The following is a 125,126-nucleotide window of genomic DNA, read 5'->3' on the forward strand; positions in this document are numbered from 1 at the left end:
TCCCCTCCTGCTGGGCCCGCTGTGGCACTGGGCGCTGGCAGGTGCCGGGAGCTCTGTCCATCTGTCCACATGTCCGTCCATCCTCCCCAGGGCTTTTCTCAGCCGCAGAGAGTGGAGGGGGTGGAGGGAGGTCTGGGGGTGCTGTGGCCATGGTCCCCAGGGAGAAGGGCAGCTGCTGTGGTGGGACAGGATGGAATGGGAGCAGCTTGAGTCATTGCTGGGCATGGTGCCCATGGGACCCCATGGCCTGACACCGTCCCTGCTGCCTGGGCAGATGGTCGTCTTGGGTTCGGTGCCCTGATGGCTCGCGGGCACCTTTCGGGCTGGTGCACCCAGCACCGTGTTGTGCTGGAGCCATCCCTGTGTCCTGGCGGGGGGCTGGCTCCTCCAGAGGCTCAGCTGGGAGTGTGCTGGGGGCACCGGCCATGGGCTGAAAGCCCTCCCGGAGCCCCGGACCCCAGGCCAGCGCTCCCGGCTCTGCCACCCCCCTGCTTGTCCCCCCTCTCTAGCAGAGCTGCCCTGAAGGCACCCTGGGCCATGACTGCTGCATGGATGGGGCCGGTGCTGGGGCGCTGTGGGCACCTCCATGCCCAGCCTCATGGCTGCTGCCTGCGTGGGGGCTGCTGGCACAGGCTGAGCTCAGAGTTTTACGTAAAAATGTATTCAAGGAGCTATTTACAATGAGCCCACCGCCAGCGGGTGAGCTGAGACGCAGAGGCGGCCCCAGGCCAGGGCAGCTGGTGCGTGGCAGGAGCCACCTCCGTGCCTGGAGGGATCCCGGCAGCAGCCAGGGCTGAGCACCCGCCACCTGGGCTTGCTCTGGCTGGTCTCTCGGGTGGCCCTGGCTCAGCACAGGACTGGTGTCCCTGGGCCTGCCCACCTCCTGGGTCTCCCTCAGTCTCTCAGATGCCGCCGTCTCCTGGGACAGGGGGTCAGGGGGACCCAGCTGGACCCAGCGGGGCCAGGGCACAGGCACAGGGCATGGCAGACACCAGCTCCAGCTGCTGCCATGCGCGGGGCTGGGCACAGTCCGTCCCAGCAGGGACTACGTGGAGACGCTGATGCGCTGCGGGGCACGTCGTCGCCGCAGGACGCGCAGGGCTGGGCTGCTGCGCCGGTGCTGGGGGGAGCCGCGGAGGCAGAGGGGGCTCAGCAGCAGCCACAGGTAGAGCAGGACACAGGCCCAGCATGAGGACACCTTCACCCAGAAAGTCGACCAGCTGCCGTGCGTGAAGGTGGTCTCCAGCACCGCATTCTCGTAGCTAGTGGGAGAGGGCAGGCGTTGGGTGCCCAAGAGGCGCTGACATGGGGGATCCCAGCGCCAGCTGCAGCTGCAGCTGCCAGGTCACCCCATGTCCCAGCAGCCGCACGTCCCTGGGCAGGTCCCACCTGCCATGGAGCCCCCCAGCCCCACAGACCCCAGCCCATCTCGCTGCAGCGCGTGGCTGCTGCCTGCCAGCTGCCGTTGGCAGGGGCTGTTGATCGAAGCGGTGCAGGTCTGCGGGTGCAGAGATATGCGCTTCCCCAGCAGGCACCAGCTCGGTGACACTGGCACAGCCCGGAGCAGAGGGCTGGTGAGGAGTGCAACGCTGCAGCCTGAGCCCGTGCAGAGAGCAGGTTGGAGCTGGCAGGTGATGCTGTGGGGGGTGACGACACTGGGGGGTGACAACGCTGGCAGGGCTGCAGTCCTGGCTGGGTGCTGTATTAGCAAGAGGGAAGGGGAGCAAAAGCAAGGAGGGCTGGGCAGCAGCATAGGACTCTACCTGAACCAGTTGGTGAGCGTCATCATGACGTAGAGCGAGGCGAGGAAGAAGACAAAGTGGAAGGCTGAGTAGCTGTAGACCACCCGGTCTCGCTCATCCTGGATGATGCACTGTCCCCCGGCGGTCTCCTCCGCTTGCTCACACGTCTGCTCGGCGCCTGGGAGAGCACAGGGGCATGGCAGCTCCTGCATTACCTCCTTGCTGGCACCCCGGGCTGGGACATAGGTGCCCGAGGGTGTGTGTAATTGCACCCACCCTGCACCCACCTCTCAGCTCCTCCTCCATCTTCTTGGGGCAGCAGAAGCAACAGGAGGGTTTCTGCAGAGAGAGCAGTGCACTGGCAACTGCTGCTGGGGCAGGGCAGCCCAGGCCCATGGCCACTGCTGCTGGGCTCAGCCCTGCTGCAGGATCTGGCCCTGCCTGGCACTAGGGCTGCCTGGCTCTGAGGAGCCGGCACAGGTGGGGGTGCGCCGTGGGAAGCCCCCCGTGCTTGGCTGGACGAACCTGCCTTTGCCCCAGGCCTGGGGCTGGGACGGGGGCTGAGGAGGGCTTGGGGCAGCAGGTCTGTGGTGCCTGTGGCAGGAGGACATAGGGCACAGCGTGGGGCGGGCAGCATCCATACTCACTTTAAACTCGAAACTGTAGACTTTGACCATCCAGAAAGGCCCGAAGACCTCGGCGAGGTATGAGGCTTCATTACTGTGCCCGGGAGAGAGGCAGAAAGCATATGGGCACCCACCGCCCTATGCCAGGCCCCCAGCCTGTCCCATGGATCTGACACGGCCACAGGAGACCTGCCGTGCCAGGCCTGGGGTCACTGCACTGCTCCTGCCCATCTGCAGATGCCTAGGTTGCTCTAGCCCTGCCATCCCTCCGGACATCCCCTGGCTCCGCTGGCCGTGCCACAGGCTGGGGACAGGGTCCCCATGCGGTGCCTGTCAGGCTGGCCGTGCCTGGCAGGGATGGTGTTGTGGGCACCCTGCCCACCCCGCGCTGCGGGCACACGCACCATGCGAAGAGCACGCAGGCATACATGATGGTGGCCCCCAGGACGGCGACGGTGGTGTCCTCTGTCTGCAGCTTGTCCTGCCGAACGCCTGGGAAGCAGACGGTGAGGTTCTGGCCCTTGTAGAGCACTGCGGGGAGGCAGAGGTGAGATGGGCGCATGCCCCAGTGGGGGGGCTGCCAGCGGCAGGCGAGAATACCCACCTCTCTCCGGGGGACGGCTGGACAGCGCGGAGAAGGTGAGGTACATCACGTAGCAGCTGATGATTGAGGACTGCAGCAACCCTGACCGTGGCTGCTCTGCAAGGCCGGGGTCAGAGGTGTTACCGGAGCCCCAGGAGCGCCATGAGCTGGCGGATGGGCTCTGTGTGGGCCCCAGGCAGCCCTCTCCTGCCACTCCCCTGCCCAACACCCTGTGCCGAGGCACAGGAGGGTCCAGTGGGAGCCCTGGGGAGCTAGGTCCTCCCCAGATGCCCAAGTGCTTGCCCTAAGCTGGGAGCCCACAGCCACCCCCCCAGCCCCAGGACGCAGCCAACCCTGCAACACGGTGGCCCCTGCTGTGCCATGCTGTGCCGTGCCGTTCCATGCTGTGCCATGCAGTACTCACTGAGCCGCACACAGGGCGTGATGGAGATGAAGGACATGATGCCGCAGAGACTGCCGTTGATGGTGAGCAGCGCCTTGTTGAGGTGGCAGGCGGCCGGGTGGGTATAGTACTTGTAGAGGAAGGAGAAGGCGGCGGAGGCAAGGGTGTAGAAGACGGCTGTGGCCAGCAGCACGGCCAGGTACCAGCGCTTGTCCTGTGCAGCGCCCGTCAGCCTGCCAGGAGAGCGGGTGAGAGCCGGCAGCACGCAGGTGCCCGCCCGGCGTCCCGACACTCACCAATTCTTGTTCCAGGTGTGTGCGAAGGCGGTGATCAGCACAAGCTGGATGAGGATGAAGGCGAAGCCCCCGCAGACGCCCGTGTAGTGCCAAACTGGAGGGAGAAGGCAGAGGTGGGGCCAGCCCAGGGGGCACGCAGGGGCCTAGGGTGCCAGCTCAGGTGGGGAAGGGGGATGCACCTCGGATGAAGCCGTCCTCGGGGATGAAGAAGCTGGCGGCACAGAGCCCCACCAGTACCAGCAGCTTCAGGAGCCAGAACCTGCAGGGCAGCCAGTGTCTGGGAGATAGGGCCCCCGGCAGCGCCCAGCCCCTGGCAGCCCCCACCAGCCTGGCCCAGCCCCACGCCCCATCCCCGTACCCGTTGTGGAGCTGAGCGCGGCAGTCGGCGCTGGAACGCACGTTGAGGAGCAGGGCAGCCTGCGCCAGATGGAAGCAGGCAGTGCCGAAGCAGACCCGGTACACGGCCGAGGAGCCCACCAGCCGCTCACAGTCCGTGCCCCCAGGCAGGTGTTCGCACAGCACCGCTGAGAAGGGCACCTGCAGCCACGGTGAGCAACGGGACGGGGCTGCTGGTGTGCCCAGCACCCCTTGGTGCCCATGGCACCCAGCACCCCTGAACTCCTGATACCCCCAGCATTCCCAATACCTTCTCCATCCCCAGGTACCCCTGGGAGCCCCAGCACCCCTGGCACCCCCAGCACGCTGGGCAAGTCCTGCATCTTTGGTACCCCTTCTCCCTTGGCACTTCCAGCAACCTTGGCACTCCCAGCACCCCTGTTACTCCCAGTATCCCCAGCATCCCAGTACTCCTGGCTCCCCTGGCAATTCTGGCACCCCCAGTGCTCCTGGGACCCCTAAGTGCCCCTGGGATGTCTGGTACTCCAGCATCCCCAGCACCCCCAGCACCCATGGTACCACTGGGACCCTCAGCACCCCCAGCGCCCCTGGCACTCTAGCACTCCCAGCACCCTGGGTGTCCCAGCTCCCGCCACCACCTTCTCCCTGACGGCTTGGGCCACGGTGCGGGACAGCATGAGGCAGCACACGGCAGAGGCGAGGACATGCAGGAGTGTGTAGAGGATCCGAGTGCCCGTGGACACGCGGAGCCCACGGCAGGAGCTGCAGCCACAACCGCAGCACAGCTGGGGGAGCATGGTCAGCAGGGACCCCACTGGGCCAGAGCTGCCCCTGAGCCTGGCCTGGCACTCCCACTCCAGTCCAGCCCCCACCCCAGCCCCAACGAGCCCCTCAGTCCCACCTGGCAGAGCAGCGAGTGCAGGAGGCGGCCGTGTGCCCGTGTGCCCGCCATGGCCCGGCTTGGCTCCACTCGGCCCCCGCTGCCCTGATGGGATTAGGGGGATTGTCGGCTCGGCCCGCCCCTCCATCTGCTCGCTGCCACCTCCTGACAGCCACCATCAGGGCGCTCTGCAGGGAGCCTGTCCAGGGTCCTGTGACCCCTGGCCATGGGGACCCCTGCCTGGGACCCTGGCCCCTCACTGGGCAGGATGAGGGCCTGGCAGCTGGCTTAGGCATGGACTGGGGGGCACGTGAGGTCTGTGGGGTGCCATCACCTGCGATGGGTGGTCCCGGAGCAGTGCTGTGGTGCTGTGCGGTGTGTCTGGGGAGCTTGAGGGTCCCAAAGGGCTGGAGGGATGCAAAGGCACCTGTAGGGACCCCAGAGTCTTCTGCGTGGGCAGAAGGACGGCAACAAGCACATCCAGCCGGGGAGCGGGATCTCCCCAGAGTGGACAGGAGCGGGGGACAAGCTGGAGGGATGCAGGGGGCCTGCTGCTGCCCCAGAGGCCCTGTGCTGGGCCTGGCGTCACCCTCCTTCAGCTCCTCCACAGCTGTTCTGGCTTTGTGCTGGAACAGCCCTGACAAGGCGCTGGTGTTTGGGCTGCCGCTGCGCAGGGCTCGCCCAGCGTCAAACATCTCCCTTCTTCCCATTTTCACCCGCAGCGAGGAGGCCAAGGTGGGCAGGAGGCTGGGAGGGGACAGAGCCGGGACAGCTGGCCCCAGTGGCCAAAGGGATGATGGTCCATGACACAGCGTCGTCCTCAGCAGTGAGACTAGAGGCAGAGGAACAGGAAGGTTTTGGCTCCCAGCGTGGCTGTTGCTTGGAGACTGGCTGGGCACCCGGCTGCTGGTGGGAGGTGATGGGCGACCGCCTTTGCAGAGCTAGGTTTTGTTTTATTTTTCCTCTTCCCTTCACAAGTTAAAGTGTCTTTATCTCGACTTATGAGTGGTTTTGCTTTTGCTCTTCCCATGCTCGCCCTGTTCCGCTGCGGGAAGCAGCAAGCAGCTGTGTGGGTGCTTGGCTGCTGGCCGGGGTCAGCCCACCACAGCTCCCATGGGATCCCACGGGACATTTCAGGCTGGCTTGTCCCCATGCACATGTTCCTGCACCAGGAGTGGTGGGAGGCCGGGATCAGGGGGGAAAGGGCCCCAGAGGCTGTCACAGAGGTGGGTGCAGCACATGGTGCAGCAGGTGCAGGAGATGGAGGAGCTGGCATGGGACCGACAGACACAGGTCCAAGTCCGGTACAGGCGGCTGCTCTCAGGGCAGGTTTCTGTTTGACTCCCTGGCAGGTTTGCCAGGCCAGCGTGGCACAGCTGGAGGCAGCTCCAGGCACCATGGGGACAGGGCGGGAGGTGCTGTGGGGCCAGCGCGAGTCCTCAGTGCCAACCTGGAGAGCTGGAAGTGGAGTCGGCGGATGGCAGAGCCCAATGGCAATGGTGGCGCAGGGTCCCCAGCTGCCTGGCCAGGCCAACGAGTCAGACACGACCTGTGCTCGCCCGCCCCGCTCCCGAGGACGCTCCCACGTCAGCCCAGAGGAGGTGCGCTGTGGAGCCAGCGCCACGGGCAGAGCCCAGTGCTGTCCTCCAGGGTCGGTGGAGAGGGGCTGGAGCAGAGCGCTGTGCTGCCCTGGTCAGCAGCGCCGGGATCTTGTAAAGATCCCCTGGGCTCACTGTGAGGGTGAAGCAGTGCAGGGGCTGAGGCCAGAGAGACAGGGCGGCCTCTCTGCCTAGCAGGGAGAACGGGTGGCTGCAGTCCCACAGGGACGCTCTGCGGATCAGGGCAGGGGCCGGGGAGAGCTGCGCCTGCGGCACTTCCCCCCAGGGTCTGCAGGCCCCCCCATCTCCCCACTGCTCCAGCCTGGGCTCCTGGCCCTGCCGAGTGGGCAAAGCGGGCATGGAGCTGCCACCACTGGCCCCCCAGTGCCACGGGCCCACGGCAGCGTCCAGATGGCACCAGGGCTGGCTGGCTGCTGAGGCGGCCCTGGCAGCTGCGCAGCTGTGTAGGGAGGAGCGCTCCTGGCACCAGCAGCCCTGTGAGCACCCACCGCCCCACAACCGCCCTGGCAGGGACACATCCCTCTGCCATGCGCCTGGGTCTATCTGCGCTTTCGCCTTCAGGTGGCAATCCCTTGGCTCCTGCCCCGCGAGCTGAGGCAGCCCCTCAGAGCGGCGCGGGTGTCTGTGTGAGAAGGGCTCCCTGCCCCACAGCACCCTAAGCCACTGGTGCCTCACATAGCGTGGGGTGCAGCCTGTCCCCAGAGGGGCCACGGTGTCCCCGTCAGGGCATGGTGGGACACATGCAGTGTGGGAGGGAAGCCAGTGGCAGGCCCCGCTCTCCCCAGCCTGTGCCCCACGGCAGCCAGGCGCCGTCCCTGCTGGGGCCGCACTGCAGGTACGGCCCAGCACCAGGGCATGCCAGGGGCACGGCCCCAGGACACACCGGCCAGCGGGCACGGCCCCGGGCCGGCCACCTCCCGCTTCCAGGCAGCGCCTGGGGAAGTCAGTTCGGCCACCGCTTTGGCGGGTGGCGGCGCAGGGCCGGTCCCGTCCTTCCATCGCGTGTGACTGCGGCGGGAGCCAAATCGGGATCCCTAACCCTCTTACCCGGCTTAGCGCCCGCCCGGCCGGCGGTCAGCCCGGGGGCGGCGGGCAGGGCTGCGCCCTCCCCGGCCCGGCACCGCCGCGGGCCCGCGCCTCGGCGGCGGCAGCGCCCGGGAGCCGCCGGCACCGAGCCCCCCGGAGCCGTCGGAGCCGGGGGCAGCGCAGGCAGAGGACGCAGGCCAGGCGCTCGGCCCGCCGGGCTCTGCAGCGCCCGCCGGCGGCGGGACGGGGCCGCCGCCCGGAACGCGGCGGCGGGGCCGGGGTGGGCGGGGCTGGCGGGGGTGGGCGGGGCGAGCGCCGGGGCCGGGCTGCCCGCAGGGAGGTGTCGGGCCGGGGGAGGGCCGGGGCGGGCGGGGCTGGCGGGGGTGGGCGGGGCGAGGGCTGGGCCGTGGCCGCCCCCAGCTGCCGCTCTGGCCCGCCGGCGCGCGCCACTCTCTGGTTCCGGCGGCGCACGTGACCGGAAGCGGGGCGCGGCGGCGGCGGGATGGCGGCGGAGGGCGACGTGGAGCTGGAGCTAGAGACGGAGCCCAACGGCTCCGGCGGCGGCGGCGATGGGGCGGGCGGGCGTGCAGCCGAGAAGCCGCGGAAGCACGACAGCGGCGCGGCGGACCTGGAACGCGTCACGGACTACGCGGAGGAGAAGGAGATCCAGAGCTCCAACCTGGAGACGGTGCGGCGGCCGGGCGGGCGGGCGGGCGGGCGGGCCGGGGCTGGGCGCTGCTTGCGGGGGCGCCGAGCCGGGCCCTCAGCACCGCGCCTGCACGGCCGCCGCGGTGCCCGTCCCGGTGCCCGTCCCGCCGGGGCGCGGCGCTGACCTGCCCGGTGCTGCGCAGCGCGGTGACTGCCCTCGTCCTGGCAGGCCATGTCGGTGATCGGAGACCGGAGGTCCCGGGAGCAGAAAGCGAAGCAGGAGAGGTGACTGCCCGCGCTCGCTCTGGGCTCTGGGGAGCGGCCCGGTCTGTGCCAGTCCCACCCCTCGCAACACGGCCCGGGCCCCGGCCCGCGGCCCGCGGCTTCCCTGTCTGACGGCCCACCCCTTCCCCGGGAGCCGGGGCGGGCGCCCGGCTTCCTCCCAAAGCACCCCCCGCGTTGCTGCTCCTGCCCTGCTGCACAGCTGAACGAGCAGCCGGCGTAGTGATCACCAGGGCCGGGGCCTGTCGGTCACCGAAGGTTTGTCTGTCTCTTGCCTCAGGGAGAAAGAACTGGCAAAAGTGACCATCAAGAAGGAGGACCTGGAGCTGATTGTGAGTAGGGGTGGGATGCCGGGCGGGCGGTGGCATGTCCCAAACCTTGGTTGCAGCTGGTGTCTGGTCACCGAAACCGCACCGAAAGATGAGGCTGGTGTGCACCTGCCCACGGCACTGGGGCCGGGTGGGTGCGCAGCTGGGTGGTCCCCGCTACCGAACCCCCAGCCCGGTCCACGACACCATTCTGTGGCTGCTGTATGGGGCTGCGGCTGTTTCCCTGCAGATGACGGAGATGGAGATCTCACGGGCAGCCGCCGAGCGCAGCCTGCGGGAGCACATGGGGAATGTAGTGGAGGCGCTCATCACCCTCACCAACTAAGCGCCAGGTGCGCCGGACGAGCGCTCCCTCGGACGCAGGGTTGGCTGGAGACGCAGTGTGTTACCTTACCCAATAAAGGCACTGGTGGGAGTGGGCTGTCACTGTGGTCCGCACAGCGCCGGGTGGCTGCCCCTGCCCGGCAGGTCCCACAGGACAGGCGGTGCTGACGAGTGGGGCCCGGCCTGTGGGAAGGCATGCAGCATTGTGCTGGCAGTGCCTGGGCACCCCTGCGACCGGAGCAGGACGAGGCGACCTGCCTGAGCGCTGAGACGTGCCGCTCTTCCTGCCTTTAACCTCGGCCCCCCCGGGGGCCGGCACAGGCAGCCGCTGGACGGACCCTTGTTCTGGACTGCAGGAGCAGTGGCTCCTGTCCCTCTGTTGTCCCTGCTCACGTGCTGGCGGGTGCACCCAAGGTCTGGCAGGGGAGCGCCGTGCCGGCCCCTCCTGCCTCGGTGAATCTGGCTGTGACCAGAGGCGCGGGGGCTCAGGTAAGCCGGGGCCTGGGCGAGGCGGCCCCAGGACAGGGTGACAAGCAGAGCCCCCCACCCCCTGACTAGTGCGAGCTCTCAGGCCATGGAAACACGAGGAGCTTTGTTAACGTGCGTCTCCCGTCCTCAGGGAGCGCAGCTCGTGCCGGGACAAGGGAGCAGCGGCGAGCCAGGTGTGGTGATGGCCACCCTCACGCACCGTGCCTGGCCTGGTGCCCCCCGGGCTGCGCCAGCCCATCCTGGCTCGCAGGAAGGCACAGAACAGGACAGCCATGTTCATTCCAGAGACAACACAGCCGGAACGTGTAAGAAAACGACCGCTTTAATCAAACCGACCCCCCCCGACCTGCACAAGTAGAAAAGCCAAGCCCTGCAGAAACAGGGTGAGGAGATGGGGTCACCGCTGTTCCACACCAAAAAAGGGCCCAAACTGACAACGGGGAAAGTACAAGCAATAGGGAGATGCTGTGGGCCAGACAGGTATAAAAGTCCGTTAATTCCTCCAAAAGTGGGTGTGCTGGAGCTGGGGGCATTGCTGTGCTCCCACGCAGCCCTGTCAGCCGCTGCCGAGGCTCTCGGGGCAGCTGCCGGTGGGATGGCGGCGCGGCTGCAGGCCTGGCCAGCACGGACGGGCTGTCGTCCTCCACAGCACTTGGGCAAGGAGCCTGCCAGGTCTCCCCAGTGCGGGGAGCGGGACACCTCGGCAGCAGGGCAGGCGTGGCGCGGGGGCACAGAGGAAGGGCTTGTCACCACACAAGTCGTGGCACAGTGCTGTGTCCCTTCTGTCCCTGCCCAGGCCCCCGGTAGCTGGCAGAGAAGTGCCCTCCTGTCTGCTCCCTTAAGTGGTTTTTCGCTTCTTGGCTGAGGGTCTCTCAAAGACATCCCGTACGCCTGCTGCTTTCTGCTTAAAGAACTTGGTGTTCTGTGCGCTCTCCTGGCCCCAGGCAGAGTCGAAGGAGGTCGTGTCCTGGTCCACTAAGTGTGTGTACTTTGTCCGCCCCGAGCGCCCGAAGTTCTTGACCTGGGGAGCAGAAGAGCTCGTGAGCAGCCATCCAGGGAGGACGCAGGGACCTGCGGCTCCTCCCCACCCAGCACGCAAGCTCCTGCCCCCGCCGAGGAACCGCAACCCCTTGGCGCAGCACGTGGCTGGGTGCCCTCCGGCCAGCACACCCACCTGCATCACTTTGGGCAGGATGGTCTTGTTGAAGTGGTCCTCGAGGGTCGGGGCGCTGAAGTCCCTCTTGTACACCTCCTCGTCCTCATCCTGCAGGAGAAGGACACACCTGCTCAGCCTGCAAATTTCCAGCAAGCACCAGCAGCCAGCAGAAGCAGGGGAGCCACCAGAAGCCTGTATCGCTGCTCTGCTGGGGGCTGCCGCGGTACTTGCAGTCCTGTGAACCTACTGCTGAAGGTGGGGGACACGAGCGTTGTCCCCCAGCCCTGCCTCTGGCAGCCACCCTTGCGTCCCCGCGGGCCACTTCTCCAGAGCCCAGGCCATAGCCCACGCAGAGCTGGGTTGGTTCTGGCAGGGTCCATCAGCCCAAACAGCAGCACGGGGACAGCTCTGCTGCTTCGGCTCCATCTCAACTGGGAACCCTGAACCTGACGTGCTCTGGTGAGGCAGTGCAGGCCAGCTCCAGGCAGAACTGTGCCCGTCCCGCTGCGGCTCCAGAGGGCGGCTGCAGGCCAGCGCCTGGCAGGCCGCCGTGGTGTCACCGCTCACCCTCTGCCACAAGAGCTGGCTGAGCTTAGATCACCTCGGTCGCTTCAGCCCTGTGCTGCCTCCGAGGGCTGGCTCTTGTCCCAGGCACCCCCAGCCCCAGGGCACCATGGGGGGAGGCTCCCCACAGGGAGAAGATGTCCCCGTGGTCTCGCACAGCCCCTCCGGTGTGCAGGCCCAGCCCCTGCTGCCAGTGCAGGCGTGGCCAGGCCCTTACGGCACCACTCACCATGAAGAAGGCGCCGCGGTGGTAGTACTTCTGCAGGAACTTGTATTTGCCCTTCACCGCCTTGTTGGTGATGACCTTGCCGTTGGCCCGAAGCTCAGCCCGGCGCTCCTCCTCCGTCAGGTTCCGCATGCGCTCGATCTCCGCCTTCTCCTTCTCCATGCTGGGCAGGAGAGAAAATCCTGAGCTCATGTCCCCACCGCACCTTCCCGGGACAGCCGCTGTCCCGTACGTTTACTGACTCCGTAGGGGAGCAAAGGCACCCCGAGGGCAGGCAGGAGAGGCTTTGGGTGCTTGATCTAGCTGAGACCGTGCTGCCAAAGGGAAGCCTGAGGAAGAGACGCCTCAACTGCCCAGGGGCCTGTGGGACGTGGGGCTGCAAGCTCTCAGCCTTGGTCTACGCAGACGATACTTACGCCTCTCGTTCTTCACGGTCCCGTTTGATACGCTTCAGCTCACGTACTTTCCAGGCCTCGTACTCCTCCTCATCGTTCTCATCATCTGTATCAAGTGCATCCAGTGCTGCCAGTGAGCGCTTGTTCTCCTCCAGCTCCTTCTTCGCTTCCTCTTCTACGATCTGCAGCAAGGCGCAAGCTAAACTTGCTGCAGTGACTGCCGCTCCCTCCCCGTGCGACCCCCAGCCCGCCCTTGGCACCTTGAGCGTGTACTTGCGCCTCTCCTCCGCCAGCCTCTTTGCCTCCTGTTCCAGCTCCTTCTGCTTCAAGGCTTCTGCTTCTCGCTCCTGCACTGTGATCCGGTCCTTCCTGCAGGCAGGGACCACAACAGCCTTCAGCCTTTCCGTGAGCCAGTGCAGCCACTTGGCTCCTCGCAGACTTCCCCCTCTCCTGCACCGCAGCCACATTCAGCCTTCGCGCTCTCCAAGGACAGGCTGAGTCCCAGGGCTCTCCCCTTTCCGGCGTTGCCCGCACCAGGGCTTACAACACTGTTCCCCTACAGCTGCAGGCGCACATGTGAGTGATGGGGGACCAAGCCACCAGCTATGGGGCACGGCCTGCCAACGGCTTCCCTTTGCCACGGTACAGCACTTGCCTGAGGGCTCCGGTCAGACCCTGCTGCGACAGCTTGAACCTGCAGTGACCGACGAGGGGCTGTCAGTGCAGGGATCGCCCCTTGCTCCCGCCACAGCACGGAAAGGAGACCACGGCAGCAGTGTCTGCTCCACCCCCAGCTCCCTACTCCCATGTCCTCGCCCAGGGCTGACCCACGCGGCCGCGTCACCCACTTGCGGATGAAGACAGGTTTGAGACGCGGCTCCATTTCATCCTCGCTGTCCGTGTACTCCTCATACTCGGACTCTGACTCGGACTCTTCTCCGGATCGACCCTCATCTTCCAACTCCATCACTTCCATCTCCTCGGTTTTCCTCTCCTGTGCTCGCTGGCGCATCATCCCGCGCCGACGCTCAATCTCCTGATGGAGACAAACACAGAGGAGTCAGATGACCAGCCCCGCCACCGCTTCCCTCTCACTCTCCTGTCCAACATGTGCTATGTCTGGAGTGCTGGTTACCAAATGATACACCCGTCCCTCCGGACGCAGGGTGGCCTCTCCCGGCACCCCGTCTCGCACAAGAGGGCAGTAACCCACAAGTGAAGTCACGGCCAGCCGTGACAGTTGTCCAGCTCCACCAGAGAGCCCACACATCCATGCAAAAGGCAGTTCCAGCCTGTGCCATTCAGGGGCTTTCCTAGGCCTGATATTGGGCTCTGCAAGTGCACCTCATCATCGATCTCTTCCTCTTCCTCTTCACTGGTGTCCTCCCGCTCCAGGCGCCAAGCTTCCCCCTCCACCTCTGAATCACTTTCTCCAACCACTTCAGGCTCCACGATTTTACGGTGTCTTGCCAGCCTGCAACAGACCCCAATTAAATGACAGCACTTTGAACGTAAAGAGGCTGCAAGAAGTCAACTGTTCATGAATCGTTCCTAACGAGGCTGTGGCAAGCACTGGAACTGCCAAGTGTGGGCAGACCCCACCCGTTCTCTCCCAGGAGGCTGCTGAGCCCAGCACTCACCGCTCCTCCACATCTTCGGCGATGCGGTTCTGGAGGCGCCGGAGCCGGGGGTCGTTGGCGAGCTCCTCCTCCTGCTCCTCCGGCTCCACCTCCTGCTCCTTCGCCTTCTTGATGAACTGGAACTCCTCGTCCTCCTCCTCCGAGGACTCCATGGGCGCGTAGTCGGGCCGCTTCCCCGACACGTACCGCTTCACCTTCACCTTCTCCATGGAGAGCTCGCCTGCGGGTGCCCGGCCGTCACCAGAAGCCCCGCGCCCGGGCCCGCCGACTCCCCGCTGCCACGGCTCGGCCGGCTCCGGCCGCGGCCACCCCACTTACCCTTCTCGTTGCGGACGGGCACGGCGCCCGCCGTGGACTGGATCGGCGGCTGCTTCATGAGGGCGCTGGGGACCGACATGGCGGCGGCGGGGCCGGCGCCGGGACAGGCCGGGCCGAGGTCGAGCAGCGGCCGCTGACAACGGCTCCTCGCAGCCGCTCACCCGGAACTGGAACCGCGCCGCCACTTCCGCCGGAAGCGGAACCCGCCAGCAGCCTGCGGCGAGCGACCGGAAATAATGCTCGGCGTGGGGGTCACTTCCGGGGCGCCGCGGGCGGTGGCAGCCTCGGTGCTCGGGGCGGGGCCCAGGGCGGGCGGCGCTGAGCCCCCGTCCGGGCTCGTCCTGCGCGGCGCCGGTGGCGGCCTCAGCCAGGCCCGGGGCGGGAGATGTCCCGTCCCGGCGCGGGGTGGCGGTGGGCAGCTCCCGCCCCGGCGCGGCGCTCTGCCCTGCGCACCCCGCGGTGCGGCACCCGGCTCGGGTCACGGCCGGCGGGGTGTGCCGGGCCCTGAAGCCGCGCCTGAGCCCCGCGCTCGGGCAGGGGTGCGGGTGGGTGCCCGCCGGGCGCTCCGGGCGCCGGCCGGGGGCGGTTCCTTCCCCACACAACGGTGCGGTTTTTCCGCCATCCAGCCAGGCGTGAAGGCGAGGCGCCGGCAGAACCGCGGCCGCGGGGAGAGGCCATCGCACGCCAGTCGCACACTGAGTTCCTTCGGGCGGCGGGCCAGCACCGGGGCAGGGTTCCCGCTGGCCTGCCGGAGGAGCCTGGCTCTAGCCCCAGCCTCCCGCATGGGGCGCGACTCGGCGGCCAGGGATGCTGACTTTAAAGCCCCGGCTGTCGCCACCCTCTCGGGTACAGAAGCGTTTACCGGGGTGCTCGCTCTACACGAAGCTCAGCACTGCGCGTTGGGAGGGGCCCGAGCCACCGCGGGTCCTGCTGCCTCCCCAGCTGCCAGCCGACCCGCGGGCAGGGAGGGGATCGTCCCCTGCTGCGACCCCCACGCCTTCCCCTTCCGGCGGGGCTGGGGTGAAAGTGACACCGGCTGAGCCAGCCGCTGCTGGTACGGCTGTCTGGACACCGAGTGCTCGGTGTCTTGGTGGCACCATCACCGTAACTTCTGCGGGGCCTTGCCGGGCTGTGGGACACGTCCTGCAGAGCTGCCGGTGGGTCTGTGCTGCACCTGCTGCCTGTGCCGCTGCTCTCGGGGCAGAGCTGGAGCTGGGCAGTCGTGGCCGCTGCCTCTGCCAGCCGGAGCCGAGCCTCGGCCTTCCTGCTCTGCCCGCTGACATCCAGCCCCACCAAGCCCCTGCGCTGCCGCCTGGCCCCCATCTCCCAGACAGCAAGGACGAGCGGCGCCTGCGCAGCCACGTGTCCCACCGCAGCCCTGGGGACGGCCGGCACCAGGGGACAGGGCTGCTCCCAGGGCAGCAGGACCTTCCTGATGTGCTGTGGAGCGGGGCTGGGGGAGCCCCTGGGCTTCCCAGTGGCACTGGTGAGGTGATGGCGGTGGTGTGTGTGTCGGGAAGGGCCGTGGCTGCTTCGTGGCAGGCATGAGGGGTTTTCCGTAAGCGGCCAGGTGCTGCCCACGTCAGCACACGTCAGCCTCCGAGGGGTGCGAGGTTTCACAGAGGAAAGTTGAGGGCAGAGTTGGGAGCGATTGGCTTGCGCGAGTTGCCCCTGCTCTGGCCGCAGAAGGTAAGACTTCTCCTGAAGCTGGGCAAAACTGTGTCACAAACCACCGCAGCCACGCCTGCCATCCTGTACTGCCTTCTCGAAAGAAAGGAAGAGGTTTTATCTTCCGGGAAGTCTGCCTGTGGGAACTGGCCTGCGGCACCCTGCGGCAGGGGAAGCAGAGGGGCCAGAGCCGTGCTTTAACGCTGCGCTGCCGGGTGCCTGCCCTGCCCTCACCGGAGCAGGTCCCCTCGTGGCGGTGCAGCGGAGGCCGTCTGGTGCGAGGCCAGCACCGGAGGCGGGCAGCCAGGAAACCCCAAAGCAAGCGTGCTTTTCCAGTTGGTGGGTCAGCACTGGAGCATGATTCCAAAGGAAGTGCAGGGAATTCTCTTCCTTTTGGTGTCCTTGGTTCCGTGTTGGAAGATGTACTCCTGGGAGGATCTAATTCAGCCGCTCTCGGGGAGAGCAGACCCGATTCTCGGTGGCAGTGCTGCCTCCAGTCTGGGCCCAGCTCTGCTGGGGAGGAGGGTCCCAGAGGTGGCTGCAGAGGTCCTAGGCTGGCACAAAGGCAGGCTCCCTACTGGGGGACTCTCCTCTCACCCTGGCATCTCTGCAGGCCAGGGCTGGGCAGATCCAGCCGGGTAACCACAATCCTGCCAGGCTGCAGGCGGGGGGTGGCTTCCCTAGGCCCAGGGGGGTGGGTGGACCCGGCCCCTTGCAGCAGCTGCGCCTGGCCGTCCTGGGCTTGATTCTTGCTGTGGCGCTGGGGGAAGGCTCTCCCTGCAGCCCCCTCCAGGAACTGTCTCAGAGAACCCTGTTTCCACCGCCGAGGCCCCAGCAGAGCTGTGGGCTCTCCCCAGGGTCCCTCTGCTTCAGCGTGTCCTTGCAGCAGCTGGGACAGCCCCGCTAGAGCTGGGCAGGGAGGAGGGACAGGGTGTGCAGTGGGACCCCAGTGCTGTGGGGCTACCTTGGTGCCCTGTAGCTTGTGGTCTGCCTTGGCAGCCAAGGCATTAGTAGCTTTATAATCCTATAGCAACTGATGGTCCTCCCCAGCCTTGCCCAGGAATAAGCAAGAGCTCGTTCGGGTGTTTGTGGCCTTTACGCCCAGATGATAATTAGAGCTCCTGCTCTGCGTTTGGTCATCTGATGAGATATTAATCTTGAGGGTTATCACAGTGTGTTCCCACCTAATGAGTCCTGTGCCACCATGGCATATGACTTAGTGAAACAATTAGACACACCAGTTTAAGGGAAGCTTGGGACTTGCACACAAAGCACATAATGTCCCATGCAGGTGAAGCAAAACTAAAGACCTCAGCAAACAGGGAAATGCTTTCACAGCCTGGCTCAGTTCTGTGACCACAGGCATTGGAAGCGGCCCCCAGCCTGCGACGTGTCTTCACTGCCCTACGTCCCCTTGAGAGGCTCAGCCAAGCTGGATAAGCCAGATGCTGGCATTGCCTGAGCTGGTGTGGTGGGAGCCGTGGGGGGACCCAGCCCTGAGGTCTCTCTGGGCAGGGCCCTGCGGTGCCCATCGCAGCGTGGGGTGCACGGGGGTGTCGTGGCTCTGCACCTGCCCTTACCGGATCCCCTGGGGACGCGGCAGACGGGCTGCCAAGAGCTGGTGTGGCTGAGGGCAGCCCCAGCCCCCTCCCCAGCGCAGCGGCTGCTCACGTGTCAGCCCTGCAGTGGCTTGGCAGTTGGCAGCTGGGCTGTCGCAGGGGTGGGGGGTGATTCGTGGGGCTGAGCCCCCCGTTCCCGGGGTGGTGTGAGGCCATGTGAGGCTGGCAGCCGCTGGTGGGAGTGAGCCCAGAGCACAGCCAGCACCCGGCATGGGCCAGTCTGCTCCTCAGTGCTCTGCCAGCTTGCTGGTGAAAACCTGTGCCTGCCAGGCTTTGGGCTAGATTTGTGCATCCGTATCTGTAAGCACCCCACTCCCCAGCCCACCGAAGCCCATGGGCAAATGGGGCTCTTGCTGAAGGGCCACAGGTGGGCTCTCTGCCCTGGTGTTTTCTGCACACGTGTACTTGTGTTCCTGTGCGCGTCGCTTGTGTGGAGCCCCCCGAGTGCCGCAGGCACCTTACAGTGCTCGGGCCGGGCAAGGATGTCCCTGCACCAGCACAGCTGCAGTTGTAGGGAGACAGGCAATGGCGGGGTGCGACACACTACAGTCCAGGGCAGGGGTAGTGCTGTGGCAGGCTGTAGGTCGATACCTTGGCAGCATTACGGCTGCTGATGACAAAGTCAGAGGCAGATAAAGTTACAGAACCACCCTGAGCCGCTGCTGTTTGTGTCTGCAGCTGTACCGCAGGGCAAGGTCAGGGTGTTCGGGCTGGGCCTTGAGTCCCCTGCGTGTGACCACAGTGAGATGTTGTGTCTGGGAGCATGGCTATGAATAGAGCCTCTCGAGCCAGTGGGACCCTACGCAGCACAGCTCCTGGCTGGCCCACAGCAGTCCCAGCTCCTGAGGCACTGGGGCCTTCCCAGGAGCCTGCCGGTCCAGCAGGGAGAGGAGGGGAGGAGAGAGGCCAGAGAGACTCCAGGGAAAGGGGACTGCAGCCTGAGCTTTGGGAGAGGGCACAGGAGAGGGGGCTGAGGAAACGCGTCTGTAGCACAGCAGAGGGGCTGTGGGCTTGCCCTGCACCAGCATGGGCATGGCGGGCGGAGCGGGTTGCTGTGCTCCAGGTGAACATTTTGTTACTGATTTGGTCCCTCTGGACATCCTCTGCCTGCCAGTGCTGCCTGTTACTTCATTTTCTCCGCTGTTTGTGAGGGCCCTCCGCCTTTCCTCCACTGGTTCCCCACTCACCGGTCTGCTTTCGCCCGCAGCGTGGTTGCTGCTGGGGAGCGGCGCTGCTGTGGTCCTGCCATGTCCCAGAACTCCCCCCAGGCTTGAGGTGCCTGCGGGCAGGGGTGCAGCCCCATCCCTGCTCTGCCTCCCAGAAAGCTCGGGCAGATGGGCAGTTGCATCACTGTTGGAGCTTGTGCAATCTCTGCAACCCAAAAGCCAAAAATTGACCTGATTTTTCCATGAAAGTAGGTTTCTATTGATTGTTGTGTGCTGCCTGGCCACGCCACATAGTGTGCTTGGTGCGGAGGAGCACGGGGGGTCTCCCCCTGGCCCCAGTGAGCAGTTTGGCCCCTGTGCCTACAGTGAGGGCTCCAGGGGATGCCGTGGGACATTGCCTGGCAGGGCAGACGTCGCAGGAAGCTGCTGGCTGGCTCACGGTAGCGCGTTACTGGTGCGACGGTGCACTGGGAGTCACTGTGTGGAGGGAGTCACCGCTCCTGGCTGTCTCCTGGAGTGCGCTGATGCCTCCAAGCGATGGCCCCCAAGTCAGTTAAATGTCCAAGAGGAGGGTTCATGGTCCTGGCAGACACAGCTGCAGTAGCTGCTTCGCCCCCTCGCTGCCCTGTAGGCAGCGGCCAAGGAGACGGATGCCAAGCAGCCCCGTAAGGTGTGGGAGGAACAGCAGCCGTTTGGATCCAGCCTGGTGGCCCTGGTCTTTGCTCCGTCTGCATCTGTCCCCCGGCCCCGGGGAGCTGCTGGGAAAGCAGATCCCATTCACGTCCGTGGCTTCGTCCTGCAGCCAGGTGCTCCCGGTTACAGGTGTTGTCTTTGGCAGGGGCGCGGGGTCAGCATGCGGGACCAAAGCCAGTAGTTTATGTAAGAGAGAGGTGCTTCCTGCCTGCCTGCCCTGCGGCACCCAGATAAGCCACAGTGACAAGGGCCCTTTGTCAGCTCCTGTCCCCAGCGTGACATGTCACAGGGGCCAGTTGCAACAGCTTGTCACCTGCCCGGGCACGGCCACCAGCACCTAAATGAGGCATCTGAAGATAAGGCGTGCGGGTGGGGACAGGGGGAGGCAGCCCGCCTACTGCCCTTCCTCCCACCACCAGGCCAGGGTCCGGCTCAGGACCTGCCCCCAGTGCATGTATCCCCCATATATCTCTGCGGGGCACTCCTGGCTGGGCTGCGCATCCAGGGGCTGCGGGGCCAGCCTGGGCTCATTGGCCACCAGGGAGGACTCCTGACCAGGCTGTGGCGGCGTGGGGGTGAATGTCACGCGTCTGTGGGGTGCTGAGGTCCCCCCGGGCTGCCCAGCAGGACCATGGTCCCAGAGAGTGGACCTGGGGTGCCACAGCCCCCATGGTGGGCGGTCCCTGGCAGCGGCTCTTGGGGCGGGACGCCGGGGTCAGCCCGGCCTGGAGTCGCTGCCCCTGGGTGACACTGCAGTCTGACCTGCAAAACTAACCCAGTTTAACTGAGAAACCTGCCCTGTGCCAGATTTTCTGGGCTGTTCTCAGCATCTCAGTTACCAAGGTGACTGTTTCCTGTGCGATTGCTAATGCTTCATGATCTCGATCATGATATCTGAGTGACTTCCTTTTCTCTGTAAGGAGCTTTAGGACCCACTCCTACCGGGGGTTGCCCAGACCCCTTCTGAGGTGCAGAGGATTCAGGTCAGTTTGGGTTCTGCTGCTTTTGCTTTTTGCTCTTGACCCGGCTTTTGCATTGCTCTTGACATGGTCCTGTGTGTGCAAGGGAAAAGAGTGTATTGTTTTTTACGAATGACCGAAGCCAAGATGAGCCGCGATTCACTTTTCACCTTTTCTCCTTGGTGGAAGTCTCTCTCCTGAAACCTGAAACTGGGCTGATGGATTTTCCTTGTGTTGCTGCTTTCCAGACAGCTTCTCCGTCAGGCTGCTGCGCGCTGGCCTGGGGCTGCGGCCCCCATGATATAGACCTTAGTGGGAAGGCCGGTGCTGCTCCCGTCGGCCTGGTTGAGGAACCCTCTGCTCCAGTGGCAGCCAGGGCTGGAACGGGCCGGTCTGGGTGTCCCGCTTGTGTCCCGCCAGCCCCGTGTCGCAGAGTGACTCACCGTCTGCTGTGCGTGGGGATGTGAGACGAGGTGTCTTCTGGGTGCCCTTCTCTGTGGGTGCCTTTGCACCCCTGGTCCGTGCCTGGGGCCCACGGGGGGTCTGGGCTCTCATTGGGGCAGATCCAGGTCTCCCACTCGGGTGGGCACAGGCAGCCCCGGTGGGCACGGTCAGTCCCAGGTGGGCACAGGCAGCCCCCGGTGGGCACGGCCAGTCCCCCGTGGGTACAGGCAGCCCCGGTGGAGAGGCCACGCTGAGCCCCGGGCCGTGCCCAGTGTCGGCGGAGGGCGGCTCTGCCCAGGCCGGGGTGAGGGGCAGCGGCCCCGGTTCCCGCGGTGCCCGGGGGCGGGGCTGGGGGGTGCCCGGAGGGAGCCGGGCCCAGCACGGGGCAGAGGGGCCGGGGCCGGGCGCTGTGGCGGGGTGTGGAGCACTCGGCGGCGCCGGTGCGGCGGCGGGGCGGGCGGGGCGGGCGGCGGTGACGGCATCCGGCGGCGCCCGGCGGAGCGGCGGCCGTGCCGCGCCGCGCCGTGCCGGGCCGGGCTGCGCCGGGCCGAGCCGAGCCGGGCCGGGCCGGGCGGGGCCGTGCCGTGCTGAGCCCAGCGGCGCCGGGCCGAGCCGCGCGGAGCCGGTCGGTCGGTGCGGGGCCGGTCGGCGCGGCGCGGGGCGGGGCGGCGGGCGGCGCTGACAGCTGCTCGGCGTAAACAAGCGGCCTCGCCGGCCGCCCCGGCCGCCCCTGCCTGGGCCGGGCCCGGCTCCGGGGCGGGCGCTCCGGGCGCCCCGCGGCGTGACGCGGCGCCGCCGACAGACGGGCCCGGCCGCCGGCGGGACGGGAGCGGGCAGGCCGCGCGGTAAGGGCGCGGGGACGCGGCCGGGGACGGGCTTGCCCCGCCGGCGCCGGCGGTTTGACAGCTGGGGCGGCCCCAGCCGGGCGGGACCGCGGGCGGCGGCGGGGCCGGGGCCGGGCCTGGCCGAGGCGGCTGGTGGCGCCGCGGCCGTTGGGCAGCCCCGGGCTCGGGGCGCTGCTATCGGGGACGTGCGCGGCTCGGCGATCCTGGGCGGGTGCTCCCCGGCGCCGCGGGCTGGGCCGCCCCTGCGGGGCAAAGCCTGTCTGCCCGGTGGCACCCGGGACGCGGGGCTGCGGCCGCCCGGCGGCGGCGGGGGAGCGGGCTAGGGGGTAGGGGCCTGGGGCTGGTGGTGGGGCGGTCAGAGCGGCCGCTGCGGGAAGCCGAGGGCCAGGAGGGAGCCAGGCCTCGTCCCGTCGCACCGTGGGGCCAGCCCCGGCCTGGCCGCCCTCGCAGCCACCCGTGGTTCCGCTGCTGGAGCCGCCGCGGGGCCGCTGCCTCGGCCTCGGGACTGCCGTGTCGCTGCCGTGTGGCAGCTGGGCTCAGCTCGTGGGGAGGTGCTGGTATCCAGCAGCATTGGGAAGGATCCTGGCCGGCTGCTGCCCTGCGCGTGCCGGATGCGATCGGCAGCGTGCGCTCGTGGGACTGTGGGTGCGGAGCAGACAGCGTGGCCCCTGAGCTGGCAGGGACTTGCGTCCGCGCTCGTACCCCACCGTGCAGGCTGGCCTGCAGCAGCCCGGGGCTGTCCCTGCGCCTCTCCTTCCTCCTCCTGCTCCCAGGGCACGAGGCCAGAGATTTGCAGGCAGGACCGGGGCATGCAGCAGAGCTGCTGGGGTCTAGCGGGGAGGGAGTCAGCCCATCCGGCTCTGCTGGTGCAGCAGGCATGGAGTGCTGGGGCTGTGGAGGGCTGGGCTCTGCACCTCGAGGAGGGGGCCTGTTGCTGCCTTGTTCCCACAGCAGTCATTGCCGGGGAGCGGGGTGGCTCATGGCTCTGGGATCAGCAAGGTGGAGGAGACTGCCCTGCTCAGAGACCTGCGGAGGGGGCGAGGTGCTGGCACAGAGGCTGGCCGTGGCAGGCAGTGTCCCCTTGTGCTGTGCTTGCTGCATGGTAGCTTTTTCCCTTCCTTGGGGGGTCTGGGAGCCTTTCCCACTGAACTGTGATTTGGGCCCTGGCACGATCTGGGACCCAGGGCTCTGGTCCAGCCTCTGGCGGGTGCTCGTGGCTCCGGGTGCCTCAGCAGGGCAGCCGAGCCTGCAGCCGGCCGAGGTCTGGTCACTGAGGGGGAGCCGTAGCATGCCTGAATCGCAGCATTGTCTGTGCTGCAGCCTGCAGCGGGGTCTCAGGCGGCTGCCAGGAGCTGCTCTCCTCCCCTGGCAGTGCCACAGGCTCCCTGCTCGCTGTGGCCGCTGCTTGTCGGAGGGGGATGGGGCTCCTCTGGGCATTCCGGCTCTCACCTTTCCCGCTGTCTCTCAAACATGACCAGATATTTCAGGGTCCCTGTGGAGCTCCGTGCGTGGAGCTCACACTGGCACCGTCGTATCGTGGGCTTCTTTGCGCTTCCCGCTCTGCTCCCCACCTGCCTTCCCAGCTTCTTGTGTTTGCCCTCCAACACGGTGTGAGTTGTCCCCAGGCAGCCCTGCGTGCAGGTCCCTGGGTGCGTGCTGGAGGTGACGGCATGCCCCTTTTCCTGGTCCCTGTGCCAGTTTCCTTTCTGTTTTGGAGATGAGTCACACCGGTGTCACCATGTTGTGCTCTGGAGGAAGGGCAGAGCTGAGCTGCTGATGGTGACAGGCAGCACAGCGCTCGGCACTACTACCAGTCGATTGCCGACTGTGGAGGTGCTGGGGCCTGGGGCTCCACTATCCCTGGTTTTCCTCCATCCAGTCTCTCATTTAGCTGGGGTCCCTTGCACAGTGTCTGGGGGCATCTCCTCCAGTCTCCCCTGGCGACTGGAGAGGCAGGCTTCCCATCCTGGTTGCTCCCAGCTCCGTGCCCACCTAGGCCTGTTCAAGAAGGGGCTCCTGTCCGTTGCAGACCATGGCGACAGGAGGAACGGCTTGCCTTGCCTTGCCTCTCCCCTCCTTCGGTGCCCTTCTCCCCTCCCAGTTTGTCTCCCATGTCTCCCATGTTTGTAAGCACAGAGCCTAAGTACACATTGGGCAATAGGCAAGGTAAACAGCGGCTCTGTGCCAGGGCAGGCATGCCGGGGTGCCCTGTGGAGCCAGCTGCCGCCACGGCTCCTTGGGTCCCCAGGTCCTGCGTGGCTGTCCATGAGCCACGGTCGACAGTGGGCGCTGTGTGCTGAGGCCCCCTTGCCCGGTGCCGGAGCCGTGGCTTGGTCCGGCGGAGCCTGCCCTCCGTGGGTTTGAGGAGAGGCGCCCCGGGGCCTGACCACTCTTCCATCTCTCTGCAGATCGTGCTGCAGTCCCGGACAGTCTGTTCCTGCTGTCGCCCTCCAGCCTGGCTGTCGCGGGCTCGTCCCCATGCTCTCTTGGGCTGAGCGGGGTCCAGCGGGGCAGAGAGGCTGGTGCGCCTCGGGGTGCTAACGCAGGGAGGCCACTGGACCCGCTGCTCCCGGGACCCTCCTGCTCCCTAGCTAGAGGAACCCCGATACTCTGATGGATCTGAGGCCCTGCTCGCTGCTCCTGCTCTGGACTCTGGTGGTTGCCCTCACTCTCCTGGCCCAGGAGGTGCTGGCCCAGCGTATTTACACCAACACCTGGGCCGTGCTCGTTCCCGCAGGGCCCCAGGAGGCTGACAGACTGGCCAGGAAGCATGGATTCCTCAACCTGGGCCCGGTAAGTCCCCCGCTTCCCTTTCCCTGTGGAACCGGTGTCCTCTGCTGCAGTCTGGGCGGGCGCCGAGCTTCGCCCTGGAGCCGACGCGGGGGCTCCTCTTTCTGGCAGCAGGACCACTGCATTTGCGCCCGTTCACTGCAGCCTTCCAGCATCTGCTGCGTTGACTCAAGGGTGGTGATTAGCTGGATAGAGCTGGGGCCTCCCTCCACCAGCGGGACAGTCTGGTGGCATGGCACGGCACGGCATGGCACGCTCTGCCTGCTGGAGGGGGAAAGAGGAAAAGCCCATCACAGCGTGAGAAAATTGGGAGTCCTGTGCATTGGTGGAGGAGGGGAAGGCTCCCGGTTCCCGACGGTGCTCCCCGCAGCGAGCTGCTCCAGTGCAGCGTGGCCTTGGCTCAGCCGGGGCGGCAGCCGCACCTCCTGGGTGTCCCCAGAAGGCAGTCTGACAGCAGCCGCGTGTCCTTGGCCCTAAGCTGCCCTTCACAGAAGGTGTGTCAGCAGGTCCCCACTGCTCTCAGCTTTCTCTGTCCTCAGCCAGTGGAGGGACGGGGCAGTGCACACCACTGTGCTGGGCCGGCGCCTCCGTCACCCCCCTGGCAGCCGGGCAGGGAGAGCAGGGTGATGACGAAGGAACCAGGGCCCCTTGTGTTCCCCACGGTCCCAGCTGTTCCCAGCCTTGTCCCCAGCGCGAGGAGCTCCGCAGCGCTCTCCTCCTGGCAGCCTTGGCAGGGCCCAGCTCCCCTGTGCTCCAGGCCCCAGGCAGCTAGCTCCGCTTTCCTTGGCTGGCTGCAGGCCGTGCACTCGTTGGTAGCAAGGGTGCTCACAGGTCTGACTCCTGAGGCATCGGTGTGAAAGCCGGGCCTTGGCTGAGAGCTGCAGGGCCAGGCGGGCCAATGGCCGGGATCCTGCTTGCCAGCGTGATGCAGCCGGCAGGACGTGTCTCTGTTGGCAGGCTGCTTCTTGCAGAAAAGCGCTTCTTGATACCACTGTTGTAGCATGGTGCCAGCTGCCCCACGCTCTCGTCGCAGGCTGATCTGTGGGGCTTTTCTCGGCCCTGCGCCACGGGCAGGGCGCTGGCCCTGGGGTGCTGGCAGCAGATGGGGGCTTTGCTGATGGAGCTCGCGCCAGCATGGCTGCCGTGACCAAGGCGGGGGCCAAGGGGATTCCACAGGAGCGGGTGCAGCAGGGCTGGCCCAGAGGGATGCCCCCTAGCCCCCCGCAGGCACGGGGAGCTGGACTGGCCCTGCTCCAGCGAGGTGAGGCTGGCACTGGTGGAGCAGAGCCCCCGCATGGCTCTGCCAGCCCCCACTGGGCTGCCTGCATGCCTGGGGGTCTGTTGCCCCAAGCGCGGGGCACTGCTGCTGGGCTGGGCTGGGCTGGCTCTGCAGGAAGGAAGCCAGGGGCAGAATCCCAGAGGAAATTGCACAACTCAGGGCTGTGGTGTCAGGACCTCGCTGTGAGCGGCTGCCAGGGCGGGCGGGGAAGGTGGCTGCTGCTGGAGCTGGCGGGTGCCTTGTCCTGCCGCCTGAAAGGACCCCTGCGTGGGGTGGCGGGTATGCAGGTCTCTGAGGACAGGGAGCCCCAAGTCCACCAGGGCTTGTGCTGGAGGAGGGAGATCTGTGGGGGCCGGGGCCAGGCCCCACCGAGGGCGTCTGTGCTGCAAGGACAATGGGGCGGACTCATGCGGGTGTTGTCTGCATGGAAGAGTCTTAGAGCCGATGTCAGGGCAAAGGACGTGTCAGGCCAGGGCCGCTGCTGTGCAGAGAGGACCGGGAGAGCAGCCCAGGACACATCCCACGGGGCCTGGTCTCCGCTGAGCCCCTGGGAGTGGGGGACGGGGCTGAGGTGCCATCAGCCGGCTCCTGGCTGCCAGCAGCGTTTCCAATCATGCTGCGGTGCCGGGTCCCAGGGCCGAGGGGCACTGGGCTCTGCGGGCATGTCTCCATCGGCCTGGGGGTGCCCGTCATGCCCCAGGCTTCAGTGTAGAGCCGCGCAGGGCCCTGTGGCTTGGCGGGGAGCCCAGGCCTGTTTGGGATCCCTCCCTGTGAGCCATGGAGGTTCTCTGCCAGCTCTGCCCGGCAGCGCCCACCTTCTCCCTGCGCCGTTTGCTCTGCAGCCAGAGGCTGGCACCTCCCGGCGCTCCCAGCCCGCTGAGCTGCTGGCCAAGCAGCAGCGAGGCAGCACCTGCAGGCAGAGCCCTGGGGGCTGCAGCAGCTTGGGCTGTGGCAGGAGCTGCTGGTCTGGGCATGTCTTCTCCCACTCTGGAGCCCATCCCACTGTCTGTGCTGTGGGACAAGGCTTGGCTGGCCTGGGCAGCCCATTCCCGCAGAGGGGCTGTGGCGGCCCGGTGGGAAGAGCAGGGTTGGAAGGAGCTGGACTTTCCCTCCTGGGAGGTTTCTGGGCTGCTGTTGCTGGGGTGTGTGTGCCGCTGGGACAGGATGTGGCAGCCAGCCTGGAAGGGGTGGGACTGGGTGCTTCTGGCAGTGCCCCAGTGAGAGGCCCCCAGGGTCCTTATCTGAGAGGATCCTGGCCTCAGCGTGGGGTCTGGACACTGTCCTCAGAGGCGTGCTGTCCTGGCGTACTCCCGGCTCCACTGCTGCCTGTGGAGCCGGGGCGGGCGGGCAGTCCCCTGGGCCAGTGGTGCCTCCAGCAGAGAGGTGCCAGGACCCGCATCTGGTGCCAGTGGTCTTGAAGGGGACCCAAAGGACAGTGTTGGGGGGATGAGGATCAGAGGAGAGGGATGGATGTGGCAGTGAGGCGGGAGCGTGGTGGTTCATGCCACTGGGGCTGGTGCAGAGAAGGGGATGCAGACGCTGCCTGCCCCAGCTGGGGATGGGGAGCACCGGGGAAGGGCCCGGCTGCTGGTGCCGGCCTTGGGCTGCACTGGCAGGACAGTGGGGATGAGCAGCACCAGCCCAGGGAGGAGTGCTCTTACCTCCCATACCGCTGGGCTGCCGGTCCCTGCTAGCCCCTGCTGCCGCCCGACACATCGCCCTGCTCCTGGAGACGCAGATGGGAGCGCGGGCAGCCCGCTGGCCCTGGGGCTGGCCAAGGTGGCCGTGAGCTGTGGCAGGAGGTCGGGGCAGGAGCGGTGAGCTGGCACTGCTCTCTGTGAGATCAGCGCTGCCCGCCCCAGGGACGCACGGGGCTGCAGGGCTGCTCTGCCCTTGCCGAGGACAGGGACTGTGGGGATTAGGGTGGAAGCGTGTGGGCTGGCCGGCTCCTGGCTGCCACCGCAGTGTCTGTGCAGACCTAATCCAGTTGAATGACCAGGCAGAGCCGCGATCTGCTTGCAGGAACAATCAGAGCTCTGTCCTTACTGCTGGAGGGGGTGAGAGGGTGCTGTGGGAGGGCAGCGAGCCTGCAGCTCACTTTCCCCTCTGCCAGCCCGGTGCAGAGGCTTTTCACCTCGGCACCTCCCCAAATGCTCTGAGCTTCTGGGCGTCCCAGGCTGTACTGGGGGGACGTGGTGTGCTGCGGGGAACAGGCCCAGGTCTGTCCCCAGAGACTCTGCTGGTGCTGGAGGTGCAATGCTGCCCTAACAGGCAGGGCTGCAGCTCTGCAGCTGGCTGTGCCCTGCAGGGAAGGGGTGCAGAGCTGCAGGCTGAGTCCTGGCCTTTCCTCTGCCGGCCTTTCCTCCACCGGCCCAAGGCAGGAGGAGTGCCCAGCTACCACCGGCATTGAGGAGCGCAGCCCCACATCACAAGCACCACGTCTCGGGCAGCCGACATGGTCTGTGGCTTCCCTGGGTAACACCAGCTGGCGTGGCGTGGGGTTGATTTGCACACTGCATTGTCCCCTGTTGCAAGCTTGCTCCCCACCATGGTCCAAGGTCCAGGGGATGCACACAGAGAGGAGCGGGGCCTGAGCTGGCAGCCGGGGGCTTTGCCTGCCCCTTCCCTGGGGACTGATGTGTGCCGTCATGCTGCAAGCACCAGACTCCCCTGGTCATGGAGTGGTGGACACAAGTCCTGACTCCAGTGTTCGGCTCTTGCCATCCTGTGCCACTAGCGCTGGGCTGCCACGAGTCGAGTTCGTTCCCTTTCCTGCCCACGGAGCAGCTGTTGCACGGGGGACCGTGCCACGGGGGGAGCCCTATGGAGCAGAGCAATTCCCCTTCGGCGGGCAGGGACTTGGCCTGCCGGCACACAATTCCCCCCGGGCAGGGGTGGTGCAGGCCTGCCTCCAGGTGCTGGGGTGCATTTCCCTCGCCCCATGGAGCGCAGAGGGATGTCGGGTGAAGTGCATGACTTGGAGAGCTGCAGCCCAGATTTGCTGCTCCAGAGCTGAGGGTGCCGGTCAGCTGGGTGCACCTTTCCTCCCCTGCTCGGCTCCAGCTGGCTGCGTGGCTGGCCAGGGTGGCAGCACATCTGCAGAGCTCTGATAAGCTTGGGGAGGTTCGTCAACTGCAACCAAGCTGTTTTGCAGCAGCAGGGAGGGCGGCGGAGGGCAAGATGTCCTCTCCCTCGTGTTCCCGCAGCCCTTGCAGCCCAGCCCTGCAGGTGATGGTGCAGCCTGGGCAGCTGGATCCTGCCTGCGGCTGCAGCCCAGGCTTCGTGGCTTCCAGCAGGGCAGGGTGGGCACTCAGCCCCCTTCTCCCCAGTCCAGGCAGGCTGCTGGGCTGGAAGGCCCTTGTCAGCAGGGATGGGGCTGCCGCGACCAGGCCAGCCTCCGGGACGTGCAGAAGGGGATAAGGAAATGACTGGAGGGGGTTTGGGGTTTAAAAATAACTGGCTGCGTGGCTGCATGGCCTCTTGGCCCAGCTGGGCTGTGCTGGAGTCCCTGTCCTGCCCCAGCCCTGGCTGAGCTGTTCCCGCATGCATGGGAGCTGAGCCACAGCCAGTGCAGCACAGCTCCTCGGCTGGTGGCTGCGCCTGCCTGGGGTCGGACGCCTGCACGTCCCCTCACTTTGCTCTGCTGGAGCTGGCTGTGCCCCGAGGTAGAGTCTGGCACTGGGTGGGTGCTCCGGTGGGGCCCTGGCCTGTGTTGCGTGGGGAGAAGGGCTCTGCGAGTGGCCTGTCTGGAGGAGCAGAGGCTGGCCCAGACCCTCCCTGCCCTGGCTGGGGCCGCCTGGGGAGCAGGGTCTGGAGCCCCCCCGGTCCCCTCCCACCAGTAGCAGAGGGTGCTGTTTGGCTCAGGGAGAGGAAGGGCAGTTTTGTCTCCTGAGGTTGGTGCCTCTTCCAGGCTGGCTCCAAAAGGCCTGTCCCTGTCTGCTGCTGCTTGCTTGGGGCCTCTCTGCCAGGGCAGCAGCTTTGTTGGACAATTAGGGACTTACTGCCCTGCAAGGACCTGCGGGAAGGTGAGGTGGGCAGAGGCCACGTCACTGTGGCCCCAGGGTCTCCCCAGCTGCCTTGTCACCAGCTGCCACAGCCTCTCGCAGGAGGTCCTGCACTGTGTACCAGCAGCCGCTCTGGAGTGGGCGGCCCAGCCTGCCTGTGGCAGCCCCAGGGCTTCGGATTGCAGGTGGGGAGACAGGGAATCGGGGAGACTGGGCTCTCAAGTCCATCCTGCTCCTTTCTCTGTTGCAGATCTTTGGTGACTATTACCACTTCCGGCACAGCGGCGTGGTGAAGCGTTCCCTCTCGCCCCACCAGCCCTGGCACAGCCATTTAGCCAGGGAACCGCAGGTACATGCAGCGGGGGGGCCCTGTATGCCATGTGCGGGGGCCTGGCTTTGCTCCTGGGCACTTCATACTGGTATGTGAGCCAGCACTGGGCACAGGACAGGGCTGAGCTGCCTTGAACCATCCCCTGGCATCGAGACCCGTGGCAGAGCTGGGTGGGAGCCCGGCACGTGGCTAGCAAGGGCAGGGGGTCAGTGGAGCCGGCGTCACCGTCCTGTGGGCTGCTGTGATCCCAGGGTACGGGGCAGCCTCGGCTCCCTGGAGGGCTCGCTATCCTTGTACGCGGGCAAGGTGTGCACGGCGGTGCTGGCAGTGCCAGATCCCAGCATGGCGGTGCGGCGGGGCTGCCGTGATCTCCGTCTCCTGGCTCCAGCCCAGGGGCCTAGCACGCTGGCAGCGCAGTGGGGCGTGCAGCACGTCGCGGCAGCTGGCAGGCTCTCGGCAGCCCACTGCTCGGCAGAGCTCTGTGCTCTGACCTGCCTGCTCTGCTGGAGCGGAGCCTGTTGCGGGATGCCCGGTGCTGCTGCCCTGGCATGGCTGGGCAGGGGAGGCCAGGAGGGATGGTCTGGGTGCTGCGGCACCTCTGGCGGGGGCAGATGGTCTGCCAGCCCAGGGCTGGCTGCAAGCTCCCCAGGGAGACCCACTCTGGGCAGGGTGCTGACTGAGGGGCAGGGGGCCCGGGGAGCTGCTGGCATGGGTGCGAGCTGCTGAGGGGGCAGGCAGGGGCAGCAGGGGAGCCCCACGCCCTCTCTGTCCCCAGGTGCAGTGGCTGGAGCAACAGGTGGCGAAGCGCAGGACCAAGCGAGACGTTTTCATGGAGCCCACGGACCCCAAGTTCCCGCAGCAGTGGTACCTGGTGAGTGCCGGGCGGGGGCTGCGCGCTGCTGGGCGAGGAGGGGAGCCGCGCAGTCGTGACAGCAAGTTCTGGGGACGCGGCACCTGAGGGACGGCTCTCAGGTGGCTGCTGAGGAGGGGAGGAGGAAGGCCTGAGGCAGCCGCCTGGTGCTGTGGGTCCCGGGACACCCCAGGGGAGAGGCCGTGCTCATGGAGCTGCAGCTCCCTGCTGGGGCACTGGCAGGGCTGGAGAGAGCCTGAGGCTGGACTAGTGGGGAGCAGCCTTTTGCCTGGCCCAGGAACGTGGTCTGTGCCTGTGCCTGTCTGTGTTGTCAAGCTCGGGCACAAGCCTGATCTCTGCAAAGGGAGCCATGTTTATGGGGCCCAAGCACAGTCTGGGGCTCAGCCTCCTTTTGGAGTGGCCCTCCTTGGGCAGCCGTGCCCAGCCCTCTGTGCCCAGGTCCCCCGGGGTTTCCTCATCCCCATGCCACAGCAGTGCAGGGTGAAGGCTGCCTCTTGCCCGCCCTTACCTGGGAGGGATCTGGGCACGCCCCCGCTGCAGTGTCAGCAACTGGGCGCAGCTCCTATTGCCACGGCTTCTCTCTGCAGTACAACACGAACCAGCGGGACCTGAATGTGCGTCAGGCCTGGGAGCAGGGCTACACAGGCAAGGGCATTGTGGTTTCCATCCTGGATGATGGCATTGAGAAGAACCACCCTGACCTGGAGGGCAACTATGTAAGCATGGGGTGATGCCGCAGGGCGGTGTGCCACAGGAGCCTGTCCGGGCGGCTGCATCCACTCGGTGCAGCCCCAGAGCTGCGTGGCACAGGGCTCGTGCCTGCCGTGGCAGGTCACAGAGGAAAGTGATGGTGGTGGGGCTGGAGCCTGCCCCCACTGCTCAGCCCAGCCTCACAGACGTGGAACACAGGCGTGGCCCCATGGCGGTGGGGCTCGGTGGGCAAGGTAGGTGGTCTGTAATGGCCAGATCTGTCTTCCAGGATCCAGGGGCGAGCTTTGATGTCAATGACCAGGACCCAGACCCACAGCCCCGTTACACACAGATGAATGACAACAGGTGAGGCAGGAGGCAGAGGCGAGGGCGGCAGAGGCGAGGGCAGCAGAGCCCGGCCGCGGCAGGGACTCAGCAGCAGCACCAGCCCTCACGGACTGCGGGAGGGGTGCAGGGGTGACGGCATGCTTCTGCGCCACAGAGAAACCCTCTGCTTTCCTTTCTGATGTGAGCAGCATCCTTTGGGGCTGCCCAACGCCAGTGCAGGCTGTTCAGTCTACCCTGCTCCAGAGTGGGAGGGTAGGCGGAGGAGCCCTGTGGGGCCTTTGTTGGCCACCGGGTTCGGGAGGGATGGGAGGCAACCTGGGCACTGGTCCCTCCACTTGCGGCTGGTGCCCAGCCCGGTGCTCCTTGTGCCCCATCTGAGCACACTTGGTCCTGTTTCGACTGCAGACACGGCACGCGCTGCGCCGGGGAAGTTGCTGCCGTGGCAAACAACGGGATCTGTGGTGTCGGCGTGGCTTACAACGCCAGGATTGGAGGTGGGTGCCACCCTGCCCTGTGCCGAGAGCAAAGCCTGCGCTGGGCTCTGCAGGTGCCTCGTGGCCGGAGGAGCAGGCTGTGCCGGGGATCTTGGCACTGCTGGCCAGGGTAGCCCTGTGATGGCCCGTGGCATGGGGCAGCAGTAGCGGATGGAGGGCTCTCGCCAGTGGCACCACTGTCCTGCGGCACGCGGCCACCCTGCCCCATCCAGTCGCCCGTGACGTCTGCTCTCTGGCCCTAGGGGTGCGCATGCTGGATGGGGAGGTGACTGATGCAGTGGAGGCCCATTCCCTGGGCCTCAATCCCAACCACATCCACATCTACAGTGCCAGCTGGGGCCCCGAGGACGACGGCAAGACTGTGGATGGCCCGGCCCGGCTGGCAGAAGAGGCTTTCTTCCGAGGGGTCAGCCAGGTGAGCAGGAGAGTTTGCCGGGGGAGCGCCAGCTAAGCTCCTGCCCCTTCACCCAGGTCTCTCTTGCTCTGCCTGCCCTGGTCATTGTCCCGGCCCTCCTGTGATGAGCTGTCTTCCAGCCCATCTCCAGGATCAGGCTCTGTTGGTTTTTCCTGTTCTTCCTGCGTCAGCTCTGAGTCAGGGCTCCTCCCATGCAGGGTGCTTATCTCGCTTTTCTGAACAACCCTGTCCTCCCTGCTCGGAGGGCTCTCGCAAGCCCCATGCCAGGATGGTCTCTCCTCACTCTCTGAAGCCCTGTGCTGGTTCCTGCCTCATTTCATGCCAGCCACTCGCCCTCGCTTCCTCCGCCTGTCCTCGCGCTGCTGTCCCCGTGTGCGCTCAGTGCAGCCTGTGCCTTGGCGTGGCCATGGTGCAGCCTGTGTGGTTCAGCTGTGCCCCGTGTTCCGCCTAGGATTCCCTGCACAGAGAAACGCAAGGCGTGCTGGCAAACCCGCCCCGCTGTGCCACGCTAGCTCTGTCACACATGCTGTGAGTGGAGCTGTGGCTTTTGGGTGCCGAGCAGCCAGCTGGGACTGCTCTGCTGCGCTCCCGCAGCGCTGCCAGGCAGCTGCAAATCCCACAGAGGCCGAGTCAGCCTGTGTGATTTCCAAGCGAAAAAAGACATCAGTTCTTGGAAGCCCTGCTTTGTTAGGGCCTCCTGCTGCCCAGTGCCTTACCTGCTGGGGCAGCCTCTGCAGAGCTGCCTCCGCATCTCCATAGGCATGGTGGTGGTGAGGGATGGGGGTGCCGGGCGCCCAAGCTGGCAGGCTGACTGGTGGCATCCTGCTGTCCCCCAGTGTCCCAGCTGCATCTGCTCAGTCTTTCCCACTAAGGCTGCAAGAGCCCTGGGGCCAGCACCGTCCCCTCGTCCCTGGCTCCGGCCTGGGCCTTCCCGACCTGCAGCAGCGCAGGTGACGCCAGTGCTGGCCCTCACCCTGCCTCTGTTGCTAGGGCCGAGGGGGGCTGGGCTCCATCTTCGTCTGGGCGTCCGGGAACGGGGGCCGCGAGCACGACAGCTGCAACTGTGACGGTTACACCAACAGCATCTACACGCTGTCCATCAGCAGCACCACGCAGTACGGTAACGTGCCCTGGTACAGCGAAGCCTGCTCCTCCACCCTCGCCACCACCTACAGCAGCGGCAACCAGAACGAGAAGCAGATTGTGAGTTGGGGCTGTCGGTGTCTGCTCACAGGGGTGGCACTTGCTGTGCCGTGGGCGTCCCTCTTGGAGCTGAGGCGGCTGCGGTGCTGGGAGCAGGGCTGGCCCCGCTCTGCCACACTGCCACTCTCCGGGTCGCTTCCAGGGCTCTGTCTCGTGAATTCAGGGCTTCTGGAGAGAAGCTCGTGAGCTGCCCCAGGAGCGGTGGCTCTGCCTCACCTCCCAATGCCCTCGTGGGGACACAAGCCCCTGAGCCGGCTCCTGGACTTGGCTCGTGCCCGCAGCACCTCCTACCCCGGCACTCTTCCTTGCAGGTGACAACTGACCTCAGACAGAAATGCACCGAATCGCACACAGGAACATCAGCCTCGGCGCCCCTGGCCGCTGGCATCATCGCCCTCGCCCTGGAAGCCAAGTAAGGGCAGGCACAGAGCGGAGCTGGGCTGGGGCGGCCGTGCAATCCCCGCAAGGCAGCAGCGCCCGGGCACAGACCTGCCTGGGGCCAGGAGGAGCAGGGCGCTGGTACCTGAGCCCCGTGTCTCCCTGCAGCAAGAACCTGACCTGGCGGGACATGCAGCATCTGGTGGTGCAGACGTCGAAGCCGGCTCACCTCAACGCCAACGACTGGGTCACCAATGGTGTGGGCCGCAAAGGTACTGGGGTGCTGGGGATGGAGCAGGGTCTCCCGTTCCCGCAAGCACTGCTAGCCGGGGGGTGCTGGGGCAGAGCACCCTGGCAGCCCCGGGGGGCAAAGGAGGCAGGAGGCCCCGGTGAGCCGTGCAGCACAGCTGGGCACACGTCCCCTCTGGGAGTGGCACTGACCCCCTCTCTGTCCACAGTCAGCCACTCCTACGGCTATGGCCTGCTGGACGCCGGGGCCATGGTGAGCCTGGCCAAGAACTGGACCACCGTGGGACCTCAGAGGAAATGCGTCATCGACGTCCTTACGGAGCCGAAGTAAGGGCTGGTGAGCCCAGGAGGGCATCGCCCAGTGTCCAGCCCGCACATGGCCCTGTGCAGGAGCCCGGGCACCTCTGGATCCAGGGCGGGGAGTGGGGAGGATCTCCAGGGCTGAGCTTCCCCCAAGACTCTGGATCATGCTCCTGAGGGAGCTTGGGGAGAGCCGGAAAAGCCACCTTCATCTGTCCAGGGCCGTCATCGACTGCTGAGCCTGCCTGCTCCTGCTGGGGCTCAGCTGGGTGCGGCGGGGATGCGCGCAGGCTGGGGCACTGCGGTTTGGGAGCAGCCAGCACGAGTCATCCCCAGACAGAGGGGCTTTTCAGGGGTCAGACAGAAGCTCCTTTTACTCCCGCTTGGCCGCTGTTGCCGCAGCGCAGCGTGTGCCGAGTCTCGTGTGCGGCCGGGGTGCTCCCCGGGGGCTCTTGGGGTGTATTGCGGGGGGCGTCCCTGGGCATGGAGGAAGCCAGGGCTGGGCCCTGCCTCTGCCTGCTGCCCTGCCTGTCCAGAGCGGGCACTCCTTTTACCAGCATCCTGTGCTGGCACCAGGGCTGGCGCCATGGGCGGCTGCGAAGGGGCAGCCGCACACGAGCAGTGGGATGGGGACGGCTGTGCCCATCCCGTCCCTGGCTGCGCCGCGCAGGGTGGAGCCAGCCCCGTGGCGGGTGAAGAAAGGGCCCATTCAGGGCTGGCAGAGAGTGGCGGCTGGGGAGGCGGCACCAGGCAGCGCGTGCTTGGCAGAGCAAACCCCCCCTCACCCGGGAACTGGGGCAGGCCCATGCGGGCAAGGCTGAGCGCTGCCCAGGCCATCTGCTGCCTGCACCCTGTCCACAGATGGAGAGGAGGCACCAGCCTCTGCGGGGTTGCCTCAGGCTCCATCTGGCCTGGGGCACAGCGCCCGGTTCCTGGGACAGCCGCAAAGCCCCGCAGTGGGGAGCGGGGATCAGGGCGCCCTGTTGCGTGCCCCTGAGCTGGGACTGGGCTCACTCTTGCCTGTCCTCGTCAGGGACATCGGGAAACGCCTGGAGGTGCGGCGGAAGGTGGACGCCTGCCTGGGAAAAGCCAACTACATCAGCCGGCTGGAGCACGCGCAGGCCAGGCTGACGCTATCCTACAACCGACGGGGGGACTTGGCCATCCACCTCGTCAGTCCCATGGGCACCCGCTCCACCCTCCTGGCCGCCAGGTAGGTACCGGGCTGCAGGGTGCCCCGGGGCTGGCACAAGTGGGTTTGCAGGACGCTGGCACCCACCTCTCGCCCCCCATCTCCCAGGCCCCACGACTTCTCGGCTGACGGCTTCAATGACTGGGCCTTCATGACGACGCACTCGTGGGATGAGGACCCCTCCGGGGAATGGGTGCTGGAGATCGAGAACACCAGCGATGCCAACAACTACGGTAGAGCTGGACCAGCTTCGCCCCCACCACTGCCTCCCTCTGAGCCCCGGGTGGGAGTGGCAGCAGCACAGGTCCCTGGCGTCCCCCCAGTGCCCCTGAGCAGAGGGGCCAGCAACACCTCGGATGCTTTGCAGTGACCTGGCTGGGGAGAGGCTGGAGCTGGGCATGCGGAGAGGGGATGCAGCTGCTCTGGGGCAGCAGGTGACCCCCATGCCAGCTGGCCTGGCCCCCCACCCTGCCCTGTGGGCAGCCCTGCACAGGGGCATGGTCCCACGTCAGGCGCTCTTCCAGGTGGTGGGCACAGCCCCACTGTCCCCTGACAGCCCATGGCAGGGACCAGTGCAAGCCCCCACAGGCCGTGCCTGTCCTGAGCGTGGGCGGTCCCTCGGGCGCGTTGGTGGTCCTTACCCTCTGTCGTTGCAGGCACGCTGACCAAGTTCACGCTCGTGCTGTACGGGACAGCCACTGACTCCCCAAGCCTCTCCAACCAGCTGGAGAGCAGCGGCTGCAAGACCCTGACCCCCAGCCAGACCTGCGTGGGTGAGTGCAGGGCCTGCGGGGAGGGGACGGGGGCACGGGGTGCAGGTGGCCCCCCACCTGCGCTGACCCTGCCTTTCCCGCAGTGTGCGAGGAGGGGTACTACCTTCACCAGAAGAGCTGTCTGAAGCGCTGCCCTCCTGGCTTCGCGCCTGGTGTCCAGAGCACGCACTACAACCTGGACAATAGTGTGGAGCCCATTGCACCCCATCTCTGCCTGCCCTGCCACCCGTCCTGTGCCACCTGTGCGGGGCCCGGCCCCAACCAGTGCCTGACCTGCCCTGCGCACTCCCACTTCAGCAACCTGGACCTCTCCTGCTCCCACCAGACGCAGAGCAGCCGTGCGTCCCCTGCCCTGGCGGATGGCAAGGGGCTGGCCGAGGCCCCCCCTCCAGCCAACCTGCCTGTCCTCATCGCCAGCCTCAGCTGTGTCCTCATCGTTGTCATCTTCGTCACCATCTTCCTGGTGCTGCAGGCGCGCTCAGGCTTCAGCCTGCGGGGCGTAAAAGTCTACGCCCTGGACAGCGGGATCATCTCCTACAAGGGGCTCCCCTCCGACATCTGGCAGGAGGAGGGCCCCTCTGAGTCGGACGGTGAGGAATACGAGGCCCACAATGAGAGGACTGCCTTCATCAGAGACCAAAGTGCCCTTTGATGAGCCCTCCCGCCCCTCCCTCCTCCCTGCCCAGCACTGCAGGGCCGGGGCAGGTGAGGCCGAGGGGCCCTGAACTCTGCCCCCGTCCCCTTCCCGCACTGCAGCAGCCTGGGGCTCCCCACCCGCCGGCACCGTCCCTCGGCCCTGGCCTGGGCTGCCGGGCATGGCCCTACCGACACCGTCCCCAGTTCAGCACCGTCCAAGTCTTGGACCATCTCTCTTGGCCCCGCATCCATGCTGTACCCCACGCTGTGGTGTTTGATGGCAGCGGGGTCCCTGGCGCTCACTGGCCCTGCGCTGGCAGCTGTGTCCCCTGCCCTGGGCGGCTGCTGCTGGGCGTCTCACAAGTCCCCCAGGGTGGGCAGCATGTGGGGTCCCAGGATTGTCTTTGCTCAGGCTGGGCTGGCCGGGGCAGGGGCGGCTCTGAGCCCAGCCCATGGCATGGCATCCCCCTGCCCCTGCTGCCCTTGGCACCTGCTGGGCCTCTGCCTGCATCCCTGGCTTGGCCCGCTGCGTGCTGGCTCCCCGCCACCTCCTGAGGGCCTGTCTGCCTACACCCGTGCCCTTTAACAGCAATAATGGCCAGGCCTCAGCCTCTGCTGCCTGCTTGCCTGCTGCCTGCCCGTCCCACCATGGCTGCAGCTGCCTGCAGTGTGGACAGGAGCCCCCCTGCACCGGAGAGCATGGGGCAGGGCAGCGCCTTCCCTTGTGCCCGAGGCTCAGCCCCCAGCGTGGGCAGAGACCCCCTTGCACAGACCCTGTCCTGCGGGCTGCCCTGGGCCCCCTCATGTTTTGTCCCTGGGCAGGGCTGTGCGCGCTGCTGGCCAGGGCAGTGGGGCAGTGCCGGTGCCTGCGTTGCCCCGGCTCTGCCTGCACCCTGCCTGTGCTGGGCAGAGCCTGGCGTCCCTGCAGCCCCAGCCCCCAGCATGCCCCTGCCCCCCGACGTGCCTTGCCCCCACTTGGTGACAATCCGTTCTGCTCCCTGCCGGAGCCCCCTCCCAGCGCCTGCCCTTGCTGCCCCTTCCCCGCGGGCTGGGGGCCGGTGCTGCGAGCCTCTTCACCGTCCGCTGCCGCACATGGGGGCCATGGCATGGGCTCCCACCCGCCCCGTGCCAGCACCAGCCCCGGCCCGCTGCGGACAGAGCTGCCGGACAGGGGCCACAGGACTATTTTTCTATAATAACTTTTTGGTGCACAGTAATTTTTTCTTGTAATTTAATCAGCCGGGAGCTGCCTCCTGAGCCTGTTTTTAATTTAATGGATGTGGATATAACGCTAGAGAGACTGAGTTATTAAATGTTCAGAACTATGCAAACCAGCTCCGCTGCCTGTGCTCTGTGTGCCACGACCACGGGTGGCCCCGGCCAGGGCTCAGGGCGGAAAGGCGCAGGGCCCACGAGGCACCCAGATCTGCTCCGCAGCCGCAGGAGGGGGCCTGGGGCCCTGCCTGCAGCTGGGGCAGGGGCACCTTGCTGGGGTGTGTGCCTGCTGTGCTGCCTGCTGTAGTGTGGCTGTGGGAGCCTGCAGTGCCGGGTCCCCCGCAGCCCCTGGCTAGCACAGAGAAGCCCCCTGGGAGGTAAAGAGCCCCCCAGAGCCAGGGGCTGCCCTGCCCAGGCTGCAGGCAGGAGCGGGTGCCAGACAGGGGCTGCTGTTCAGGGATGCGGTGAGGACTCAGCACCCAGGCAGGGACCAGCCCCCTCACCTGAGCGATGGGAAGCAGCTGCTTATCGGGAACCCGCAGAGAGGGGAGCTAATTCAGGAACCGGCTGTGGTGGGTGGAGGGCGGGGGCAAAAGCCTGGGGGAGCTTGCACCCCTTTCCCACAGCGTGCAGGCTGAGCCCCCTCCACTGCAGCCTGGGGACCAGCTGAGCTCGCACACTGCAGCCCCTGTGTCCCGCACCACCCTGCAGCCAGAGCACAATGCCTACAGGGCAGCGCTGGGGCAGGGACAGCCGCGCCACTCACACCACGACCAAGCCCCAGGCAGAGCCTGCCCCAGCCCCACCGAGCCCCCTGCAGGGTCCTGGCCCCCCAGAAGGGTCTGTTGGGGCTGCACTTGCTCGCAGAGGCAGCTCCTTTCTGCAGAGCCTCTCGGCCTCGCTGCACGCTTGGCCACAGTGGTTTCCTGTGGTCTGGAGTGAGCTCCCTGCAGCGTGCAGGCGACTGCAGACACTTCTCAGCCGGCTCTTCCTTTTCTCACGAGGCCGGGCTAGGGGCAGGTCCCTGCTGCCCCTCGGCTGAGGGCTGCATGGGCCCAAGCTGGCAGCTTGTGGGCTGGGGGCAGCTGGGCGCTGCGGGCGGGCTGCACCCATCGGGTGCTGCAGCAACGGCTCCCACCGGGGAGCGGGGAGAGGCCGCAGCTCCACCAGGCTCGGCAGGCTGTGGGACGGTGGACGGAGGATGTGAAACTGGGAGAGCTGTGGTGTGGCCCACAGCAGCCTTCCTGCTGCCTGCAGTGGTTGGGGCTTTCAGGGAAGGAGAGCTTCTGCACTTGCCATCGCACCCGGAGCCTTGCAGCACAGTCGTGACCGGCCTGGCACTGCAGGGGGGGCAGCCCCCCAGCCCCCAGGCTCAGATGCCTCCCACCAGAGATGCCCGGTGTCCCTGGTGCAGCCCAGTGCAGGTGGGGAGGAGGCCTGCGCTGCTTGGGAGGTGCCAGGGGATGCTGGAGGGATGCTGGGGGTGGGGAGAAGCGGCCCCTCAGCCCGACTTGCAAAACACTTGCTAAGCTTGTGACAATGCTGCGAGTGTCTCTGGAGCCAGTGGGGCACGCGGACGCTGCCAGTGGGACCCGCAGCTCAGGCAGAAATAAAACTATTCCTGGGCAGGCTCCAGGGCCGGGGCAGAGGGGGCTGGCAGCAGGCTGGCATCTGCTGCGGGCCGGGGCAGCTGCAGCGCTGATGCTAGCAGAGCTGCTCTCACCCTCAAATGTGCTGTGAAAATTACTGTTTCCAGGGCACCTGGCACTGGTGGTGCCAGGGAGCATCAGCAGCACTGAGTGCTCCGGCCAGCTGAAGGGGGCACAGGGAAAGCAGACCCCCCGTCCCGGCAGGCAGGATTCTGTGGGGATGGGCAGGCAGGGACCCCCAGCAGGCAGGACCCCGTGGGGACTAGGGCCAGTTACAGGGTGACCAGCGCGTGGGCGACAGGACCCTGGCAGCACGTGTCAGCTCTTGAACTGCTCAACTGGGCAGGTGGCAAATGGGGCATTAACCAGGCTTCTCTCGCCCGGGGAGGCCGCGCGGGGATTTGACTCTGGGTGGGGATTTGTGTTGCTCAGCACAGAAGCCTCCTGCGCTTGCGGGAGTGCTGCTTGGGGTTGCTGCCCTGGCCATGCTGTGCCATGCTGTGCTGTGCCGTGCCATTGTGCTGCTCTTTGACGTGACCACCCGGGCATCGCTCACCCATGGGAAGGCGAGTCAGCAAAACTCCCGTCTGACACGCTTTTTCCCCCAACTTCCTCTCAAAGTGCAATCAGCTCGGCTGTGTCCTGCAGGTGACCGTGATGCCCCTCTGGGGCTGGAGCTTCCCTGCCAGGCACAGGAGGGGGGCTCAGCACAAACTGCCCAGGAGGCGGCCAGGCCGAGCCAAGCAGAGCTAAGCCGGGCTGTGCCAGTGATGGGGACACATATGGCGGTGCTGGCCGGAGGTGGCGGCAGCTGCCCCTGTGATGTGGCTGCCAGGGCTGAGCGGTCCCACCGTGGCACCAGTGAAGCACTTTGAGGAGGGGAGCCCTGGGGCTGCCTCAGGGAGCGGGGTCCCAGCCATGTGGGTGCAGGCTGGCACCGAGGGCTGGGGCACAGCTCCATGGGTGCCTGCACGGTGGCTGCTCTGTCCTGTGGCCTTTCACGGTCACAAGGGCCAGGCTCGGGGGTGGTGACAGAATGCAGGGCTGCACAGAGCCCTGGGGACCCCCCAGGTACCCCCCAGTCCCTGCAGCCTCTTGGGGAAGCAGGGGCACGGAGAGGGGCTGGGGGACAGGCAGGACCGGGCATGGCTGATTGGGCTTTGCTGGGTGAAACCCCTGCGGGGCCAGGGCTGAGTCCAGGCTCCACAGGGGCGGTGGACCACAGCCGGGGTGAGGAAGAGCCCTGGGCTCCTGCAGGGCCGGATCCTGCCAGTGCCAGGCCCTGGTGCGAGGCAGCTGGGAGAGGGGCGGCAGGGCTGGGGGCTGCCCAGCTATGGTGGAGCCGTGTGCCGGCATCAGCCCTGGGCGCCCGGACTGGCAGGAAGGGGAGGAAGAGCAGGAAATCTCGCAATGGCTGTATGGTCAGCACCGGGTTTCCTGTTCCTCCCCAGGAGCCGGAGCTGCACCAGGTCCAGACTGCGCCGGCTGCGGCCCCGGGAGGACGCCAGCGCCAACCCCGCAGCAGGGACCTCGCGGCACACGCAGGTTGGAGGGGCTGTGCCCCAGCAAAGCACTGGCAGGGACAGGGGACCCCTTTGTGGGGCTGGGGGTGGTCTTGGCCCTGGCCCTCTGCAGGGTCGCGGGCTGTGCCAGGGGACATCCTGCCCTGCACAGAGATGTGCCCCAGCACCTTCCTGCTCCTGCTGCACCCTTGCTGCGCGGCAGGGCACCCCGAGACCACAGCTGGGACCAGTTTGGCTCCCAACGGCTGTGCTGGAGTCCCAGGTACTGGGACGCGTCCAGGCTTGACACCTTCCTCCGGGGCTTGGCGCCCTGTCCCCCTCCTGCTGGCTTCCCACCCGTGCCCTGGCCCCCAGGAGCTCCCCCGTCCCAGCGTGCCTGGCTGCCCCTGCCACGGGCACAGGGTGACCGTGCTGACGGGCAGGACAGGGCCGGAGCTGTCAGACTGCGTGGGGCCAGTGCCCTGGCCAGGGTGAGGGGCACGGCTACGCTGCCCTCGGGGAGCAGCCCTGCGTGCACAGCAGAGGTGACGCTGCTGTTTTTGATCCCACACTTCCTCCTCCCCGGCATCATCCCCGCGGGCCCCAGCTGCTGCAGGCTTGGGGCACGCTCAGCCCTCCCGCCTGCTTTGAATGCGCTTTGCAAGTCAGATTGCATGGGGCAGGGAGGACTCTGCCCCCTGCCACCACCCAGCCCAGGTACCATGTCTCGGTGACGGGGCGATGGGGTGGGAGGGTGCGAGATGCAAAGGGCCCCGGCCACCCACGAGGGCGGTGCGGGGCGCAGGGCGGCAGCCGTGGCTCAGGCTCTCCTGCCACTCCGCAGCCTCCTCCCGCCTGGGACGGTGGTGCCATGGGCTTCGGGCCAGAGCTGTGGTGCCCGCAGGGGCACAGCGCACTGCTGCGGCTGCAGGACAGCGAGCTGCGCCTCCTGGAGCTGATGAAGAAGTGGATGTCACAGCGCGCCAAGAGCGACCGGGAGTACGCGGGGATGCTGCACCACATGTTCTCCCAGCTGGAGAAGCAAGAGGGCCCCGGGCAGCTCCGCGCCGGCCACCACAGCGGCCAGATTGGGGAGGTAGGGAAGCCCCAGTGTGGTGTAGTGCCGGAGGGCAGCCATCCCCACGCCATCCCTTACGCCCTGTCCCCGCAGTCCTGGTGGGTGCTGGCAAGCCAGACAGAGATGCTGAGCCAGATCCTGCGGCGGCATGCGGAGGAGTTGGCGGCGGGGCCGCTGGCCAAGCTGAGCCTGCTCATCCGCGACAAGCAGCAGCTCCGCAAAGCCTTCAGCGAGCAGTGGCAGCAGCTCAGCCAGGAGTATGCCCGGGTACGCGGGTCCCGGGGGGGGGAGCAGGGGTCCCAGCCTGGCCCCGCTCCCCTGACAGCGTCTCCCTCCCCAGACTACGCAGCAGGACATGGAGAAGCTGAAGGTGCAGTACCGCAGTCTGGCGCGCGACAGTGCCCAGGCCAAGCGCAAGTACCAAGAGGCCAGCAAAGGTGCCTGCCAGCCCAGCTCCCGGCCCCCCACCTGCCCCATCCCCATCCTGCTGTGTCTCCTCCCGGCCCGCCTCAGCCCCCAGCGGGTCAGCTGGAGCACCCCACGCCCTTTGGGACCCGCAGAGCAGCCTGGGCTGGGCAGGGGCTCCAGGGGTGGCAGCATGGGGAGAGTCCAGCCTGGCCCCCGGGGAGCCAGGCAAATATCCTGTGGGTTATGGGTCTTGTGACACCGAGCTGTGGGTTGGGAGCATCCCTGTGCACCAGAAGGTGTGGTGTGACCGCCCCAGCCCCATCCTCAGCCCCCCTGCCTGCCCTGGGACCCCCCTCCCAGCCCCATCACCCCCCGCCAGGTGCCCGTACACCTTGCTGGCTGCTCAGGGGGATGCGCCGCAACACGGGCCAGCGGCGTGGCGGTGGTGGGTGTTTTCCACGGCCTCTCCCCACAGACAAGGAGCGAGACAAGGCGAAGGAGAAGTATGTGCGCAGCCTCTGGAAGCTCTACGCCCTGCACAACCAGTATGTGCTGGCCGTGCAGGCGGCCACGCTCCACCACCACCACCACTACCAGCGGGCGCTGCCCAGCCTCCACCAGTCCCTCTACAGCCTGCAGCAGGAGATGGTCCTTGTCCTGTAAGAGCCCTGGCTGCCCTGCACCCTGCTGCCTGTCCCTGGGCACCCCCATGGCCCCTGAAAACCGGCGGTGCTCCCTCCTCCTGCCAGAGTCCCACTGGTCACGTGCACCTTCCCTGGCTCATCACCTGCAGCCATCACGGTGATGTCCTGCAGCACCATGCGAGATGTGGGGACTGAGGGCGTGAGCCAGCGGGATGTGGGGACCGGCCAGCCTGAGTAGCAGGGCCGGGGCAGGGGTGGTGGCATCTGGCCGCAGGGGCCCTGGGCTGGGGGCACAGGAGCCCAGCAGCCCCCAGCGCCCATGTCCCCACAGGAAGGAGATCCTCAGGGAGTACCACAGCATCAGCAGCCTGGTGCAGGAGGACGTGCTAGCTGTGCACCAGGAAATTGCCGGTGCTATCCGGGCCATCGACCCAGCCACCGAGTACAGCGGCTTCATCCAGACCCACAGGTACGGCCCCACGTGGCTGCTCTGCCGGGCACGGTCGTGGGTGCCAGCAGCTGGCATGGGGCAGGTGGGAGGCAGAGTCGCGCTGGGTACCTGCAGGTACAGCTCCGAAGTGCCACCGGCTGTGTCCTTTGATGAGAGCTTGCTGGAGGAGACGGAGAGCCTGGTGCCAGGGGAGCTGCAGCTGAACGAACTGACCATCGAGAGCGTCCAGCACTCGTGAGTGGGTCTGGGCCACGGGCAGGGGCTGCTCCACTGGCAGCGCAGCTCAGCACATCCAGCACCTGTGTCTCTTGCAGCCTGACATCGGTCGAGGAGGAGCTGGCAGCCGCCACGGAGGCTGTGAGCAGCAAGGAGCAGCGGGTGCAGGAGCTGCAGGTGGAGATCCGGGCCGAGGAGCAGGGCCGGAGCCCCGGGGAGAGGTGAGGTGTGGCAGGCGGGGGGTGAGGGGCCAGGGGCAGCAGGGGCTGACCACCCTGTCCTGTCCTCAGGGTGCACTTGCTGGGCAAGCGGCAGGGGCTGCAAGAGGTGCAGCAGCAGCTCGAGGGCTGCCTCTGTACCCAGGCCAAGCTGCAGGCGCAGCGGGACCTGCTGGCTGGGAAGCTGGCGGAGCTGGGCGCCGGGGAGCCCCTGCCTGCGCTGCCTCTGCAGGAGGACCGGCAATCGGTCTCCTCCGTGGTGAGTCCTGCCCCACCGTGCCCTGGGAGCCGCAGGGCTGGGGCATGCCAGGCGTGGCATGCTGAGCTGGGATCACCCCCCACCCAGCACACAGCTCACACCTCCCCCCAGGAGCAGGAGAGGAGCGGGGCCACCGCGCTGGAGACCCTCAAGAACCACATCTCGGGCATCTTCAGCCCCAAGTACTTGGTGAGTCCCTGGGCACCTCCCGCCACCCTGCCCTCCTGCCCGGCTCCCTTGCCAAGCCTCCCGGTCCCTCAGCACCCCCTGCCCTCTCCTCTCCGGCCCCACAGCCCCCTCACCTCCACACTCCAGCCCCTCCAGCCTCTGCTCCCCCTGCCACTGCCGCCCCCACCTCCAGCACAACCGCGAGGGCACGGCTGGGCTCACCCCTGTCTCCATCCAGCTGCCGCCCCCAGTGCCCCTGATCCCAGAGGTGCAGAAGCCGCTGTGCCAGCAGGTCTGGTACCATGGGGCCATCCCGCGCTCAGAGGTGCAGGAGCTGCTGAGCTGCAGCGGGGACTTCCTGGTGCGGGAGAGCCAGGGCAAGCAGGAGTACGTGCTCAGCGTGCTGTGGGACGGGCAGCCCCGGCACTTCATCATCCAGGCTGCCGATGTGAGTGACCATAGTCGGGGAGAGACAGCCAGGGGTGGCCCTGCACAGGCAGGTAGGGGTCCCTGCCCAGGCATGGCTCCTGGCTCTGCAGCCATGGGGGCCCTGGTGTAAGTGCACGGGACGTGTATGTACGGTACGAGTTGTGTGCACCCATCCTTGCACAGGCCAAGTGCAGAGCAGGGGTGAGAGCTCTGCATCGTGCACGTGAACTCCCACTTATGCGTGCTTGCCGTGCCCAGTGTGCATGCATGTCCCGCATTGTGTGCGTGCGTGCGTGCACACTCATCCATGCGTGCACATCCATGCACTCCAGCCCTCGTGAGCACACCCATGCGTGCATGCAGGCACAATGCCTCAGCCTCTCCTCCCCACAGAACATGTACCGGCTGGAGGGGGAAGGCTTCCCCACTATCCCACTGCTGATCGAGCACCTCCTGCAGAGCCAGCAGCCCATCACCCGGAAGAGTGGAATCGTCCTGGCCAGGGCCGTGCCCAAGGTGACAGCAGGCAGTGGGGAGGGGGATGAGTCCCCTGTGCATGGGGTAGCCCTGCCTGGCCCCTTCTCCTGCCCACAACTGGGCTGAAAGCCCCAAGCACGCTTCTCCAACCAGATGTGGTGACTCAGCCCTGGGCAGGGGGTCTGCGGGCTGAGGATCCCCCTCCGGGGCTGCGTGAGAGGGAGCTGCAGGGGCAGGGGGGGATGTGAGCCTGGGGCGGGCTGGGGGACAGCTCATCGCCTTCAGTGTCTGCTTGCTGCAGGACAAATGGGTACTCAACCACGAGGACGTGCTGCTGGGGGAGCGCATTGGCCGGGTGAGTCGGGGTGCCCTGGTCCCTGCCTGCACAGGGTCTGCGGGAGGGCAGGGTTGTCCCACGGGGGCTGCAGGAGGACAAGGCTGTCCCACTGGGTCTGCAGGAGGACAGGGCTGTCCCACAGGGTCTGCGGGAGGACAGGAGTTGCCTCGGGCCACGCCACAGCAAGCTGGGCCAGTACACCCATGTCTCTCGGCAGGGTAACTTTGGGGAGGTATTCAGCGGCCGCCTGCGTGCTGACAACACCCCTGTAGCTGTGAAATCCTGCCGGGAAACCCTCCCGCCCGAGCTCAAGGCCAAGTTTCTGCAGGAAGCCAGGTCTGTGCAGCCATCACCCTTGTCCCAGCCCGTCTGTCCATCCTCGGGACTTGGGGCTGTTCAAACCCTGCTGGGACTGCAGCACCCTTGGGCTGAGGGCCGTGTCCCTGGGTCGGCCGGGTAGAGTGTCCTGGGGACAGCACGGAGGTGGACTCACAGTGCCCGTCCTTGTCCCCACAGGATCCTCAAGCAGTACAACCACCCGAACATTGTCCGGCTCATCGGCGTTTGCACCCAGAAGCAGCCCATTTACATTGTCATGGAGCTTGTGCAGGGTGAGCGGCCCTGTCCTGCAGCCCCTGCGCTGCTGGGGCAGCTGATGCGTGTGTGTGCAAGCTCGCCACCGCATGCCAGGGCAGCTGCCCGCCAGCTCCACAATCCTGGGTGCAGGGGGGGACTTCCTGAGCTTCCTGCGCAGCGAGGGGCCCCACCTGCGGGTGAAGGAGCTGATCAAGATGACGGAGAATGCTGCCGCCGGCATGGAGTACCTGGAGAGCAAGCACTGCATCCACAGGTGGGCTCCAGCAGCGCGGGCGGGTGCCGGGCAGGGCAGGATGAACCCCAGAGTCCTCGCTGCCCCCCGTCCCGTGAGGTCGGCTGGGCGTCCGGCTGATGGCTTGGGGCTGTCCCAGGGACCTTGCCGCTCGCAACTGCCTGGTGACAGAGAAGAACGCCCTGAAGATCAGCGACTTTGGGATGTCACGGGAGGAGGAGGATGGCATCTACGCCTCCACGGGGGGGATGAAACAGATCCCTGTCAAGTGGACCGCCCCTGAAGCACTCAATTATGGTATGGTATGGAGCCGGCCACCGCCTAGCAGCCTCGCGGTGCAGCTGGGAGCTAGGAGTCTGGGGCACACCATCCTTCTCCCACGTGCCTGGTCCTGGGGAGGGAGGCAGAGAGAGCCAGGGCACCCCAGCCCTTGTGAGCATGGGCACAGCCAGGGCAGTGGTGCCATGGGTGTCCCCAGCTGCCAGCATCTGTCCCGCCCCATGTCCACAGGCCGATACAGCTCCGAGAGCGATGTCTGGAGCTTCGGGATCCTGCTGTGGGAAGCCTTCAGCCTGGGCGCTGTCCCCTACACCAACCTCAGCAACCAGCAGACACGAGAGGCGGTGGAGCAGGGTAAGGGACGTGGCCAGGGTCTGGATCTCACAGGCCACTGCGGGGTTGTGGGCCCAGCACTGCGGGTGCGCCGTGGAGCCGCGCCCATGGGACGGGCAGGACAGGGCTGTGGGATGCGAGGGGCCGGTAGCCCGGGCTGCCATGTCCCAATCCCTGCTGCCCTCCAGGCGTGCGGCTGGATGCCCCCGAGCAGTGCCCCGAGGAAGTGTACCAGCTGATGCAGCGGTGCTGGGAGTACGATCCCCGCAAGCGGCCCAGCTTCAGCACCATCCACCAGGACCTCATCGCCATCCGCAAGAGGCACCGGTGACGGGGACCACTGCGCCGAGGGCAGTGCCCTGCCAGCCCCACTCAGGACAGCACCGTGTGCCTCAGATCCATTCTGCTGGCAGCGTCCATCCCTCGGGCATGGCCTGCCTGGGAAGCAGGTGCTGCGGGGTGGCCAGATGCGGCTATGCCCTCTCCCCGGCCCAGGGCAGGAGGCTCCTGTGTGCCCCAGGGACATGGCACCCACAGCTCGTGCCGGGCTTGATCCTGTAATAAACCAATGAGCTCTGCAGCATCGCGTCTGTGGGGGCTATGGGGGGCACAGACCCCGTGGGAGCCAGCGGGGCCATGCACCCACGCTGCACCCGGGACAGGGCGCACCGGGACAGTGCACCGGCACCTCGATCCGGCCCCGGGGCTATGGGGGGCATGTCCGGGTGCGTCCCCGGGGCTATGGGGGACGGCCAGGCTTGCCCCGGGACTGTGGGGGTCCCGGCCGGGTCAGTCCCCGGCGCTACGGTGGGGCCAGCTCTGCTCCGGGAGCTCGGGGGTCCCGACCGCGTCGGTCCCGCCCCAGCGGCCGCCCCGCTGCGCTGCCCGGCGGAGCCGCCTCCCGGCGGGGCGGGCGGACGCCGGGGCCGGGGCCGGGCCCGGGGCCGGGCGGGCGGGGCGGCGGGCGGGGCCTGGCCCATCCCGGCCGCGGCAGCCAGCGGGCCCGGGGCGGGCGGTGTGAGGAGCCGGGACGGGCCGCGGAGCCGCCCAGGGTAAGAGCGGAGCGGCCGCGCCCCCGGAGCCGTCCCGCGGTGGGCGGCCCCGTACCGGCCCTCCCCGGCTTCGGCCCTCCCCGGCCCGGCCCTCCCCGGCTTCGGCCCTCCCCGGCCCGGCCCGCTCCTCGCCCTGCGCCGCGCCGCGGCGTAGAGGCCCCGGGCTGCCCGGTTCGGTGGGGCCGCCGCGGCCTGCTTCGACCCCGGCTGCTCCCGGCGCGTCCCCAGCCCCGCGACGGGCCGGGCCCGAGGCGCCCCTGGGCCCGTGCCGCCCGCCGGCGCCTCTCCAGCCCGGGCTATAAATACCCGGCGCCGGATTAAGCGAAGTAGGACGCGGGGGGGCCGGGGGCCGAGGAGGGTCGCGGTGGTGGGCAGGTTGGGCAGGCGGCGGGCCGGGCGCGGGAGCCCCGCGCTGGGCTGCCTGACCCCGGGTCCCCTGGCAGGGTTCAGCCCAGAGCGGGGGCAGGAGGCACCGTCCCGTCCCGTCCCGTCCCGTCCCGTGTCTCCTGGCCCGTCCTGCGCCTGCACCCGTCCCGTCCTCGGCCCCGGCTCGCGGCTGGGCTGGCAGGGACAGCGGCGCTGCTCTGCCCCGGTGCAGGTCTGTCCCTGCGGCCCTCCGGGATGAAGCTGAAGAAGCAGGTGACAGTGTGTGGAGCTGTCATCTTCTGCGTGGCCGTCTTCTCCCTCTACTTGATGCTGGACCGGGTGCAGCACGACCCCACGCGCCACCAGAGTGGGGGCAACTTCCCCAGGGTGAGCGGCAGGGCTGTGGGGATGGGAGAGCAGGCAAGCGGGCCAGGGCTAGCGGGGGCCAGCTGGCACAGCCTGAGGCCGTTCGGTTGCCTGGCCTGGTGCTTCTCCCTGCTGGTGTCAGTGCACATGGGGGACAGGACCTGCCTGACAAAGGGCACCGGAGGCTCTCACTGCGGCGTCTGTGTCCCCAGAGTCAGATCTCAGTGCTGCAGAACCGCATTGAGCAGCTGGAGCAGCTGCTGGAGGAGAACCACGAGATCATCAGCCACATCAAGGACTCGGTGCTGGAGCTGACGGCCCACGCGGAGGAGCAGCCAGCGCTGCCCCACCACACACCCAATGGCTCCTGGGTGCTGCCCCCTGAGAGTCGCCCAAGCTTCCTCTCCGTCTCCCCACAGGACTGCCAGTTCGCCCTGGGGGGCAAGGGACAGAGCCCAGACCTGCAGGTGAGGGGCCAGTGTCTCAGCCCCTGCTAGCACAAGGGGGTCTGTACCAGGGCATCCGGGGGGTCCTGGCCCTACTCTGTTGAGGGTTTCTCAATCTGGTGTCTGCCCTGAGCCCTGTCTCCCACCTGGCAGATGCTGGCTGTGTATTCCCTGCTGCCCTTTGACAACCAGGACGGTGGTGTGTGGAAGCAGGGCTTCGATATCACCTATGAGCCCAATGAGTGGGACACTGAGCCTCTGCAGGTGTTTGTGGTGCCGCACTCCCACAATGACCCGGGTGAGCAGTGGGTGAAGGTGGGCAGGGGAGGGGAAGGGCTAGCCCAGCCCCTGCCGGCCCACACTGCTGGCGGAGAAGGACTGGGCCCCACACAGTGACCCCCCATGCGTGCTGGCAGGCTGGATCAAGACCTTCGACAAGTACTACTATGACCAGACGCAGCACATCCTCAACAGCATGGTGCTGAAGATGCAGGAGGACCCGCGCCGGCGCTTCATCTGGTCCGAGATCTCCTTCTTTTCCAAGTGGTGGGACAACATCAGTGCCCAGAAGCGGGCTGCGGTGCGGAGGTAGGGCCGCCGCCTGGCCTCGGTGCCCGGCATGCTCCCTGCCCAGAGGCAGGGTGCTGTGGGAGGCGCGCCGGCTGTGAGCACGGGGCGCGTGAGGGAAGGGCCCTGGGGAGACGAAGGCTGCCCTGGCTGCAGTGCAGTGTCCGTGGGCTCCGCACTTCTCACCGTGGAGTGCCCTGGCACTGCCAGCAACCTCTCAGTGCCACAAGATGTTGAAACCACAGCAGTGTGAAGTGAGAGCCAGGGTGCTGCCAGCACTGGGGCCTCCGCAGTGGGGGCCTGAGGGGCTGCGTGAGGCAGGCTCCTTGTGCTTATGGGGCTGGAAAACTCCCTCTCATTGCTGTAACCCCGAGCACTGCCGCAGAGCCTGAGCAGTGCCAGCGCCTTGCAAGGCCCAGGGCACCCTCAGGGGGTGGGAGACCTGGAGAGCAGGACTGTGTGGTGGGAGAGGGCCCCCTTGTCAGCCCCCCTGCCCCAGGAGGGCTGGAGGTGGAGGACAGAGAGAACATGGGCTGCAGGGCACAGTGGAAGGCATTGGCCTGTGTGGGGGTAGGCTCTGGCTGGGGCCTCGGCCAGCATGGTGCTGTGGAGGGATGTCTGTTCGGGGCTGCACGTGGGGACAGCGTGGGCACTGTGCAGCAGCCGGTGGTTGCGGAGGCTGCGGGTAGGACCCAGGTGACTCCAAGACAGGGCAACGCTCTGCCATGGACACACGGCTTGCCACAGGGCTCTGCCCAGAGCTGATCACATCTCATCTGTCCCCCTTGCAGGCTGGTTGGCAATGGACAGCTGGAGATGGTGACGGGTGGCTGGGTGATGCCCGACGAGGCCAATTCCCACTATTTCGCTATGATCGACCAGCTGATCGAGGGGCACCAGTGGCTGGAGAAGAACATTGGTGAGAACTGGGCAGGATGCCGGGCAGGAGGGCAGGGTGCTGGCTGAGGGCCTGCTTGATGTGCCAGTGGGCACCCCCATCCTGGCAGGAGCCTACTCATGGTGGGTGCTGCTGGGCCCAGTGTGGGGCTGACTGGTCTCTCTGCCCCCAGGCGTGACGCCCCGGTCGGGCTGGGCTGTCGACCCCTTTGGGCACAGCTCCACCATGCCCTACCTGCTAAAGCGCTCCAACCTGACGGGCATGCTCATCCAGCGCGTGCACTACGCCATCAAGAAGCACTTTGCTGCCACCCAGAACCTGGAGTTCATGTGGAGACAGACATGGGGTGAGGGGCTGCTGGGGAGGCGACCGCAGAGGGGGCCCTGCCGGGGTGGGTGGCAGCAGGGAACAGCTATCAACCACATTCGTTTGCGGATGGCGAGCCGAGCGCCAGGAGGCGATGGCTCTGCCCTACAGTGGTTTTGTCCTGAGGGACAGCCCCAGGGTGACTCCCCTTTGTGCCTGGTACTCCGGGGAGGCTGCTGTGCTCTCTGGGCTCCAAGTGGGTGAGCCTGCGTGCCAGATCTGCTCTGTCCCAGCAGCCGTCCCCAAACCCGCTGGGTGTCCCACACCCAGTCCTGCTTGGGGATAGGCAAGGGAGAGGCATTGCTGGTGCTCATCTGTCCTTGGTCCCGCAGACCTGGACGCCAGCACCGACATCTTCTGCCACATGATGCCCTTCTACAGCTACGACGTGCCCCACACCTGTGGGCCAGACCCCAAGATCTGCTGCCAGTTCGACTTCAAGCGCCTGCCGGGTGGCCGGATCAACTGCCCGTGGAAGGTGCCTCCCCGAGCCATCACCGATGCTAACGTGGCGGAGCGGTGAGTGCTGCAGGGGCAGGGACAAGCAGCTGTGAGCCCCATGGCCCTGTCCGGGAGCCAGCCTCATGCCCTGGCCCCCCATGGCAGAGCCCAGCTGCTGCTGGACCAGTACCGCAAGAAGTCCAAGCTGTACCGCAGCAAGGTGCTGCTGGTGCCTCTGGGAGATGATTTCCGCTATGACAAGCCACAGGAGTGGGATGCCCAGTTCCTCAACTACCAGCGCATCTTTGATTTCCTCAACTCCCGGCCCAACTTCCACGTCCAGGTACGTGCAGGGAGGTCCGGGGCAGTGCAGGGGACCGGTGGGGAGGAGGGCCCCACATGCGAAGCCCAGTCGGAGGGTGGGCAGTGCCGGGAGGGGTGGTGGGAGCCCCCGGCCACAGGAGCTACAGCGGCTCCCCCACGCACTCGGGGCTGCACGTGCCATCCTGCAGGCGCAGTTTGGGACGCTCTCCGATTACTTTGACGCTCTGTACAAGAAGGTGGGCATCGTGCCGGGGATGAAGCCGCCCGGGTTCCCGGTGCTGAGTGGGGATTTCTTCTCCTACGCGGACCGGGAGGATCACTACTGGACAGGCTACTACACCTCCCGGCCTTTCTACAAGAGTCTGGACCGGGTGCTGGAGGCCCACCTCCGGTGAGGGGAATTGGGCTGGGCCCGGGGTAGGGGTTGCGTGCAGGGGGCACGGGCAAGGGTTGGCTGGGCAGCACCCAAGAGCCCCAGCAGTCCCCCGCTCTGTGCCCAGCTGCCAACGTGCTGGGGGTGGCCCAGGCGTAGCCCAGGCAGTGCCAAACCCTTGCCCAGCCCCAGGGCAGCATGTGCCCCCTGCCTGCTCTCCCCGAGGCCAGGCCCCTGTGCATCGAGAGTGATGCACGCGCTGGGCACCATTGGCGTGAGGGCAGGCTGGGCTGGCTGCTCCTCCTCTGCCCTCCGTCTTGGCACTGCTCGGCCCAGAGCATTGGGGCGCGGAGCAGGGACCCTCAGTGACCCTGTCCCTGCGCAGGGGGGCAGAGATCCTGTACAGCCTGGCGCTTGCTCACGCCCGCCGCGCTGGCGCCGACGGCAGGTACCCGCTCTCCGACTACGCCCTGCTGAGCAACGCCCGCCGCAACCTGGGCCTCTTCCAGCACCATGATGCCATCACTGGCACCGCCAAGGAGGCTGTGGCAGTTGACTATGGAGTCCGGTGCGTGCAGGGGGCTGGGGTGCAGCCCTGAGGGGGCCATCTCAAATTGGGGCTGGCGGGCTTGGGGCTGGGAGTGTGGTTGGGTGTGGTGGTCCTGTGGGGCCCCTCTCCTAGGGGGGAGGTGGGGAGTGTTGGGGGGACGCTGGGACAGGACAGGGGGACGGTCCTGGGTGGCTCACTCTGCCTGTGCCTCAGGCTGCTCCACTCTCTCACGAACCTCAAGCGCGTCATCATCAATGCTGCACATTACCTCGTGCTGGGGGACAAGGACGCCTACCACCATGACCTCGCTGCACCCTTCCTTGGCACGGTGAGCAGCACCCTGCCCCATGGCTCCCTGCGCCCCAGCACACTGGGGCAGCTGTCCCCATGCCCCCAGGGAGCACAGCCCTGCCTGCCCGCTCGGTGCTGGGTGGGGGCCTGGGGAAAGGGTCCAGCTGGGCCTGGCTGGCAGGCATAGTGGGCGCACCCCGGCTCTGACTGCTCCTCTCCCCAGGACGACATGCGCCCCAACCAGGACTCCCTCCCGGAGAGAACAGTTGTCAAACTGGACACCTCGCCCCGGTAGGGGCTGCCTGCCTTGCTCTTGGGGCTTGTGGGGCCGTGGCGGGGCAGTGAGGGGGGTACCTAGGACTCTGTGAAGCAGTGGGTGGGTGCACGGGACCCATGGGTGGTGTGGGGCACGGGGCACCCAGGACGCTGTGGGGCTGGGGTGGCCATCCCTGTGTGACCCCACCCGCAGGTTCCTGGTGGTGTTCAACCCCCTGGAGCAGGAGCGCCTGAGCGTCTTGCCGGTGCTGGTGGACTCCCCACATGTGCGTGTGCTCTCCGAGGAGGGGCAGCCCCTGCCTTCCCAGCTCAGTGTGCACTGGGGCTCCGCCACCGACATGGTGCCCAACGTCTATCAGGTATGGGGTGCCCCAGTGCCACTGCCCACCCCCATCCTCAGCGTGCATAGCCCGTCTGTGCCAGCCTCCCGTCCTCACATGCTGCCCCCATGGCAGGGACACCTCTGTGGCAACAAGTGTCCTCGCATCCCAACACAAGCTCACACTGCTTGCAAACGCCCAGGTCCCCGTGCACGTCCCCCCTCAGCAGAGGCCCCGGAAGTGCCGAGCCGGGGTCTTTGCCCTGCCGACAGCCAGCAGGTCCCCACGCGCGGGCTGCCCTCCTGCGGAGGGGCTGGCTCAGGTCTCCATGCTGCCCACAGGTGTCTGTCCTGGCCCGCCTGCCTGCGCTGGGGCTGCGTGTGCTGCAGCTGCACAAGTCCTTCGACAGCCACGCCACGCTGAAGTCCTCCGTGCGCTTGTACCTGCACGGCCAGGACTTGCCCGTGCGCAAGCAGGAGGCCGTACCTGTGCACGTCTTCCCGGCCACCGCTGATGACTTGTGCCTGGAGAACCAGCACCTGCAGGCCTGCTTCTCGGGACGCTCAGGCCTGCTGCAGGCAAGTGCAGGGGTCTGCCGGGTGGCATGGGGGTGAAGGAGGGGAAGGGGACACAGTGCTGCCTTGTGCAAGGTGCGCTCACCACTGGGCTGGCCCGTGCCCCACAGAGCATCCGCCGAGCTGGGGAGGAGCGGGAGCAGAGGGTGAGCAGTGAGTTCCTTGTCTATGGCACCAGGACCTCCAAGGACAAAAGTGGAGCCTATCTCTTTCTGCCTGATGGCGAGGCCAAGGTACGGGGACTGCCTCCGGCAGCCAGCTGGCAGCCGTGCCTGCACTCACATGACAGTCCTGCAGGCAGCAGCCTCAGCGCAGCCCTCCTTCCCCCACAGCCCTATGCCCCCAAGGACCCCCCAGTAGTGCGGGTGACGGAGGGCCCCCTCTTCTCAGAGGTCGCCAGCTACTACCAGCATGTTCAGACTGTAGTGCGGCTTTACAACGTGCCAGGTGAGACATCATGAGGCTGTGCCAGGGAGGTGGCTGGCCCGGGGGTGCTGGGCCATGCTGCCCGTGAGGCCCAGCCCCTCACTGCCTGCCTGCAGGGGTGGAGGGCCTGTCCCTGGACGTGTCTTGCCTGGTGGACATCCGTGACCACATCAACAAGGAGCTGGCCCTGCGCTTCAGCACTGACATCGAGAGTGACGACACCTTCTTCACGGACCTCAACGGTTTCCAGGTATCTGGCAGCCTGGGGAGGGACAGCAGCTGCCCACGGGGGGACGGTGCCCTGCCACCCGGCACTGGGCACTGTGGGAGCCTCCTCCAGCCGCTGACCTCTGTCCCTTGGCAGATCCAGCCCCGCAGGTACCAGCAGAAGCTGCCACTGCAGGCCAACTTCTACCCCATGCCAGCCATGGCCTACATCCAGGACACGCAAAGCCGCCTGACGCTGCACACAGCCCAGGCCCTGGGGGTCTCCAGCCTCGGCAGTGGTGAGCCGGCCCCACGGGGGCCATGGGTCTGTGCCCTGGGGGGCCTGCCGCAGAGCCGGGGCTGCCCTTGGTGGGGGATGCTGGGGAGGAGGGTGCTGCATGGTGGGCAAAGGGGGATACTGGGAAGGAGGGTGCTGCGGGCTAGGCACAGGGTGCCCTGGTCATGCTGTCTTTGGGGGCTCCCTGGCTGCCCCCAGTCCTGTGGGAGCGTTTCCATGCGTGGCAGCAGAGGGGCCATGCAGGGTGGCTGGCTCATGTTAAAGTCCGGGGCGCTGGGACCCGCTCTCTGCAGGCCAGCTGGAGGTGATCCTGGACCGGCGCCTCATGCAGGATGACAACCGGGGCCTGGGCCAAGGGCTGAAGGACAACAAGCGGACCTGCAACCGGTTCCGCCTCCTCCTGGAGCGCCGCACCACTGCCAACAAGGTGTGTGGGCTGTGAGGCCACAGGACCAGGGTTGGGCATGGTGCCGCTCGCCCAGAGAGCCCAGCCCTGCCTTGGGACGGAGCAGGGTGGAGGCATGTGCAGAAAGCCACGCGTGCAATTGGGTGCAGGGTCTCCTCCCCTGCTGTCCTGTGGCCCCCCCGGCCATCGTGCTGGCACTGCACAGGGATGGGACGGGCCTGCAGGAGGGGTGTGTGGGGAGGGTGGGACCATGGATCGGGGTCTGTCCCGCAGATGGGGTGTAGAGCCACACCACCCTCATAATCACAGTGTTCTTGTCCCATCCCCTTGCTGCTCTCTATGCGTGCGCCATGTCACTCACTCAGAGCTCCAGCTTCTTTTCCAAACTGGCCTCCACGTTTAAAGCCTTGGGCTTCCCCGGCGCCAGGACTGGCAGCCCAGAGGTAACGGCCGGCCTGGCCCCACTGTCTCTCCCTGTCTCGTGCACTAGCTGCCTGCGACTAGCCTAGCCAGGTGCCATAGCAGGCCTGTAGTCTGACCATCAGCTAGCTGGGGTCCATGCAGGCTGCCCAGCCGACAGCTGCCCTCCCTGTTTGGGCACTGGGGAGGGTGCCATGCCTGGGTGGGCGCAGCTTTGGGTGCCCTGTGCTGGCAGGTACCTGTTCTAGCGCTGCTAGAGAGGCTGCAAGGAGCGGGAGGCCCCATGGGCCCTGTCCAGGTTCTGCCTGGCCCAGCCGCTCCCCTGGCCTGCACTGACCTGTGTGCTCTTTGGCCCGTGCAGGATGGCCGCCCGATCAGCTTCCCCTCCCTGCTGAGCCACATCACCTCTATGCACCTGAATGCTGAGGCCCTGGTCATGCCCGTGGCCCAGGAGAAGCTGGCCCCACCAGCCCTGCGCTCATTCATGCCCCTTTCTACCACCCTCCCCTGCGACTTTCACATCCTTAACCTGCGGATGCTGCAGGCAGAGGTGAGCTGTGGCCCATGAGTGGGACAGGCACAGCCCCGGGGACAGCAGGACCCGTGGGGGGTCTCACGTCCGCTGTCCCCAGCATTGCACCTCACACCCTGGCTCCCTGGCAGGATGACTTACTACCCTCAGCCGAGGCAGCCCTGATCCTGCACCGCAAAGGCTTTGACTGCAGCCTGGAAGCCAAGAACCTGGGGTTTAACTGTACTACCAGCCAGGGCAAGGTAAGACCGGGCTGTCGCCTCCACCCACCACTAGGTCAGAGCCAGGCTGGGGCCCCTGGCACATCTGGCGTTACGCCTGACTCCTGTGCCAAGCCAGGATGCAGGCTGGAAGGGGCCCCCAGGACCCCCAGCACCAGCGTCCCAGAACTGGTGGCTGGTCAAGAGTCCCACAGTGCAGCACGCAGCCCCACTCTGCCCCTTGCCCAGGCAAAGCTGGAGATGTTGGTTTCTCATGAAGTGGGTCTGGAGCCTTCCATGAGCCCCGCGTCCCTCAGCGAGGAAGGGCAGAGCTTGGGCTGGGCGGGGTCAGCGTGCTGCCCTGGGTGCCGTGGGGGGCCTGCGAACCGGCTGCTGGCACAGTGCGTGTGGGGCTGCCCCGTGCAGGGTGCTGTGCTGCCAGGCACCGCGTCCCACTCATCTGGGCCATCCTCCCTTCTCCCTCCTTTCTCCTTAGCTGGCCCTCGGCAGCCTGTTCCAGGGGCTGGAGCTGGGCTCCCTGCAGCGCACCTCATTGACCTTGATGTACCCGCTGGGCACGGTCTCCAACAGCACCAATATCCACCTGGACCCCATGGAAATTGCCACTTTCCGCATCCGCCTGGGGTAGTGGCTCCCAGAGCGGGAGAGAAGCAGACTGGCTGGGCAGCATGGGAGTGGCCGCTGAGCCCAGCAGCACCAGCATGGCCTGGGAGAGGCTGGGCCAACGGGCCTGTGGCAGGCAGGCAGGCACTGGGCAGGAGGTGCCGGACTTGCAAAGGCTGCTGCCTTCTAATTTATTAATCCTGTGTTCTCAGATAGATTTCAGAAGTGGACTGCTGTGGCAAGGCTGCCGGATGCTGCTTGGGCATAGAGGCCACAGGCTGGGCACTGCTCCGAGCAGAGTACGGCTGGCAGGGCAGCGGGCCAGGCTCTGCCGCTGCCGGCAGGATGGGCACAGCTGCCCTGCTGCATTTGCACGGCTGCCCGGGAGGGTGCTCACCCCAGCATCTTGGGGCAGGGGCCTGTGCTGGGCTCCCCTGGACCTGTGGGGCAGCACAGGGGCTGCCAGGAGCCTGGTGGAGTTGGGGCAGCTGGCCGGGGAGGTGCTGTGGACTGGAGACTGAGCTCGCCTGGAGCTTGTAGGAAACACGAGGCTGTTTCAAAGGGCTTCAGCCTGTGTCTGGTTCGTGATTCTCGCACTGGTTGTGTGGGGGAGTGGGAACGGTGCTCTGTGGTGAGACGGGGCAGCACCCTGAGGCAGCAGGGAGGCAGACTTGGAGCTCTGGCCAGGGCCAGTCTGGGTGTGCTGGGCAGGCTGCGGGGGCTGTGCTGTGCTCTGCTTTATGGGGTCCCTGCCCTGCCAGTGCTCCTGGGGCTGAGCCGGGCGTGGGGCCCAGGGTACATGTGAGAGGCTGGTGGCATGGCCAGGCCCAGCCATGCTTGGGAACAGGCAGCGCCTGGTGCCGGTGGGGTGCAGACCAAAGTTAGGCAGCTCCCTGTGCAGGCAGCAACACATGGGTTAAGTGTGGGAATGGACTCTCCCAAATTCAGTGCCTTTAGCCCACTCTCTGTGTCAGCATGGCAGCCTGGTCTCCGTTGAGCTCTGGCTGCCGGCGGCGGAGGGGCAGGTGCTGACAGTCACTGGGGGCTCCCTGGCACCCCAGGAAGGGGGCCCAGCCCAGCAGGGAGGGGATGGGGGGACATTGCCTGGTGCAGCACCCATGTCTGCACCCCTGCACCGCTGGGGTGAGCGCCTGGCACAGCAGCCTCCTGGGGCTCAAGGGTGCCAGCTGCTCTCAGGGCTGAAACGCCTGCAGCTGCTGGGGGAGCCGGACCCTGCTCCTGTGCACAGGGCCATGGGGCGCTGCTGGCCATGCCCAGCTGTCCAGAGCAGGCTGAGATGGAGTGGTGTGAAGCCCTCAGCCACTAGCCAGTCTGCAGTGCTCCAGGAAACCACGTCACATCACCAGGAGCATCCTCTCGGTTGCTGTGGGGACCGCAGGGGCTGCCGCGCTCCCCTGGCCCCCCCGGGGCTAATTACTGCAAAGGGGTGCCAGTGGAGAGGGCCGCAGGGAGGGCCGGGTGAGGAGGTGGTGCTGGCTGAGCTCTGTCTCGGTTTCCTGCACAGCCTCCAGCACAGCCTGCATCCTGCGGGCTCGGCCACGGCCCCGCACACTCACAGCCCTGAGAACGGGCAGAGAGCATGGAGCCAGCGTGGATCGGCCCTGGCAGCTCAGCCCCTCGCACTGCCCTGGGGCCAGCCTGGCATGGTGCAGCACAGCCCTGATGCACGGCTGGGGGTGCGAGCACACTTTGGGGCTGTGCTGGGGAGCAAGGGACCACAGCCCTGCACTGGCACAGTGTGCCACTGGTGGCTCTGCTGGAGCCTGGCTAATGGCATGGCTGGCGGGGGGCCAGGCTGCTGGCGCAGGGCCCGCTGCCCGCTGGGGCTGGGCTGCTGAGGGGCTGCGGCACAGCCTGCCTGCCCACAGCCCCAGGGCCAGGTGCTCGCCCCACGCCCCTGCCTGGCCTGCGGCCCTCGCCTGCAATGCCGGGAACCCCAGATGGGCTGAGATGCCCAACCAGGGCCCATAGACCCGGTGGCCAGTGCCCCGCTGCGGGGTGAGGAAGGCGCCTGCATCCCACACTTGGCCCCCAAGAAGCTCATTAGTGATGCTCCCGCCTCCCGCCCCGGTCCCTGCGGAGCGGGCAGCGAGTGCAGGAGGCTCTAATGGCTCCAAGCGGCTCTTGATGGGCCGTGATGGAGGCGGGAGCAGGAGGGGCTGTGGTTTCTGCCTCCACTGGAGCCAGAGCTGCCTCTGCTCAGGGTCGGCTGGGAAGATGCTGGGTCGGCTCCTGCTCCGGCTGCTCCTCGCCATGGCTCTGTGCCCTGGCCTCCTCGGGACAGGTACAGCCCTGCTTCTGCTCCTCCTGCTCCCTGAACCCGTCCTCCCTGTCCCTGCTGGGGCCTCGTCCCTTGTGGGCTGCTCCCCAATGCCCCCGATGGAGGTTCGGGGGTCTGTGCCGGGAGGCGGTGGTCTGCACTGGGGATGGTGGCCCAGGCGTGGTGGTGCTGGGGCTGGTCCCACGGCAGCACATCTGTGAGAAGAGAAGTGCTGTCCCTGTGGGGTGGTGGGGAACGGAGAGGGACTGGCCTGGGGGCTTTCCCCTTCCTGCTGCCGCCATCATGCTCCTTGCCCGTGTTTGCCTTTGCCGGCGCGATGGCGAGTGCTGGAGGTCACGGCACACACGAGGCCAGGGCCGCCAGCAGGCACTGCAGGGTGGGGCTGTGCTCAGTCGGTGCTGCCTGTCAGGCTGGAGCCCAGCCGCAACCCGAGCCTACCCCAAGGGCTGAGCTGGGGGCTCCCGTACTGTGGCGGTGAGGCCCCACAGGGCCAGGGCGCTCCCAGCCCATCCCAGCCTGGCCCATCTCTGCTGGGGCTGAGGAAGGCTCCGCTCTGCAGCGTCCCTGCGAGGGCTACCTCGCTGGAGCTGGCAGCCTGTCCCACCGGCACTGTGCTGGCTGCCAGCATGCCCCTGCCAGCAGGGGCGAAGCCCAGCGCATGCCCCGTTCATGGGCTTTGCAGCACTCCGCAGCAGGGGCTGAGCCCCAGCGCTCATGAAGTGCCTGCTCCTTGCCGCAGTCTCGGTGCAGAACCTGCACCTCTGCGAGGGCTACGTGGGCCCTGACGGCCGCTACCACCCCGGCTTCTACTGCCCGCGGCTGACGGACCCGGCTGGCCACCACTATTGCTGCCGCCCCAGCCCACACGCCCTCAAGTCCTGCTGCTCCCAGCTGGCTCTGGAGGCCCTCACCGGGGTGAACCTCTCCAGCCTGGCCGTCCCAGGCCTCCTCCGGTGAGCAGGGCTGCAGCCTGGCCGTGGTGCTTGGGGCTGGGGCTGCGGTGCCTGGGGGGTGGGAAGGGGCAGCAGGGGCTCCGGGCTCTCGGCACGGCCCCGGGGGCTGGTGTGGTGTCACCCGTAGGGCCCAAAGCTGGCCCCGGCTGGGGCCTCCCTGGTGCAGGGTGCCGGTGGGGGGGCCATGGCTGCACCCTCCTGAGGTGCCCCCCCCCCCCCGCAGGAACCCGCTGGCCCTGCCCTTCGTGGGGCTTTATGGGCTCCTCGTCCTCCTCCTCATGGCCGTCGACCTCTTCCACTTCTACCGGACCCGGCGCTGCCGCCTCAGCCACCTCCTGCCCCATGCCCGCTGCCCGCCCTGTGGTCCCCCGGGGGGGCGCCGGCCCCGCTCCCGGCTGCCCCGCAGTGCCCGCGCCCCCGGGGGGTTCCTGCCACCGCCCCACGGTGCCCCCGGCCCGACGCCCCACGGCCGGGCCTGCTGAGGGGGGGCCGCGGGCAGGGCGGGGGTACGGGGGGTGGGGAGCCGGGGGGGGGGGCCGGGCACCTGCTGGGCCGGGGCTGCCTGCCCGGGGGTGCAGCGGGGCGCGGGGGGGGATACGGGGGAGGGCACGCGCGCGGGGACACACACACGAGGTCGCATGTGGCCGGTGCCGGCATCGCCGGGCCGCTGGGCGGCGCGGGAGGCTCCCGGCGGCCCCCCCTTCTGCCACCGCCCCCGTCACGTGACACGGGCGGTGGCGTCTGGGTTCCCGGGCGATCGGCGGTGACGTCACGGGCGCGGCGAGAGAGGCGCGATGGAGGAGGCGGTGAGCGGGGTCGCGGGGGCTGTCGGGTCGGGCCGGGGCCGGGCCCAGTGCGATGGGGACCGGTGCCCAGGGCCCGTCCCGGGGCCGGCGGGGTCCTGTCCCAGGGGCCCTGTCCCGGGCCCGTCCCGGGGGCAGCCGCCCGTGGCGGGGTCAGGGCCGTGCCCAGCCCCCCCGGCGCGCGTGTCCCAGCCGGTGTCCCTCGGCAGGTGACGGCGGGGCAGCTGCGGGAGCGGGGCAACGCGCTCTTCCAGGCGGGGGACCACGCCGCGGCCCTGGCTGCCTACACGCAGGCGCTGAGCCTCTGCGACGCCGAGCCGGAGCGAGCCGTGCTGCACCGCAACCGGGCCGCCTGCTACCTGAAGCTGGTGAGAGCGGGGCGGGTGCGTCACCGCGGGCCCTGCAGGAACCTGCCCGGCCGCCCCGGCCTGCTGGGGCTGCGCTGCTGGCAGCTGCCCCGGCCCATCCGCCTTTGCCAGCTGCGCACCTGCACTGGGAGGCCTTGTCGGTCCCTGTCGGTCCCCGGGCAGGGCACTGTCGGTCCTCGGGCAGGGTGCTGTCTGGTGTTTTCTCTGCTCGCCTTCTATCCTGGCCCTGCCCACTGTCCCGTACTGCTCCACTGCCCAGGTGGGTGTCAGGGCCAGGGCAGGGCACTCCCGTCCATGCCTGGGCTGTGCGTATGCTCTGAGGCTGTTCCCCAGGCAGTCACAGCGTCTCTGGTCTCCCGCTGTGGAACTGTCTCTGAGGCAAGGGGGAACACAAGGAACCTGAGGGGCTCAGGTGGACTGGGAGCACTTGAAAAGCATCAGGTGGCCCTGGGGCTCCTCAGGGACCCCACGAGGGTTGTGCTGTGGGAAGAATGCGATGTCCTATTGGGCTGGCTCACTGTCCTCAATGACGCTGTTCCCTTCCTCAAACCCCAGTCTTTTCCCTAAAGAAAAGGGTGCTGCCTCTGCCTGCAGCAGGCTGGGCTGAGCGAGGCCTGCACAGGCAGCATGTCAGGCGTTTCCCTCTTGACGGCTCTCTCTCTGCAGGAGGACTATGCCAAGGCAGAGGCTGATGCATCTAAAGGTCAGTTGTGGCTGGCAGGGGAACGGCCTCTGTGCGCTGTCTGTCCGGGCAGACTGGAGCAGTCCAGGGGCTTTGTGATAGATCCCCCACTCATCCGCAGCCATTGAAGCCGATGGCCGGGACATGAAGGCACTGTTCCGCCGGAGCCAGGCGCTGCAGAAGCTGGGCCGCCTGGACCAGGCTGTTAGTGACCTGCAGCGGTGCGTCAGCCTGGAGCCCAAGAACAAGGCCTTCCAGGAGGCCCTACGCTCCCTGGGGAGCAGCATGCACGAGAAGGTGAGGGGGGAGGCAGCGTGGGGGGTGGACGCTGCTGTGGCCCCCCCTTGGGTGTGGTGGGCTCAGGGAAGCGGTGAGGGCTGAGCTGCTCTTTCTGCTCTGTCTCAGATGAAGACCATGTCCTGCACGGACTCGAAGGTAGAGCAGATGTTCCAGATCTTGCTGGATCCTGAAGAAAAGGATGCGGACAAGAAGCAAAAGGTCTGAGCTCGGGAACGGAGGGCAACGCGGCTTGGCTGGAAGGCAGGGAGGGGAAGAATGGTATTCCCGGGTCAGTGCTGCTGGCTGAACGGTGCTGCCTGGGTGAGGCCGGGCTTCCCGCCAGCAGAACGTGCTCCCCAGAGATTGGGGGCAGAAGGCAGGTGCCTGCGGCTGCGCTGGCTGCCCAGCTGGCTCCCGCTGGGGAGGTTCCCTGCGCACAGTGGGCTGCGTTCTGGTGGGCAGGTGACCCAGACGTGACTCTCCTTTCCCAGGCTGCGCAGAACCTGATAGTGCTGGCGCGAGAGGAGGCCGGAGCAGAGAAAATCTTCCAAAGTGATGGTGTGCGGCTGCTGACGCAGCTGCTCGACACGGCCAAGGCTGACCTGATGCTGGCGGCCCTGCGCACTCTGGTGGGGCTGTGCTCCGGGCACCGCTCCCGGGTAGGTCCCGCCATAGCCCAGCTCTCCTGTGTGACAGGGCCTGGCCCAGGGAGTCGATGTCAGGGAGGCTGTGAAGCATGTCGGACAGGGGAGCATCACTGGACTCTGCCTGCGGCTGGCTGCAGCCCTGCTGAGCAGAGGCGCTCTGGGCTGTCACCTGCCAGGCCTGAGTTTGTGAGAGCCTTGTGACAGGGAACCGTCCTGATAAGGTGCTGGGAAGCGCTAAGGCTTCACCAAAGCCTCCAGCAGACAGTTGTGCTTGTACCTGCAGACCATGGCCATCCTGGCGGAGCTGGGGGCCCCTCGTCTCTCAGCAGTGCTGGGTGTGGAGCACGAGCAGGTTTCCCTGGCTGCCTGCAACCTTCTGCACGTGATGTTCGATTCCCTGAAGGAGGGGCTGCAGAAGGACTTCCGTGGCAAGGAGGATGCGGTGGTGCTGGGTGAGTGCCTGCTGCCCCAGCTGTCTGGCGTGGGGTGGGGAGAGCACCCTGGGGAGGTTCTTCTCCTGTTGCCCACCTTGTCACCACTCCCTGCCGCAGAGCCGGGGCTCCGGTCCAGGGTTAATACGAGGTTGAGCTGGGAGGCAGGAGCCCCTGGTCATGGCAGCATCTCCTGCCAGCCTTACCACAGCAGGGGGGAGGCCTGTGCCCAGGGCGCTGACTGCTGGGCACCACTTCTTCTGCAAGATTCCTCCAAGGACCTGAAACTGCTGATCAAGCACCTCCTGGAGCTGCTAGCGCTAGAAGGGGCCTCTGCGCATGGCCGTGACAACGCCCTCAACCTGCTCATCAAGGTGGTGCCCAGGAAGTCACCAAAGGAGACCAACAACAGCATGAGCCTCTGGGTGATCGACCAGGGTGAGCAGAACAGCCTGCAGCATCCCGCTGGGGCATCGTGCCCCTCTGCCTTCGGGTGCCGCGTGCCTCGGCTCTGCCTGCGCACCCCATTTTGCTCCTCACTGGGGTGCCTGACCTCACATTCTCCTAGGCCTGAAGAAGATCCTGGAGGTGGGAAGTACGGTGTGCGGTGCCCCGGGCAGCCTGCCCGTGACGGAGAACAGCCGGATGAGCGCCTCAGTTCTGCTGAGCAAACTTTACGACGACCTGAAATGTGATGCTGAGAGGGAAAACTTCCACCACTTGTGCGAGGACTACGTGAGGTGAGCCCGGGCGTCCCTGGGGGCTGGGGGGAGGCTCAGTCTCATACAGCCAGAAGCCTTCTGGGGAAGTAGCAGCACCCCTATCCCCAGACCTTTTTGCTGTTAGTGATAAAAACAGATTGCAGACCCACCAGAGGCCTGCTGGGTTGGGGTTCAGCAGGAGGGGCTGCTTGTGGCTGAAGGTGGTGGGTGAGATCAGCCTTACCCTTCCTGGTGGTCTTCCCCTGCAGGAGCTGGTTCGAGGGGCACGAGCTGGCTGGGAAGCTGCGGGCCATCCAGACGGTGTCGTGCCTGCTGCAGGGCCCCTCGGATGCTGGAAACAGGGTGCTGGAGCTGGAGGGGATCATGGACAGCGTGCTGTCCCTCTGCGCCTCCGTCTGCGAGGCCCACCAGCTGGTAGCGGTGGAGGCACTGATCCACGCTGCTGACAAGGCCAAGCGCGCCTCCTTCATCACAGCCAACGGTGTCAGCCTGCTCAAGGAGATCTACAAGCACAGCGAGAGGGACAGCATCCGCATCCGGGCGCTGGTGGTGAGTGTGCCGGGAGCGTGGCAGGACAGGAGGAGTGGCTGTGCTGAGCCCTTGGGTGGTGCTGGGCAGGTTGTCGCTGCAGGGCCCCTGGGTCCGCAGCGCTGTCCCCTCCCTCCTGGGGGGCTCTCACAGGCACCTCGAGGTGACCGTGGCCATTCCTGCCCTGATGCTCTGCTCCTGGCTGCAGGGGCTCTGCAAGCTGGGATCCGCCGGAGGCACCGACTTCAGCATGAAGCAGTTTGCTGAGGGCTCCACGATGAAATTGGCCAAGCAGTGCCGCAAGTGAGTGCTGCCGGGTGTGGGGCGGCGGGGAGCCGGGCAGGGTGCCCTGCAGCCTGGGCTCACGGCGCCCGTCTCCCAGGTGGCTCTGCAATGAGACAATCGATGCGGGCACACGGCGCTGGGCGGTGGAGGGCCTGGCCTACCTCACTTTCGATGCGGATGTCAAGGAGGAGTTTGTGGAGGACAAGGCAGCGATGCAGGCCATGTTCCACCTGGCCAAGGTGCGTGCTGAGCGCTGTGGCGGGGGCCCTGGGTGGTGGGTACCCTGGTACTGGGGAAACATGCTGGAGGGGGTTGTGGGGCTCACGCTACGGGGCTGGGGTGTGTGCAAGGGCCCAGTGGGGCTGGGTGGGCTCAAGCCCTGGCCTCAAGTCCTCTCCGTCATGGCTCTGATGGGTGTCCCATTATTGCTGCAGTCAGAGGACAGGAGTGTGCTCTACGCGGTCGCCTCCACACTAGTGAACTGCACCAACAGCTACGACCACGAGGAGCCGGACCCCCAGATGCTGGAGCTGGCCAAGTACGCCAAGCAGCACATTCCGGAGCAGCACCCCAAGGTGAGCAGGGCACAGCCGTTCTCGGGAGCTGCTGGGAGCCCTGGCCCGGGGGGAGAGTGTGTGGGTGGGCAGAGCCCGGGGTCCTGGCTGGGGACAGGGTGTCCTTGGGGCCTTCACGGGTGAGGTCTGAGACCTCGCAGTGGATGGCAGCTGGCGGCAGGCTGGTGCCACCGAGCCTAGCCGTGACCCTGCCTCTGGGACAGGACAAGCCAGACTTTGTGAAGCGCCGGGTGCGGAAGCTGCTGACAGCTGGTGTGGTGTCAGCTCTGACCTGCATGGTGAAGAGCGAGAACCCGGCACTCACCAACTCCTGCCGGGAGCTGATCTCCAGGTATGGGTGTGCAGGGGCGTGGTAGGGAGGGAGCTGGGCTCTGAGGCTGCCGGCGTCCTGCCGGTGTGCTGCCGGTGAGCTTACATGCCTGTGGTGAATGCAAGCTCCTAGGAGCAGAAAGAGGGTGTCCGGGAGCCTGGTACAGCCTGGTACACACTGCAGGTGTCTGGATGCTGTTGGGACCCAGTGTGGCAGGTCCCTGACTCCAGCTGCTCCTGCTTTGTCCCCAGGGTGTTCCTGGCACTGGTGGAGGAGGCAGAGGACCGGGGCGGTGTGGTTGCGCAGGGAGGAGGCAAGGTGAGGGGACAGGCCTCGCTGTGCTGCTGGCCTGCGCCACGTGGTGGGGCTCGGGAGGGCTGGGGCTCTGGCGGGGGTGACTGTGGTTTAGCAGGGGACCATACTGGCTCCCTCGTACATGAGACTTGGGGAAGCTGGGGCTGCTGTGACCTGGCTGCAGGACTGACTGCTGTGTCTCCATCTGCAGGCTCTCATCCCGCTGTCCCTGGAGGGCACCGAGGTGGGGCAGACCAAGGCAGCTCAGGCCCTGGCAAAGATCACCATCACCTCCAACCCGGAGATGGCCTTCCCCGGAGAGCGGGTGAGTGTTGTCGCTGTGGGGATGGGTCTGCCAAGCAGGGGCCCTGTGTGGGCAGTCGGGGCTGCGCAGGGAGTGTGGGAGCACCGGTGGGATGGGGCTGCAGCAGGGGCTTGCCGCGCCGTGACTTCTGCTCTGGGGAGGCATTGGGCTGAGCAGCACGAGGAGGGCTGCCCCGGTCCGAGCTGCCCCGGTCCGAGCTGCCCCGGTCCGAGCTGCCCCGGTCCGAGCTGCCCCGGTCCGAGCTGCCCCGGTGCCTGTGTGCAGCATCTGGGATAGCGTGGGCTTCCGCTCCTCCTTGCCCACTGGGAAAGGGCTCAGCAGCCTTGGAGCTATAGGCCACAGGACTGGTGATCCGAGGCGGGATCTGTGCAGCAGGAACTGCCAGCATGGGTTTGCCCTTCCCTGGGGAGCAGGAGATGGCAAAACCCTTGCTGTTCCCCACAAAGGCCTGATGGCCTGACCATGGGAGCAGCTCTGCCTTTAGGCTGGGCTCAGAGCTTCCTGCATCCCCTGCTCCATGGGGTGCAGAGTCTCTGCCCCTCGCTCAGGCTTGGAGCCCTGCACTGCTGTCTCCACAGATCTACGAGGTGGTCCGGCCTTTGGTAAGCCTTCTGCACCTTCAGCGCACAGGCCTGGAGAACTTTGAGGGGCTGATGGCGTTAACCAACCTGGCTGGCATCAGCGAGAGGCTGCGGTAGGGGCGGTGGGGCCAGTGCAGAGCTGGACCGGGTTGGGGGGGAGAGAGAGAAGGAGCCTGTCCCTGTCTGGCCCAGAGCTTGTGCTGCCCTGGGCAGGGAGTGCTCACGCAGACCCCGCCGCAGGCAGAAGATCCTGAAGGAGAAGGCTGTGCCCATGATCGAGGGGTACATGTTTGAGGAGCACGAGCTGATCCGGCTGGCTGCGACAGAGTGCATGTGCAACATGGCCATGAGCAAGGAGGTGAGGGCTGGGCCGGGGCGGGCTGGGCGTCTGCGCTGGGCTCTCAGCCCCCCGCACTCCTCCACACCCCCCTCTTCCTCTGCAGGTGCAGGAGCTATTCCTGGCCGAGGGCAGCGACCGGCTGAAGCTGATGGTCCTGTACAGCGGGGAGGAGGACGAGAAGCTGCGGCGGGCAGCCTCGGGGACCCTGGCCATGCTGACCGCCCTGCACCCCCCCATCTGCAAGCGGATCCCCCAGGTGGTGAGCGCCCAGCAGTGGGGTGGGGGCACCCAGGACCCCCTGGAACAGCACCTAGCATCCCATATTCCCTCCCCTGCTGTCTTGGAGCTGTGTCGCAGTGCTGGCCCTAGGAGTCGGAGCAAACCTGTTCTGACCTCAGCCTGACTCTGAGCCAGGGGTGAGGGTGTTGGGGGCTGGGGGGCCATCAGGGCTGCGGGGAGCTGGCCCCCCTCTTGGGGGGGGGCAGTGCTGAGTGCAGCCCTGCTCCCTCTGCAGACGGTGCACTGGCTGGAGATCCTGCAGGCCCTGCTGCTGAGCCCCAGCACGGAGCTGCAGCACCGCGGGGCCGTGGTGGTGATGAACATGATGGCGGCCGAGCGGGAGGTGGCGGAGCAGCTCATCGCCAGCGAGATGCTGGAGATCCTCTCGGTGCTTGCCAAAGACAAGGACAAGCCCCGCGTGGCCCAGGCGGCCAAGGAGAGCCTGGCGCAGGCAGTGGCTTACGGCCTCATCAAGCCCAACCCCGGCCAGGAGTGAGGGCCTGGCTAGGGGCTGCCCGCACACACTGCTCAGGGCTTGCGCTCACTCACTGCTTGGGGGTGGCTGCCCCCGGCCGGGGTCCCAGCTGCCCGTGGGGGCTGGGGCCGCAGCTGTGCTCGGTGGCACCTGCCCGGTGCCCCGGGGTGAGAGGGAGGACGGGGCTCGCCTCTACCACCATCTGCCTTAACCGGGAGGGCCGGCCCGGGGGCCCAGTCCCTGCACGGCTGGGGCCGGTACGGCGGCGGGCCCGCCCGGTGACACCGCACTAAAGCTGCTCTTGGACCACGGCCCAGCCTCTGCCCCTCCGTTTGCCGCGCCGCCCCTCGAGCACCGCCCGGCGGGGCCGCCCCCGCCCACCCCGAGCACCGCCCGCCGGGGCCGCCCCCCCCCCCCACCCCGAGCACCGCCCGCCGGGGCCGCCCCGCCCCGCCCCGCCCCGCCATGGCGGCCCTGCGCCGCGCCTGGCTCGTCTTCGGCTTCAGCATCGAGGAGGCGGCGGGGGAACCGGGGCTAGGCCCGGGCCCGCGGCGGCTGGAGTCGGGCCCGGAGGGGATCCGCCGCGTGTGGCCCGCCTGGAGCTACGTGGTCGTGGAGACCGGTGAGCGCGCCCCGGCCCGCCCAGTGCTGCCCCCCCAGGGACAGGTGCCCCGCGTCCCGGCTCCTCCCGGGGTGCCGGCGCCGCCCTGTGCCTGCCTGGTGCCCTGTTCCCCCCTCTGCTCCCCCGCGCTGCCCCAGAACGAGTTTCCCCCCCCTGGCGCGGTGCCGGTTTCCCCCGGTCTGTCCTGTCCCGCCCCATCCCCCGATGCCGGACCCCCGGGTTAGACACCCACCCCCCTCCCCCGCGGCGCCGGTCCCCCCGGAATGTGTGTGTGTTCCTGCGGTGCCGGTCCCCCCAGGATGTCTCCGTCCCCCCAGCTCCCCGGTATGCTCCCCCCCCGCCGCCGGCGGTGCCGGTCCCCCCGGGATATCCTCGTTCCTGTCCCCCTTCCCCGCGGTGCCGGTCCTTCCGGGTGTCCCCGTCCCGTCCCCCCTAGTGCCGGTCCCCCCGGGATGACCCCGTGCCCCCCCTGCCGGTTTCCCCGGGATGCCACCCCCCCCGCGACTGGCACTGATGGCCCCTGTGCGGCAGGCGCGGGCCTGGAGGTGCGGAGCGCGGGGCTGCGGCAGTGGCTGCCGGGCTGGGCCGAGGCGCTGCCCTCGGAGACGCATCTGGTGCTGCGGGGCCCGGAGTCGGTCCAGGCCTGGCCGCGGGCGGCGGCGCTGCGGGGCGCGCTGGGGGGCGCGCCCGCCTGGAGCCGGGCCCTGCCGCCGGGGCCCCGCCGCCCCCCGCCGCTGCCGCTGCTGCCCGGCGGCTTCGCCAGCCCGCGGCCGCCCTTCTTCGCCGCGCTGCCCAGGGGGGTGCGGGCCCGCGGGCTGGCCCTGGGCCACGAGCACGCCCTGGCGCTGGGCGCCGCTGGGGAGACCTACGCCTGGGGCGGCGGCAGGTGAGCGCGGGGTGCGGGGGAGGATGCGGGCATAGGGTACCCGCCGCGCGGAAGGGGTGCGAGGGACGGGGTGGGGTGTACAGGAGGGATGCAGGCAGGTGGTACGGGGCGTGTGAAGGGGATGCGGGGGGGATATGGGGACACGGGGGCGTGCAGGAGAGGGGTGGCAGCGGGGAGGGATGGCAGCGCACTTGCCAGGCGGTTAGAAGGGAAGGCAGGACGGCTGCGGCAGGTGGGTGTGGGAGTAAGGACGCTAGAGGGCGGGGAGCGATGCGGGGACGGGTGCTGAGTGTGCCGGGGGATGCAGAGAGAATGAGGGGGGGTGCAAAAGGGCGCCAGGGAGGATGTGGGGGATACAGGAGGGTGCAGATGAGAGGACACTGGGGTGGGGCGGTCACCTCAGGGTCTGAGCCCCCCCGTTAGTTTGCAGGCTTAAGACAAACTGGTTCCAGTCTCTGTAGTGTTGATTGATTAGGCAACACAGTAAAATAATCCAATAAAGTGATTACACGGTCAGTAAACTAATTGACTAGTAAACACACCGCTCATTACTTCATGATCCTGTTCATGGTGTTGCACATAATTATTGAGCTACAATTAATAACTGTTAAGTAATCTTGATTACATACAATTACTGTTGAGTTGCAGCCTTTTGTCCTTTCCCTCTGCCTCCTGCACTGCCTGGGATTAGGATGCAAATCTGTCCTCCTTACCTTGTCACACTGCTTGGTGCTAGGGATGGAGGTGCGGGGGGGGCTGTGGGAAGGGGATGGGGGTGCAGCAGGGACAGAGGTATTGGGGCGCAAGCCCATCCCTCCTTACCCTCCCACATCGCTTGGTGTGTTCCCCATTCTCTGTTCATTGGTGGCTGTGGTGTTGGCCAGCTGGTCCTCATAGCAAACATACATAAAAACTCAGTTTAAATCAGCAGTTGTTGCATTTGCAGACACTACGTTATCTTGTCCTTCTTCCTTTCCCTTCAGAGGAAAGGTTTCTACACTTGTGAACGTGTATTTTAGGATTAACTTTTTTTGGAAAAACTAAATGCCATGGTTAAGCTTTGGTTATTCGACAAGGCTGAGAATCCTCTAACACGTGCCTATGCCACATCCCGCAGTGTTACAGCTCTTCTGTATAACAGCTAGGGGCTGGCCCCGCTCAAGCCTTTGTAGCCCCTTTCTTACCGCAGGCTGTAGTCACCTTCACTTGCTCGGGCAGGGAGCACCCAGAGCCCCTTTTCCTGCTGCTGCAAACCCTTCCCTGCCTGCCAGCTCTCTGAGCTGCTGCTCAGTGCCGGCAGCCAGCTGGGAACCAGCTCTGCTCTCAGCCCCACTGGGTGTGGCTCTTTGCCTTGGTCTTCTGCAGATGTCCCTGTGAAGGAAAGCGAGAATAATGCCAGGGTCGTGGCATTATTACAGTTTTTGATGTCCTGTCCCATCACTTTGATCCCCAGGATTCAACACTACAGTCACTGCTGAGTGCAGCTGAGCTGTTTATTTTACCTTTACAGCTCCCTCCAACTATTTCTGCTTTTGCAACAGCTTTGACAATTAAAGCCACTGGTGCTTTATATTCCACTTGCTCGGCACCAAGCCCCCCAGTCTGTAACTGGGCTGTCAGGGTTCCAGTCCTGTGCATAGGATGCCCTGTGCTGGGCATCGCCCTCCCACCGACGGTTGGCTTTTCCCTATTTCTGGAGTCAGCTCTTCCCCTCAGCTCTGGTTATTCTTTCAGCAGCTCAGGCTCTGCAGGCCTGAATGGTGCTGGGAGCTGCGTGCACCTCCTCGCCTTCGCCTTCTCCCGGGTCATAGCTGGCAGCACCCACGGAGGCAGAGCTCGCCCATGCAGGGAGGAGTTTGCATACCTCAGCGTGTGGGTCTGGGTCCTGCCCCGCATAGGCCACACGGGCCTGCCCTCCTTTGTGTGCCCACCACATGAAATGCTCATTGTGGTGGCCTCCCCCCCCCCCCCCCCCCCAAACTTGTCCCCTCGTGGGATCCCCAGCTTTCGCTTTCAGGCTTGGGGCCAAACTGATCGCCAACACTGCACTGTTGATCGCTGGCTCAGCGTGGCCCAAATAAGCTCAGCAATCAATTAGATGATCAATGGAGTAATTTGTAAACACATTAATTAATTCACAGGGTTGCACGACAGCACACTCTTGTCTTGTGTTGTGCAGCTGCTACTGAATTACAGCCTTGCGTGCTGCGTGCCTGCCCAGCCCGCTGGGCACCAGGGCCACCGAACCCCCACCGGCCTCCCATGTGGCTGGCACCAGGGCGCAGGGGCACCCTCCTCTCCCCAGGCTGGGCCCTGTGCCCCCCGCTGCACCCCAGCCTTTGGGACATGGCCCTGGCGGGGGGTCCTGGAGGGGGGCCAAGGGCTGGGTCGGCGGCAGTGGCACGGGCAGCAGCAGGCAGGAATGGCTTGGTCAGGACCATTGGGCTCATGGTGGGGTAGGAAGGCGTGACAACTGGACAGCAGTGGGGTGCGGGAGGTGTCTGTCTGTCTGTGTGCATCTCCCCACAGGCACGGGCAGCTCGGCCATGGGAGCCTGGAGTCAGAGCAGCAGCCGCGGCTGGTGGAGGCGCTGGCTGGTGTGCCGATGCAGGTGGTGGCGGCCGGCGGGTGGCATTCGGCCAGCGTTAGTGGTGAGGGGCCATGCCGGGTAGGGGCAGCCAGCGGCAGCGTACAGCCCCGGCAGGACCAGTCGCCTGCGTAGCAGTTACCCCACGTCCCTGGTCCTGGGGGAGCCCGGTGCATAGCACTGTGCCGTGTGGGGTTCAGGGCTGAGCTCTGCTCCAGGGCCGCTCCTGATGTGCTCCCCCCCACAGAGGCAGGAGACCTCTACGTGTGGGGCTGGAACGAGTCGGGCCAGCTGGCCCTGCCCTCCAAAGCGCTGGCGGAAGAGCGGGCACAGGACGAGGACATGGGTGCAGGTGAGGGTTCTGCTGGTCGGGGGCGATGGGTGGTGCCGGGTCCCTGCACAGCCGCAGGCAGCGTTGGTGGCGCGGTGCGGCGCTGGTGCAGTTCAAGCCTGGCAGGGCCCGGTCGCTCCTGGGAGCTGAAGGTCAGCTCTTCCCCAGGGGACACTGAGCTGAAGCCCCGCCAGGAGCAGCCGGCTGCCGAGGATGCGTTCATTTCCATCCAGGCATTCCCAGCATTGCTGGATCTGCCCCAGGACCTGGAGGTCAGCAAGGTCAGCTGTGGGTCCCGGCACACGGCTGTCATCACACGTGAGTGCCCAGCTCTCGCCCGCAGGGCGGTGGACGGCACCCCTGCTTTCGGTGCTGCCCGGGAGCGGGGTGGGGGCGGCTGACAGGGGCTGGGGCTCACCGGGACCCCGCGGGGCAGAGGCTGTCAGCCCCCGGCGCTGCAGTGTGGGCGCTGGCTGATGGGTGCTGTCCCGTTTGCAGGAGGCGGCGAGCTCTACACCTGGGGCTGGGGTAAGCGATGCCTTTGGTCTGGGACAGTACACCACCACCCAGGACCAGCTTTTGTCTTCTACTCCCTTGCCATTGGCTGCTATTACTTGTATAATGATTTATTTTATCACTGTGAGGTTTCATAGCAGAGCACTTCCACAGCTCCTGGCTGGAGCCGTTTGTGCAGGGGTGCTCTCCCATCCCCTCTCTCCCCAGCAAATGCCTGGGGAGCCATCGTCCTGTGAGGGCACAACTGTCACGTCTGCAGGTAAATACGGGCAGCTGGGACATGGGGATGATGCCAGCTCTGACCAACCACGCCGTGTTGAGTACCTGGTGGCCGAGGGGCTGCAGGCGGAGGATGTGGTGTGTGGGCCCTGGACCACTTACGTCTGCATGCTAGAGCCATGAGGGCCCCCCCGCAGCGCCACAGCTGCCTGCGGTGAGGAAGACACAGGCACGCTCTGCTCCTGCCCGCCTGCTGCCAGGACCAGCCCTGGCACCACTCTGCCCTGGGAGGTGGGCAGGCAGCCCCCCAGGGCAGGACCTGGCCAGGTTCAGCCCACAGTGAACTGAACCCACACAATGGATCTGTGCTGGTGCCTGACCCTGCCCGGGCTGCAGCTGCACGCGTACTAAAGACAACCAAGGGAAGGACTCTATGCATTTATTACATCTATTTTTCCATAATGGCTGTGGTGATGCTTCATGTTGCATACAAAGGATGGTCCCAGCTTCCCCCTGCCCCTCTGGAGCAGCCCTGGCTTCAAGCCATGCTTGACCCCCCTCCCCAGCTGCAAGGCCACCCCAGAAGAGCCTTTGATTACCCCGTAGACAAACAACAGCAGTGGCTATATACACATATACGTATTATTCCCATGAACAGTATATACAGAGTTACAGAGCAAGGGAACAGAACCTGGAGAATAAATAACAGCAAGCAGGGGACTGTAGTGATAACAAGGTGCATATTAGTCATGATCAGGGACAGACACATACATACAGAGCTTCATTAACAAAGGTGCAAACAGGCCCCCGAGCTGTGCCACGGCTGTGTTGTACTGCCAAAGCAAAGGGCAAGGGGGGGCAGCAGGCAGCGCTGGATGGTGCGGAGCATGTCCTGGGGGTAGGAAGAAAGCCTTGTGCCACTGTAGCTTGCTTCCTTGCTAGTAACGCATACTCAGGCTCTCCCTGCCGCAGGCTCTGCCCCTTGACAGCTCGGGGATGGGGCAGAGAGAGTAGCAGGGTACAAGTTGTATGGCCATCAGGGCTCCAGGATGCCTGGTCAGGCTTGCCTCCTGTGGAGTGCCCTGCCGCTCCCCCCCAGGGACCCCCAGCCTTGCAGCTGGTGTGGGAGAGATGCGACCCTCAGCACTGCGCCCAGCCTGCAGCAGGGCTGAGCCCAGCACTCTGGGGTCAAGCAAAGCCTGCTGAGGGATCTTCAGCTAAAGCAAGCCCCTGCTAAAACAAGCCTACTGTGATGTTGAGAAAGGAAGGTGTTGATGGACAATAGCTACAGCAATAGAGGAGAAAAAAGCCTGTGACAAAAGGCAGTGAAGCTAGCTCTCTCAAATAGGTCCTGTCTGTCCCAGAGCATGCTCAGCCAGGCAGAGTCCTGTGACTGAGCACCAACGCTCACCCCAGCCAGCCAGGCTGGGGCAGGAGCCAGCACCCACTGCTGCGCTACCCTAACACGACCGCATACTCAAATCTTTAATCACAAACATTTGCAAGAATTCCCCAAATAAAAGCAAGTTTTTAAAAGTGCCCCTTTCACACCCTACCCTGGCAGGCAGAAACCCCCCACCCTGCAGAGAGGCAGGCCAGAGTAACGCCTGGGACCCAGGTAAAAGTTAACCCTACAGCACGGGGGCTTCGGGTGTGGGGGGAGCTGCGTAACGCTCTGCCGGAGCAGCGACTCACTACGACTACGAGCAGCTGGAGCCTGGGCAGGCAGCGCCTCAGCAGAAGGCATTGGTGGTGGTGGAGTTCAGGACACGGGAGCTACTGTCAGACCTGGAAGCCTTTGAAAGTTCGCGCTGTGGAAACAAGAAGCAGGAGATGGGGATGAGGGGACAGAGGGGGCAGCTGCGCAGATAGCAGCAGGGACAGAGCTGTTGCTTCCTGGCTTTGTGGGAAAGCAGGAACAGCTCCAGGCCAGCAAGGAGGGCAGGCCAAGCTGCTCCTGCTTGTTTGTTTGGGCTCCCCACCCCCTCTTGCTTCAGAAGAGGGAAGGAAAGCATTAGCATCAAGTAGCTGAGAAAGAACTCGAGCCGTCAGCCTCTCAGAATTAGGAGTACCTGTTGCTCAAACAGCCCCAGGCTGGGAACCGCATCCCTCCCTCCTGCAGCTGGCAGCAGGTAGGCTCTGTCCAGGGAAGCACTCTGCTAGGTCAGCAGAAAGCAAACAGGCTGCCCCTCGGTGAAGGGAAGGGAAGCAGGAGGACAGGGACAGCCATGCCCAGCTGCTGGAGGAAGGGAACACCTAGCAGGAATCTGCCTCCATTACAAACCGGTACCCTCCCTGCCCCGAGGCAGTGCACAAGCCTGGGATCACAGCCCGGCTGCAGAGAAATCCTCAGCACAGCCCCAGGGGCACACAGGGCACTCCACATACAGGCTTAGCTGCCACAAGGAAGGGATGCCTTGTGTCTGTCCAGTGTCAGAAGATGTTAAAGCTTGGGTTCAGCCCATCCTAATGGAAGGGCAGAGGCCACTAAGGGACCTCCAGCCAGCCAGCGACAGCAAAGCTCTGTCCATCAGCAGAGAGCACCTTCTTCAGCAGCTGGGGCAGCTCCCCAGCCTTTGCTCACCCAGCACACCGCAGAGAGACCAGCGGAAAAGGTGGGACAGATGCCAAGGACCCTTTGCAGGCTCAGCTCAGGGGGGACAGCAAGCGGAGTCCTGCCTGAGCATGTGATGGATGAGTCTGTGCAGGCAGCAGGGAAAGGAGACTCTCCCTCCCCTCTCCTGCTGACAGGGAGAGCGCTGCTGCCGCCAGCTGCCCAAGCCACCACGCTGCAGCCCCTGGGGAGGCTGGGGAGCATCACCACCCTAGGACACGCTGCATCAAGCGACTCGGACCTCAGGGGTAGGGGGGAAACTGCTCAAGCAGCTGGAAACAGACCCACCTCAGGAGAGCGGCTGCATCACTGCAGCAGGGCTGTTCCAGGGGGCCTGGGCCACGTACGGCTTTGCCCCTGCTTGGGGCTGGGAGGTGCCCCCGACAGCAGCATTTCTCTTACATTTGTGTCTGTTCCCCACTGGGCTGCTAAGGGCCTTTGTGCAACGTGAGCAGTGCTCGGCCTCAGCCACCAAACCTCAATTTTTAAGTTCTCAATGTAGAGCCAACAGATCTGCTGCCATGGGCACTGGCAGGAACAGCTGCTCTGCGCGGGGACACCAGGAGGGCTGCACAGAGCTGTAGCCCCGTGGGGTGCTCTGGGAGGGGGGGAGCACAGCCCATGTGCTGCCCAGCGAGGGGAGTGGGTTTAGAAGAGGTGAATTACCGCAAACTCAGAATAGGTGCTGGCAACAGAATTAACGCTGTGGTTACGCTGGGCAGGGGCTGTGGGGGTGCACCCACCGCTCAGGGTGGTTCCGTTCAGCTGGGACAGGTTCTCCTTGTTCCGATCCCTGTGTCCGGGACGGGGGGGCTTCGCAGCCACGCGGCTGGGGGTCCGAGCCTGGCCAAACTACGGGAAGAAGCGACAGTTAGACGGGACACAAGAATCAAGTAGAGCTAGGAGAGCTGCGCTAGCTTCACTGCCTGTCTCTCTGCGGTACCAGACTAGTTTCAAGCTCCAGGAGCCCTCAGTTCCAATCCCAGAAACATACAGCACCACACCCTTGTTTTAAAGGCCCCCCAAGCTGCAGTCTTAGCACAGAGGAAGAGGTATGCTAGAAATCTGGGCTGGATGAAGACTTCCTGAATACTGCTACTACCCTCAGGACCCAGAAATATCCTGCCAGGATCGCGGCAGCCCAACACAGTAGGCTATAGATAAACAGGGGCTTTTGCACCCCAGGAGCTTGGTGGGGTAGGCAGCGACGCACAGCACAACACAGCAGTTGCAGCTCACCCACCTCCTCCCCAGTCTGCCCTGCTGGGCAGGAACTCCCTAGGAAGCTCCTTACCTTCCCTCCGGAAGGTGGCAACCGAGATGTTGGTGAGTGATAGATGGTTCCCCCAAAAACTGAACGAACGGTGCTGTTGGGTGTGGCGCTGGAGATGGAAGTGCCGTTGAGCTGAGGGGAAAAGCAGAGCACACGTCACACGGGGAAGAAGCCGGCAGCTGCACAGAGCCTTCTGCCTGCAGAGCACCACAGTGCAACAGGCGTGATTGTCTCCAGGGAGAGCAGAGGTGCCCATGGCGTGGGCCCTTTCCCTGCCTCCATTACGCTGCCACAGTGCCCCGAACCCTCCCTGCATCTCTGCGTGGGACCGAGGCCAGCCTAAGACAAGGCAGGGCTCTAGCCCAGCGACAGCACTCAGCTCCTGGCAGGGTCCCAGCACATCTGTGCTGCTTCGCACAGTTTACCTTCCTTACTTTGCCAGGCGTGTGGGGGCCGAGCACTCGCCGCTTGATGGGTGTCCGCGGGGTGCTTCCGTACATCATCTCTGTCTCAATCTGGCGGCTTTTCTTCAGGTGCTGTGTGAGAGATCTGCACTTACAAACCCGAGCAGAGGAGCAGCGCAGAGCCGGCCGCACAGAGCTGCAGAGCGCCTGCTTGCCACGCGGTGCCAGGGGAAGGGCAGGCTTCTGCCAGCGGGCAATGCCCTGCAGCCAGTCTGTGGCACAGCCAAGCAGCAGGTATTTCAACAGAGATTTACAGGTATCCAGAGCCAAGCTGCAGCTCTGGCACAGCTGGGGCCAGGAAAGGGGCTCAATACGCACAGACACCGATAGCAATGGACACCAGTCCTGCTGTCAAAGAAAGGTGACTGCATGCAGAGCTGCTTATCAGGCAGAGAGTGAGAACATGGAGAGCCCCGGGCAGCGGCTGGGGCAGCACCCCCGACCTGTTCTATACAGCAGGAGGCAGCACGCTCAGCTTCGCACTCACCCGCTCCTGTTTCTCCTTCTCTTTCTCCAGGCGGTACAGCTGCCACTGCTCTGCCATATACTCCATGAACTGCTGCCCCTTCACCAGGAAGGTCCCCTCGCACTCCTGCTCCCAGGCCTGGACCCTGCTCTCCAGCTCCTCCTGCAGCTGATGAGGACACAAGGGCAGTGTAGAGAGGCTGCCCTCCTGAACGTGGGCATCTCCACGCCCAGAGATATCCCCTGCTGGCTCTAAGTGCTGTGCTTCTCCTCGGTCAGTCTCCTACACGGGCCTATTCAGGACTACAGCTTCTTCTCCAGGGCTGAACCTACCTTGGAAAGTGTCTTCTGCAGCTTTGCTCGCTGCTTCTCTTCTTTCAGCAGATTCCCCCCACGGTTGGCGAAGCGACTGGGGTCAGTTGCTTTCCTCTAGTACAGAAAGGAGGTCAAGGAGAGAACCAAACACACCGCCCAGTCTCACAGCCCAACACACACCCCATGAGATACAGACCCCAGAGGAAGCCATCCCTGCTGCGCAGCCCCCCATCACAAACCATACCAGTGCTCTAGATGCAGCATCCCATCCCCTCACCAACCCACTGTCGTTTCCTAGTGCCTCCCTGTCTTTCCCAACAGCACTTTGCCCATGGGAGTGGAGGCATGCACTGCCCGGTGACCTAGCACTGAGCCAGCCAGAGCATGTTCCTGCCCGGACAATACCTCCAGCTCCAGGAACAGCTTCCAGTTCTCCTCCCATTTCTGGACAGCCTCAAACAGATCTTTGTGCGTTTCATAGTAGCTCTTCATCTTCCCCACCTCAGCATCGTGGAGCTCGAGCAGGGTCTCTGTATAGTCCTCTGGAGAGGATACAACAGCACGTTCAGGAGGCAACCGGGATCCCCACACCTCCCGCAGGGGAGTCAATGAGCAGGAAGAGCCAGCACCCACCATCGTAATAGGGGCTGAAGCCTTCCCTCTGCTCCTGGCTGTAAAAGCATTTGTCCCAGTAGTCAGCCAGCTCTGCCCGGGTTGCCTGAATCACAGATTTCATGTTCTGCAGCTTCAGCTCCTCCAGACGGTCCACTTCCAACTGCAGCTGCCAACAAGATCAGAGCACAGACTCAGAGAAGGCAGCACGAGAAGAAGTGGAGCAGAACAGGATCTATCTTCTGTGCAAGGCACTTTTTAAGATGAGGCCGTGGCCAGCACCAACTCCCAGCTCCTCCACCCGCGAGGGCAGGATTTGGCCTGCTCACCTCGCACCTGACTGCTGGAAGCAGCTCCTCTGCTCCGGCTGAGCAAACAGGAGTGAGAAACCCAGAGCTGCTGCTGCCCAACCTTCCCCCTCCCAGGGCACAGGATGGTCCTTACAGCTTTCCTGGTTTTGGTTCTGGACCCAGTCACGTGCACCGCAGAAGACTCTCTCTCCTCCACAGGAACCTGCAGCCTTTCCCAAAGTGCAACGATTCTGGAGCGCAGCTCTGAGCACACAGCTTCGTTCAGGGATCGCCGGGCTTCCAGCTACAGGAGGGAGAGCACAGGGTCAGCGCCAGGACAGCCTGGCCCTGAAGCGCACGAGTAGGCCATTCGCTCTACTGCACCTAGCAAAGCCACTCGCTCATCTTCCAAGATCTCCTTGCAAAAACTCCCGAAAGGATGTTTAACACACAAGGCTTGCTGAAAACCTAGCAGTTGCTCTTTACTTCACGGTGCCAACTGCTGCCAGGACGTATCGACAGCCTCCACAGCAAGCAACGCTGCCTCAGTGTGCCAACGTACCTGCTGCAGCAGATTCTGGAGGGCAGCAATGTTGTCCGTGGACAAACAGAAGGCTTCCTCGTCCTCACACACCACATCCCGCTCAAAGCTTGTGTCTGGAGTGTGGTCCAGCTCCTCCATGAGGAGGATGATTTGCCGCTTGCTGCTGACAAACTCTTCTCGCCTTTGCTCCTGGAGGTGACCATCAGCATTAGAAACCCGCGAGCACCTTGTGTGCCACTCTCGGCGACATCCTCACCCCCCCTCTGCTTACCTTCTCGGCGGTCAGGGAGGCCAAGTGGCGCCTGTAACGATCCAGGTCTTCCAGGCTGGGCACGGCATTGCTGTCGATGCAGAAGGGGGTTGTGCAGAGGATGTCGCACAAGTCTCGATCTTGTTCTTGTAGTGTTCTCAGCTCCTGCTTCCTGTCCCTTTTCTGCTTTAACATCACTTCCACACGGGTGCGCAAGTTCTTCTCCATCTGCAGAATGGTACTTTTTTCCTCTGCCTAGAAGAATCCAGAAATCAGCTCTCTTCTCCACAACTCTCGCAGACCTGATTCACATATTTAAGGCTTCTTAAATGAAGACCTAGGATGCAAGCCCTAGTTCCGAGCAAGGTGTTCCCCAGGAAGGTGCAAACGCAGCAGCAACTCACAAAAAGAGATGCTGCAAGATACCTGGCCTCCTCGCTACCATCTCCCAGCACCTGACCTGCGAGGAGCCACAAAGTCTTTGGCTCTACCAAGCGTCAGGAAAAATGGTTTTGAACAGGCGCTTGCCCTGTGAGCTCCAGCCTCACTGAGGCACCCAGGCAGAGGTCAGGCAGCAGAAGACTGTTACCAGTGGGATCCTAGGAGTGAAAAGCAATACCTTACCTCAACAGGGTCCAGCTGGAGCTCCCTGCAGAGGGTGTCAAGCTCCTTCCGACACAGAGCGATGCTCTTCAAGAGGCGCTCCTTCAGGCTCTCCTCCTCTGCGACCATCAAGTCCAGGAGACTCTGCAGCACAGGCGTGGTTAGAGAGGCAGGCCACAGGGATGGAGAGTGAGAAGGGAACGTGCAAGGACACTGGGCAGGCCAGTGGGACCGCAGCTGGAGAACTGCCACTGGGGCCAAGCAAAGAAAGGGCCAGAGGAAGGGTCAGGCAGCGCGGGGTGCCCAGCAGGACCGGGCAGAGCGGGGCAAGGGCAGAGGCGCAGCGATATCCCCGCATGCTCCCGACCCACGCAGGAAGCGGGCTGCTCCCGCTAGACCTGGCTGGCTCCGTACTCACAGCCAGGTGTGCGTGAGCGCTTCTGGGCGAGCCCCGAGAGAGCGCTTATGGCGAGCTCACGCCGAGCTGCCCCAGCCCCGGGCCGGGGAGCTCTCACTGCAGCCGCAGGCCGAACAGCGAGCGAGCGTGGGGCTCGACAGTGGCCCCGGGGACCCCCCGCCCCTCACCTTGATGTGCTTTTTGACGACGTCGGTGCGCTCCAGGCGCTGCTCCTCGGGGATGCCGATCTCCTCCCAGATGTCCCGCAGCGTCGCCATGGCTCGGTTCAGGCACGACACGGCCTCGGCCGCCAGCACCTCGCTGAGGGCACCGGGGCCCGCCGGCCATCAGCAGCTGCCGGGCGCGCCCGGGGCCCGGCCGCCCGTCCCCGCACCCCGTCCCCCCGCACCCCGTCCCCGGGCCCCCGCACCCCGTCCCCGGGCCCCCCCCGCCCTGCACCTCTTCCTCATGGCGGCCGCTCCGCTCTGCTCTGCTCTGCGCCCACCGCTCGCTCCGCTGATTCAAACTCGCCTCCCGGACGCGCTCATTGGCTGCCGCGAGCGACCTCGTCACCACGGGCCCCGCCCACAACCGCCGCTTGGGCCGCGCCCTCTCCGTCAGCCTTCTCTTCCTACCCGCTGCTGTCGCGTCCGGTCCCGCCCCAAGCCGTCTGCCAGCCAATGGCAGCGAAAAGTCTTCGCGGCTTCTAACCAATCACAAGCGAGACCGGCAGCGCCGTGTCGCCACACGTAACGGCACTCGGCCGCGAAGCGCTGCGCGCGCGCGCAGTATTTGACAGCAACCACGTGATCTCGCGCGGGAGGCCCCCCACCCGGGCGGTGCCTGAGCACCACCGCGCATGCGCCATGCGGCGCGGGGGTGCGCCCCCCCCCGGTCCCACATCGCCCCCGGGTCAAAGCCCGCGGCACGGCCGCCCCCGGCCCCCCGCCACACGGCCGCTGCCTCCGCGGGACCCCCGCCCGCCCCCGCAGCGCCAGGCCGAGCCGGAGCCGGATCCGTGCCAGGAGAGATGTTTATTGGCACGGGGGGCGGCAGAGCCCCCCCGGGCCTCACGCCTTGGCCTCGATCATGGCCTCCATCATCCGGGCGCTGCTGGTGATGGCTGTGGTCAGGAAGATGAACTTGCAGCCTGGGGGAGAGACCCTGCCACTGCCCCGCCAGCCCCGGCTGTGCCGTGGGACAGGGCCGGCGCTCCCGGCCGGCTTCCCAGCCGAGGGCAGGGCTGTTCCCTGGGAGCGCCGACCCAGCACTTCACCACCCCCTTCCACGCGGGCTTTAGCCACCGCTGACACCTGTTACGGCCGCTGCGCGGCTTTACGCCATGACCACGGGAGTCCCCCGAGCTCCTGCCTGCTCCCTGCCCCTCGGCAGGCGGCATCGCCCCCCACCGTGGCTCCTACCTCTCTCCTTCCCCAGGAACCGAAGAGCAGCGATTTCGGAGAAGGTGCAGCCCCCCAGGAAGACGGCGAGGACGACGCGCTGGGACTCCCAGGCGGGATTGTCCTCCACGGCACTGTCTAGTGGGGGCAGAGCGCTGTCGGACCCACCAGCCCCAGGCCCACCTGGCCCCAGCCTGGCGCTGGCACTACCTGAGACGGAAAACTCGTTGCCATTGAGCAGCCGCACGACCTCCTCCAGGCCCAGCCAGCCCCGGCGCTCCAGCACCTGCGGGACAGGGCAGGGGTCAGGCTCAGGCCTAGCGGGAGGCCCCACCGACCACTGTCAGCCCCAGCCCCGGGCGGAAGGACCCCTGCCAGACCCCCCAGAAGGAGGCCGGGGCTCGGGGATACACGTGGTGCTCCCCACTGGCAGGCGGGCTCACCTGCTCAATGATCTTGCAGCTCAGGGGGACGTAGGCTCCACTGAAAACATAAGCCATGTCCCGAGGCATTTTCAGGTCGTACTCTCCATCTACCCGGGGGATCTGCAGAGACGTGCGATACTCGGGGTACGGGACCAGCCTGCCTGGGGCTTCACCGACCCCCTCAGAGATGCAGGCGGGTGGGGAGAGACAGATGCCCAGAGCAAGTCTCTGCCCCACTGCCCCGAGGCCAGGACCAGCAGACACACAGAGTGCCAGGGATGGAAATGTCACCTCTCCACCACCCCAGGACCTCTCTGCCGCCCCAGGACTGAGGCCACAGAGCCGCCCCCGCCCAGTGCCAGGCAGCTGCGTGCAGCCAGCGCTGCTCCTGGAGCGGGGCCGCAGCGTTCACAGCAGGTGAATGTGAACTGGTGGGCACTGGTGGGGTCCAGCGTCAGGGCAGACCAGGAAGCGCGCAGTGATCCCCTGTCCAGGGGAGAAGCCCCTCTGCTGCCTGGAGTGGCAGCAGCAGCTGTCCCCGTGCAGTGCGTGTCTCTGGGGGTGCCGAGCCTGCAGAGCTGGGCATGGGCACAGGCTGACCAGAGCTCTTCTGGCAACAGTGGGTATGTGGGCAGAGCAGCAGGCCGGCAGCCTCATGAGGACGTACCAACCCCAGCTTCTTGCTTATGGCTCGAAAATTGCTCTTCCTGGCCAAAGAATTAAATGCATCTGTGATCTTTCCTGGAAAAGAAGACGAGGAGAAACAGATCAGAGCCAGAGCTGAGGGCCAGGCAGAGGGACACGCAGAGTTCCTGGCTCTAGAAGAGAACCAGCAGCGGTGCCTGCCAGCCCTGCTGCCTCCGTGGGCAGAGCCCACTGCCCTGTCCATAGCACCATCGCTGGGGACTTGCTCTGTGCCTGCAGTGTCCGCATTTGCCATGTGCTTCCAGCCAGCTCCGAGGCAGCAGCTCCCGCCGGGGCAGGTCTCTGCCCCAGGGCTCCCCACAGCCCAGGCTCCCAGGGGACTCGCAGGGCAGAGAGGGCTGGCTCTCACCTGCAGCACGGTCCGTCACCAGCTTGCTGACTTTGCTTTCCACCGCAGTCAGGGTCTCTCCAGCCGACTGCTCGGTCAGCAGCCCGATGCGTTTGAGGTTGTGGAAGGTCAGCAAGTGCTCAGGCCCGTAGCTCTGGGGAAGGGAGCAGCCGGATCAGCGCGGAGCCCCAGCTATGTGCATGGGAAGGTGGCAGGCAGCCACCTCCATGGGGAGGCTGCTTAGAGCAGGCAAAGGGCAGGGGCAGGCAGAGCTTAGGGCTTGTGCGGAGCCCATAGAGGCAGGGGTTGTCCTGCGGAGACAGCCCGAGCATCTCTGGGGAGTGCTGCTGCCCCGTGCCTCGTGGTGAGCAGCAGCAGCAAGGGGAAGCCCAGTCCGATGCAATGCTTGCTCGTTGTGAGCCCCTGGACACACTCACCTGCAGGTACTGGGTTTTCAGGGACCGGTAGTCTTTGGGGATGAGACCTGTGGGGAGCACCAGGGTGAGCTCTGCGCTGAGGCTGGAGGGCCCTGGTGCCACCTCTCCCTGCCCAGCGCAGCCAGACACCTCACCGTTCTCCGTGATGGACAGGAGGCACATCAGGCGCAGGCTCTCGATGGGGGACACCTGCGTGGGAGCAGGCGGTGAGCCGCCTGCAGCCCCCGCATCCCCACAGCAGGACAGGGCGGCCGGAGCAGCCCATCCCTCCGTCTCGGTGCGGTCTCACCTGCCGGTCAATGTGCTCCTCTATGAAGCTGGTGCTCTCACGGATGTCGAAGCCCTCCAGCAGAGCTATGGCAGGGGAAGAGGCAGCGTCACTTTGCCCACCCCCAGGGTTCTCGGCAGCTAACTGAGCTGGAGCCTGGGCTCAGCCTCCCTCCCTGAGCCCCAGGGAATGGGGCAGGCTTACGACGCTGGGCCTCCTACCCCACCACGCACCAGCTCTCTGAGGATGCGGCTTGACCCTATTTAGGATCTCAAGACCCACCCCAATACAAATCGTCTGGAAGGACTGTGGTCACGCAGAGGGCACCCAGGTGTGAGGCTGCCCAGACCTGGGGCAAGTGGGTCGGAGCAGAGGGTGGGGGAGCGAGGATTGGGACGGGGGTAGCAACAGATGTGGGACAGGGAACAGCACTCACAATGTTCAGCCTTGATCATCTCCTGGAAGTCCTGCTTGGTTTTCTTTTTCATGATGGACTCGCAGGCACCAATATCTGCACAGCCAAGAGAGATGGCCACTTTGGAGGAGTAACAGGCTCCGCATATAGCTTGTCCCCCACTGCGGACACTTGCACGAACTAACAGCCCCTGCTACCCTGCCCACTGCTCAGATCATCTGCCCCTCCTGGGGACTAGCAGGGCCCTTCAACCCCCCCTGCTTTCCCCGGGAGCCCAGGCACCCGCTGCAGCGGCTGAGGCCCTCTCTCTCCCCACCATCCCAGCCCTGGCTCCTACGCAGGCTCAGCAGGCGATGCTCTTGCTTTAGTCCCTTCAGTTCCTGGGAAACAAAGTTCTTCATCTGCTTGATGTCCATGCTGCGGCGCCGCTGCAGAAGAAAAAGCATCCGGGGAGGTGATCCGGCTGCGGAGGGATGGCACCACGGGCGTCCCACACACCGGGGTGATACTCACATCGTACTGTGCCTGCAGGTTACGCGACTTCTGGCTCAGGAAGCCGAATACGCTGGAGAAGTGCTCATTCCGAATCTGGCTGAAGACCTGCAGAGAGCACAGCAGCAGTCAGCACCGGACCCCACGCTCCCCTGTGCCAGCACAGGGCCCAGCCAGCCACAGCCCCCAGCACCCGGAGCTGATGCTTGCCAGCAGCCCAAACAGCAGCGAGACAAAATGGTATCCCCGCCGGGGACGTCAGTACCCCAAAATTCCGACCGGCCAGCATGACACACCCCTGCACGCAGGGACTCTGCCGACTACAGGAGCCGAGCTGCGCCTGCAGACCGTGTTTCTCTGGTCTCTGTAGCCCAGCCCATCCCAACCTGCACTCTGAGGCCCAGCAGCGCCCAGCCACCCCCTGCTCAGGCTTAAGGGAGGAAATGCCCCGCTCAGCCTCCTCCCGGTGCCACCTGGGCACAGAGCACGGCAGGACCCACTTCCCCTGAGGCACGTGAGCCAGACTCACTTTGTCCTGGGCATTGAGCAACACCTTAATACTCTTGTCAGAAGAGGTGACGTCTGGCCCAAAATCCACGCTCCCTGCAGAGAAGGATGAAGAGCTGCTTTGCCCCAGCACTAGCGACACCCCAGCATATGTCATCAGCCCTGCTGCAAAAGGCAGCAGAGACAGGTGGTGCCCACCCAGACGCTCGGTGAGACCAAGCAGCACCCCACACCGGGACAGTCCCCGCGGGGAACAGCGTCGGCTGCAGCATGCACGCCCTGGGTCTGATGATGCCAGGCACAAACCCCAGAGACTCTCCCTACGTGGGTGCGGAGCCCCGCGCCGCCCTGTTGCCTCCCCAGCCACCTACCGCACTTGATGCGGAAGGTGTCGTCCACCAGCCCCTCATACACCACCTGGGAGCACAGCGCCGTCACATAGTCCGTGTCTGCAACGAGAGCCGGTGCCCAGGCTGCCCTCCCGCTCCTCCCCTGCCCGCCCTCGCTGCCTGCCCTCCCTGCCCAGCCTCGACCACCGCATCCATCCGTCCCACGGCTCCTGCTGCTCCCTGCAGCCAGCACAGGCTCTCTGTGCCCTGTTCGCCGGGAGATCCTTCTCTGGGCAAGCTGCCAGCCCAGACTGCTCCTCCTCGGCCGGTGCTCGCCTGCTGCCCGCCTCACTCCAGCCTACCTCTGTCCATGAGGAAGATGTTGCCAATCTCGGGCTTCCTGCCCTGGCCATCGCCCTCGCTCTCCTCCTCCAGGTCCCGCCACAGCTCGTAGCTCATCTGTGACAGGTAGAGTGTGCCAGAGCCCAGGGGAGCAGCCCCAGGCTCCCACCAAGGGCCGCAGCCTGCCCCAGCACCAGCCCCTCATGTGCCGCTGCAGCGTGCCAGCCAGGACATGGGCCAAGGCAGCCCACGGGGACAACCGGCTGCAGCGGGCCTGGGGCTCGCTGACCGAAGCTGGGCACAAGCACTTCCCCCTCCAGGGCACAGGGTGCTCTGCAACACCCCAGCGAGCAGCAGGTGCTGCCGCAGCTCCCACTGCCCAACCTCAGCATGCGCAGCGCTGGCTGGGAGACACAGGACAGCAGGGCCCCCCCGCAAACCTGCCCGGCCCCCAGAGTCGCCTGGGAAGAGGCAGCAGTGCGGTGCCACCTCTACAGCGACGCGATGCCACACGGCTGATGGGGTTTGATTCCCTGCGAGCCGTACCCCTTACAGGGGGTACGTAAGGGAGGCTTCCCCGCACACCGGCTGAGCCCAGCAGCGTGGGCTGTACCTTGGCACACCTGCCAATCCCGTAGGCCTTGCCGAAAGGCCCGTACAGGGAGTTCAGTAACTGCAGGGCTCGAGCGACGGAGTTAATCCAGCGGTGATCTCCCTCCTGCAGGGACGACGAGACGTTGGGGAGCGGGTCTGGGCAGGCTGGCTGGGAAACGACCACCATGTCGGGAGACTCGGCTGGAGATTGACCAGGGATGGAGCGGGCCCTGGGCTTCGCGCTTCCAGGAGGAACATGCACAGGAACGTGCCGGTATGCCCTGAAGCTGCTCAGGAGGGAGCAGAGGAGGGGCCAGCACAGGGGGGCTGCGTGCAGAGGAGGAGCGGCATCACAGCCCATCAGAGCAGCCGCCCCTGGTAAAAGCCACCCCAGGACAGCAGACAAGGGCCTGCGGCAAGAGCTGAGGGGACTGTGCGGGACATCACCCATCAGCTCTCTGAACAAAACCTTTCTGTCCCGAGCCCAACAGACAAGCGAGGGAAAAGCTGCCACCCCGCATGGCAGCATCCGGCAGCATCGTCCTACTGACCAAGAAGTAGTCACGAAAGAACTCGGGCAGCTCCATGCTGATGATGTCTTCATCCAAAGGGAGCAGGTAGAAGGACCATTCATCGCAGGTGACATCTGAGTTGGGGACAGGGAAAGGTGATACTTACCCAGTCCTTGGCAGAAACAGCCCCAAGAATCACGACAGCCCCACAAACAGGGGTGTGGGGGGCAGAGAGATGGGGCCTTTCCACAGGGATTCGTGGCAGGACCCTCTCTCCTCCCTGAAGACAGAGGAGAGGCGCCGATGCTGCAGCATGCACACGCCTGCCTGCAGGCAGGCAGCCAGGCTCCAGGGAACCTGCGGTTCCTGCCCACACTCCTGTCCCTGCCAGCACAGGGATCCCAGTACTGGGATTCAACTGGGAATCTGCGGCATCAGAGCTACCGCGAGCCAGCCCTCGGGGAGGGGAAGGGACAGGCACCACAGCCCCACTCACCACCAAAGACTCCCTCTTCCTCCAGCACCATCTCGCAAGCATAAAACTGGAAGAGAAAGAGAGACCCTCAGGGCCCAGCCAGGCTCCAAGTGTGCAGAAAAGTCTGGTGATGGAGGGGACCAGCTCATTCCCAGGCATTGCAACATTTGGTTTTAATTAAACATTTCTGGGTTAGAAACGAAGAACTTTTGGTGTCCATAGAAGGGGTGGAAGGCACGAAGGCCAAGCAGACACAGAGCGATGGGATAACTGGCAGCAGAGCATTGGTCAGACTGACCTTTTGGGGGCTGAAGATAATCTTGTACTTCCTGCTCCTCCCTGACATCTTGTCGGCATTGACAATATCTGTGGACAAAAAAAACGCACGGACTCTGCAAAGGCTGCCCACCCCCCTGAACTGGCACAACTCCTTTTATCTGATGAGGTCCAGAGTCGCACACACCTCACAGGACCTGAAATACCTCAGGCAGAGAGAACTCCGGGCACAGGGCCCGTCTGCCAAGGCTGCAGACTCGCCGAAAGCCCTTCTCAAGCCCACTCGTCACCGGTAGCCCACAGCACCCACCCTCAGCCCATGCAGTGTGGGATGCTCCCCACGCCTGTGTGTGCCCAAGAGGCAGCTGCAGCCCGAGCCTAAGCGCGGCTGAGGCGTCACCCATCGACGGACAACTGCCCCTCGGCCGCTCGCACTCACCAGCGATGTACCTCATCGTCTTGATCCGTGGCCGGACGAGGAAGCAGAACCTGCCATCACAGAGTGATGGAGGGGAGTGAGAGGCCCCTTGTGCCCGGCTCTGCCTCCCCCCGCCCCTCTCCTTCAGCCGCTCTGCCCTGGGACCCGTCTGGTCCAGCGGAGCCAAATCCTGAGCTGGCAGCTGGAAGAGGCACCTGCCCCCCACCTGCCCACCCCTTGCCGCCTGCTCCGTGAACCCTCAGCCCTGGCCAGGCCGCGGGGCCGGCTGCAGGCCAGGCGGGGCCGCCCCGGTGCCGCGGCGGCAGGGGACTCACTGGTCGCTGGCGCTGAGGGCCGGCCGGCTCTCCACCTTGTACAGCTTGTCCACCTCGTGCTGCTGCAGGGAGAGGCCGGGCGTGGGTGGGCAGCGCGGGCACCGGGCGGCCGGCCGCCCCAGCCCCCGCGGTACCTTCAGGATGGAGACGTTGGCGATGCGGTCCAGGGGGCTCATCATGTCGGCCTCGATGAACAGGTCCTTCTTCCCGGGGAGCTGAGGGCAGGCGGGGCGTGAGGCCGGCCCGATCCCCCTCCCCTGCCGCTACCGGGCCCCTCCCCAACCCCCGTCCCGGTGCGGGCTCCCTCCGGGGCCCGGGCCCGGCCTCCCCTCCGCCTGCCGCCATCCCGGGCCGACCCCGATCCCCGCCCCAGGCGGTCCCCGCCGAACGCCGCCCCGACCCGGACCTGCTCCAGCAGGTAGATGAGCTGGTCCCGCGCCAGCCGCTTCAGGATACCGAAGTCGGGCGGCTCGGGCACGTCGCGGCGGCCGGCGAAGGCCATGAAGGAGCGGCGGAGAGCGGAGGCGCGGCGCCCGGAACGCCCGAACGCGACCGCGGCCCCGCCGGAACCCCGCGGCGAAACCCCGCGGCGGAAGTACCCGGCGCCATGGCAACGCAGGGAGCCGAGCCGCTCAGCTCTGCGCACGTTTATTGGCCACCGCGCCCCGCCCGCGGTTCCGGCCCCCGCCGGCGGTCACAGGCGCCGGGCCCCCCCGGTCACAGGGCCAGGCCGCGCTCCTCGAAGAGCCGCTGCAGCGCCGCCTCCAGCGGCGGGCTCGTCCCGCGCAGGCCGGCCACCACCCGCGCCGCCCACCGGAAGTACTCCTGCACGCGCTGCGACGACCACCCTGCGGGGACAGGGCCGTGTCCGGGGCTGCGCGCGGAGCTGCGGCCCCGCGGCACCCACCGAGCCCCGCCCGGGGTCCCGCTCCTGCGGCACGGGCGGCCCCTCCCCTCCCGCGCCCTCTGACACGGTGACACCCCCCCCCCCGCCCGCCGCCTGCAGCCGGGCCGGGCTCGGGGCAACTCCGCTCGGGACCGAGGGCTCGTGTCCGTCCCTCGGCGTCGCGCAGGCAGCGGGGACCAGCCCAGCGCCCGCGGGCACGGGAGCGGCCCCTGCCCAAGCCCCGGGCAGCCGCCACCGTGCCCGAGAGCGGCCGGGGCCCTCGCGGCAGTGCCGGTGCCGCCGGCGGGGCCCGGTGCGTGCTGTACCTTCCGGGGTGCAGCGGTTCAGGTCCCGCAGGTTGTACAGCTTGTCGGCCAGCTTGACCAGCTTGGCCCGGGGGCTGCTGCCGGGCGCGCGCTCGATCTGCAGGCGCTTTCGCTCCATCTTGGGCAGCGCCTTGTCGTCCGTCACCTCCTCCACGACGCGCCTGACCTCCTCCCCGAACCGCTCCTCGATCTCGGAGAAGGTGGTGTCCGTGTCCTCCACCGTGTCGTGCAGGAGGGCGGCCTGGGAGGAGCAGGGGACAGTCGGGGGGCCCGGGGACAGTCGGGGGTCCGGGGACAGGCCCCAGCCACAGCGGGGAGTGGGCAGAGGGTTACCTGCAGCACGACAATGTCTGTCACGCCAGCCTCGTGGGCCAAGATCCTGGCTACGCCTGCGACGCAGAGCAGAGAAGTGGGACGGGGGCGCAGGGCAGTGGGGAGCAGGCAGCTCCGGGGGTGACGGGTGGGCACCGGGCAGTGCGGGGTCCCCTGGGATCCGCCCTGGGCAGGCAGTGCCCGGGGCAAGGGGGGCACCCCGTGGGCACATCCTGCAGGGCGAAACCCTTGGGCTGGGGCAGGCATGAAAGTCCCAGGGGCTGGCACCCGCGGGGTGGGCGCTGCCCCCGGGGTGGGCAGGTGGGGGGCCGTGGGGCAGGGGCCCTGGGCCGGGCAGAGCAGCAGCTCCCGTGGGCACCGTCCACGGCAGGGTGACAGCGTGGGGGGAGCCCCCACAGCTGAACACGGGGCTGAGGCAGGGGAAGGGGGGCCGAAGAGGGGGGGCCGTCTCCTGGGGTGGGGGGGCAGTGCTCCGGGGCCTCTGCCCCAGTCGGGCGGCAGGGACACGGGGTGGGAGGGGGGCACCTGACTCTCTCTAAGGAGGGGTCCCGGGGACTCCTTCCCGGGGCAGGCAGTGCTCTGGGGCAGGAGGGGTTCCGGGGGCGGGCAGTGGTCTGGAGCAGGAGGGGTCCCGGGGGCGCCTTCCCGGGGGCGGGCAGCGCTCCGGAGCAGGAGGGGTGCCGGGGGTCCCCCGGGAGCGGGACGCAGGTGTCGGGGCTCTTTCAGGGCGGGCGGAGCGGCGGGGGCGGGGCGGGGGGGGGGGGCGGGTGCCGGCGGGGCTCCGCACCGATGGGGTGGTTGATGAAGGGGGTGCCCTCGGGGTCCTTCCGCCGCTGCTCCTTGTGCTTCCCGGCCGCGAAGTCCGCCGCCTCCAGCAGCAGCGCCGCCTCGGAACCCATGGCCGGCGCGGCGGAAGCAGCGCGGGCGGAGGCGGGTCCCCTCTAGCCGTTTATTGCGCGCCGGGCCCCGGCCCGCCCCGGCCCCGCGGCAGCCGGTACAGCAGCGTGCCATCGGGGGCGCGCACCTCGCGGCCAGCGGCCGGAGCCGGATCCGGTGCAGCGCTCAGCGCCCTCTCGTCCTGCCGTTGGCGGCGGCGCGGCGGGGGACAGCCCCGGCCCCGCAGCACCCGCCGCACCACGTCGGGGGTGACACCGAAGCCCCGGGCCAGGCGCTCCGGCGGCCACTCCTCGGGCAGCTCCTGCCGCAGGAACCTGCGGGCACGATCACGGTCACCGGGGTACGGCCCTGCGCCGCCCGCCCCGCCCGCCCCTGCCCCGCCGCTCACCGCATCTGCTCCATCGCCTGCCAGGTCAGGGTGCGCTCGGGGGCGCCGCTCCCCCCGCCCAGCTCCCGCCGCAGCCGCTGCAGCCGCGCCGCCGCCCGCCGCCGCCGCGCCCTGCGGGGGAGAGACGTGAGCGCCCCGGGCTCGGCCCCGGCCCCAGCCCCCGGCCCGGCCGCCCCGCACCTCTCGGCCTCCTCCAGCGCCAGGTCCGGCGGCTCCGGGTCCCCGGGCCACGCCGCCGCCGCCCGCCGCGCGGTCCCGGCGAGGAGCGCGGCCGCCCGCAGCCCGCGCCGCAGCAGCGCCGCCATGGCCGGGAGCCGGGGACGGGAACCGGGCGGGGCCGGCGGCGGAGCGGCCCCGGCGGGGGAGGCGCGGGGGCCCGGCGGGGTATCGGCCCCGCGCCGCGGGGATGCCCGGCACGGCAGCCCCGGCGGTCCCGGCCCCGAGCAGGTGGTCGGGGGACGAGGAGCCGGGAGTGACCGCGGCGGGCAGGGAGCGGGACAGCCTCTCGAAGGGCTCAGGAAGGGTGCAGGTGCCAGCCCCCGGCAGGGCGTCCGTGCTGCTCGGGGTGTGCAGCAGGACCCGTGCTGCGGCCCAGTCAGGGGGCACAGACAACCGGCCTCAGGCCTGGCCAGGGCAACCTCCCCGTCCAGCAGCTGTGGCTCTTCAGTGAGCACCCACAGGGAGGAAGGCCGAGCGCGGGCGTCCCCCCTGCCATGTTACCTGTGCTTTTCACGCTGTGAGCATGCGACGCACTGGCATGGTGCGAAGCACTGGCACGGCATGAGGCACGTGAATGCTGCGCGTGGGTGGCGGAGGCGATGGGGAGTTCCTGGACTGCAGCAGGGCTGAAGATGTCTGTGGCCTTCCCCGTGCTGGCTGGGGACCCCAGGTGACAGCTGCCTGCGCAGAAGGATGGCCTGCCAGCTTCACCTGGAAGAGGACAGGCAGATGTGGGGGGCAGGCAAACACTGGCACCTCTGCAGCCCACTGCTGCTCTCCATGATGGTGCTCAGCCCTGTGACGCCCTGGCAGACCCCCCTCTGCCCCTGCTCCTCCCTGCTGCTAAGGCTGCAAAGGGCCAGGGCCGATGGTGGGGGAGCCGGGGAGGGCGCGCAGGGCTGCGTGAAGGTGGTGGGAGCAGGGGTGTAACTCCGAGGGCAGCAGGGAGCAGCGTGGCAGGAGCGAGGCCTGGGGGCGATGCTGCATCACCGAGTGTCTCCTCTGTACTGCCCATAGCTAACACGCCCCTTTGGCTGTCCCATCTGCTGTGCTTCTGACCCTACTCTCAAGTACTTCTGGGCTTCTCGCGCTCCCCCATCCCAGCACATCAACCCTTGGTCCTGGGAAGCCACCCACTTTCTTCCTTGCCCCTGCAAATGGGATGCCACTGGCCTCGGGCAGAGACTTCCAGCGGTCACCAGTTCCCAGAGAGGAGTGCAGCACCCTCTCCGCAGGGTCCCAGCACCCCAGGGACTCCAAGCTCTACCTAGCCCACCTGCTCCTCCCACCCCAGGAACAAGCCCAGGAACATCCACAGCTCCCAACCGTCTGCCCACGGCACCAGCTCACTGACCTGAGCCCCAACGATGCAGACGCTCGGAGCCAAAGGAAGGTAACGCGTACTCACAGCCTTCAGCCTTGTTTCCGGGGCCAGGGAGCCGCTGGCCTCTCACCTGCAGCCCCTTGGGTTCAGTGTAGGGGTGGGCAACCGCTGCTGTCCCCGCTGCCTGGCCACGCGGCCAGCCCCCGTCCTGCGCCCGGAGGCCCTGCCGCACCTTGAGCTGCTCATGGTAAGGGATGCTCTGGCCTCGAACTGAGAGGGTGCCCGCGGCGGCAGGATCTGAGCCCAGGCCAGCTGGCAGCTCAGCGTTGGCTCTGGGGTTGTGTAGGAACCACTGTCCTGAAGGCCGGACTGGACCTCCCAGGAGCGAGAGGGGAATGAGTGTCATTAAGCGGTGGGCCTCCTGGCCCCCGAGTGCATCCCAGAGAAACTGCGGCTGGAAGAAAAGAAAGCAGCCGCAGCTTAGCTCCAGAGGCCTTGGCAAGAGACGGGAAGGAAAAGCGTTCTCTAGTCATCTACAGGCGCTCGCTAAAGTGTCACCCTCCGCTTTCTCCCCAGGCATGCCACAGTCAGCGTCCCAGATTCAAATCATCTAAGGGGTCGCAGCAGCTGCCTGCCTGATCTGCCTGCAGCAGTGCTGAGACTCCTGTCCTCTGCCCGAAACATTGGGCTGAGCTGGAGCAGGGTTTGTGGAAAGAAATGCCAGAGCAGGCTGGGAAGACTCAGCGATGAAGGATCTGACCCACCCCCAGATAATCCTTCACTGCTGAAAAAATTATCCAGATTTTAGGCAGAGTTTGCGTTTCAGGTTCTGTTCTGCTTTGTCTGGTAGAGGAAAAGGCAGCTACCATCAGTTCTTACAGATCTTAGACTTTTGTTAAATTAAATGGACTATTTCCAATTTCCTGTAAGGTACTAGAAGACTCCTACATCCTGAATAATGCTTGCAACTCTGGTGCCTTGAGTGTGTCAGCATCCTTCTGAGGTGTGTCACCCTTCCAGCCAGGAGTAGGAGGCCTTTCTGGAAACAGACAGTGCCACTGGGAGAGGCAATGGACCTTGCAAGGTTTTTCATTAATTGTAGGTCCAGAACTAACCCTTCCCTGACATGGCAGGTGACAGCCACCGCCAGTGCTCCAGAAGAGCCCTTGTAGCCTAATGGAGCCCACAGACAACGCACTGCAGGCTTCCTCCTCGTCTGGTTTTGGGAATTAGCGTGGTAGCCAAGACTCAGTTTGAGGCAACCACGTAGATCTCCTTTAACTCTAGGTCCAAACCCCGCTTCCCCTGTGAAGCCCAGCTTTCTTCAGCCACGCACTTCGAGACAGTCTGGGACGCGGCAGCAGCAGTGCTGAGAGTTTACACCGCAGGACGCTCTTGCAGAGCGAGGATGACTCTGAAGGGGGAGCCCCAGACCGAGGGCTGAGCCCGACGGGGCTTTAGGCACACGTCCTAACTCATCACCTTCCCCCTGTGGGGAATGGTGTAATGTAGAAGGCAAGATGTTTAGGGAGAGGCATTGTTTGCAGTGCAGAATTCACCTAAAGACTTTTTTTTTTTTACATCCCTACGCTTCCCTTAGTCCCTCTTTGCTGTGTGCGCTCCTTTACCACACTCCCAGTATGTTAGTGCTCCTAGCCTACCAAGGAATTAATTTTATTCAGCTAGGAGAATCACACTACTGCCCTGAAGCAGCAGCTCACACTAAGCTGTGCGCTGGGGACAGCAGTGTCCAAAAGGCCGTATCGTTGTGGTCTGTTCTTTGGAATAGCGGGGAGAGGGATCTTCAGGGGAAGGGTGCTCAGGGGCTCTATGCAGCTGATTGGCACACCCCCAGCACACCGCTTTGGAAAGGGACAAAGTCAGTAACCGTATGAAAACCCACAGACCCAGACACGACATTGGATCTCATTTAACTGAGCCACACCAGAGATGCTCAAAGGCCGTGATTCATTCCTCACGATCCTCCCGCGAATGGCTGTCTCCTGTGTCAGCCTTGCAGGATGGATCTAGGCAATCTTCAGTTACCTGGCTCTTGGAGGTAACAGTGCAGGATCTCTGGGTGTCGGCTGGTCTATCGGTTGTGGGGAGCAGCTGGGAGAGCTGATCTATGATGCCCAGGCCTCGGATAAGGTTCTCACGCTGCAGAAGAGCATTTACTCTTTTCTTCTCCTCATCTTCCACAATATCCTGGGGTTGCATAGAGTCGTACTGCACGTGCTGTACCTTAGGGAAGAAAGACCTGAGTTACAGCAAAGTTGAAGCTGTAGTAATGCGCAAGAGAGACAAAGCCACAGATTGCTCCGAGCCCTAAGGAGAATTACAGACTTTGGGGTGGAGTGGGACGAAGATCCCGGTGGGAGCCACAACAGGGAAGGGACAACACTGGTGCTTGCAAGTACCTCCCAGCACAAGCTGTCAACTCTCTGGACTTCATGAAGGAGTCAAACCTCGTAGTTCTATTCCTTGGGAGACACCCTCGGCCCAGCACTGTTCCCAGAGCCACGTTATTGCCTTTGCGAGCCCCATGGACAACCACTGACAAAGAGCAGGGTACCTTTCTATCCCACATCCTGGTGCTTCTATAGGTGAGGCGGGTTGTAGGAGCTGTGGTTTTATTACGGATCTGGGATTTGTCCCCAGCTGACTCTCCATGCAGGTCTTCTTTCCTCTCCGTTTTCTTCTTCCTGGTAACAGCTTCCAACTTTTCTTTTTTCAGGCGAATTTCCTCCAGTTGCTGCCTGCCATAGAACGGTAGTCTTAGTCACTGGTTCAATAAGAGCCATAATAGCAAAAGGCTATTATGAAGCCTTCAATCCAAGGACATTTTACTGCAGTTAGAAGTTCTGTAGTGAATAGACCGTAATAGAAGTGTGCCAAGAAATGGGCCGGGAGTGCTTTTAAAAGAGACTCTCACCGCTGTAAGAAATGCCCTTGAATTAGGCTGTGCCTGCCAGAAGGGTGGAGGACACTTGTGACATGGTGCCTGCAGAGTCCAAAAGTCAATAGAATGTTACGTTTGCCTCTCAAGGGTACAGTCAAGGAAGTTGCTTTGCTATGGTGACATAGCACATGCAGACTCCTTCCGTTCCAGTTCTCACCAGCTTACTTACATCTGTTAAGCAGCAGAGTAGCACCCAAGAAGGGATCAGAAGCAAGCAGTCTCTATGCCACCCCTGTGAGGAGTGGGTTTTCCGCAGCAGCAGCATACCTGGCACACTCCTCTCGTGCTTTGGATGACACCGTTTCCTGGAAGAGGGAGCCACTCTGCTTAAAAAATGGCTCATATTTCTCTGTTCCACATGCCGGATAAATGCGCCGGTAACCGCCCAGGTGCGAGTTCTCGTACTCTTCTGCCTGAGACAGCCAGGCAGCCTGGTTGCTCTCTAGCTCCTCGCGTCTGCAAACAGGGAGAAAGCACAGGCAGGGAGCTGCGATAGGAGGCTCCAGGTGCTGTCCTGGCTGAGGGGCAAGGGCCTAGCTAGCATTTTCCCGCATCGTTCCCTGTTTGGGAGCCTGTTTCACATGGGTGCACTGCAGGGAACCAATGCAACCCACACTTCTTCATCCTTTACCTGTAGAGTGCTGGTGAAGCATTCCCAGACCTCTCCCCTGCCGCCCAGGCTCACACCCTGCCCCTCAGCCTTTTCACCCAACTGACCCATTTACGAGAGAAGTTCAGTTAAAATGTGCCTATTCCAGGCGTATCTGCCACCCTGCATGCTGCTGGGAGCTCTCCTCGCTAGCGGGGAGCTCGGAGCAGCCGAGGCTGCAGGGGCAGGCAGAGCACAGGGCTAACGCGCTCAGCATCTCCAGCCCAGAGTTATCTCAGGTCTCCTAATTGAAATGGGAGCTGGAAGGAGTTCCTGCCTCACCCTGCATGGCAGGAAAAGCCCGGGCAGCAGGCTCATCTAACGTGGCCTCATGAAAGGACATGCAGACAGAGAAGACAGAAAACTCAGCCCTGGGAAAGGAACCCTGCTCTGGAGAAGGGCCCCGTGCCCCTGGGCGCTCTTGGTCCCTAAAGCAGTGCTGCGGTGCGTCCTGCCAGCATCACTGTGAGCCCAGGGATGCTGGCACTGCCCGTCGGCACTGAAGGACGTGACAAGCAGGCGCAGCTCGATGGGGATGACTCTCTACAGGGCCCAGAGCACCAGGCGTCTCAGATCTCCTAGTGCCAGAGACGAGCCCTGGCTCTTCCTTGCAGGATGCAGATGGTTTGGCAGATCTCTTCTCAGAGGCTATATAGTGCCATGACCTCTGGGAGCTTTAAGTTAGAGACAGCCAGCCTTGGCTTTATCCTGCTCCGCCATGCCCCATCTTTTCTCACTGGGGACCTGCAGCACTGTGGAGAAGAGCAATACCTGGATGCACGGAGAGTCTGATGGGCCTGGAGGAGCCGTTCCTTTGCCCGCTGTTTGTCTTCCTCCAGCACCTTCCTTTTGTTACAGGCATGCACATTTATCAGGTTGATGGTATCACAGAGAAGAGCATCTTTCACCTCATGGTCTAGGCGAGAGTCCGTGGTGAAGCTGGGAGAGTGGTTCACCTGCCAAAACAAGAAGCTAATTTAACCTGGCAACTCCCAGCTCCCAGTAAGTGCTGCCAGCAGCCAGCTCGCTGGCCCCAGGCTGCCCCACCGCACACTTTCCATGGATGTTCTTCCCTGTAACAGCGACAGAAAGCAGGAGGCTGCATGCAGTGGCTGGTTCTGTCCTTCTACAGCGTAATGCCCATCTGCACTGCAGGTCATTCAGGTCCCACACCCTGCAGGACTACAGATGTGGGGCAGCTATCATAAATTCAGGATGCTGTTACAGGTCAAGGAGTCCTAAGGTTCAGGAAACTCCCTGCTGTTAGAGAGGGTGTACAGGGAACAGGCTCTTAGATCCCGCTTAGCCTACAGCAGGTTGCTTGGCTGCTTGTCGTCATAGCCTGTTTAATTTTGTGAACGAGGTGGCCCTTTTTAATCAAACGTGTTCTGTTCATCCCACCACCCCTTGTTCTGGAGCCTCCCCCAGACAAGCCAGCTTTCAGCTATCTGCTGCTTCCAGTTGCTTCAACACAGCAGGAGACTCCTTCCTCACCTCTAGAAGCCACGGCTTCAAGTTTCTGTCTAGCAAAATATCAAAACCCAGTATCTCAAAGCAGGCACAGCCAGTAGTGTGGTTCGGAAAGCAGCTTTGGTAATTGTGCTTCACAACAGGGTGAGCTGAAATAAGAGTCTTTATAATAATATCTTCAATATCTTCCCAGAGTTTTGTTGTGTTGTAGCTGTTATCCATCATCCAGGCATTCAGGGTGGACAGTTTCCTGTGTGGAGGACAGGAGATGATAAAAGCTGACCTGTGATACCACGTTTGCCCCAAGAAAGATGGAAGTAAACCAGTGTCCCAAATGCAGCTTTCCTGCAGGATGTGCACAGGGCATTGTGGTACCTGGACAAGACAATACCTCTTACTGCCCATCATGTCATCCTGGACGAAGTTTTCATTATGTTTGTTGATAGCATAATTGGTCAAATGCATGCAGATATCATCCTGAGAGAGGAACCGCAAGAGACTTTCATTTAACTACAGAGCGTAAATACAAACAGCCCCATTAGCACTAGTCTAGCCACCAATTCACCCACTTCTGTCTCTTCTCTGTGGCGGTGACTTGCAGCAAGGAGTTAATCATGCTGGTGATTGCCTCTCTAGTCAGAAGGTAGAGCTAACAGAGCTCTACCCTCTCCGCACCTCTGTCCTTATCTCTGGGGGAGAGCACAGGAGTCAGCTCCACAAATGCCATTCCAGCCATGGCCTCACTGATAAACAAGGGACTCCTCAGGACAGAAGCTGCAGCAAATTTCTCACCGAAAGCAGACGACCTCTCCAAGACATGTATGTATTGGAGTGAGGGAGGGCATACACATATGCAGCTCTGGGACAAGTGGGCAGAGAGCCAGAAGCCTGGGGTATCTCGGGGCAGCCCGTGACCGTAGCACAGCAATGCAACACTACAGTCCATCTTCTGTTGGGATTTTACAGGTTACAGACCCCTGCTTGGAGATGGGCATGGCCATACTCTGTACCTTGCTTTCCCAGTTGCCCTCCCTGTCTCTCCTAGGCTGTTCCAGTACCACCAGAAAATCCCCAGGTCCCCCTTTTCCGCCTGAAGCACAGGCAGACAAGGAATGGTGCGGACTTGAGAACGCGCATAAAGGCAAGAAGCAGTAGGAGTGTTGCCCAGAAACGCCGTGGGGTCTCCGTCCTTGCAGGTTTTCAACACCTGACTGGTGAAACCAGATCTGAAGTTATTGTTGACCCAGTTTTGAGCAGAAGGTTGGACTTGAGACCTTCCAAGGTTCCTTCCAAATGAAACAACTCCGTGATTCTGTGATAATGCCAGTAAACAGCCCAAATGTGGGGCCTGAGAGTAGATCTACTTCAGATATACCTGAAATACCTCCTGTGAGGAGGTGGAGGAGGTACAGAGGGAGGGGAGAACAGGAAAGGAGAAAGCTGGGTCCCGTGAAACCCACCAGTCCCTGTCTTTTCAAGGTCTGGAATGCCCCTAGGACAAATTAGGGACTAACACCTACAGATAATATGCGAGTTTTTTGTAAGCTTCCCCTTTTTACCAGGTTTCTGCTGCTGGGGTCGATGTACCTCATGGTGGCAAACCGGGCCAGACCCTCCTTGTAGACAAAAATCCTCAGTGGGTCACAAGATGTGACCAGCACATAGATACGCATGTCAAATTTAAAGCCATCAATAAGGAAAGGCTGTGAGAAAAAAGGCAGGAGCAAGCATGAGATAAAGAAACACTGCTCGGTGTGCTGCCGACTCCTTAAGGTTGGCTACTCTATCTGCACTGCTTATGCCGCTCCTTGGCAGCTTAGCAGCGAGGAGAAAGGCAAGACCTAGGGCAAAGGACACGAGGAGGATGCGGGATGCTGGAAGACCTAGGAGGTTGCAATCCTCCACTTGTATTTTGAGACTGTCCCCATTACCTTAGAGATATACTGCTGACAGATCATATGCTCTCCATGTTTGATCTCCTCTGGATTACGTGTTATGAAGATACCTCTCCCTTGGCAGCCGCTGTCTGGCTTGCAGATGAATGTTCTGTTTTTCCTTGCGCGTCTGTAGGCCTGGAAATCTCCATAGCTGTGCAAGGAAGGGGTGACTGTTACCAGCTGCAAAAAACCAGCCTCTGAGCTCTCTCTTAACGGTTAGGTACTCCAACTATGGTGCTGCGGGCCAGTACAGACCAAACTTCTGCAGCAGAGGAATAGTACACCTATTCCTGCTCTACATGAGTTACAAATTGGTCCTTGTGTGACCTGACAAAGCTCTCCTGGTTCCACCTTTCACTTGCACACATCTCCACCTCTACTGGGAGGTTCCTAGGAATTGGTCACCACTGTGCATATGGGAGCCAGTAAGATTTTGACTGCTGCCACAGAGAGAGCAGGAGAAAATAAGCAAGCCCTGGCTACAAAGGAGGAGGAGGTCATGAGTCTTTACATCCCTTTTTATGCCAGCTCATCAGTAAGCAGACAGGAGGCCACAGCCAGAGCGTTCTAAGCAGGGCACAGAGGCTCGTGAGCTGAGCGCGCCTATCACGTTACATAGCTGATCTCCAAGAGCAGCTCCAGTGGGAGTACAGTGCTTTGAAGAGTCAAGCCCATATGCCAGTTATTTTGCTGTAGATGGAGAAGCACCGTCTCTCTAATGGGCACCACATTTAGGGAAAGAGAGAGGCAAACAGGACAAATCCCTGAAAACAGTACCAAGAGCAATCTGAGTCCAGGAAATGCAGCCTGGAAAGAAAGATGAGAGAACTAGGTCCGTCTTCTCCAGCAATGGGAAGACTGAGAGGACACGTGGCAATAGCCTTCCTGGACATGACACACTATTAGCAAAATGCAGCGAACCACTGTTGTCCAGTGCAAATGGGAGAAGTACTAAGTGCTGATACCTCAGCAAAGATGCTTTAGGTCAGATATTAAGAAAATCATTCTAACCATGAGGAGAGTTCAGCTCCAGAAGAGGTGATGGGAGCCCTACTTTGAGGTCTTCAGGAAATGGTAAGAATAAAATCTGTCTAAGAATGGGTATTTTGTCTCCTTACAACCACCCAAACTTCAAGTGCTCTTTGGTCTCTTTCAGCTATGTTTCTATCATTGCTTGCCTGTATATGATCAGAGAAGCCAGGCCTTCTGCCCCAAAGCTTGAGTGATGGTTTACATCTAACTGTATACATATTAGCACAGTTGCCTGCACTCTCCCACTATCCTCCGTCATCAGTGCGCTCTACTGCAGTGGACGGCAGAGGTGCAGGGGGCTGTGAAGACAGCCATCGCAGTCGGTGGGGTGGAACCGCCTCGTGCCTCTGTCCCGTGCCCTTCCCAGGCGGGCGATGGGCACTGACCCAGCCGGTGAGGGAAGGGAGCCTGCCATGCTGTCCCCAGTTGGCTTTCCTGTTCACCCTGAGCTGCAGAGAGACCTTCCACTGACACACAGATTTACGCTTCCCACTCGCCCACTGCCCTTTGGCTTTCCAGGTGGGTCCCTCTCCCAAGATTTAGCCCTTCGGCACACAGTCTGCCCAGCAGCAAGGCACACATCGCAGAGGACGGCATTCCACGGGCTAATTCAGCCTAATAGGAATTAAAGATGTGTGAAACTAGAAACGTGTCTCAACACCCTGTTCAGTTCCAGGGAGGGTTACGAAGGCCCAGACCAAGACATGAGATCTCTGAGGGGCCCCCCCATCCCAGCCCTGGCTGTCAAGCACAGAGGCTCCCACTTCCTAATTTCATACCCCTGTTCTCAGCTGCATTAACGCGTATCACTCACTCAGCTGGCAGGCACCAAGTGCGGGGAAATATATTGTACTCCTTGGGGAAGAGCCTGAGCATGCGGTTAAGGTTGCGAGCCAACAAGTCCTTACGGCAGATCTCTATCATGCCTGGAAAATGGTTGATTTTCTGAAAAAGGTGCAGACAAAAAACCAAATCAGCAAAGGAACAGCAGGGATCCTCCTCAAGACCCGAAGAAAGCCCGCATGCAGAGAAACCGGCACGCAGAACAGGAAGCTGGGCCTGCGGTTGCCTTGAACGTCTGCTGAGGGACAAGATTACGTTACAACTGCTTTATCTGAACTTCACCAGTGTGATTTATCTGCTTGTTCCATCTCAGCCCTGAAGCTCTCCCTCCCTAGAATATCACAGCTTCAGGAAGGGAGCCGTTTGTCATCAAGAACCATTTATTTCACGCTACATTAAAGGGGTTGGCGGCTTTCCAATTCACACTACGAACTGCCAAAGTGTTGCTGATGGCACCGTACCAGAGATACAACAGAAGCAAAGGCTTGTGAACCTGCGCCCTCTGGAACCGATGCAGAGAAGGGGCCATGGGTTCTAGTTTGGATGCTTCTGTTTCAGTCTGCAACACGTTGTTCCGTTGAGAGCCTCTCTCTCACCCTCCTGAGCTCTACCTGCTGGACAGCCTTTGCATTGGGGTATTTACCTGAAACCGCTTCATTTCCATGACGCGCTCCAGAGAGACCGAGTAGTCCGTCCAATACACTGTCCACTCCTCGTTTTCTCCCACTTCTTTCAGCCCGCAGCACCGTGCTGCCCGCCGCACTGTACCAAAGCAAGCAGATGACAAGGGGCCAGGCAGAGGATATAAGTACCAGGGACTGTTAAATCCCCAAAGTAACCAGGGACGGAGTGTGGAACAAACCTCTCCAGGCTGCAATTCCACTCTCAGAGATGTAAGGTATTGGCGGGACCCTTCAGGAGGCGTCAGAAACACAAGCTTTACCTGGCTAAACTCACCCCAGCCTCTGGCTGCAGGCGTACTGGGACTTATCAGCCCCGTAAGTCCACATACCTTGGGGTCCCAGAGCACCTCCTGAACTACAGCAGGCTTGAGTCCGCCGTGGGCCTGACACCACACGGGCAGATACAAGTCCTCTGAAGGTATGAGTTTCATCTTCAAAATCAAAAGCTATTTGGCAGCAGAACACACAAACTCTGGAGCAGAAGGTCACTGCTGGGATGGTTCGTGTTAGCGCCAGTTCTGAATTTGGCCTCTCACAGCGCTGGGGAAGCGATGAAGGTCAATGCGCGCTAGGAACCGTGAAACGGTTCTGGGTCCTGTCGCGCCCGCGTTGCCATGCCACCTCCTGCTGCGGGTGCCCGTCCACCTCCCGTCACCAAACTGCCTGAGCATGGCCCGAGGCGAAACACGCAGCACCTGTCCCTCTGTACAAAAACTGAATTCCTCCCACAGCTGACCAGGCTGCAACCTTCGACAATGCAAAGGTGGGTGCACTGCTAGAACAGTCGTTGGCAAACTGGCTAATAACATCCATCAAAAGCTAGGAGTCTGTTCTTTTAAGATACAGCTTGTGGCAGCTGTAGAGGAGACCAGCTCCTTGGAGCATGTCACTGGAGATGCACGGCAAAGGGAGAGGTTCCGGGTACTGATCCTGCCTGTTCCATCACCGGCTTTACTTTAAACTGTTGAGAGCTCTCACATCATTTCCCCAAGCACAGGTACCAGTCTTGCATTGTAACTGCCCCTAACTAGACCCTCCCCACCAATTTCAGCAGATGTATGGCAAATGCAGATGGGGGGGGGGGCGAGGGCTTGCACTGCAGTTGCACATTTTGTGTCTCTTTAAACCAGAGAGCATCTCAGTCCAAAATGTGAAAAACTCCATACTTTTCACAGGAGCCCAAGTCACTTGCAACCAATACATAAACCAAAAGTGACTATGCAGTGGAAATTCGGTACCAGCGCTCCTCCCCCACTGACAGGGCACTCAAAGAGCTTGCTGTCGGTGGGCTGATCCAAAGGGACACCCTGCAGCACCTCAGACTTACCGCTCTCGTACTTGCAGCTGGTCAGATTGATGGAGGGAACGCTGGAATTGAAAGAGACGACAGAACAGCTGCTCAGCGAGGAACTGGGGCCCGGTCCCGGGCACAGTCAGGAGGGAGGGAGGGAGGGGGGCAGACAACTGCACTCCTGCACACACGCACACAACTCACACTCCACAGAGCTAACGGGCAAATCTCATCTGGAGCCAACACGGGCTCAGTAACATGGCAAAGAGGGGTCCTGAACAAGGGTCCTTCCTTGGCTGCGTCACGCTTGGGATTATTGGGACAACGTAAGGGAAAGAGTATTTATTGTCCGATTCCGGAGGCCCCTGGAAAGCCTCTTTGCGGCTGAGGGCCGCAGGGGCCCGGCTGAGCACTGCCCCTGGGTGATGCGCAGGGACTGGAGCCCGGCTGGGCCCTCGCTTCCGCAGCTCCGGGCTCTGCCGCCGTGCCCCGGCAATGAACACGACGACAATGAACCTCCCTGCGGTGTGTTCAGCAGGGAGGCGTTTACGGGGGCCGCCCCACGTTAACGACAGACAGACAGGCGGACAGACCCTCCGAGCTCCCGGCAGAGCACGGGCACAACGGCCCGAGCGGGGCCGGGCCCTGCCGGGAGGCTGCGGCCTGCTCGGCCGCCCACCGCCCACCTCACTCGCCTGCGCTTCCTCCTCCTCCTCCGCGGCTCGGGGCTGGGGGGGCCGCCGGGGGCAGCGGGCCGGCCCGGGGGCGCCACGACGGCCGCCTCCCCGCCCGGGGGGGCTCCCGGGGCCGGCCCCCCGCCGCCGCCACCCACCTCCATCACGCCCGCTCCGGGGGGGACCCGCCCCGTTCCCATGGCGACGGGCCGCACCCGTCAGGCGGCCCCACAGGCCATCGGGACCCCGGCGCCGCCAGCCAGAGCGGCCCCGGGCGGTCACGTGGCCCGCAGCCGCGCAGCCCTCCGGCGGGCCCGCCGCCCCGCTCAGCCCTCCAGGAGCCGCGCCAGGTCCCCGCCGAGGCGCAGCAGCTGCGGCTCCGGCAGGAGGTGCTCACGGATGGCGCGCAGGGCCTCGGCCTCGGTGATGTCCCGGAAGAGCGGCGCCGCCGGCAGCGGCAGGTACCCGGCCAGCTCGCAGAGCGCCACGTTGAAGGCCGCGCCCGCCTTGGCGCCGAAGCTGGGCCTGCGCGCCCACAGCAGCACCCGCAGCCCCCGCCCGCCCCCGCCCGCCGCCGCCCCCCCCGGCGGGTCGCCCCGGGTGGCGAAGACGTTGCAGGCCAGGCCGCTGTCCGCCAGGTGCTCCGCCGCCCGGCAGACGTCCCGGGCCAGCGCCTCCAGGCCGGTGGGGCCGGCGGCGTAAAAGAGGAAGGCGGGCGCCGGGACGTCCGGCAGCAGGCTGAGGCCGCGCTGCGGGCAGAGCGGCCGGGCGGGCGCCGACTCCACCAGCAGCGGCCGGCCCAGGTAGAAGGCGTGCAGGTGGAGGTGGTTGACGGAGGCGCAGCCCCCCAGGCCGTTGAAGCCCACGCGGAAGCCCGGGTGGGCGCTGAGCAGCGCCGCCTCCAGCCCGCCGCGCAGCAGCGGGGCGGTGAGGGCCTGCGGCAACCCCCGCGCCGGCTCCGGCAGCAGCAGGACGTGGCCCCGCTCCAGCGGGCTGACGTTGATCGCCACCAGGAGGGGGTCGGGGGCCGCGGGGCCGCCCCCCCCCGCCCTGCGCAGGCGGAGCAGCACCTCGCCGGGGCGGATCCGGGTGAAGTTGAAGGCGCGGGGGTCGAAGGGCTGCCGGAGGCTGTGGACGGCCTGCGGCGGGCGGCGCTCGGTGCCGCGCTGGACGTTGAGCTGGGCCACCAGGCGCATGGGGCCGGGCAGGACGCGGGTGGGCAGCGGCCCCAGCCGGTACCGGAACAAGCCCCGCTCCATCCGGTCGCCCCAGCCCTCTAGTAGCGCCCGGTCGAAGCGGGACGGCGCGGAGCCCGGCTCGCCCCCCCAGCCGGCTGCCTGCAGGACGAAGTCCTCCTCCCCGTAGACGAAGTCCTCGGGGCTGGGGTCGCCCGGCTCCCCGCCCGCCGCCATGCCGGTGTCGCCTGCGCGCGTGGCGCGCGGCGCCGAGGGCGGGGCTGCGGGGCGTGCCCGCCCCGGGGCGCGGCGTTGCCATGGGAGCGGCAGAGTGACGTGCGAGGCGGAAGCGGCGCGGGCCGCCATGGGGGGCTCGGCCAGCCTGCTGCCGCGGGAGGCGCTGTGCGAGTACCAGGTGCGGGGGCAGCGGGGCGGGGGTCTCGGCCGGGGGGTGCGGGGGGAACGGCCTTGTCCCGGGGCGCCCCGGGCCGGGCCCTGGTCCCGGTGCTGAGCTGCGCTCTCCCCGCAGGAGCTGACGTTCCTGAGCAAGCAGGAGATCCTGCTGTAAGTACTGCCGTGGGGCGGGGAGCGGGGGCACCGCGCCCCGCCGGGATGGGGGCGCTGGCCCCGGGCCCTGCATACACCCCCGGCGCCAGCCCGCTGCCCTCGGTCCCTCGAGGGGGTCTGCCTCTGCCGCGGGGGCGTGGAGGCCCCCGGCCCTGCTGCCGGGCTTCCCTCCCGCCGAGGAGCCGCTCGACGCCAAACAGGAGACGGGAGATCCTAGGCTGGGCCTTTCCCCGCCGGCCGGGCTTCAGGGGCGAAGGTCTGTGGGTGCTGCCGGTGGCGCAGGGTGCCTGGCTGGTGACGCCCTGCAGAGCGGGGCGCTGGCTGCAGGGCCGGCCCGGAGGCGGCTCTTAGTCCCCTCTGAAGTCCCAGCCGTCTGGGTGGGCAGGCATCAGGGCCGGCTCCTCTCCCCCGCTGCCTGCCGTTGGGGTCCCGGGAGCAGGAGTGGAGGAGCTGCCTTTGCGAGACCACCCGGGCCGGCACGCTCCTGCCCCGGGCTGGCTCTGTGCACAGCTGGCAGGGAGGTGTGGGAAACGGGCCGTCCGCCTCTGCGCGGCGCTGGGAAGAGCTGCCTGTGCTGCCCGGGCCCAGAGGGCTGCCTCCCGCGCCGCTCACACCACAGAGCGTCTCTTGTTCTTGCCTCTTCAAGTGCCTACAAGAGGTTCAGTGAACTGCTGCCAAAGGAGGAGAGGGAGAATGCCTGCTCCGCGCGGGTTCCCAAGAGCCAGATCCTGACGCTGCCTGAGCTGCGGGTACGGTGCCTGGCAGACAGCGGGACTCGCTGCTGCTCCCTGGGTCCGGGCGTGTTTGGGCAGGGCCCTGTTTACCCGGTGCGGCCCTCGCGGTGCCGATGCTCTGCCCTCGACGTGCTTCTCCAACAGTCAGCCGGGGAAGCTGTTCACTTACCGCATGTCAGCTGGACCAACAAACAGCTTCCTTGTCCCTGCCGTGCCGCGGAGGGTCCTGGAAATCCCTGCTGCACGGGGCTGCTGTCCCGGGGAGGCACAGGACAGGCACGGTCGCGCCTGTGCGATGGACTAGCAGCAGAGTGGGGTACCCACTCGTGCACAGGGTTGGCACCACCCTGCAGCTGGTGTCTGCCATGAGGGGGCTGGCCCGGCAGTGCCCAGCCCTGCCCTGAGCCGTTCCTGTGTTGGCAGGCAAACCCCTTCCAGCACCGGATCTGCCGGGTGTTCTCCACCTCCTATGATGGGGACGACAGCATGTCCTTTGAAGACTTCCTCGATATGCTTAGCGTCTTCAGCGACTCCGCTACCTCGGACATCAAATCCCACTACGCCTTCCGCATCTTTGGTAACGCTGGGCGCGGATGCCGTGTCCTGGGGTCCCCGCACCTCGGGGAGGGTGGAGGGCTGGGATGAATCCGTGTTCAGGAGGGCTGGCAGTGCCCTCGGAGCACCCATGGGGATGGCGGCTTTAGGAACTCCCTGTGGGAACTGCTGGTTTGGCGCTGGAGGTGCAGTGTGGAGCCTGCTGTGTCTGCAGGCTGCCAGGCCCTTCCCTCGCCAAGTGCAGGTGCTCGTGACTCTCTGGGGTCGCTGCGGCCCTGCTGAAATGTAACTTTCCTGTTCCCAAAGACTTTGATGACGATGGGACTCTGGACAGAAAGGACCTGGAGAAACTGGTGAACTGTCTGACGGGGCAAGGCGAGGAGTCCCGGCTGAGCAACATGGAGATGGAGCAGCTCATCCAAAACGTGAGGACCGTCAGGCAGGGCACGGGCCGCTGCACGGTCCCAGCCACACAGAGCTCACCGCTTGCCTTTCCCTCCCCTCCAGATCCTGGAGGAGTCTGACATCGACAAGGACGGCACCATCAACCTCTCCGAGTTCCAGCACGTCATCTCCCGCTCCCCAGACTTTGCCAGGTACGGCAGTCTCCAGCGGCACAGCTTGTCCCAGGGGGCCTCTCTGGGGGGTTTGCCCACCCTGATCGCTGTGCTGGCGTTGGGGCAGAGCTCTCGGTGGCAGTAAGGCAAGGCTACCCTGTACGAGGTCTTCTGTAACAGCAGAGGGAACTGAATCCCATGCTAGCTCTGCGGAGAGCGTCTCCCGCACAGGGTAACGCTGCCTCCCCGTAGCACTGAGCGCTTGCAAACCATTTGCGTGTGACCCAGTGAGGAGGTGTAGAACCTGTCATATCTCTTGCAGCTCCTTCAAGATCGTCCTGTGAGAGCCCTGTGGCTCTCCAGTGGAACTGCTCCTCCGGCTGTTGCAGCTCTTCGTGGTCTCAGACATTTCCTCTTTTAGGGAGCAGAGTGGCAGAGGCCCCCGCTCCTCACCAGCCCGGCAGTGCCACACAGTGCCTTAGGCAGGACACCCTCCTGCTCCCCTTTCACGCCCGGCAGGAGAGATGGCAGGCATCTCTGCAGCCTACAGATGTGGGGCCCTGGGAAGCTGCCTTGCCTGCAATCCAGGATTGGATTTTAACTCCTTATGCAAACCAAGGGCAGCTCTGTGGGTGGGGGGAGGCACACAGAGATGCTCCTGGCTGGAGGCCACACTGCACCGAGCACTGCCTCTCTCTGCCCTCAGTACCAATTCGTGCCTTCCACTAGCAGGCAGGGAGCTGCCTCCCCCTGCCAAGCTCCTGCCTGGCTCTCCCATCTTCCTGGGGGCCTCTCTGCTGCAAAACGGATCCGTTTCTCTAAGCAATAACCCAAACGTGGATCCATTTCTCTGAGCAATAACCCAAACGTGAATCTGTTTCTCTGAGCAATAACCCAAGTGGCGCTGTAGATGTGCCATCCCAGCAGCAGAGCTGTCCCCCCACGGCTGCACAGGATGCAGGACACCTTCCTCCCCCGACCGGCGAGGCACAGCCGGGCTCGCCCCATGGACACTCGGGGCCTGCTCTCCTTTTCCTCTTTCTTTTCCTCTCTGCCCCCTCCCCTGGCTCAAGCTCAGCAGCTGCTCTGCCTGCCCTGGGCTCTTCCTCCCTCTGCTCCTGCGAGGACACAAATAAAGGGCTCTGGTTTCACCCTCTGCTCTGTGCCGCCTTTGTCTGGCCGCGGGGATGGCGGAGGGGGCTGCTCTGGCAGTGCTGCAGGACCGGTGCCACGAGGGGTGCTGGGGACACAGCCTCCTGCCAGGCCCCTCTGCCTGCGTGCCAGCCGCAGCTCCAGGGGACAGGCCCCACGTCCTGCTCGGTGACAGCCCTTTCCGTGGGCCACCTCCCTCCTCCAAAACCGGGGATTGTTCTCAGCAGCACAAAGCTCGGCTCTCGGGCAAGAGGCACAAAGGGAAATCCAGGGCAGGCGAGCAGCTACCTTTGCCGCGGGCAGCGCTGGAGCCCTTTGTGTCTGTTCATCCATCAGGCTTCGCCCTGGCCTGCTGCCAGCTGTGGGCAACGGCCCTGCCAGCGCTTCGCAGCGAGCCCCCGGCTGCCCCCAGCAGCGCTCCCACCACGCCGGCAAGCCTCCTTGCTGGATCCGCTCTGCAAGGCGATGTCTGGGCTGCAGCACCACATGCCGGGGCTGGTGCGGTCCCTGGGCCTGGGGTCCAGTGAGCCCCACGGGAGCACCTGTGTTGGGGTGGAGCAGCTGGCGGCTGTCTCGGGGCGCTGGCGCGGCCGTTTCTCATGTGCCAGCTCCTCGCTCCCGGCGGTGCTGGCCCTTCCAGCTCAGTGCCCCACGGTGCTGGTGGTATCTGCCCGCCATGGCCTGTGCCCCTGCAGCCCCGGGGGCCGTGTCTGCTGGCACAGCACCAGCCAACGCCTCCGGTGGCTTTTTTGATGTCCCAGAACAGGCTGGGCAGGAAGTTTGGTGTGCTGGTCCAGCCAGGAGCGAGGCAGTGGCGGTCGCCGGGGGGGGGAGCCTGCCCCGACACGCCAGCTCAGTGTGGAGCTCACCGCTTCCCCCAGCCCTGTGCTCGCGCTGCCAGCACTTCCCAGGCACAAGGGCTCATGAGCAGCGCCGCAGTGCAGGTCCCATTCATCAGCCATCATGGAGTTGGGTCCTGCTGGGGTTTGCCTGCTGCTGTGAGGGACGGGGACAAGGACCTGCCTGCTCCTTGGGCTGTCAGCGGGGTCCGACATGCAGCACAACACTGTGGTCCTGGGGAAGGGGGCTGCCACAGCCCCTCTCCTGCCGGAGGCTGCCCCGATCCCAGCCCCAGACACCCACTTTTCTTCCTCCTGGTCACCTCTGCCTTCCTCCACTTCTCGCAGTGCTGGGACAGCATCACCCCATCGCTCTGCAGCTCCCGCACCACAGGGGCTGCTCCACTCTGTCCCCACCAGGCTGCCCGCAGCAGCACATGCCTCCATGCACAGCTCCAAAACAGCCAAGTGCCGCCCGAGCTTGCTGCAGTGGATGTACAACACCCTGACAGTGGGGTCACAGGGACCCTCTGGCACCAGCCCTGGGCAGCATCACTGCAAGGGCACGCAGGCACCTCCCTGCAGGGCCCCATGTGCCCTAGCCCAATGCTTGGCCAAGCACACAGGGACTTCACAGACTGGAGGAGATCTGACTGCCAGCACAACCCTCCTGCCCCATCCGTCCGTCCCCGCCTGGGCGAGGAGCAGCCGGCCACGGGCAGGTTCTCCCCTGACCACAGTGAGAACTGGACACACGGTTCCTCTCCGCAGGGCCGCTGGGATACTCCCGGCCCCGGAAAGGCGCCCAGCCCCGCCGCAGCAGTACACACACATCCAAAGGAGACACTTGGACTTTATATAAAAACCACAGACGTTTCTGCACACGCACATGGGGATGGGGGGGGGCAAGTCGCTGCCCAGCCTAGCACGGGGCGAGCGCCGCTCCCCGCTCTCTCCCCGGGACACGATTCACATTTTCAACGTATTAAAAACAAACCAAGCACAGACACTCAGCACATGCTGCGGGGTCGCTGCACCGGCACCGCCCAGTCGCACGCGTGGCTCCAGGTCCCGCAGTGGGACGTCACAGTGAGTCAGGGCATGAGGGGGCTGCGGCTGCCCCCTCCTGCCCTCTGCATAGAGGGGGCCGGGGCCCTGCGGAGCCAGCAGAGCCAGGGCCGTGCCAGCAGCCTGAGCACCATGTCCGTCCCTGTGGTGGGGACACCGGGCTGGGGGAAAAGTCCCGCACGTCCCTGGTAGGCACACAGCACCCCTTGCCGCCAGCACCGTCCTGAGGAGCAGGGTCGGAGCAGCTGAAGTGATGCCCAGGGAGCTCCCAGGGAAGCCAAGCCCCGATGGGGTGACATGGGGCCGGCCCTGCTGGCTAAGTGGGTGCCGCAGCAGGGCACAGGCTCCGGGCATGCACACACAGACAACACGGACCCCAGCCGTAGCGCCGTGGTCCGGCAAGGCTCAGTAGAGCAGAGGCGGTCATGGGTGAGGGCTCGGCTCTCGTCCCCGTCACACCACTGAGTCCTGGATCTCGGAGCCCAGGCGCACCCGGGGTCTTTGGCAGGCGGGAGACACCTCCACGAAGCTGTCCCGGACGTGGAGGGGCCTCTTCTCCGATTCGGAGAAGGCGCGTGGGGGGCCTGGGGGCTCATGCACAGGGGTGCTGACGATGTAGTTGTCCTGCAGGGCCTGGTAGCCCTTGTGCTCGGGTGCTGCGCTGGGCAGGCTGCTGCCGTTCAGGGGCAGGCTCTCCACTGGCTTGCGGGGCGGCTTCTGGTGCCGGCCGGGGTCACCGGGCTCCAGCAAGGCTTTCATGCCATCACGGTGCCGGTGCAGAAGGAAGAGGGCCAGCACAAGGACAGCAGCGGCAAAGAGCACGCACATCACCAGGAACTCGGTCCAGTAGGTCTTGCCGTCCAGCCGGGCTGCAGCACTGCCCACCGCAGAGGTGCTCCGGGACGTGCTGACAGTCTCCAGGGTGTCCCGGCCAGCGGCCACCTTCCTGCCGGGGTCCAGCGGCCCACGGGCCGGCTCCTGCACGCCCACGCAGTAGCTGGCCATCAGCTTGCGGAAGCCCTCCTCCAGCGACCAGCACTCGTAGATGCCCCCCCGCTTGGGGCTGCCCACCAGGATGAGGGCCCCGTCGGGCAGCACCAGGTAGGAGGTGTTGACGGGCGCCCCGTCGTGCAGCCAGAGCCGCGAGGCCAGGTTGGAGAACAGCCGGCATGGCAGCGGCCGCACCGCGTTGGGCGGCAGCTGGATCCACTGGCATGGGGCACCCGAGGCTGCAGGGAGACAACACATGGGGATATCAGTGAGGCCATGGGGACCCCGGTGGTGGGCGCAAGGGTGATGGGGGGTGCCAAACGGGAGCCTGTGGCGCGTGGGAGCCCCCGGGACACCCTGGGCCAGCAGCGGCCCCAGCCCCAGGGGCAGAACCCGCAGGAGCTCACCTGGGGGCAGGAGGATGCGGGGACGGGGCTGGGAGGCGTCAGCCAGCTGGCAGAGCCGCTCCGTGTCAGCGTCCTCGATGTCCTGCACCCAGAGCCTGGGGACAGAGAGGAGGGATCAGGGTGGCAGGGTGCTGCAGGGTGCCATGGGGTGCAGGGGGATGGAGAGGGGGTGCAGCACTTACTGGGGGTGCGTGGGGGGGTGCAGGGTGGTCCTGCGGCAGGCACCCCGGCTCCATGCGCAGAAGGGGTCCCGCGCCAGCACGCACTCGCCACAGCTGCGGTACAGGCTGCAGTTGGCGAAGGGCACCTGAGCCACCGCCGTGTAGGTGGCCGCATAGACTAGGCCCTGCGGGAGGGGACACAGCAGGATCAGCAGCACGGCCGCAGCCCCGGAGCCGTGCAGCAGGGTCGGCTCCTGCACAGCCCTGTCCTCCTGGGCTCCCTGGCCCCCAGCCCACGAGCAGGACCTGCCCCACGCAGGCTGAGCCCACAGCATCCCCGCCCAGCCCTCGCCCTAGCCCTGGCGCGCCCATGCCCGGCTCCTGCCTGGTCCTGATCCAGCAGCAGCTGGAGAATGGGCTGGCCGGCAGGGAAGAGGCGGATCTCCTCGATGATGTGCACCCCGTGGTTCACGCGCACAGCCTTGTGCAACCGGCCATCGTCTGCAAACACAAGGGCCGTGCTGAGAGGGGCCGGGGCATGCGGCGTGCTGGCACCCGCTGCGTCGGCAGCCTGCAGCTGCGCCCACCTGTGCCCAAGAAGAGGACGTCGTAGGTGCTGTGGAGGCCCTGCGCACGGTGGACGCCGATCTGCTGGTAGCGCAGGCGGCTCTGCAGCAGCAGTGGCTGGCTGCGCACGGGGCTGTCCATCAGGAAGTGGTCCTTGATGAAGTTCAGCACCCGGTCTGGCATCTGGAGGGATGAGTTGATCTTCAGGTGCCGCGTGTGGCTGGTGATGCACTGCGGAGAAAAGAGGGGGCTTGGCCAGGGCACGGGGCAGCAGATGGGCAAGTGGCCGGGCAAGTGGTTGTGCCGCAGCAGCTGCCAGGACCGGGAGAGCGCGAGGGGCTGCCCCGTGTCCTGCACCCAGGCAGGCGCTGAGGAGGCACATACCGTGCCCGGCCGGGGCTCTGGCACAGGGCCGGTGTCTGTGTACCACTGCTGCGTCTCGCGGTTCACCTCCTTATAGAGCCCGCCGAAGGCTCGCTGCACGCTGCGCATGGGGAAGGCGCACACGGCCGAGCTGCCCAGGCCGCCCTTGTTCCTGGCAGGAGAGAGGCAAAGCCCGTGGCAGTATCAGGAACCCTGGCTCTGCTGAACCCCCTGCGCTGCCCCAGGAACTCAAGCATGGCCGGACCTCCCGCACCTCCCTGACCGCCCCGCGGTGCTGTGGGCTGTGCTGCCGGGTCCCCCGCCAGCCCCCGCCCACCGCTCACCACTGCGAGGTGAAGACCCCGTAGAAGAGCGTCTCCCTCCAGCGCAGCTCCCCTGGGGTGAGCACGAAGACATCCTGCAGCACGTTGAAGGGGAAGCCGTCCTCGGGGTGTGAGCAGAGCAGCTGCGCCTTCAGGAAGGTCGTCCACCGCCGCTGCAGCACGCGCTCCCCACCCTGGTCCCCCTGCGCGGCACAGCAAGTCAGGGTGCGATGCCACGGCTGCCTGGCAGCGGGGAGCCCCACGGGGCCGGGCAAGCAGAGCAGGGGTCTATCCGTCTGTGCAGCAGTGCCAAGGGCCCAGGGGAGCAGCCCCAGGGTCGGGGAGACACAAGCGAAGCAGCATCGGAGCCCAGGGGAAGGGAAATACGACCCAAGAGGAGGACAGGGCTTGTGTCCCCTCTGGCGAGGGAGTAGAGGAGATGGGGAAGGGTCGCTGCCACCAATGGGGCCAGTGGGAACAGCGGGCTCGAGCTGCAGCCCTGGGTTGGGTGCTACGGAGCTGTAACTGCCCCAGAGGGGTCTCCCGTGGGTGCTGGTCCCCTCCTGGGGTGTCCACAAATAGGGGGACAGAGATCTGCAGGATGGCCCCACACACACCTCGCCCCAGTGGTGAGTGACATCCTGGGCACGGCCCCCCACGCACACCCCCGCTGCCCTGCGCCCACCTTGCACACGCGTGCAATGCGGGAGACAATGGTGTTCTCGAAGTAGTCGAACTCCTTGCCGGTCTCGCTGAAGAAGAAGTAGATCTTATCGTCATCGCCCTCGGGGTTGCCGGTGGGCAGGCTCTCCCGCAGGTAGGCTGAGCCCACGAAGACCGGGTCTGGGGACACAGGCACCCTCAGCATCACCCCGCCGCCAGGGCTGGCCCCCATCCCCACGCCTGTCCTGTCGCGGGGGATGGAGACCCCAACCTGCCGTGCTGGCCCCCGCTCTCACCCTGCAGCCAGTTGAGGGAGTTCTCCGTCTTGAGGGCGATGCGGCTCTCCTGGCTGCGGTAGATGGTCGGCTCGTTGCCCTGGAAGTTGCTAACAGTCCCAGCGTAGAGCTCGCTGTCTGCCAAAGAGACGCTCCTGCTGGGACCCGGCACACGCCATGCAGCACAGCCCCACTCCCTGACCAGGGTCCATGCTGGCCCGGCCCCGGATCAGCCCGGCCGAGCAGCCAGGTGGGCGAGGGTCCCGGGGCAGCGTGCCTTACCGACCATGACAGCCGTGGACCGGTACTCGGGGTCGAAGGGGCAGCGTCCCTTCCCGTCCTCCAGCAGCACCTTCCCCGATGTGTCCCGCTCCAGGCTGAAGCGCTGCACGTTCTGCAATGGGACCGGGCTGTGAGCCGGCAGCAATGCCAGCACCCGTCCCAGTACCCGGGATCCCTGCTGCAGGGCCCTGACAATGGAGGGGGAGACCGCATCCCCAGCAGGACCCACGGCCCCCAGCCCCACTCCCCGTGCTCACAATATAGGTGCAGGCTGGGCTGAAGGCGCAGGTCCCACAGGTGTAGAGGTGGGTGCTGTTCAGCTGCAGCAGCATCTTGATGTAGTTGTGACAGTCCCTCTGCAGGGGCGAGAGGACCCGGCTCTGTCCTCCTGCCCACACAGAGCACTGCCTGCTCCTGCCGCAGCCCACGGATGCCCGCCCACAGTGGGGCTCACCTGCGGGTCCTTGCCCTTGAACACGCACTGCCTCTTCTTCTCCTCATCCGCGCTCCACAGCAGCTGCAGAGAGGGGACAGTCACTGGGAGCCCCCTGTCACACTGGTCCCCACACACCGCCCCACTCAGAGCTCGCTCCCAGCATCAGTGTCCTCCCCACCTCAATCGCACTGGCGAGGCAGCCGCTGGCTGGGGCTGAGCGCCCCGCGGCCCGGGATGGCTGGGGCAGCTGCCTCCATGCTGTCCCGACGGGCTCCTGAACGTGCAGTGGCTTGCACAGACCCCAAACACTGGCGGGGAGAGGACCCCCTGCACCAGAGCTGGCTCGGTGCCCCCTTCCCTCCCTGAGGGCAGCCCAGCCCCAGCCCCAGGGGCTCCAGGGTCCCATGCGGGGCTCGGCCCCGTCCGCAGGCTCACCCTGCGAGCCGGCACCCCGGGCTGGAAGTGGCTGGTGTTGACAGCGATGAGCAGCTCGCGCGCCCCCAGGTAGAGGGTGCTGCCGTCCGGGCTCAGCAGCAGGGCTGTGTAGTTGGACACTCCAGGCACCTCGAACCGCTGCACGAGCCGCTCAGCTGAGTCTGGGGAGGGAGAGCGATGGGCATCAGCCTCACGCAGTCCGCGCAGGGCAGCACGCGACCCCATGGGACCCCCACGCCACAGCTTGCTCCTGGCCCCTCTGCTCGGCACCGCTGCCCTGGCCTCGCACCTCGGCCACACCGCCCGTGTGGGCTGCCAGGGCCGGATCCGGCTCTCCCCACATAGTCAGACACATGCAGCACCACACCGCAGTAAACCGTGCACGGCCGCAACAGTGCCCAAGGGCAGCCTGCGCGCTGCTGCCAGCACGAACCACTACCTTGTCCCAGCCCCAGGGATGGCCCCGGGGCACAATGCAGCATCCCTGCCGAGCACTGGGCACCACAGCCAACTCTGCGCTCGCCTGGCCGCACGCAGCCCCCCGGGGCTCAGCCCTGCAGCACAGGTGGCCCAGCCCAGCCCGGCTCTGCGGGGACCCCGAGCTTGCAGCAAGGAGAGATGGGTGCCAGGACCAGCTGCCCACCCTGGCCCACAGGGCGACCCCAGCGGCTGCCCGTGCCGGACGCCGGGGCAGAGGCTGCCAGCTGAGTCACGGAGCGCCCGTGCGCCCATCCCGCGTGGGTGGCCTGGCCCCGGAAGCCCTTCCTCTCCCGCAGCCGCTCTGAATCAGACGGGCCTGGCTGTGTCAGCGGGACACGTCGGGCTGACTCATGCTGCCAACTCCCTCACCCCTGACACCCCGTGGCCCAGGGACGCCCCGACCTTCCCCGACACCCTGCCCGCTCCCGGATCCCTGCCGGGACGGCCCTGGGGCTCCCGCAAGGCCCCGCTCAGTGTGAGCCACTGTGAAGGCTCAAGGTGCTGCGGTGCTGGCAGCGCTGCAGGACTGGACCCTGCTCCTCTCCCCCTCCCCTGTCACTCCACGAGCCCCGGCTACCGCTGGATGGGGCGGCATCTCCCAGCCCCTGGCTCAGCACCCACCCCAGCTCTCCCGCAGCAGTGCAGATGCGGGCACCCCTCAGGGCACCTTCCTATGAGGGGTCCCGCATCCCAGCACCAGGGTCACGCCGCCTGCGTGGGCGGCACAGCCCAGTGCAGGCAGCAGAGGGGCAGCGGGGGCCCCTGCGCCCCACCGAGCTGTCCTGGCCTGGGGAGCTGTGGGAGCCCGTGCCGGCTGCCAGCGGACCTGTTAGGACAAGACCTGCTTCTTCCAGACAAACCTGCTGGAGGCACATCCAGCGCTTCCAGGGGAGCAGCTTGCCAGCTCCTCCCTCCCACCAACCGCAAGCCCCATGTGGCCGCGCTCCCCAGAAGCCATCGCTGGGCGCACGCCGCTGCCGGCACAGCGGCTGGCCCGCGCCCCCTGCCTGGCTCCCCGTGGCAGTGCTGGGGTTCCAGATCAGGACCCCTGGGTACTACCCGTGAGCTGCAGCCCCTGCACCCAAAGCAGCCTCTGGTGGGCAGAGCTCGGCCAGAACCGGTCTGTGCAGGCAGGGCTGGGCAGCATGGCTCAACGCGGTGTGGCATGGCATGGCACAACATGCCGAGCTGGGCTGTCCTGCTGGCTCCTGGGCCTCCCGTCCAGCTCGGTGGGTCCCAGATCTGCTGGTGCCACCACAACCGTGGCCGGCGGTCATGGGAGCACGTGGCGGGGCCACGTCCACACCGACGAACCGCGGCGCGCTGAGCCAGGGAGTGCTCCCAGCTGCCCGTGCCTCGCTGCCAGAGCCGGCCTGGCCCAAACCACTGCACCCTCCCAGGCTGCCCAGCCAGCAGCCAGCATGGGACAGGCTCCACTGGCCGGCAGCAGCTGGATTTAGCCACCTTCTCCTGGCAGCGCAGCCAGCCCAGACACACGTGGGCGGCCCCCACCATGCCACAGCCCCAGTGCCGGACGATGGAGCTGGGCCCAGCAACTGCCGGTGCCAAGCCCAAGCTGCCCATGGAGCTGCCTTGCTGCTCACCCACCCCATGCCTGCTGCCGGGAGGCTCTCTGCAAGGCAAGAGAAGTCTGCAGGCCAGGCCCCCCACTTGCGAGGGGCTCTGACTGGCCAAGCAGCCTCCCGTCTGTCCTTCCCCAGCCCCTGCCCCAGTGCATCCCCGAGCCCTACTGGGGCCACGCTGCTGATGGGGGCTGCAGGGGGTCTTGGAGCAGCCTGAGGCCGGACACAGCATAGCAAGGGCCTGTGCAGAGCCCCGGGGACACAGCTGAGAGGGGAGGGGGCCCGCAGACATTTGGCAGCCCAAACGAGGATGAAACCGCATGGCAGAGCAGGCAGGCATGCGGAGCCCCCACGGCCGGCTCACCCTGTCCCATGCTCGCACAGGATGTGGCTGCCACCGCTGCCCTGTGGGCGGGGACATGAGCACCCCTGGGTGCCCCAGACCCGCTCACACCCTCGGTGCAGGTCCTGATGCAGGGAGGCATGTCTCTTTGCTCCCCAACTGCCGTGCGTGCAGCCCCGCAGCAGCCCTGGGGCTCTGCCCCATCCAAGCAGCACGGCCCCAGCCCCTGCTGCTGCGCCTCACGGCCCGGGGGCCCCGCTGCCCCGCGTCCCCCTGCGCCCCTGGGGAGCGCGGCCACCCCAGCCCCAGCCCCACGGCGGGACACGAGCCCCAGCTTGCCGGGCTGGCTGGGAGGGTGTTGTGCAGCCTCAGCACCGCCAGCTGTCACAAGGCGTTTCCACGCGGGGCCGCCCCGTCCCGCGGCGTGGGGAGCCCGGGGGGGGCCCGGGAGCTGGACGGGATGCTCAGCCGCCCCGGGGTGGGGGGACACCCGCCGGAGCCCCCGGAGCCCGCGGGGCAGACGCGTACCGTGGGCAGGCGGAGACTCACCGTAGGGCAGGCTGACCCGCGGGACGGGCTCCTGCGCCGCCGAGAGCAGCAGCGCCGCCAGCACCGGGAGCGCCAGGACGGGCAGCGCCGCCATCCCGAGCCGGGCCAGGCCTCCGCCGCCTCCCGCGAAGCCGCCCGGGCGCTGCAGACCTGCGGGGAGAGAGGGGCTCAGCGGGGCGGCTCCGCTCGGCCCCGCCGCCCGCCCGGCACCGCCCCCGCCCGCCCCGGCCCCGGGGCTGCCCGCCCGCCCGCCCGCTCGGGCACCGGGGCGGGACGGGGCGGCGGGGCAACGCGCAGAGCCCAGCCCAGCCGTACCGAGCCGAGCCGGCCGCCCGGTACCGATCCGGGCTGTACCAAGCCGTGCCGGTGCCCGGGGCGGGGCGGGCAGCTCGGAAGAGGAGGCGGCCGGTTCCCCGCCGGGACCGCCCCCGCCCCGCCCCGCCCCGCCCCGGCGGGACCCGCTCCCGGGGCATCGCGGCCCCGTGGGGCACTCAGTGCTGCGAGCTCCCCCGCAGTGCCCTGCCCGGGGCACCCGGCTGTGCCCTGCCCCAGCCCGCCCGCCCCTCCCGCCCAGTCTCAACGAGCAGCAGCTGGTCACGGTCCGGAGGGGACGGTGCTTTGTCCCACGCCGCAGGCCCCGGCAGCCGGGGGTCCCCCCCGCACTCACACGCCTCTCCCTGCAGCAGGGAGAACCGGCTGGCCTGGGATCCCGGGAAAAGCTGGCCTGGGATGTCTGTCTGTCCCAGGGATGTCTGTCCAGGGGACAGCTCAGTCCCAAGGCTGCTGCCAGAGCCCGTGGCCGTGCGGGGAGCACAGCTGCTCCCACAGCCCCTCAGCTCAAGCTTTGCTCCATCTCCGCTCTCTGCAGTGGCTTTCCCTGGCTGTCCGGCCGCCCTGCGTGCAGCGGGCTGTGGTCTCTACTGGGGGCTGCCTTGGCACAGCCCAGGGCTCCCTGTCTTCCCTCGGGGAACAATGGGCTCCCACAGGGCACAGCACAGCCAGGCAGCAGGATGCCAGCCCACCCCATGGGGCAAAGCTCACCAGCACCGGTGGCACGGGACACCCCAATGGCCTGTCCCTGGGGATCCGGGATGAGCATGGTCCCAGCAGGGCCGCAGCGTGGGCAAGGTGGCATGGGCATGCCATTGAGCAGGCAGTGCCAGCCCGCTACTTGGGCCCATGGTGGGCTCTGCACCCTGGCCAGGGTGCAGGGGGAGCTCACAGCCCCCCAGCAGAAGCACATGTGGACCCCAGAGAACAGCCCGCTCGTCCAGCCGTTGCCATGGCAACACGTTATTAATGACAGCTGCTTATTTTGCCATGGCAACGGGGGGAAAGGGTCTCCCCTCGCAGCAGGCAGCTCTCCTGGGGCTGGGGCTGCCCCGCCACTGCCCTCACCATGCCAGGCAGAGATCCACACCGCCCTGCTCCACCAGCCCCGGCCCCGGTGCCCCAGGCCATTGCCACCCAGCTGGCAGGGCCCCCTGTGAGCCCCCTGCCCAGGAGAAGTGCTCCCCACGCTCCCGGGACAGCTGCACCCACGCTCCCATGCTCTGCCTGCTCTACCCGCTCAGCACTGCTGGACGGTGCCCACTCCCCGCGCCGTACCTAGTGCCCAGGGGCTGGGCCTGCTGGCAGTGCCCCTGCTTCCCTCCTCGGCTTAGCTCCCTTCCTGCTCCTGCTGCACTTGCCGGAGGCCGATGTCCCTTCCTGGGCCGGGGACAGCCCCGCCGGCTCCACCCCACCTGCCTTATCAGCACCCTTTGCCCGGGAAGTGCCACAGACGGGACAGGGCTCTGCGTCACAGAGCTGGGCACGTCACCCCGCGTGGGGTGGGAGCAGACACTCACCCCTGCAGCCATGGCCCCCCCACCCCACGGCACCTTGGGGGTCCCTGGGGCCTCTGGGGACCCAGCCATTGCCTGCTAGTGGCCGTGGGAGCGCTGTGCCAACACCCTGGTGTGATGGCATGCAGCGATGGGAACCCCCCGCGGGGAGGCCAGCTGCTCTCGGGGCAGGCAGGGAGGGCAGGCAGGGAGGGCAGGCTGCCCTGGCCCAGGCTGGGCAGCGAGCAGGCAGTGGAGCGCGGCCAGAGCCTGCGCCTTTAAGTGCGGGCCGCGAGGCGCTCCCCACTGCTGCTGGCAGCCAGGCCTGTTTACGACAAACTCCCATTTATCTCCTCCGCCTGCCCACGCAGCCTGCCAGAGCGGGGCAGCGCCAGGGGCACCCTGCAGCACCCTGCCCTGCTTGCGCACCCGCGCAGGCGCAGTGCCCGGCCGGGCCAGCATGTGCGTGCCCTGCGCAGCTCTGCAGGTACCTGCATGCACGAGTGTGACAGCCCCGCTGCCGTCCCAGCCTGCCCTCCGCCTGCAACAGCGGTTGGTGGTGGGGAAACTGCTCGGGGTGCCGTGCCTGGGCAGCACCAAAACCTGTGGCCTGGGGTCACCAGGCAGGCGGGGCAGTGGTTTCTGCTCCAAATTCCCACGCCAGCGCCCTCCGCCCTCTTCCCGCGGGCGGCGGGTGCCTGGGAAGACGGCTGCGGAGCCGGGTGCTGCTGCCTGCGAGGAGCAGGGCTGGGGCTGCGTGCGCCCCACTGCTGCTGCCGCCGCTGCTGCTGCTGCTGCTGCCGCCGCCGCCGCCTGTGTGCTCACGCCTTGCTTTTGCAGCCTGCCCCACCACAGGCAGCAGCACAGGCAGCAGTGCAGGCACATCTCCTGCTCAGAGACCTGAATCCGGCTCACACACAGCCTACGCGCTCAGGCTCTTCCTCCCGACCAACATCTCCCAGGGCTCGTGCGCACGCCCCCAGCTCGGCTCTCTCCTGGAGGCTGCCAGACAACACCAGGCGGTCCCCCCGAGGCCCCCTCTCGGCCATGCACACGCACAGAGCGTGAGCGCGCTTGCACGCACACCTGCAGCTGCGCAGGCTCCCGGGCCGTGCTGATTCACGCGCAGATGCTCCTGGACCCAGCTGCTCAGCACCAGCAGCTCGGAGAACGCCGCACGTCCCGCTGGAGCCGGGCTGCCTCTGATGGCCAAGCCGCGGTTGGCGCAGGCATGCCGGCTCTGCTTGGCTCTGCTTCGCTGCACTCCAGCAGCTGGCGGCCCCAGGGGAGAGGCCCTGCTCGGGACGAGGGGAAGGAGCAGGGGCTGGGGCAGCCTCCAGCCTGCGGCATAGGAGGGCAAAGATGGGTGCTGGCCTCGGTGCAGGGCCTGCGGGGCATGGCCAGCCAGGCAGGACACTGCAGGGTTCCCCACAGGGCCCAGGGACCCCAGGGCACCCTCCCCATCCCGTGGGCATCAGCCGTGCCACCCTGCCTGAGCCGAGGGCCTCCCACAGGGCCGCAGATCTGCTCTCTGCCCCTCCAGCAGCCACACAAAGCCTGGCTGACCCCCTGCTGTGGCCCACGGCCAGCTCTGACCCCACCACTGGCACCTCCCTGCTCCCTCGGACAGGGTGCCGGTGCCTGTCCGACGGTGGCACGCAGCCAGCCCCACACTGCCCTGCAGCATCCCCTTCACCCCGGGCAGGGTGTGCTGCGGGGGCTCCTGGACCCAGCCCACCAGGCACCGCACGAAACGCACCCATCCCATCGCTCCCCCGTCCCACACTCCTGCGCAACGTTGGGCTCCGCTCTGAGGACTACGGGGTATGCCCATGGTCCAGCTCCTCCCCTCAGTGCCAGAACCTGCCTGCACCCACACACTGCCTGCCCGGGAGGCTGCAGGACACACGGGGCGCTGCCCTGGGCCCCCACTGCTTGTCAGGCACCTCTGGCACTGGGCAAAACAGAGACAGAGAGCACCCCTTGGCAGGCAGGGACACAGTGGACTCAGCTCAGGCACTTCTGTACCCCGGGGTGCAGGAAGTGGGGGGTCCTGGCTTAGGGATGCATGACCCTTTCCCAGCCATCTCCAGCCCCACAGAGCCCAAACCAGTGCTGGTCTCCTCAGCCCCGCTCACCCTCAGCACAGTGGCACCCTCGCTGCGATGCTGCCTGGGAGGGGAGGGGATGCCAGACCCCAAAAGCAGCCACAGCACTGGCTGCAGCAGACACTGGGGACCAGCGGGGAGACCCCATAGCCCGTGTGGCCCCAACTCGCCCTGCGTCCCCAAGCCCAAAGGCTGCTTTGGCAGCTAGCACCATCGTCAGGCACAGTGGCCGCATGCCTGGGACACACAGCACGTGTGCAGCCTGCAAGTGTCCAGGGGATAT

The 125,126-nt window shown here is 65.6% G+C and overlaps 16 protein-coding genes across 43 annotated transcripts; 8 read left to right on the top strand and 8 right to left on the bottom strand.

The window, feature by feature from the left end:
* Positions 1-895: 895 nt before the first annotated feature.
* SERINC4 (serine incorporator 4) lies at positions 896-5,071 on the bottom strand. The gene is made up of 12 exons (XM_075159495.1): positions 4,909-5,071; positions 4,646-4,792; positions 4,009-4,187; positions 3,830-3,909; positions 3,651-3,744; positions 3,376-3,587; positions 2,973-3,068; positions 2,773-2,899; positions 2,390-2,462; positions 2,015-2,081; positions 1,764-1,977; positions 896-1,262 (listed from the first exon to the last, which is right to left on the bottom strand). The coding sequence occupies exons 1-12, from the start codon at positions 4,957-4,959 to the stop codon at positions 1,046-1,048; spliced, it is 1,557 nt and encodes a 518-aa protein (XP_075015596.1). The 5' UTR covers positions 4,960-5,071; the 3' UTR covers positions 896-1,045.
* Positions 5,072-8,006: 2,935 nt separating this feature from the next.
* HYPK (huntingtin interacting protein K) lies at positions 8,007-9,206 on the top strand. The gene is made up of 4 exons (XM_075159594.1): positions 8,007-8,220; positions 8,410-8,465; positions 8,743-8,794; positions 9,021-9,206. The coding sequence occupies exons 1-4, from the start codon at positions 8,035-8,037 to the stop codon at positions 9,114-9,116; spliced, it is 390 nt and encodes a 129-aa protein (XP_075015695.1). The 5' UTR covers positions 8,007-8,034; the 3' UTR covers positions 9,117-9,206.
* Positions 9,207-9,908: 702 nt separating this feature from the next.
* On the bottom strand, positions 9,909-14,083 carry MFAP1 (microfibril associated protein 1). Its single transcript, XM_075159593.1, has 9 exons — positions 13,904-14,083; positions 13,586-13,805; positions 13,290-13,419; positions 12,794-12,981; positions 12,206-12,314; positions 11,967-12,127; positions 11,554-11,713; positions 10,779-10,868; positions 9,909-10,625 (listed from the first exon to the last, which is right to left on the bottom strand). Exons 1-9 carry the CDS (start codon positions 13,980-13,982, stop codon positions 10,443-10,445), a joined length of 1,320 nt encoding a protein of 439 aa, XP_075015694.1. The 5' UTR covers positions 13,983-14,083; the 3' UTR covers positions 9,909-10,442.
* A 7,116-nt stretch (positions 14,084-21,199) lies between these two features.
* On the top strand, positions 21,200-38,584 carry FURIN (furin, paired basic amino acid cleaving enzyme). 4 transcript variants are annotated; one of them, XM_075159595.1, is made up of 16 exons: positions 21,200-21,297; positions 23,706-24,090; positions 29,621-29,719; positions 30,477-30,572; positions 31,160-31,288; positions 31,552-31,628; positions 32,016-32,104; positions 32,347-32,519; positions 33,510-33,722; positions 34,034-34,134; positions 34,269-34,372; positions 34,559-34,676; positions 35,683-35,862; positions 35,950-36,074; positions 36,498-36,614; positions 36,698-38,584. In XM_075159595.1, exons 2-16 carry the CDS (start codon positions 23,911-23,913, stop codon positions 37,264-37,266), a joined length of 2,370 nt encoding a protein of 789 aa, XP_075015696.1. In that variant the 5' UTR covers positions 21,200-21,297; positions 23,706-23,910; the 3' UTR covers positions 37,267-38,584. The 4 variants fall into 4 exon arrangements, 3 of the variants coding, with proteins under 3 accessions (XP_075015696.1, XP_075015697.1, XP_075015698.1); XR_012675134.1 differs by lacking the exon at positions 36,698-38,584 and having other exon boundaries at positions 35,950-36,275; positions 36,498-36,573; XM_075159596.1 differs by lacking the exon at positions 29,621-29,719.
* Positions 38,585-41,532: 2,948 nt separating this feature from the next.
* Positions 41,533-48,321, top strand: FES (FES proto-oncogene, tyrosine kinase). Of its 3 annotated transcripts, none has more exons than XM_075159600.1 (19): positions 41,533-41,655; positions 42,548-42,712; positions 42,788-42,961; positions 43,035-43,131; positions 43,578-43,761; positions 44,078-44,215; positions 44,312-44,431; positions 44,512-44,634; positions 44,704-44,890; positions 45,002-45,079; positions 45,297-45,506; positions 45,881-46,003; positions 46,266-46,319; positions 46,519-46,637; positions 46,818-46,912; positions 47,028-47,151; positions 47,270-47,427; positions 47,641-47,763; positions 47,931-48,321. In XM_075159600.1, exons 1-19 carry the CDS (start codon positions 41,533-41,535, stop codon positions 48,071-48,073), a joined length of 2,538 nt encoding a protein of 845 aa, XP_075015701.1. In that variant the 3' UTR covers positions 48,074-48,321. The 3 variants fall into 3 exon arrangements, with proteins under 3 accessions (XP_075015701.1, XP_075015699.1, XP_075015700.1); XM_075159599.1 differs by having other exon boundaries at positions 41,579-41,659; positions 42,461-42,712; XM_075159598.1 differs by having other exon boundaries at positions 41,533-41,659; positions 42,461-42,712; positions 43,035-43,761.
* A 382-nt stretch (positions 48,322-48,703) lies between these two features.
* MAN2A2 (mannosidase alpha class 2A member 2) lies at positions 48,704-58,627 on the top strand. Of its 6 annotated transcripts, none has more exons than XM_075159602.1 (24): positions 48,704-48,794; positions 49,393-49,547; positions 49,739-49,993; positions 50,126-50,270; positions 50,389-50,560; positions 51,331-51,458; positions 51,610-51,783; positions 52,136-52,322; positions 52,410-52,587; positions 52,757-52,959; positions 53,327-53,509; positions 53,705-53,819; positions 54,006-54,073; positions 54,252-54,417; positions 54,720-54,956; positions 55,064-55,186; positions 55,286-55,400; positions 55,496-55,629; positions 55,744-55,885; positions 56,178-56,311; positions 56,656-56,733; positions 57,072-57,260; positions 57,374-57,484; positions 57,939-58,626. In XM_075159602.1, exons 2-24 carry the CDS (start codon positions 49,416-49,418, stop codon positions 58,089-58,091), a joined length of 3,522 nt encoding a protein of 1,173 aa, XP_075015703.1. In that variant the 5' UTR covers positions 48,704-48,794; positions 49,393-49,415; the 3' UTR covers positions 58,092-58,626. The 6 variants fall into 6 exon arrangements, with proteins under 6 accessions (XP_075015703.1, XP_075015706.1, XP_075015705.1 ...); XM_075159605.1 differs by having other exon boundaries at positions 53,390-53,509; XM_075159604.1 differs by having other exon boundaries at positions 52,805-52,959.
* A 193-nt stretch (positions 58,628-58,820) lies between these two features.
* LOC142086492 (protein shisa-like-1) lies at positions 58,821-61,803 on the top strand. Its single transcript, XM_075159551.1, has 2 exons — positions 58,821-61,321; positions 61,545-61,803. The coding sequence occupies exons 1-2, from the start codon at positions 61,083-61,085 to the stop codon at positions 61,801-61,803; spliced, it is 498 nt and encodes a 165-aa protein (XP_075015652.1). The 5' UTR covers positions 58,821-61,082.
* Positions 61,804-62,025: 222 nt separating this feature from the next.
* Positions 62,026-69,556, top strand: UNC45A (unc-45 myosin chaperone A). Of its 4 annotated transcripts, none has more exons than XM_075159608.1 (20): positions 62,027-62,127; positions 62,334-62,492; positions 63,159-63,195; positions 63,296-63,471; positions 63,580-63,672; positions 63,945-64,112; positions 64,384-64,552; positions 64,652-64,969; positions 65,100-65,271; positions 65,502-65,802; positions 65,990-66,084; positions 66,164-66,305; positions 66,501-66,641; positions 66,845-66,972; positions 67,203-67,269; positions 67,457-67,570; positions 68,149-68,264; positions 68,392-68,509; positions 68,595-68,750; positions 69,006-69,556. In XM_075159608.1, the coding sequence occupies exons 1-20, from the start codon at positions 62,116-62,118 to the stop codon at positions 69,264-69,266; spliced, it is 2,943 nt and encodes a 980-aa protein (XP_075015709.1). In that variant the 5' UTR covers positions 62,027-62,115; the 3' UTR covers positions 69,267-69,556. The 4 variants fall into 4 exon arrangements, 3 of the variants coding, with proteins under 3 accessions (XP_075015709.1, XP_075015710.1, XP_075015711.1); XM_075159609.1 differs by having other exon boundaries at positions 64,799-64,969; XR_012675136.1 differs by lacking the exon at positions 68,149-68,264 and having other exon boundaries at positions 62,026-62,127.
* A 111-nt stretch (positions 69,557-69,667) lies between these two features.
* Positions 69,668-74,868, top strand: RCCD1 (RCC1 domain containing 1). Of its 7 annotated transcripts, XM_075159628.1 has the most exons (7): positions 69,668-69,867; positions 70,399-70,753; positions 73,283-73,404; positions 73,588-73,692; positions 73,840-73,989; positions 74,170-74,199; positions 74,447-74,868. In XM_075159628.1, exons 1-7 carry the CDS (start codon positions 69,711-69,713, stop codon positions 74,587-74,589), a joined length of 1,062 nt encoding a protein of 353 aa, XP_075015729.1. In that variant the 5' UTR covers positions 69,668-69,710; the 3' UTR covers positions 74,590-74,868. The 7 variants fall into 7 exon arrangements, with proteins under 7 accessions (XP_075015729.1, XP_075015725.1, XP_075015727.1 ...); XM_075159624.1 differs by having other exon boundaries at positions 69,739-70,753; XM_075159626.1 differs by having other exon boundaries at positions 69,739-70,753; positions 73,840-73,952.
* Positions 74,869-74,962: 94 nt separating this feature from the next.
* Positions 74,963-82,899, bottom strand: PRC1 (protein regulator of cytokinesis 1). 4 transcript variants are annotated; one of them, XM_075159620.1, is made up of 14 exons: positions 82,693-82,899; positions 82,422-82,554; positions 81,858-81,980; positions 81,255-81,488; positions 81,002-81,172; positions 80,594-80,743; positions 80,171-80,318; positions 79,943-80,079; positions 79,556-79,651; positions 79,245-79,391; positions 78,728-78,829; positions 78,315-78,425; positions 77,687-77,872; positions 74,963-76,217 (listed from the first exon to the last, which is right to left on the bottom strand). In XM_075159620.1, exons 1-14 carry the CDS (start codon positions 82,701-82,703, stop codon positions 76,140-76,142), a joined length of 1,827 nt encoding a protein of 608 aa, XP_075015721.1. In that variant the 5' UTR covers positions 82,704-82,899; the 3' UTR covers positions 74,963-76,139. The 4 variants fall into 4 exon arrangements, with proteins under 4 accessions (XP_075015721.1, XP_075015723.1, XP_075015720.1 ...); XM_075159622.1 differs by having other exon boundaries at positions 77,764-77,872; positions 78,719-78,829; XM_075159619.1 differs by having other exon boundaries at positions 78,719-78,829.
* Positions 82,900-83,248: 349 nt separating this feature from the next.
* On the bottom strand, positions 83,249-91,098 carry VPS33B (VPS33B late endosome and lysosome associated). Of its 6 annotated transcripts, none has more exons than XM_075159617.1 (23): positions 90,898-91,098; positions 90,626-90,706; positions 90,492-90,550; positions 90,178-90,227; positions 89,761-89,828; positions 89,484-89,529; positions 89,027-89,121; positions 88,495-88,599; positions 87,902-87,998; positions 87,582-87,659; positions 87,233-87,306; positions 86,725-86,811; positions 86,549-86,639; positions 86,233-86,307; positions 85,818-85,882; positions 85,663-85,717; positions 85,529-85,575; positions 85,113-85,245; positions 84,726-84,799; positions 84,077-84,178; positions 83,844-83,919; positions 83,655-83,771; positions 83,249-83,383 (listed from the first exon to the last, which is right to left on the bottom strand). In XM_075159617.1, the coding sequence occupies exons 1-23, from the start codon at positions 90,991-90,993 to the stop codon at positions 83,304-83,306; spliced, it is 1,851 nt and encodes a 616-aa protein (XP_075015718.1). In that variant the 5' UTR covers positions 90,994-91,098; the 3' UTR covers positions 83,249-83,303. The 6 variants fall into 6 exon arrangements, with proteins under 6 accessions (XP_075015718.1, XP_075015717.1, XP_075015719.1 ...); XM_075159616.1 differs by having other exon boundaries at positions 90,492-90,553; XM_075159618.1 differs by lacking the exon at positions 87,582-87,659 and having other exon boundaries at positions 90,492-90,553.
* Positions 91,099-91,126: 28 nt separating this feature from the next.
* On the bottom strand, positions 91,127-93,038 carry HDDC3 (HD domain containing 3). The gene is made up of 4 exons (XM_075159635.1): positions 92,824-93,038; positions 92,037-92,092; positions 91,704-91,944; positions 91,127-91,339 (listed from the first exon to the last, which is right to left on the bottom strand). Exons 1-4 carry the CDS (start codon positions 92,933-92,935, stop codon positions 91,209-91,211), a joined length of 540 nt encoding a protein of 179 aa, XP_075015736.1. The 5' UTR covers positions 92,936-93,038; the 3' UTR covers positions 91,127-91,208.
* Positions 92,972-106,295, bottom strand: TTLL13 (tubulin tyrosine ligase like 13). The gene is made up of 14 exons (XM_075159611.1): positions 104,401-106,295; positions 103,729-103,859; positions 101,877-102,033; positions 101,505-101,648; positions 100,337-100,422; positions 99,970-100,195; positions 99,247-99,431; positions 98,094-98,282; positions 97,440-97,623; positions 96,911-97,108; positions 94,895-95,318; positions 94,042-94,251; positions 93,322-93,432; positions 92,972-93,247 (listed from the first exon to the last, which is right to left on the bottom strand). Exons 1-13 carry the CDS (start codon positions 104,869-104,871, stop codon positions 93,347-93,349), a joined length of 2,691 nt encoding a protein of 896 aa, XP_075015712.1. The 5' UTR covers positions 104,872-106,295; the 3' UTR covers positions 92,972-93,247; positions 93,322-93,346.
* A 325-nt stretch (positions 106,296-106,620) lies between these two features.
* On the bottom strand, positions 106,621-107,828 carry GDPGP1 (GDP-D-glucose phosphorylase 1). Its single transcript, XM_075159631.1, has one exon. It carries the CDS (start codon positions 107,815-107,817, stop codon positions 106,732-106,734), a length of 1,086 nt encoding a protein of 361 aa, XP_075015732.1. The 5' UTR covers positions 107,818-107,828; the 3' UTR covers positions 106,621-106,731.
* Positions 107,816-111,144, top strand: CIB1 (calcium and integrin binding 1). The gene is made up of 7 exons (XM_075159632.1): positions 107,816-107,995; positions 108,110-108,144; positions 108,794-108,896; positions 109,305-109,458; positions 109,743-109,861; positions 109,944-110,032; positions 110,316-111,144. The coding sequence occupies exons 1-7, from the start codon at positions 107,816-107,818 to the stop codon at positions 110,335-110,337; spliced, it is 702 nt and encodes a 233-aa protein (XP_075015733.1). The 3' UTR covers positions 110,338-111,144.
* Positions 111,145-112,819: 1,675 nt separating this feature from the next.
* Positions 112,820-121,263, bottom strand: SEMA4B (semaphorin 4B). The gene is made up of 15 exons (XM_075159612.1): positions 121,225-121,263; positions 120,910-121,059; positions 117,955-118,115; positions 117,538-117,600; positions 117,341-117,439; positions 117,084-117,195; positions 116,823-116,939; positions 116,549-116,706; positions 115,885-116,066; positions 115,562-115,712; positions 115,198-115,408; positions 114,996-115,111; positions 114,632-114,795; positions 114,450-114,544; positions 112,820-114,281 (listed from the first exon to the last, which is right to left on the bottom strand). The coding sequence occupies exons 2-15, from the start codon at positions 121,001-121,003 to the stop codon at positions 113,506-113,508; spliced, it is 2,499 nt and encodes an 832-aa protein (XP_075015713.1). The 5' UTR covers positions 121,004-121,059; positions 121,225-121,263; the 3' UTR covers positions 112,820-113,505.
* Between the last annotated feature and the right edge of the window lie 3,863 nt (positions 121,264-125,126).

Source organism: Calonectris borealis, chromosome 11 (genome assembly GCF_964195595.1).
Source record: "Calonectris borealis chromosome 11, bCalBor7.hap1.2, whole genome shotgun sequence".
In the NCBI taxonomy this organism is placed as follows: domain Eukaryota; kingdom Metazoa; phylum Chordata; class Aves; order Procellariiformes; family Procellariidae; genus Calonectris; species Calonectris borealis.

Coding starts and splice junctions, on each gene's coding strand:
- RCCD1 (XM_075159624.1), top strand. CDS start 70,131: ATGTGTGTGTGTTCCTGCGGTGCCGGTCCCCCCAGGATGTCTCCGTCC. Junction 70,754..73,282: donor TACGCCTGGGGCGGCGGCAG/GTGAGCGCGGGG, acceptor ATCTCCCCACAG/GCACGGGCAGCTCGGCCATG. Junction 73,693..73,839: donor GGACGAGGACATGGGTGCAG/GTGAGGGTTCTG, acceptor GCTCTTCCCCAG/GGGACACTGAGCTGAAGCCC.
- PRC1 (XM_075159619.1), bottom strand. Junction 81,173..81,254: donor CCTCCCTGACCGCCGAGAAG/GTAAGCAGAGGG, acceptor GGTCACCTCCAG/GAGCAAAGGCGAGAAGAGTT. Junction 76,218..77,686: donor GCACCTATTCTGAGTTTGCG/GTAATTCACCTC, acceptor TTGTTTCCACAG/CGCGAACTTTCAAAGGCTTC.
- FURIN (XM_075159595.1), top strand. CDS start 23,911: ATGGATCTGAGGCCCTGCTCGCTGCTCCTGCTCTGGACTCTGGTGGTT. Junction 32,520..33,509: donor TCTTCCGAGGGGTCAGCCAG/GTGAGCAGGAGA, acceptor CTCTGTTGCTAG/GGCCGAGGGGGGCTGGGCTC. Junction 33,723..34,033: donor ACCAGAACGAGAAGCAGATT/GTGAGTTGGGGC, acceptor TCTTCCTTGCAG/GTGACAACTGACCTCAGACA.
- UNC45A (XM_075159608.1), top strand. Junction 65,803..65,989: donor TCCGCATCCGGGCGCTGGTG/GTGAGTGTGCCG, acceptor TCCTGGCTGCAG/GGGCTCTGCAAGCTGGGATC. Junction 68,510..68,594: donor ACATGGCCATGAGCAAGGAG/GTGAGGGCTGGG, acceptor CTTCCTCTGCAG/GTGCAGGAGCTATTCCTGGC.
- GDPGP1 (XM_075159631.1), bottom strand. CDS start 107,817: ATGGCGGCGGGCGGGGAGCCGGGCGACCCCAGCCCCGAGGACTTCGTC.
- LOC142086492 (XM_075159551.1), top strand. CDS start 61,083: ATGAAGTGCCTGCTCCTTGCCGCAGTCTCGGTGCAGAACCTGCACCTC. Junction 61,322..61,544: donor GCCGTCCCAGGCCTCCTCCG/GTGAGCAGGGCT, acceptor CCCCCCCCGCAG/GAACCCGCTGGCCCTGCCCT.
- TTLL13 (XM_075159611.1), bottom strand. CDS start 104,871: ATGAAACTCATACCTTCAGAGGACTTGTATCTGCCCGTGTGGTGTCAG. Junction 100,423..101,504: donor ACCCCAGCAGCAGAAACCTG/GTAAAAAGGGGA, acceptor TTCCTCTCTCAG/GATGATATCTGCATGCATTT. Junction 93,433..94,041: donor TCACAGCGTGAAAAGCACAG/GTAACATGGCAG, acceptor TCTCCCCCGCAG/GGCGCGGCGGCGGCGGGCGG.
- HYPK (XM_075159594.1), top strand. CDS start 8,035: ATGGCGGCGGAGGGCGACGTGGAGCTGGAGCTAGAGACGGAGCCCAAC. Junction 8,221..8,409: donor AGAGCTCCAACCTGGAGACG/GTGCGGCGGCCG, acceptor TCGTCCTGGCAG/GCCATGTCGGTGATCGGAGA. Junction 8,795..9,020: donor AGGAGGACCTGGAGCTGATT/GTGAGTAGGGGT, acceptor GTTTCCCTGCAG/ATGACGGAGATGGAGATCTC.
- VPS33B (XM_075159613.1), bottom strand. CDS start 90,993: ATGGCCTTCGCCGGCCGCCGCGACGTGCCCGAGCCGCCCGACTTCGGT. Junction 89,530..89,760: donor TTATCTTCAGCCCCCAAAAG/GTCAGTCTGACC, acceptor TTTCTCTTCCAG/TTTTATGCTTGCGAGATGGT. Junction 86,640..86,724: donor ACCTGCAGGCACAGTACGAT/GTGAGTATCACC, acceptor TTTCTTCTGCAG/CGGCGCCGCAGCATGGACAT.
- MAN2A2 (XM_075159602.1), top strand. CDS start 49,416: ATGAAGCTGAAGAAGCAGGTGACAGTGTGTGGAGCTGTCATCTTCTGC. Junction 50,561..51,330: donor AAGCGGGCTGCGGTGCGGAG/GTAGGGCCGCCG, acceptor TCCCCCTTGCAG/GCTGGTTGGCAATGGACAGC. Junction 52,588..52,756: donor GGCCCAACTTCCACGTCCAG/GTACGTGCAGGG, acceptor GCCATCCTGCAG/GCGCAGTTTGGGACGCTCTC.
- MFAP1 (XM_075159593.1), bottom strand. CDS start 13,982: ATGTCGGTCCCCAGCGCCCTCATGAAGCAGCCGCCGATCCAGTCCACG. Junction 13,420..13,585: donor GCCGAAGATGTGGAGGAGCG/GTGAGTGCTGGG, acceptor GGTCTGTTGCAG/GCTGGCAAGACACCGTAAAA. Junction 12,982..13,289: donor AGGAAGAGATCGATGATGAG/GTGCACTTGCAG, acceptor TGTCTCCATCAG/GAGATTGAGCGTCGGCGCGG.
- SERINC4 (XM_075159495.1), bottom strand. CDS start 4,959: ATGGCGGGCACACGGGCACACGGCCGCCTCCTGCACTCGCTGCTCTGC. Junction 2,463..2,772: donor GCCTGCGTGCTCTTCGCATG/GTGCGTGTGCCC, acceptor TCCCGGGCACAG/TAATGAAGCCTCATACCTCG. Junction 1,978..2,014: donor GAGAGGTGGGTGCAGGGTGG/GTGCAATTACAC, acceptor CCTATGTCCCAG/CCCGGGGTGCCAGCAAGGAG.
- FES (XM_075159598.1), top strand. CDS start 41,533: ATGGTCAGCACCGGGTTTCCTGTTCCTCCCCAGGAGCCGGAGCTGCAC. Junction 42,962..43,034: donor TCAGCCAGGAGTATGCCCGG/GTACGCGGGTCC, acceptor CTCCCTCCCCAG/ACTACGCAGCAGGACATGGA. Junction 46,004..46,265: donor TGGCCAGGGCCGTGCCCAAG/GTGACAGCAGGC, acceptor TGCTTGCTGCAG/GACAAATGGGTACTCAACCA.
- CIB1 (XM_075159632.1), top strand. CDS start 107,816: ATGCCGGTGTCGCCTGCGCGCGTGGCGCGCGGCGCCGAGGGCGGGGCT. Junction 109,459..109,742: donor CTACGCCTTCCGCATCTTTG/GTAACGCTGGGC, acceptor CTGTTCCCAAAG/ACTTTGATGACGATGGGACT. Junction 110,033..110,315: donor CGCTCCCCAGACTTTGCCAG/GTACGGCAGTCT, acceptor TATCTCTTGCAG/CTCCTTCAAGATCGTCCTGT.
- SEMA4B (XM_075159612.1), bottom strand. CDS start 121,003: ATGGCGGCGCTGCCCGTCCTGGCGCTCCCGGTGCTGGCGGCGCTGCTG. Junction 117,196..117,340: donor GCCCAGCCTGCACCTATATT/GTGAGCACGGGG, acceptor GTCCCATTGCAG/AACGTGCAGCGCTTCAGCCT. Junction 115,713..115,884: donor GGGGTCTTCACCTCGCAGTG/GTGAGCGGTGGG, acceptor CTCTCCTGCCAG/GAACAAGGGCGGCCTGGGCA.
- HDDC3 (XM_075159635.1), bottom strand. CDS start 92,935: ATGGGTTCCGAGGCGGCGCTGCTGCTGGAGGCGGCGGACTTCGCGGCC. Junction 91,945..92,036: donor CAGACATTGTCGTGCTGCAG/GTAACCCTCTGC, acceptor TGCTCCTCCCAG/GCCGCCCTCCTGCACGACAC. Junction 91,340..91,703: donor GAACCGCTGCACCCCGGAAG/GTACAGCACGCA, acceptor CTGTCCCCGCAG/GGTGGTCGTCGCAGCGCGTG.